The sequence below is a fragment of the Pelecanus crispus genome, chromosome 6, assembly GCF_030463565.1.
Source record: "Pelecanus crispus isolate bPelCri1 chromosome 6, bPelCri1.pri, whole genome shotgun sequence".
In the NCBI taxonomy this organism is placed as follows: Eukaryota; Metazoa; Chordata; class Aves; order Pelecaniformes; family Pelecanidae; genus Pelecanus; species Pelecanus crispus.
Window position 1 is genome coordinate 36514107 of NC_134648.1, and position 144179 is coordinate 36658285.

Sequence of the window (144179 nt, forward strand, 5' to 3'; positions counted from 1 at the left end):
TTAAAAATTTAGCAATATGGAAAGGTTACTTAAACAACTCCTGCTCCCTATTCCCACAAACAAGGAAAACAGGATTTTTTTTTTTTTTTTTAAACACGCCAACATGGAAAGCACATCTTGTTTCTCTTCTTCAGAGAAGATAAATATGCTGTTTCTAGAGTGAATAGCTCAGTTCAGTGTAAATGAGATTTAGGGTAGGCAGAACTGAAGGTCATGCAGCAGTGAGCTCAGAAGACAGCACTGTATTTTGAAGTATTAGTAAGTTCATAAAAGCTCCTGCTATATTCACCTATAGGAGCGAAGTGCAACTATATGTAATTTTTCATTTATCAGCCACGTTTATTGGAATGGTAACAAGCTATGTTCAATGTTTTCAAGTTCTCAGTCCCTAAACACAGATAAAAAACAAAGGAAATGCTGTTTTAAACAAGTCTGCATCAACAAACTTGCAAGAAAAACATTTTGTTCCACTCATTCTTGGCTTGATTTAAAGCAAACAAAAGAAAGCCCTTTCAACGTTAAAGGGGAGTCACCCACTGATCATACCCTTCCAGGTTTTATATTCATATCACTCTAGGCCATGTGACAAAAGAGAGAAAAAAAAAATCTTGGGAGTTACACAGCCCAGAAATTTATTGATTATTTTCTCAAATACATTCTATATAGAACTTTTCAGCTTGCTTGGTTTTGGTGCTCCCAGGAAAGATGATTAACAGATGCACTGAGCTGTAATCACCAATTAGGAATTGTTATGTCTGAAAATGTTAAGCATGGGGCTGCAACCTCCCTCTGGCCAGATCTGTGTCTTGAATTTGACTAGGCACCTTCCCTTCAAAGGATTCAATTTGTGTAAGCTGTTGCATCAAATGTTACTTAGAAGAGCCTTTCACATATTGGTCTTTTAAAAACAGTAAAACACTTCAAGTATGCATCTGAAGTTTTCAATACTGGACACATTTAGCCCAGAGTGTTTGCAATGGGGTCTTTAATTTTTCATATGGTCTCTTCTAAATATCCCAGAACATTTAGTCTTCAGTTTTGGCTTCCATTTCCTCAGCATCATCATCCCCATCCACTTCAGCATTTTCCCTCTCCAGTCTTTCCAACTGCCTTGCAAGCTCAGTCTCATCTGTGTCAGTAACCACCTTAGGCTGAAAAAAACCCAAAAGAGAAAACATGATAAACTGTCATTAAGAAAGACTGTATATATTTGTAGGCTCTGATTCTACATAAAGAGCAAGAGATAAAATACAACTTGAAGTCACACAATAAATCCCAGGATAATTAGGATTTTTTGCCGTTTGTCTAAGCAGCACAGAAGTTTAGGTTTTTTTTCAGTTTCTTAATAGCTTTTTGCTAGAATTTCTCCTAGCACTACTGGTCTTGCTCTACTTTAAAAATGTTGCGAGAAAAAAAAAATTTGCATTTTAGAACGTAATGTGTTCTTACCTCCATCTGCACATTAAAGACTCCTCTCTTCTCCTCAATTTTTTCTTTAATTACAGCCATGGCTTGATTTAGAACTGACAGTCCTTCAGTTCTCTCCAGCGTTGTTGTTGTCATCACATAACGAGGAGGGGCTATCAGATTAATCTATCACATTGTAGGGGTGGGGTGGGGGGTGGGAGAAAAAAGCAAACTCAGTAACAAAAAGAAAGAAAAAGCTCAAAAGCAAAGTGAGCAATGCAGTGCTGAATGTAAGATTCAGAGAAGAGGAGACCTTTTCCCATTAGAAAAACCCTTTCTAGAAGTATAAACAACTTGGACAGAAATAGCAGAAAAGAAAGTGCACAGCCTGTCCGATTTCCAACATCAACACCAGTTATTTCTACATAGTATGTTTATTTGGACAAATATTGCTAAGCAGAGAGAATATCCACTTTGCAGATCAGTAAAACTGCCTATCACATAATTTTTCAAACAATTAAAAGACTCTGACAACCAGTATGTTGTGTTTGGGGTTGTTTTTTTGTTGTTTTGTTTTTTAAGATGACTGGATAAGTAAACTTTTCCTTTTGTTACAAGAAACCATTCTAAGACACCATTTTCAAACCAGGAAGCACTTCCAAGTTTTTTGAAAACACTTATTCAGTAATGCGTTCAATATCCTAAAATTGTTGGGGAGAAAAACCAGGCCTGGGTACAGCAGCCATTCTACCAACACTAAAACATATGTGGACCAAACATTCCTCTTCTTACATAATCTTACATCTGAAAATAAAATCTGTTGCTCCCTACTTAAGGCTGCATAAAGGAGTAGTAGGTATGCAGTGTGCCAAGACTAGGCTTTAATATATTGAACAGAATAAATACAGCTTCTTGAACTTGGGAAACCACAACACCGTCACAGGAACAACTGGCAGCACAGAGCTGAAAGGAAGTGTGCTACATACCTGCTAGAGAAGAATCAGAAAGCATGTACATGGCTTCCCAGCCTCAGCTATGTGATTGCGACAATTGCAATTGCATGCTACTGGTACCTGAGGGCATCAGACAACTTTGCTTTTGACTTCACTATTAAGACAGAAACTTACTTTAATGGGCATGTTCTCTGTGGAACAGTTCAAGCCTGCTCTCAAAGCTTCTTTTACTGCATCGATACCTTCATAACCGTAACAGGCAACCTCAATATCTAGGACAGAGGAATACAAATCACAAAACTTTAAAGTTACCAAAAGCTGTAGAATCTTTAATGCTTTCAAACTTAAGCTCTGTTAAAGCTTTTTAGCAACCAATGTTTATCCACAATGAAAGCCTTGGTAGCTCCCAAAGCTGAGGAAGGTATTTCACTTTCTTGACTTGTAAGTTGAGGTAAAAGTCTTCATAAATTCTTTAGACGTACAACATTTTACATTGTGCTTTGAAAAGCCAGGATATGAAATTATATATATACACCCACATTCACTCACCTCTCACCCAACAAACTCAACAGTAGTAATTATGTATTTCACATGGAGAGATGAAGATATAAAAGCAGTAAATACCAGAGAAAATGAAAGACCTATCAGGAAAAATGAAACTTGAGAAAGAGCACATCCACAAATTCATGGAATTCTGTCAGCAATTATAACAGAGGCATCACTTGAGGAGCGCTGCAATTTTTTTTTTTTTTTTTTTTAAGGTAAGTTATATTGACACATTGTTAAAGTGAGTTAGCTATAGCTTTTTGTAGATGTTTAGAAATTAAGACATAGACTAATGCTGGTCATATCTGTAATACCCTGATTAGTCTAAAGACAAAGATTTCTCTACCTATGTAGCAATGGTGCAAGACTAAGCTACACAGAGAAGTCAGTCTCACTTCCAGGTGACTAACAACAACCTGCTAACTCTCAGCTATCACAAACAAATTCACAGAAGAGCATCCCAGTCAGCCTCAGGATGAGGCTACAAGCTAATGGAAAATTTCTACACTTGCTTTGAAGACAGAATTAAAAACAACTTGGACCATCACAACAAAATAGGCAAGATGAAGGAAGTAAGAGAACATGCTCGTCAAGTAACTTTATTTTCAAAACAAATGAAGTACCATTTATGTTATCAATTTCATTCTTCATGGCAATCATAGAACCATAGAATGCTTTGGATTGGAAGGGACCTTTAGAGGTCATCTAGCCCAAGCCCCCTGCAGTGAGCAGGGACATCTGTAACTACATCAGGTTGCTCAGAGCCCCATCCAACCTGACCTTGAATGTTTCTAGGGATGGGGCCTCCACTACCTCTCTGGGCAACTGTTGTGATTTAGCCCCAGCCAGCAACTAAGCACCACGCAGCCGCTCGCTCACTCCCCCTACCCTGATGGGATGGGGGAGAGAATCGGAGGAGTAAGAGTGAGAAACACTCCTGGGCTGAGATAAGAACAGTTTTAACAATTGACATAAAGTAAACCAGTAATGATAATAATAACAATATAATAATGATAATAATATCCAAAGCAAGTGATGCACAATGCAATTGCTCATCACCCGCCGACCAATACTCAGACAGTTCCCGAGCAGCGATCGCTGCCCCCCGGCCAACCCCCCCCAGTTTATATACTGAGCATGATGTCATGAGGTATGGAATAGCCCTTTGGTCAGTTTGGATCAACTATTCTGGCTGTGCCCCCTCCCAGTTTCTTGTGTACCTGGCAGAGCATGGGAAGCTGAAAAGTCCTTGACTAGCATAAGCAGTACTTAGCAACAACTAAAACATCAGCGTGTTATCAACATTCTTCTCCTACTAAATCCAAAACACAGCACTGTGCCTGCTACTAGGCAGAAAATTAACTCTATCCCAGCCGAAACCAGGACAGCAACCCATTCCAGTGCCTCACCACCTTCACTGTAAAAAAATTCTTCCTTATATCCAGTCTAAATCTATCCTCCTTTAGTTTAAAACCATTACTCCTTGTCCTGTCACAACAGGCCTTGCTAAAAAGATTGTCCCCATCTTTCCTATAAATCCCTTTTAAGTACTGAAAGGCCACAATAAGGTCTCCCCGCAGCCTTCTCTTCTCCAGGCTGAACAACCCCAACTCTCTCAGCCTTTCCTCATAGGAGAGATGCTCCAGCCCTTGGATCATTTTTGTGGCCCTCCTCTGGACCCACTCCAACAGGTCCATGTCCTTGTGCCGAGGGCCCCAGAACTGGATGCATCACTCCAGGTGAGGTCTCACCAGAGCAGAGCAGAGAGGCAGAATCACCTCCCTCGACCTGCTGGCCACACTGCTTTTGATGCAGCCTAGGATACGGTTGGCTTTCTGGGCTGCAAGTGCACATTGTTGGCTCATATCCAGCTCTTCATCCACCTGTAACCCCAAGTCCTTCTCTGCAGGGCTGCTCTCAATCCCTTCATCCCCCAGCCTGTATTGATCATAGAATCGTTTAGGTTGGAAAAGACCTTCAAGATCATCCAGTCCAACCATTAACATAACATTACCAAGTCCACCACTAAACCAATTAAGGGGAGAGTAGCAATTTCGTGTTTCCTGGCTTGGTGGCTGGATTAGTTATAATGAAAGTAAAAACTAGGAATCATTAAGATTGGAAAGGACCTCTAAGATCATCAATCCAATCATCAACCCAACACCACCATGCCTACTGAACCATGTCCCAAAATACCACATCTACCTGTTTTTTGAACACTTCCAGGGATGGTGATTCCACCACCTCTGGGCAGCCTGTTCCAATGCTTGACTACCCTTCCCGTGAAGAAATTTTTCCTAATATCCAACCTAAACCTCCCCTGGCACAGCTTCAGCCCATTTCCTCTTGTCCTATCGCTAACTACTTGGGAGAAGAGACCAACACCCACCTCACTACAGCCTCCTTTCAGGTAGTTGTATCGGTGGTATCGGGGGTTGCCCCAACCCACGTGCAGGACCTCGCACTTGGCCTTGTTGAACCTCATGAGGTTCACACAGGCCCACCTCTCCAGCTTGTCCAGGTCCCTTTGGATGACATCTCGTCCTTCTGGTGTGTCAACGGCACCACTCAGTTCAGTGTCATCTGCAAACTTGCTGAGGGTGCACTCAATCCCACTGTCTATGTCACTGATGAAGATATTAAACAGCACTGGTCCCAGTACGGACCCCTGAGGGACACCACTTGTCACCGGTCTCCATTTGGACATCGAGCTGTTGACCACTACCCTCCGGGTATGACCATCCAACCAATTCCTTATCCACTGAACAGTCCACCCATCAGATCTGTATCTCCCCAATTTAGAGAGCAGGATGTTGTGGGGGACTGTGTGGAAGGCTTTACAGAAGATGTCTGTCCAGATAGATGACATCCGTCACTTTTCCCTTGTCCACTGATGCAGTCACTCCTTCACAGAAAGTCACTAGGTTGGTCAGGCAGGACTTGCCCTTGGTCAAGCTGTGCTGGCTGTCTTGAATCACCTCCCTGTCCTCCATGTGCTTTAGCATAGCTTCTGGGAGGATCTGTTCCATGATCTTCCCAGGCACAGAGGTGAGGCTGACAGGTCGGTAGTTCCCAAGGTCCTCCTTTCTTCCCTTTTTAAAAATGTGCACGTTTCCCTTCTTCCAGTCACCAGGGACTTTACCTGACTGCTGTGACTTTGGAAATATTATGGAGGGTGGCTTGGCAACTACATCAGCCAATTCCCTCAGGACTCTGGGATGCAGTTCATCAGGTCCCATAGACTTATGTACATTCAGGTTCCTCAGGTGGTCTCAAACCTGATCTTCCCTTACAGCGGGAGGGCCTTTAGCCCCCTGGTCCCCATCTTGCAGTCCATCAACTTGGGAGGGGTGAGGAGAGAGGTTGCCAGTGAAGACTGAGGCAAAAAAGTTGTTGAGTACCTCAGCCTTCTCCTCATCTGTTGATACTAGGTCGCCATTCTTGTTCATTGAGGGGGTTCGCTTTCTTTAACCTTCCTTTTCTGGTTGACATACCTGTAGAAGCCTTTCTTGTTACTCTTTACATCCCTTGCCAAATTCAGCTCCAGCCACGCCTTGGCCTTCCTGACCCCATCCCTACACAACCTGGCAGCTTCCCTGTACTCAATCAAATCCCACTTACATTTCTGAAGTCTATGTTAACTCATGGTGATCTAAAGTAATAGGTAAAGGAATTTTTCATTACCTTACTTTTTGTACTCTCTCCTTGACTTCACTGTCATGTGGATATGGCTTATGTTTTCTTCTCTCCACAGTAATCAAGAAGTGCTCATGCCCTTCAATATTCCTTTGCAGGGCAGAGGCAATTTCTCAATCTAGTTAAAAAATGTGACTCTGCTACACTGATTATCTGTTTAATGGCAAGCATGCTTTTGGGCCATTCAGTTAGCTGTACAACCAGATTTACAGTTTTAAAATAGTGCAATCATGTACTTTTTCTGCCCACACTGAGCTAAACCAGCTCATACACTTTATGAATATGCTAGAGACATAGGAGGATTGAGCTAATATATCCTGCTGAATTGTTTGCAATCAACCGATTAGAAATATACCCAGAGCAAGGTTGGAACTATTTTCACGTGTTCCTGGACAAGCAGCTAAGACATATGCTCTAGCCACACTGACAGAGATCAATCATCCTGTTAGGGAACCAAAGAATTTAACACCTTGAATAATGAAAAAGAATATTGTGGATGCAGTAATGACTACAAAATACTTATATTCATTGTGTGTCAGTGCAAAATGATAAGACCGCATTACATATCAGGACAAGTACTTTGCGTCCCAAGGAATCTACAGTTCGGGGGGATAAAGTAAAAGCCAAACCACCTTGGACTTGGAGATAGAACCCACACAGGCATTTTGCAAGTGATCCTTGGTTAAAATGTCTTAATTCTGGAAGAACAGTTCCACTCCAATATCAGCACCACCAGCACTGGTTTTAATGGAGTTTATAGTCTGCAACAAGATATGCTACCTTGACTTAAGTGTCAAGATGTGTTCAATGAACATCTGGAAAGAACTCACCAGCTCGGATCTTGACTGCTTGTGGTGTCAGACGTCTGTTAATGTTGTCAATCAATACACGCCTCTCTTCCTCTGTCAGATCTAGGCTATCCAGGATTGCAGGGTCTCTGAGCCAAACAAAGCAACGTTATAAAAGTTACACTGAAGTGGCATATGACATAACATTAACTTCCAGTACTATTTCAATATTATTATGCATAATCATAGAGATCTACTAGGCAATGAAAACAGGGAAATTTCTTAAAAGTCCATTGAAACACTGGAAGAAAATAAACACATCTATTTGCAAAATATTTTCTATAGGAAGCATTTAACAACAAAGCAAAAAAGTAGTTTACTCAATCTGTTCCTGGAAGAAAAGATCTGTTTTTTTTAAGAAAAAAGGAATGACTTCTGTCCAGCTCCATTTGTACATGATACACAGAGTAAGAAAAATGTCTAGCTGCTTGGTATTTATGTTCCCTCCAATGTGAAGATAAACCCATACTGCATGAAAGAGAATCCATGATGAATCTGAGGTTTTTGAATTATTTTAACGTTTCATTCAAACACAAGATTTTGTCATTCTACAAAGTAACCTATACTAAGCCTCCAGAAAGCACTTCAGCAAGCACAGGAAGGCAGCAATATCCACAGTTTTCTGCTCAGCCACTGTAGCTTTATGTAGTAGCACAACAGGAACAAATAAAAGTTGCGGTCTATTGTCAGAAATCTTTCATCTTTTTCTGATGAAAACATGTTTTGAGAACAGACAGCTTCAGAAGTTGGTACTCCAACCTGAATAGCAGATGCGCAACAAATTGCATGTGTTCAGGAATTTTTCTGAGTTTAAGAGAAGCTTAAACAGACAATATAACTACAGTTTTCATTCTTCTAGTATACAGGTGTTTAACTAAGTATTTAACAGTTACAGAATGATCTGGAATTCCTCCTGCAGCAATGTGCCCAGATTTGCTCTTTACTTGAATTTGCTATCGTTAGAAAATAATTATTATTCTATGAAACAGAGCACATTCAGTCCAAACGAGGATACAAGATGTCTCTTCCCCAAAAACACCAAGATGGGTAATCAAAATGCTACCAAGTACCCTGCTTCTTTAAGTTAACGCAATTTCTAAAATTTTATTACTGCCATCTAGTGTTCAACTCAAGTTCATCACTCATAGGTTTATGTGCTATAAAAGAGTAAAATTAGAAATTTTTATTGAGAAATCCATTTTTGGATTGCCAGTTCCACAATAGAATCTTTAGAGGGGAGCCAAATAGGTTAATTCTGAAATAAAATTAAAATACCAGACTTCATTACAAAAATTAAGAGTAATCTATCTCAGTGCATACTCCTTAGCATCATGGTTTCCAACTCTTTCTGTTCATAATTCCATTTCTAAGTTCATGACCCCATTCCCATTCTTTAAGTTTGGAAGTGTGGAGAAGTGACAAGCCAGATTGTTGCATTTAAAAAAGAAAAATTCTGCCTGTGCAGTGGAAGACTGACAGTCAGCTGTGAGTACAAGGATCTTCAGACACAGAGCTAGACTTGTTTGGAAACATCTGCTTGGGACTCAGAACACGTAAATTCTGACAGACAAACCAAGATCAGTGCTGCTTCTTCCGTTAAAAATGTCACAGGCTCATATGTAGCAATAGAAATCTCTCCAGTGTTTGTAATTACATGTTTCTCTTATATTATTCACGAAGTGCCTTAATATTTTGCCACATCAAATTCAATTACTACTTTTAAAAAACTGACATATACAGAGTGGCACACTCAAATGTGGATAAAAACACGTAAAATCTGAGCCTTCTTTCTCAAAAGCATTGGGAACTTGAAGAAAGCAGTAAGACAGAGAAGCCTACAATAAGCAACTGGAAGACTAATGTCAAAGTTTACTCAGTTTACTTGACCAGTACATTCTACATACTGACTCTGGGGAAAAAAAAACGCAAACAAAACCCCTGAAAGAACATTATGGTGGATCTATTCCACGAAATAGTTCGCTGCAGCTATGAAATAAACCCCTAGAAGTAGAAAATATGTCCTTACGAGACTGCATGCTTGAATGCATCATAAGCACCATATCCTGGTCTTTTGTACTTGTCATCAAATACCCAGGCAGTTCTCTGGAATAGACTCTCGAGCTGCTCATCCTTAGTGTACTCAAGGACTTCAGCAACATGACGAAGGATGCTGTAAACCTTGAACACAAAACGGGTATTAAAAAAACTAAACCAAAATATGCTGCCCCCCCCCCCAACTTATCCAGTCTCACACTCTCATGTGATGCCTCTTACTATGACTTTATACAGCATAAAATTGAGTCCCACAGATCAAAGTCCACAACCAAAATTGTTGATGCAAATAAACAATAAAAAATATCAATGATAAAGGGTCTTGATTCTAAATACTGCATGATGTTGCAACACAACCCTTCTCTATATTTAGCAATAAATTACATACTGAGCTCTAGGAACTTGGAAATCAAAACCACTTTATGAACCTAAACCTTTGCTGTGTAGTTATGAAGATAAAATTATTCTCTCATGGAAACTGGTGCAAAAAGCATTATCAAGTTGTTAAACAGTATATTTGCATAGAAAGAAAAAAAAGCTAGAATTAACGTAGTACTTAGTGGTAAGTGTTCTACTCCGAAGTGTAAGACCACACAGTAGCAAGGGTGGGAGCCAATGCCTTAAACTACTTGCATGCCTTTTCAATAAAGTTTGTCCACAGAATGCTAAACCACCATATGCTTTTGGACTCCTAATCATTTAAACTTCCCCCTTTACAGCACAGATTTTCAACTGACATATTACTTGATCTACTCATTAATTAAGAAGCCGCTTACCAGAGCCCTCATGGACAGATGAGCTCATTATATATACTTACATGAGTAAATGAGAATCAGAGTATGCTTAATAAATGAGAACAATACTTTATTTTCATATTATCTTATGTCTGTGCATTTTGGTTGCTCAGGAAAGAAGCTGGCAACACACAGTGCCTGAATCTAGCAAAGCAACTTACAGTCTTCGATTTTGTGAATTTGTCTTCACATTTGATTGCCTCCTCTGGAGAAACTCTTCTTTTTGACAAGTCAATATAACCTATTGGGGACAACCATTTTGAAAGTGTCAGGCATTGTGCAAACTATGTCTAACTGCTTCAGAAGAAAAGCATAAAGAACAAATGCTCTGGCTCAGGATTTGCCCCTTGCCTCTGCTATCTCTATCTGTTGCTACAGAAAGTAACAAAACCAAACCTTAATGAATTTGATCAAATCATGATCCAAACTAGGGTATTAAATTATTCTTTCAACTGTAAATACTTATAATAGCAAATCTTTTGTACAACATTCTTTAAAATTACTGCCCTCAGAATGTTTTTCTCTACAAACCTGGAAGAAGTTTTCATATTTCAGCAGTCAGTGATCAATTTTTCTGTTGCTGTACACAGTTTTGGCAAAAATCACACCAGCATACAAAGAAGCAAGCTTGATGCATATTTTTGTAGTACTCAATTTCATTCAAGGTTGACACTCCATCAGTTTCGCTCTGAGCGGTTTCCTAATAAAGCAGGCCTGGCCTCAAATTCTGACTCTTAGCTCCTTGGATAGCCTTTTGGGAGAACTGTCTGTGAAAAAAACTCTTTGGAACCATTTCTTAGTAAATTTGAAAAGGCCTCCATGTACTTCTCACAAACTATAGGTTCCCCAAAAGATTAAATAAAAGACCACTATGTGAATTCCAGATGTGTTTCTCTGTTAATATGAGACTGAAATTAATTTCTAAGAGGAAGTATCCTTTCATCAGACATGCTGGAAAGCTTATTTTACTTCAGATCTATCTGAAACAAGTTGTTTCTTATCTGTCTTTCCTCTCTACTTTTTCTTATCCTGCCATTCATTACTTAATCTCAGAGTTAACTGCAGTTCCAGAAGTATTCTAGAAAAGCGTATTACTTTAGAAACATCATACCAACAGTCAGGTTTCTAGATGTGCTCAGTGTTTATTTTCATTATTTTTTTACACCTGGATATAGATTTTAAAGGTTGCATGGAACTGCATTATCAAAAATCCAACATGTCCTAAACAGAAAAGATATTAAAAAAACTTTTAGAATAAAAGAGTCAAATGGTCAGAAGACAGGAAAAGACGAAGTTGCCTGTACAATCTCAATTCATAACCTTCTACAGAATTCATGTGCTACAATAATTACATACATGTCATCTACTATATAGCCAAGGTTCAAGGCTTGGTAATGCACAGGATGGACTGTCAGAATCATATGTTCACCATTTAGATTTTTAATCATTACATCAGATGATCCTTCTCTTCAGTTAAGACTTAGAAAATCTACTTCTACATCAAAAGAAAATTCCACTTCACTATGGTTTGTTGACCAAACACTGAGTTGGTGAGGACCCACTTCAGCAAATCTTTACTGATGTGATTGACCTTCATTAAGCCAATTCCCAAAAGACACAGAGGAATGGAAGAATGATCATAAATATCAGATGGCATGATGATGGTCTATTTTGCTTAAGTGCTTTAAAAAAAAAAAAAAGAACCCCTGGCAGACTCAGTGAATACCTAAGTTTATGTGCATTTCTTTGAATTCAGTCTTGATATAGCCCACAATATCCCCCAATACCTTTCTCTTTGTCAACTCTTATGACCACAACACATTCATTCCTTCCGATGCGGATGAGCTTGTTTATGGAACGAATACGTCTTCTGGAGAGCTCACTGAGAAGGATCATGCCTTCAATGTTGTTGTACTCCAGCAGGCTGACATAGGCTCCCATTTCAGCAATGGACCGAACATTGACCATCACTACATCTTCCACCTCTGGAAATTTATGCTGGTAGAATCTACAACTTAGTCCTGGCATTCTGGAATTTGAGCAGAAAGAAACAAAGATTTTATTTCACAGTACATCACTGACTTCTACAAACGTGGTAAAAAATGAGCAAGGACTGGTGAAGATAGAGAGGAACACTGGTACAAAAAATGCAAATTAGGATAAGGCTTGTGCAATTCATACTTAGGTTTTAACATAAATTAAACAATAAATTAACTAGTATTTTAGTATTACCACAACCATTTGCTAAGATGCTAATTTTTTGCATTAAAGTAGAAAACACTTGCTACATGGACTTTATTATCCCCTTCAACTGCCATACTACCTATCCACAGCACCTGGCAGAGAAGAGACTTCAAGTGGTGAAAAGGTGGCACTGCACACCTTGCATTCATCTAAATTCACGAGGCTGTGTAAAATTTTAAATCAGATTTTAACAGGAGGACATGGGAGAAAAGAAGCTTGCGGTGCTCATGAAGGTATTTATATGCACATAAGACAGCATGTGAGAGGCTGAAAAAGTAAGAGGCAGAGTGAAGCTTCTGTAGTACTGAGAAGGAGCAGTCTCAACACTCCAGAAGATGACTTTCTAAACTCAGTACAAGATGTTTGGAATAATCCTGCAAGACCTGCTTCAGAGGCCACCTGTCAGCAAAGAAAGCAAAGGCAATAATCAGAGCAGGAGATAGAACTAGCCTGACATGAATGAAACACTAAAAAAAGAAAAAAGTACCCCCCAACGTATTGCTAGTCAGGAGGGAAAAAAAAAAAAAAACCCTGAAAAACAAAACCAGGACTCTTCCATTATACATTCGAAAAAAGTACAAAAATAATGCTTCATAATCACGTAGTGGTAAGAAGGAATGCTTAAACCTCTTCATTTTCCTGGTGATGAATCCACATACTCATCACTCATCAGGCTAGCTCAATTCCTTTTGTCTATGCCTAGAAGTTTCACACAAAGTTTCCTACAGAAGTAGGAGCCTAAGATGCTGAGTAACACGCATCACTCCTTCAGAAGGTTTGTTGTAATCACCATTTTGAAGTTTTAGTCTTGATCTTTACAGCAGTGCTAATGCTTTCTAGCTATATGAGAATTTAAGAAGATAGTAAGACAGTAATGCCAAGCACCACGTACACATGGCAATACAATTCAGAAGACTGTGTCCACCCTTATTTCCATTCTTAACTTTCAGAAAGAGGAAATACAAAGTAGTAAAGGTTTATAAAAAAACTCCTCTAAAGGTTTCATATAACTTCATATAATTTGAAGCTGAACAAACGACTCCAAGATTAAAAATAAAAGCTTCACAGTCTCCAGTTTTCTAGTCCACTTAATGCAGTTCAGCTCAATCCTATGCCTACTTATAAGATACAGAATAAAGACATATTGCAAAGCAACAAACCCCAAACACAGCAAGCAAGAATGGACAAACACTGCCTCTGCACACAGATTATTTTACTCCTCTCCATAGACATACGCTTTTTATTTTGGCCTTCTGTGGGAAGCCTCTCAGAAGCAACACAGTGCCCAGAGCACCAACGCTGGAAATTATCTTTCCAAGACACTAGAAACGCCTCAGCAAAGGTTTAAGTCCCCACGGCCACACAAGTCTCTGCGGAAACTGGCGAAAATGGAGTAACTTCTGACCAGCGACTCCTCCGGCCGCTGGAGCGCCGCTGACACAGGCCATGCCCAACGACAGCGGCAGCAGCAGACAGGAGAAGCGGTCCCCAGGGCGGCCGACAGCCGCTGCCGGGTCGGGAAGGGCCCATCTCTGGCACAGGGAAGGCGAGAGGTGGGCCGGCCCCCCGGGGAGCGCGGCCCCGCAAGCTCGCAGCGGCGGCGCCGGTCCCTCCCTCCCTCTCTCCTTCCCTCCCTGCCGCCCCGCCCGGGCCCAAGCGCCCGGGCCCAGCCCTCAGCCGCGCCGAGCCCGCTCCCGACAGCGCGGGCCAGCAGTGGCCCCAGGCAGGCGGAGCGGCGGCGCGGCCCGTCCCGGCCTTTCCCGTCCCGGCCGTGCGGCGAGACCGGAGCCCGTGGGGGCGGGGGCGCAGCCGCTACCTGGCGGCGGCCAAGGGGTCCCGCTCTGCGCTCGCGGCCCGGAGTCTCGCGCTGCTCCCGCGCCTGCCTCAGCGTGCGCCTGGCCACCACCGCTCCCACCACGCAGGCGCCAGCCCGCCCCGCTCCCGCTCCTCCGCACGCGATAGGCCAGCCCCGCGCCCCCCGCGACCATAGAGTCTCAACGTCGTGGTAGAAGGCCGCCCTTTGCTAAAGCGCCCCCTCCGGGACCGGGCGCTGAGAGCAACGCCGACGACAGAGTCAGAGACCTCCGGGTGTCACAAACAGACCCGGGAGCCGATTACTGCGCTTCCTTCCTGTCCCCGGGGGGCACGTGACCACAAGCGCAGGGGAGGGAGGGGCCGCGCCGGCATCCGGCTGCTCCTTCCGCCAGGGCGCCGCCTCGCGCGGGGGCGGGGGGGCAGCGGGGCCGCGTCACGTGAGGGCGGCGGTGGCGGTGACCGCGCTGACGGCGGTGACAGCGGTGACAGCCGGAGCGGGCCCCGCCGCCCTGCGCCCCGCCTGCCCTCGCCGCCACCATGTCGGGCAAGGACCGCATCGAGATCTTCCCCTCGCGGATGTGAGTGTCCGCCGGGCAGGGCCGGGCCGGGCCGGGCCGGGCCGAGGGGGCGCTGCGGGCCGGCCCCGCTGCCGCTGCCCCCGCCGCTGCCCCCGCTGCGCCGCGCCGGCTGAGGGGCGAGCGGCTGCTGGGCCGCCCCCCGCGGGCCCGGTGCGGCGGCCGGGCCTGGGCTGTGCCCCGAGCATGGGGGCGGGCCAGCGCCGAGGCGGGAGCGGCGGGGGCTCGGGGCGGCCCTGGGGGCGCCGAGGCGGGAGCTCTCGGGGCTCCTCTTCCCATCGGGGCTCCGGCGCTGGAAGCCGTTTTGTTGGTTGCGCGTCTGCTGGTGGCCCGGGTGCTCTGCGCCTCCAAGGAGGGTCCCCCTCTGGGTTTCGTGTAAAACACCTTGATGAGCAGTTGAAGGCTGCAGTTAGATCTTGTCCTCAGTTTCTCTTTTTCAGGCTTAAAATTAGCTCTGTCAGCCATCAGAGGGCCTTTGCAGGGGCCGGTACCAAGAAGCAAATGGCTTACGGTGGTGGTGGCGGGGGGCGCGGGTATTTAAAATCATGCAATTATGCAAACCTTGATTTTAAAAAGAGCGATTTGTGGAATGTATGTATAAGAAAAAATGCACAAATCGAATCATAGCTTCCCTTCACTTTTTAATAGACGATACTGCTGTGCAAGAGGTTGGCTATAAAGGGTTAAAAAAGAAGGAAGTAAAATGGGTAAAGTGCAGTGGACGTCAAGTAATTTTCCAGATTCTTACAGCAAACTGTTTGTCATGAAATCAGATGTCTCCTGACAAGGCTTAGAAAGTTGCCAACATTGGAACATACACAAACAGTTGAAACTGATCTACCCATAAAATTGCTGTTTTAGTAATGCTGTTGGGTTTCTCTTCAGCACCCTCCAGGACAGAAAGGCTTTGCCTTAAGGTGAAAGGCTGTTTCAAATCTTTTTGCATAAAATTGGGGCGATGCCTGGATGTTGTCTTTATAAAAAGGTGCTTTGCAGGACAGAAAACCTCAAGAGTAAAATAATAATTATTCTCATACATGAGCTCAGGACATATGAAATAACAGTTTATATGGAAAGATGAATACATTACATGGAAAAGGTCCTGTTTTGAAACTTAGTTCAGAAAGAAGTTATTGCATATACTAAGTCACTGGTCTCACTCCTGCTTTTCAATAGTGCTCTCTTCATTCAGTTTACATGTCCAAGGAGGAGGCACTTCAATCACTTGTAAAAGATATCTGGTTTTGTGGGCTGGCATGTCATTGTGGCAAGAAGGTGGTGATGTACAAAGGCTTAATATTTACAAGCCCTGTTTCAAATGAGGTAATAGATGAAAAATGTGGCTGATGTTTTAATAGGAATGTAAGTTAGGGTGATAAAATAAAGATGGCCTGCCTCTGCAACAATTTTTTTTTTTTGTTAACAGAACAGAATTTCACAAGGTTTGGTTTTTTTTTGTTTTGCTTTTTTATTGTTACGAAGGGCCTTGCTGGTATGAGCCTCTTCTGTGCTGGAGATGATCAATTACAGGAGCTGCTCAGTTTCCTTGACAGTAAACAAGACTTTGTTTAATGCACTCTCAAGAGCCTGTGAAATCTTGCTTGAACTAGAAGGTCAGCCAGTCTCTGGCAGGTGGTGAACAGAGCAAACAAGTTAGTTCAAGGTGGTGATGGAGACCTGCTTTTTGTGAAAGTAAAGCTGCCTTTTTACTCGTTAATTTTGGGCTTTTTTTTTTATCATAAACATTCAGAAAGTATTTGTGCTTTTCAGTTACAAGTATTTGGTAGATATTAGTGGAGCTATTCTCATCACATGCCAGTAGATGTGGAAAGTAATGGATTCCACTGTGTAGGTAGAATCTTAATTATATTTACTTTTTCCAAGGTCAGAGAGGAAGTGTATAAGGCTTCTCTTCACATAGGGTTGACTTGAGTATTGTCCTTTGTGTGTAGTGGCTGCGTGTACAAAGTGGTAGCTTAAGTTAGCACAGCTTGCGGTTTCTGCAGTGTAGCTCCTGCTATTCCGGTTAACTTAAATCAAAAAGATTCTTCAAATTAAAAGATATACTCCACAGCAGAGAGGGAAGCAAGGTTTGGATCCTTCTTCAGTTTCTAATTCCATACAAGAAACCTGTAAGTGTGCCACTGGAAGTAAAGGGTATACAATGCTACAGCTAGCTTACTAATACCTCCTTTAAACTGCTGCTACTTCTGATTGTCTTAAATAGCTTGTAAATCTCCTGTGCAGCATATGAAGATATGGAATCATTGTACTTTCTGACTTTCTTTAAACCAGAATGTACGACTGCTGTATCTTGTTGCTCTGTAAAATCAGAATATAGCATCAACAGTGTGATCGCATGAAGAATTTGCTGTGTTGTCTGATTTTGAGAAGACAACATAGCAGTAAAAGAGCTTAAAAGCAATACCAGTGTTGCACTGACAGTGGGCTTTTGGGGTAGTTTGATTTCTGGTGCATTTTTGGTACTTGTAAGTCATCAAGAAAAATGAAAACTCTTATTTCCTATTATGGAAGCACTGGAAACTGACTTGTCAATTTTCCATAATCTTTGGCTTTGCACATAATAACCTTGTAATTCTCATTGATGATGGAGATACATATAACAAATTCCCATTTAAATGGAAATACAAAATTCTGTCCTGAAGTGGCCATCCTGTTTCACTGCCTTGATGTTTCTTGGTTGCTTCATAGTTTCAGTCATGTCCATGTCAGAAAACTTTGCATAAGTTTTTTTCTAATACCTTCAGATGATGGAGGACATTTTTATTTATTCCTCTGTTTAACAGGGCTCAGACCATCATGAAGGCTCGACTGAAAGGAGCCCAAACAGGTCGTAACCTCTTGAAGAAAAAATCTGATGCTTTGACACTTCGATTCAGGCAGATCCTTAAGAAAATTATTGAGGTAGGTAAATTAGAATTTTCCTCTGTTTGGCTCACTTTATTTGAAATCTGTCTGTTCTGTCAGTTGTGCATTCCTGTTCTGCTAACTTCTGGAATGTAGGACAACTTTGAGGATAACCTGTTTTTTTGTAAGTGAGGTTACTGAGGACAGATGAGCAGAATGTTTTTCTGGCTGTAATGATGCAGAAATTTTGTGAGAGTCAATATTCTTCACCTCTTTCCAACCAGTCTTAGCTTCTGTTTTCTTTTGTGTCCCAAGTTCCCTGTCATCTCTTCTACGTTACAGTGAATTTGCTCTGATGCTGCCAGATACTTTAGGAGTGGATTTAACATGTTCTGTATCCCCATTTTTGTTGCTTTATCTGGCTTGAGAGGATACTGCAGATCTATAATGTTTCCTGCATGACTAGGTACACTAGAAAGCAGAAGTTTAGTCCAGATGGAACTTGTTCCTTTATGAAGAAACACCGAGTCCTGCTTCTTCCTTTGCAACATGAACGACAAATCTAAGATACTCAGTAGAGCCTAATACGGCTTGTTCTGTTCTACTATACTAGATGGGCTTTAGCTGTACTGTTTTGGCTGCAACTGCTACAATATCCATGGTTAGCGGTAGTACTTTGTTGCCATGCTATAGACAAGCTGTTGGCACTCTGTATCTTGTCTCGTATAGGCTGCCTAAATACACAAAGGCTCTTGCTTCTCAAAAGCATATTTTTTAGCTACAAGCGCTTCAAATGTGTAAAAACTGGGGAAAAAGGAACAGGAGGAGAGCACAGCTTTACAAAGCCGCATACATCTGTATGTTGAAAAACAACTTCAGCTGTCTCACAGTATTCAGTACAATACGAGGAAAGAGCGTTTTCCTACTGAGCCATTTTATCATTGTGATTTAACTGCCATGTAGTAGAATTTTATTATTGACAGACAAGTCTTCTGCTCTTTCTGTGAGTTCTACACTGGGTCAGTGAAACAGCTGAAATATTTCTTCTTTTGCCAGTCACCTGGGAATTATAATTTGCAGTTTGAAAGCAAGCTACACATACAGGACTTTCTCAGTCTCTTAAATTTCTCATTCTTCTCTTTATGCTGTTAGTTATTTATCCTGGAAAAGGAGTACTCAACGATGTGCCTTGTATTTGCTGCCTGTTTTTTTTTTTTTTTTTTTTTTTAAACAGACTAAAATGCTGATGGGTGAGGTGATGAGAGAAGCTGCCTTTTCACTTGCTGAGGCAAAGTTTACAGCAGGAGATTTCAGGTGAGGATTGCTGATCTTGTGGATGTCCTACCCATGTGAAAGAGCGATCAACAAATTGCTGAATCCTTTTTTGGAAAAGAAGTAAAATTCTTAAATGCACTTTAAAAAGAAAAATAAAAGTCAGCGGACAAGGTAGGACAGGATGAACTGAATTCCATTATGTAAAAGTGGAAGACATCACTGCAGTAGAGAGATAATTTGCATGAGGAAATGTATACTCCAAAGTAGAGTGGAACAAAGTGGAAACATTTCCAAATGGAAAGATTAAGTGTAAGTGGAAAGATTAACAGAATTTACTTTACATTCAGATCCTTGATTTGAGAAGGTGTTGCTTTTTGCAGCTTGGAATCTAAAATGTAGGGAAACAAGAACTTATAGCAGAGTATTTGACTGTTTCTTATTTTGATCTTTCTTGTGAATTTGAGGGCCAGATGTAATGTGTGTTATTTTCTCCCAGTAAGTCATACAGAAATGTTACTAGTTGTTCTAACCTCCTATCTCATTGACCTCTTGTGTCACTAGGGCTAGTGAGGGCTGTATGTGAGAGGGGAAACCCATCTTTTTCCTCCAGTAGGATATTTTTTAATCGTATTTTAATAAATTACAGTTCTAACTCAGGTGTTTGTGTAATTCATTCAAATGGGCGTAGATCTTGTGGAATAAAGTTGGGGAAGTGTTAATGATTCAGCTGATGGTACTACCAATTAATGGGGAAGAACTGAGTGATCAGACACAGTAGTAATCTGTGTGCTGCTGGAGAAAAGTCTTTTTGCCCTTTCGTTTGGATATGGTGCTGTTTCCTGTCCTAACCAGTCGCAGTATTTAGCTCTAAACAGGAGTCAGATTCCACCCTGTAAGCAATACAAGAGTTGGCTATAGTGACCTGTTCTTGGAGGACCTTAAAATAGTTTAGAATTCTTCAACAAGAATTGTTGTACAAGCTTAAATTTGTTAATATGATAGAGTTAGTGGGTAAACAAACTCATAAATGTTCTGAATGAACAAATACATACAAACACGAACAAAATGTTATGGCCTTGGTCTGCATTAAAACCTTGACATTCCTTCACTTCTCTTGGGGAAAAAAGTTTTACAGGTTGATTAGACTCAATGTTACTAAAATACTTTAAAGTAATTTGTCAGCTAATTGGCTAGTTTTTAGCTATGCTTTGTATACTTGGTGTAAGACATTTCTAAAGTTATATTTCACAGACTCTGTGTCTTTTACATTTCCAAACATGGCTGGAAACCTCTTTCCTTCAAAGCTTCTGTGTTAGCTTTGAAGTCTGTGCAATAAATTGCATAGAGAACTGAGCTGAAGACAATTTCTAAATCTTTACAGCTATTTGATAACTACTTCATCTTATATATATAATGATAACGTAATGACCACTTCAGCTTTCCTGATTAAGATGTATGTTTTCTTCCTTACAGTACCACTGTGATCCAAAACGTGAACAAAGCTCAAGTCAAGATCAGAGCTAAAAAAGACAATGTAGCAGGTGACTCTTCCAGACTATGAGTATTTCAACTCTTAAGGGAATTGTGGGAGGATACTCTGAAATACACAGGAACGTATCCAAACACTGTCTCCTCTTCTTCTCTTACTCATCTAACAGTAGGAACACTTGTAATTTGCTGTTTTTTTCACATACAGCATAGAATTCTTATATTTAGTTATTTACCTCTCGTAAAATTAAATGAGTGTGCATAAATTGCAGTTCAATTTCTACGTCTTCGGACAAAGCCTAACTTCCATAGAGCTTTACTGAAAAATAGATCAGGAAATGAAGTATCAAAAATTAAATAAGTTTCAGGAAATTAAATATCAATAATTGTCTATGAAGAAAGCAAGAAAGATAAATCAGGATTGAATGCTTAAAATATTCCTTAGGCACAGGGAATACGTTAGTGAACAGAAACATAACAAAACTGAACACTGAATAAACTGGAATACTTCCCTGAATTTTTCATGTGTCTAGATCTCTGTGATCTCAATACAATTCTGAAGTTCCATATTAAGATGTCAGAACCAGCATGACTTAATGGTTCCAAGCTGTACAGAAGGATTTTGGAAACAAAGCTTCTGAGCTTACATAATGTATTAGAAGCGAATGGGGTAAAAGTGAGTTGTACTTAATGTATCTGTAACCCTTTATGTCTCTTACACACATTCTTGTTCACTTCTGTCAGGTGTAACCTTGCCGGTTTTTGAGCATTACCAGGAAGGAGGAGACAGTAAGTACAAAACAAGTATTTTCTATCTTACATGTACTTACAGCTATTCTGTGCTAATACAAAAATACTTGTTATGTCATGTCTTGCTGATAAGTCAGTCTACATCATAGGCATAGGTGTACTTACTTCCTTTATGATGCTTTGTCCTGTTCCTGTGACATGGAGGGATTATTAGGGACTATAGTGGCTTTTGATTTCCTAAACCAGTGAGTTTTTCAGATGAGGAGAAGGCTTGTCTCGTATTACCAGGTTTTGAGATGGTATGTCTTACTGTGGACATGCACAATGTGTAGTAACATAAACCACTATAAAGACAATTTGTTAATGGGAAAAGGCTTTAGTTTGTCACTTGCTGAGCTGTCTGTATCCCTATAGTTTGTAAAATACTAATTTTTATCTAGTAAGAAAACACTATACTAGCAATAAGTTTTTTGTGTTCAAAAAGCATGTAGACGTGGCACTTTGGGACATGGTTTAGCAGGCATGGTCATGTTGGGTTGACAGCCTTTCCAACCTTAGCAATTCCTAGTTTTACTTTCATTAAAAAATTAATCCAGCCACCAAGCCAGGAAACATGAAATTAATTATTACTCTCCCCTTAATTGGTTTAGTGGTGGACTTGGTAGTGTTAGGCTAATGGTTGGACTTGATGATCTTAAAGGTCTTTTCCAACCTAAACGATTCTATGATTCTATGAATAGCAACAAACATTATTTAATTTTTTTTTTTTTCAGGCTATGAGCTGACGGGCTTGGCCCGAGGTGGAGAACAGCTGGCTAAGCTGAAGAGGAACTATGCCAAAGCTGTGGAGCTGCTTGTGGAACTGGCCTCCTTACAGGTTGGTGGGAGGAAAAAAAGAAGGGGATCATTGGTTTCTCACTGTTCTGAAATGAAAGCAATGTAGTCAGTGATTGTAGCTTAATACTTTGAGCCTTAGTCCCGGTGCTGTACAAAGTTGCAAACATTTTCCAGCCATAAACCAGAGTTACATTACCGCTTTGAAGAAGTCCTTATTCCTTAATGCTAAGAAGAAACTTTCTTTGGGGAGTTGGTATTTGTAGCTGGTAGTGTGCAGTGCTGAGCGTGCTACTGACATTAGTAGAAAAAATGCTGCTTCTATCAAGAATGTAGTCTGTAAAGCTACATTACAGACTTGGCTTTGGCTTTCAAGTGCTATTTGGTTTTGTGTATGGAATTGATGGAAATGCTGAGTTTGTCTTGTTATATATTAATTACTTAATCCCATTCCACCAGACATCCTTTGTTACTTTGGATGAAGCCATTAAAATAACGAACAGACGTGTGAATGCAATTGAACACGGTGAGTATTTTTCCATTTGGGATGCATAATATTTTTCTGTCTCCATGCAAGATGAGGAGCAGGGCCATGGAAGCCATTCTTCTTTTGACTGCTTTCTTGTTAATAGGATTTCTAGCCAGTTCAAGAATTCTTCAGAAAGCATTACAATGAAGCATATTGCAAGCAAGAACAAAAATTAAAAGCCCAGTGGAACGGACTGGAGTACACAGAGATAAATGAATATGCAAACATGAGAAAGTAATCAGGAAGTTGTATTGAGAACCTGTAGAACAAAGACTTCACAAACACATTCTGGAGTCTCTGCTAGTGAATTTGACTTATTTGGTCAAGTCTGTTGACTAGAAACAAAAGATAGGATGTTTCTATGTGTTAAGATGTTCTAACAGCTAGCATACTAGCTTCTAAAACTGTAATGGCAGTGTCCAGTGGAGAGCTGGTGACTTTTTGTGTTGGTTTTGGATGGGATCGCAGAGTAGGCATCCAGAGAGAAATCTTGGTAACCTATTCAGGTTTGTGTTACAGGAAACAGACCTTACAAACAATCAGGGATCAGTGCTTACTGATTCCATTGCATCTTTCAAAAGAATGTGCTATGGGAGATTCTGTGACGTTCAGAGTCCTAGTTTAGTCCTGGACTTACTGAAGAAAACAATTTTGTGTACTTGTCCATAATGAAATAGTATGATCTTCCATGAAAGACATGTAAATTTCCCCTAGCCAAAAGAATTACTAGATTGACTTTAAACAATCATCTGTGCACTGCATGAGATAAATTCCTGGGTAATGAAACAACAGTTCAACAACCTCCTTATTTATATTTTTTTAGTGATTATTCCCCGGATCGAGCGTACTCTTTCTTATATCATCACAGAACTGGATGAACGAGAACGAGAGGAATTCTACAGGTAAGTATCTAAAACAAGACTACACTGGTCTCTTTTTCTCAAATAGACCATTCCTCAGAAGGGACTTACGAGAACTATTCACTAAATCTGGCAGTGAACACTGTTAAACAGGACCTGTTCTTACTGCACATTGAGTTTCCAGAGCTGGGCACTTGGAGACCTGCAATTACTTGTCTGAAATTTACAAATGAATCCCTACCACTAGGTTGTACATAGCTGACATTACCATTCTTCCAGAGGGAATGACAGGGTACAGTACACCGAGGTGTTCTGCTTTAAGGACACCTTTGCCACAGAGGTCCGTGTCCTGGGCTACCTGAAGCAAAAATGTTAAACCTGAAATGAATTAAAGGAGAATTAACTTCATTAAAGACAAGCAGAGTAGTATAATGCAGTGCTTAAGGTCAAGAATATAATATATAGTTTGGATGAAGAAATGAGTTAATCTGCAGAGATGAAGTTTTTCAATGGCAGCAGCTAGTGATAAAAGCCTTTTGCCATTTGTTACACAATCTTCATGTTCAGAAGTTTCCTGGGGAATGTCTCCAAGCAGCTTTATCATATCCAAGTTGTGTGGCATCCTTGCTGCTAGCATGTTTTATGAAAACATACTTGTTTCACAGCAACACATGTTGCTTTTCACAGGTTAAAGAAGATCCAGGAAAAGAAAAAAGTATTGAAAGAAAAATCTGAGAAAGAACGGGAGCTGCGGAGAGCTGCTGGCGGAGAACGTGAACCAGCCAATCTCTTAGCAGAAGAGAAGGATGAAGACCTTCTCTTTGAGTAACCCAGCACAGTTGTTTTATATGGAGCAGGGGACCCAGAATACAGAACGTCCATTTGCGATATAATTCAGGACATGTTGCCTCAATGATACTTACGTGGCTTCTCAGTTGGTGTGTAAGTCTTGAGTTGAAAGGATTGTGGATTTCTCCTGGAAGATTAGAAATCTGGGAACTTGACTGCAGCATAAAAGGAGAGATGGGTCAGGTGCTTTACTATCAGCAACAGGCTTCTATTACGTGTTCAGCCTGTTTCTTCACTTAGTAGGGATGACTGTCCACAGCTGTGGCTCTGGATTTACCTAATCAGATTCCTCTTTAATTGCTCCCCATCCTAGTGCAAGCAGAGGAAAATGTTATTGAGGGAGGGAGATGCACGTAATGTTCTTTACTGCTGAACTATTAATGTTCAAGTTGCTCAAAGCAGGTCTTGACACAGCTGAAGTCAAATGTCAGTAAAGGCAACCCTAGTTTTCTAACCTGTTGATGAAATCCACAGTCTTCTGTGATTTATTTTTGTTGCACGATTGTTACCATTGGCCTAAAACATCTACAGTTTTAATTAGAGGTTCTGCCAACTTGTGTACCGTCTGTGCTAGAAACAAGTAAAAATTTTAAATGGTAAATGTCTGGTGTCTGGCTCCAGCTGCTAGAAGATGGTGGTCTCAAAAGCTTGTCATGTTGATTTCAAAATAAAACCTTTGCTTCATCCCCTGGCCCCAACTTGGAATCTGCACTTAACCTTTACTGCTTTAGTAACGAAGGAGAGGTGGCTCCCTCCTGACACAAACACACAAAAACTTGAGTTCTCAACTATCCAGCTACATGTTGCTCCAAATCTTCATTGCAACCAGCAGGTTGGCAAACAAAGCAGGGTTCAATGTACAGTAGTCCCTCCTTGCTGCGATTCTTCATGTCCTTTGCCGATTCGGGGAGTCTAGGAGAGTGGCTGATAAGCAGGCTGTCACTGAGTGCTGCTCAGTTTGAAGGGCTGTTTTCCTGAAGATGTTGGTTTGCAATCGGCAAACTGAACACATGCCATAGCAGTAATACTAGTACATTGTCTCTAGTACTACTAGTCTCTTCAAGGTAAGCATCTTGTTTTAAACATGATCGAGCACTTAACTAGAGATGCAGGGTAAATGCAAGGAAACAAATTTCTATTAACACCTCTAAAAAGTAATTTTATAATTGTATGAAGCACAAGGCCATTTCTTTTCTCTTTTGAAGCTGACAGCAGCACAGCTGAATAGTAAGTCGATACTCTGTTGCAAGATACAGGTCCAGCTTGAACGAGAGAAACCGTGTTACCTCTCCCACTGGATGCATGGTGTCAGAAGGAATAGAGAACATCCTCTAGGGCAGCAATGGGTCACAGCATCTTTCACACATTCAGCAAAATGGCAGAAAGAAGACTCCCAAGATCCACTACAAGAAGTAAAATTGTACAGTGATTTATTTTAAATCTAAAAATATTTTACATTTTTACATTAGTGTGCAGTTCATGATGTCTCAAAATACAGAGTGCAGATACATGTATAAAAGTACAATGTGGGGCTAACCACAGGTCTCAGTAAAGTTACCTTAATTATTTAAGGCATTAAACCCCTCATCTTATATTTTAAAAAGTCGCATATAATTACATTCAAAAATTCTTTTATGCAATTCAGCTAACATTTATTTTTTAATTAAATCTGGACTGGTAAAAATGCAGATACCCTCATTTCAGTCTGATACAGCTCACTACAAACCCTTGATAAGGTTGAGGAGTTTCACCAGTGAAGTTTGCATAGTCTCTTTTATTCTCAAGGGAATTAACACACATTCTTCATTAAAGGCGGCAGAATAATTTCTTACAAAAGGTAGTTCCAGGTCCAAACTGGCAGCAGATGGATAGCCAGGTACATTTCTCAGTGCTGCTCAAGCCTTTCCTTTCAGCAGGAGACAAAGCTAACATTGGTTATAAACCATCAAAGAACCTCTCTATGTGGATGTCAGTGAGTACTGTGTGCCTTGGGAATTAAGAGAGTAGGGCTGAACTTCAAACATTCTTTAAGTCTACATTCAAAAGCTTATTTGTATAAAAACAGCTTCCGTACACCATTTCAGAAAAGTTGGGGAGACAAACATTAGTCAAATACATTAATGGCATGATTTACTGTGACTGACACTGCCTATGAACACTGAATACTTAAGGGGGTTCAGCAGCTGTCTTGAGCTGATTGTGACTGTAAGAATTTGGACAATACCTATATAGCTGAGCTAGGTTACACTTGAACACATTTTACTGCTTTCCACCTTCTTGTCCAACTAGAAACAGTCAATACCAGAAAGCCTAATATATCTAGAATCATCTTTCTTAAAAAAGGGTAGAATCAATACAATATGTTGTCATCTATGAAACACTGACTATCCAAAATACCTGAACATTGTAGTTGTCAAACTATGGATTAAACTGAGAACATGCCTGCAATGTGAGGCAAAAAGCCATTATTTTGAATATCCATCCCTTAGGCCAATAACTAGCACATTATTATTTCTAACACTGAACTAAAGATATTAAAGTTTCCAACCCCCTTTTTTTTTCCTGAAGGGTCATTGCTTATCCCCACTAATTGCTTAATTGCTTTTCAGCCCTAAATACTAATTAAACCAGCAAATAATTTTGCTATCTAACAAGACAGGAATGCACTCTATACTTCCGTTTTTCAATACAAAAATGTACTGAATGTTAGTTCAGTAACTAGGATAGTTATCTGACAATTTCTTTATATCTGCTGTACACTTTGAGCTCTCTGTTTATCTATGGGTGTGAATTTGTTCTGTGAACATTTGAAGAAAGAATATATGCAAGACAGAATGGAAAAAATCAACTACTTTTTCATCCTTCAACATTAGACAGGAGTGAACTACACATTGACACAACTCCAGTGTTTTACCTGTAGGAACAAAGAAACACTATGGCTAAAATTAAGATATTCACAGTCAAGATTCTTTGTGCTACCCAAAATCAAAACAGCCAAGATACTATTATTCAGTTAGCTTCAGCGATAGAGCAGCCCTACTGCAGATGCACAGCCTTAGTAGTTAAACCTTCACAGCTCAGAATCATTTGAGGATGCAGAGATGTTCCGATCTGCTTTGCAGAACACACTAGGATACAGTCAGACCTCACCTTTTGTTCACTTGTTTCAAGTTTTTTGTTTGTATTAACCATTACAAATATTCCCCTTTCTTGTGACTTCTCAGTCAGTTACCAGTGTTTGCACATACTTTCACTGCAGTACTGAGCAAATGCAGCACAATGTGTTGGCTAGTGAATTACAATACTCATTTATAACACAGGAGCTACATTCAGCTATTTTAATTCCAGTTAGTTATCCATTAGACCAACAGCCACAAGATGAACCATTTGCAGAGATTAAAAAACCCCACCATCTTCCAATGTTCAGCACATCAGTCTATTTTAGTCAGTATCTGTTACAAAACATGAGAACTTAAGCCGACTTTTAAGCAGTGTGTCTTATAACTATGTATTTTTCACAAAAATATAACCTCTGCCTTTCTAAATACCTCTACAGATCTGTGGAAAACAGCGGTCCAATCAGTCAATATGTTTTAAAGAAAATTCCATAAAAATACCACATCTAAAAGATCAATATACTCATCTTTGATTGGACCTAAAATTAATGTGCAGTCAAATCTGATTTAAAAAGTCTGACTAAAAAGACAGAAGGATTGAAATATTTACATTATACACATTTTCCAATTACAGTGCTATTAGAAAGTGGAATGTTTGAAAATTAAAACATTAACTAAAGCCTCACAGGGAGGCTCCAGGCCAGAGCGGCATCTTCATTCTGTGTATTTTTTGAACAGGAGAGAGTTCTCGTTAACATTTTTCATGTGTAGATTATTTCTCTGCCCAATGATCTGTAGAATTATGCTCCTGAACTACCATCATGTCCCACAAAGTCATTAAGTTAAGTGTTAAATAACATTCATATTTATAACTATGTGACAGCATGGACTGTATATACACACACACACTTAAAATCTTTGATTTCATAAGGGTGATTCTAGGTAAAAAAGGTGGATTTATGTATAAAAGTAGTTGCTAGAAAAATCTATCTAAAGCTTTAGAATTTAGTACTGACAAGGTCTCCATTTCTAGACCACAGAGAAAGTAAACTTGGACAATCTTTACATCAGTTAAATTGGCTCACAAGCTGATTAGCGTATTTTTTCAAGAATACGCAATTTCACTGGCAAAGGACGCAGCCACTGAGGTCTAGAGCTCACACGCATTTATACTAGAATTGGGCAGACCAACACACGATCCCCTTGGGAAGATTACTAGACTGAAGTCCACTTGTCCCTTGAAATGGCTTTCTCATCGTAGCCAGGTAGAGGGCACCCACTGCGGTTCTGTGTCAAGTTTGTTTATTAACCGCAGTAACTCTTGATATGCCTTATCAAGATCAGAATTCACAATTGCTGTATCAAAGTAGTGGCCATTGTTCTGTTCCATCTCCCTCGTCTTCTCTATGATTTCTCTCAGCTCTTCTGGCTGCAATCAAAAACAGAGAGTTAGTGTATGTGTGTAAGCCTCTTCCCCACAACAACAGATTAGGGAAAGGTAACAACTTAACTTGGAAGTCTTTTACACAAATTTTCATGGTATTGCTACCAGCTATTGAAAAGTTTACAATAACATTGAACCATGATACATACTTGAAAGCTAAGGGCACTCAAGACATTCCTTTCTGATTGGCTGTAAGTGGCAAACCAGAAAATAACTGTCCCAGACTGAAGTGAAGGAAGAAGATCTAGCAATACTCATTTTATGACATTCATCTTACTGAGGCTCTTAAACCATCTTTCTGAAAAATAAGTTAGGTTGCTACGCCCACTACCCTTCTGAAAAAGACTGGAAATGGCAGAGAGTGTGAGAATAAGTTTGAATGGTGTAGAACAAGACAACATTCCTCTGAAGATGTAGCACTACAGACACCAGCCAAAGGCAAGACCTATCATTGAAACATTTTCACCAATAAACAGCAATGAGAATCACAGTGAGAGCTATACATTTAAGTCTCAAATCACCATAGCACCAGGTAAATGACATTGCAGAAAAATGGAAAACATGATTTGGGAGCTGGAAGGGAGTATGTCAAAAGCAAGAATATTGCAGATGTAGATAAACGATACAAAGGGAGAAGTAGAAATGGTTTGTTTTACTTCAGAATTTTTTTACACTTGGATTGTGAAAGTGTGTTTGTTTTTCTCTTCTGCAGCTTATTTTTGTATTATATAAAGGAATATTCAGGTTTAATTTTCTAAAAAGGATATTTTCGAAAGGGACTTCAGGCCTTCAAGATTTTTTTCCTAGGCATTATATACACTTAAAAAAATCAAAGCCACATACAGGCATCCATGCAAGAAATACCCTTTTCTTTATCAGGGGAAGGGGTTTAACACAATAGTGTCTACCCAACTGAAATAAATACAACTCCAGTACAATTAATCAGAAAGAAAACATGCATAGTTTAACACCAACAAGTGTATTAATTTTTATTAATTAAAAATGGATTCCTTGATTACTGCAATAAAAACCCATGACATACATAAGATGAAGTATTTATGTAAAATAAAGTTTCATTCATTGCATAACCATGAAGGAAGAAACATGCGCATTTAAAGACTATTATATTTGACTCAAGCAAATGGGAAAAAAAAAAGGAAAAAAGAAAAATCCCTCTGTTTTAAGACTTGGACTTTAATGGACTTTTAGATCATACATCCAGGCAATGCATCACCCCTGCACCAAACAAGGAGAGCAAAACAACACAGCTGTAGAAGACAGTGAGGTACAATTCCTGACCAACAGCCTTATCAGGAGTCCCTTTGAGTTATGCTGGGAAGACTATTCTTTGTCAGTATGAACTGCATTATGTTCAACTAGTACTTTGCTATGGTAGCAAAGTGCTCCCACCAGCCACTGTAGGGTAGATTTCAGTTAAAAAGCTGAAGATCAACATATTTCATTATCCTAGCAATAAGCACTTGGTAGCTCATAAGCTGATAAGGACCTTTTCTGAGCTTTTCAGACATCCGGGTTTAATCTATGGGTTTCAATTACACTCTGCAGGACTAACTTCTGATTAACTAAACAAATTGCACTGGATAAGCTGAGATCTTGACAGGACTCTGGTTGAAACATGAAAAGTGATCCTACAGGATCAAGACTAAAATAACTTTATCTGAAGGGTTTTGGAATACATTTTCAAATAAATGCTTTTCCAAGTGCAGGTAAGTTCTCAAAAGAAAAACAATAATTGTTTGCTCCCTAGAATTACTCTCAGGTTTACTTGAAGACAAAGTTGGGTTTTCCACAGTTTTGAAATAAAGGGTCATACCTTTGCCCCCAATTCCAGGAACCACAACTGAGACATTGTGCCCCAGGATTATCAAATTACCAGTGGATTCCCCTGCCTCATACCTCTCACATTCTATTAGGTGAAAGCATCCTGAGCCCTTCCCTTAGTATGGTCTGCCTGCTAACCTGGAGCAGACAGATCTCAACTACACTGCTTCCCGTGTATTATCAGCAGCATTACCACCTCCCAATTCCAAACAAAGAGTATACGATTTGTTACCCAAAGCATTCCAGATCTGTAAATAAAAAGCAGCATGGTTTCAGAAGAAGTGTTAGACACATTACCTTTGGGTTTTTCCCTTCTTTGGCCAATAAAGCACGTAATCTCTCTTGCGAAGGTGGTGCAACAAATATAATATATGGCTTCAAGTCAGAATTACGTAGTGTCTTCAGTGACTGCAGAAATAGGATTTATTAAATATTTAACAGTTCCACACATGAAAAGGGCATTTAATAATGCATTGTTTACATGCTATAATTGATAATACACTCTTCAAACACAATGACAGTTGTACAATATATTAACAGCAGTATAATTAACCATAACAGTATTATCATCACCACTCACGAGTTCAGTCACCATTTCCTACAAAATTGATATTCCAACATTTTTCAGCTTCATGGAACCCAAATATTTACTTTTGTTCAAGAATATTCTTCATAACTAAACTGAAAGAACGTATCTTTTGGTATCCAAAAGCAAAAAAAAAAGTCACCTATATTGAAGTAAGTTTCCTTACAATGCATAGTTTGTCTCCTCTTTCTCCATAATCAAAAGGTCATAGCTAAAGAGCTTTTCAATATTGTTGATGTGATGTACTTAAATCCTGTCTGTTATGGAACTGCATAAACATTCCCAAAATGCAGTTTCCAAGTACAAATCACAAACAATTTCCTCTCCATATTCAAAAACCTCAGAGCTCACAGAGTAACTGGAAGACTGAGACACACAAATCTTATTTTAATTAAATTTTCAATTCAGATAGTTCTCACCAGCTCTAAGTATCTGGAAACAAAGGCCCCTATTACCTTTAGCACAGATAAAGAAGATATGTGTATTTCCAAACAAGGAATAAGAAGGTTGTATTTGTAACACACTAAATAGTTAACTGAACGCCACTGAAAGAAAGCTTGGAAAAAACATAAAAATGGAACTTGCTTTTATGTAAACCAAATACAACTCTTCAGATTTTCACTGTAGCTTCTACAATTAAAATATGACAGGCAACAGATTTGCCATACCTGTGTATGCAGATTTAAAAGGCATATCTTGCCGGAGTTGATTACTTGCCGCACAGAGTCTATGCTAGTGCCATAGAGGTTCTTTTCAAACTCTCCATATTCAATGAACTTCCCTGCAGCTATGTCACTCTCAAATGCCTGTCGGGAAATGAAATGGTAATCCCTGCCAGCTACTTCAGTCTCTCGCCTGCTCCGAGTAGTATCTACAAACAAGAGCAACAAAAAAGGGAAATCGAGACAGTGATACACATGTAGAACTGAAGAGGAGAAATAGGTATTTCTCTTAGGAGAGACATTGCTAACCAAGCAAAAAAAGGCATTTGAAATATCCAAGAAATGCAAATATTTTATTTTCTACAATAAGTATCTGTGGACAGATTAAGTTGGTAAAGGCTGAACCTACATTTAGAGGTCCTGCTTATGTTGTCTAGAGGAAAAAAAGATAGTCAACAAGGAAAGGAATCGTTTCACCTGTGTAGCTGCATTCTGAATGTGTAAAGAGCTATTAGTGGTTTATAACAAGTTATATCATTAAGCTGCTTTTAAACCTAATTTAGGGTACATTAGATAGCAAAAATATAAAATTCACTGAAATATAAGTGGTTTGGGAAGGCACTAAAGCCACCTAAATTTAAATTTATGCAGATGCAGGATATGTAGGTTAAAAATTCTTTGACTGATGTACCAGTTTCTTTTTTAAACTTCTGTAACTCCAATTTTATTCAAACTGAAATATATGCATGTCTTATAATGCCTCTATAACACTGTGTTGGGACACTGGATTTGCACTGACTTCCCAAAGCTACTTTTTGCCACACAAGATCTAACTTTCTTTATCCTTTATCCAAGAGCTGACTATATCCTGCTCAAAACCCCCAAACTCCTAATTGCTATTTTCAACACAAGAGGATTTGTCTGCAGACAGTGTTTAGAATAAGCAATCGTATCTGCCCGTCAAACTTACGAGGAACTGCAGAGGCAAAGCGATCCACTTCATTATTCATAAGTCGTTGCCGCAATTCGTTCTGGCCGCAGTTCTGTGGGCCGATCAGAACAATAGGCCGTTTCCTATTTGCTGGTTGATGATACAGTGACATTTCCTCATAGGTCAAAATTTCCTCATTGTCATAATCTTGAGAGAGAAACAATAAAATAGCCAAAATATACTTTGCTGCTAGTTCCATGTATTGCCTGTCATGCGGTATCAAGTTTCAGGCAGCTCCTGACTCTGCCCAGCATCTAACTGCAAGTCACCAAAGCAATAAAACCCCAAAGATTATCACTTGCCCCGTAAGATGAGGCTTTTTTCCCCCCTTTCTGGAGAATGAAAATGTGTTTCCACTTACTACTGATATAAGTAGTAGCATAAACTCAGGCAACAACTTTCTCACCACGGAACAAGTTTATAGTACAAGAATAATACTTAATGCCCAACAACAAAAAAAATCATCATCCCAATCCCAAAGTACCTTTGTAAAAATATAGTATAAATAGCCTACAAACTCTCTGTGGAAAAAGTTTCCATTTACTAAAATTATGCAGAGTGAGATGATATTACAAACCCATAATAAATTGGTTCACAATTGTAAAATTGTGAGTGCTTCCATGCCTAAAAGCTATCTGTTTTTTTACCTCTATCATCTGGTCTTTATGAAAGACTCTAGATGACCCTACAAATTCTGCCACCTCTTTTACATCTTTCACTAAATGCTATTACAAACCATACTACTGCTCCCAAACGGAACATCATCAGGCAGTATTTGTAACACCATATCCTGAATTTCAGCGTTCTTTCACAAGGCTATTTGTAGAATCTTATAGTGGCTTATAAGTGCACACTCTATGCAGAAGATGTTGCTTACCATCATTTTTATTTGCATTGTATAAAACCTTTTTCCGTTTCTTTTTGTTTTTCTTCGCACACCAGAGCTTTCCTAACCAAAATAAAAATCATCACAATCAAATACCCATACAGTAAAAAGCTTCCTACCCCACCCGCTATCTGGATCTTTAAAGTGGAGACTTTATTCTGCAGTTTTGATAAGGCATAATATTCTTCAGTTCATTACAACAGTTTGGTGTATTAAGCAAATGTTGCATGCCAAGGACTTCAACTGAGTCATGGCAGATAAAATTAAGAAAAAACAGGGCTTTCCAAATTCCCCTACATCATCCTAATTACATTGCACATAGTTATGAAAAAAATGTGATTCATACAACAAAGTCCTAAATTCAGACCTGTATTTACATGAAGAATTTCAAAGAATCATTCCACTCGTATTATAAAAAACGGAAGAATTTTCTACAGCTCTACAATGACAAGGTTCCAGGTATCTATTAGCACCTCTGTAAGAGTTAGATTCCCCCCGCTCCCACTTGGAAAGAATATATTGAACCTGATTTTTCTGGCTCCTTGTCTTCTTCTATAGTTTGCTTCATTGCTTCTCTTTGTTGCTGAAAACTTTTTCCTTAATGCATTTTAAAAAAAGTACAAAAGCAGTTAACATTTAGAAACCATTTCCATACTCATTTTACTTTTTCCTAAGCTTTTACGTCTCTGAAGGTTCTAGCAGAATATGACATATAAGAGAAACTTAAAAAGATAAATTAAAATTTAAAAAGAGAAACTAAAATTGCTGCAGAGCTTGTTTATTGCTTCAAAAATATATTCATCAAGAAAGACTTGCAGAGCATTTGTACTATTCTGGACAGTTTTGCTTGGAAAATTGAAACTATTGGAAAGAAACTACATTTCCTCACTATCATGATATGGTTTTCTAATTATTTTTGTATGTTAAACATGTTCTATTTATAGTAAATCTTTTGAACTTCAGCTTGAAAAAGATTAGCCTACATTTAAATCAGTGTTCCTCTCAACTTACTCAAATGTCAAAGTAACAGTGTGATATTCTATGGAATTTGAAAAGTCTTTTGTTCACTGTGTTTAACAGATCAGCAGATGTTTAATGGACTAGACTGCAGTATGTATTTCAATGCAAAAATTATATACTGACTTCAATGTCTGAAAGCCCTACTACTCAAAGGCCCCCAACAGTTAGAAAGGAAGCATGACCGTTACAAGTAACTGAAGCTCTTTGCTAAGTGAAAACATACAGAAGAGTTACCACAAAAAACGGACAGATTTTTCAAATATACTACTCGATATAGCATGAAACCTAACAGCTGCTCTCATCTCCAGAGAACAAGGCGGCTGAAGTCCCACGTTTCTGCTGTAGCCAGCAGAGGGAACTCTGAACCCACACAGTCCCCAAGGTGGAGGAATAAAGGAAGAGGAGAGTAGCTCTTGAAAGGTAAACTGCAGTGGAAATGGTAGCTTTACTCTGCATTTAACATCTATACATGGAGATGTCTCTCAGAGGTCAACCTTTTAAGTAAGTGAATTACATAACCAACAGTAGGCTCTGCTACAAAAGGTTCAAAGTCACCGATGTTTAAAGCAATGGATATTTAAGGGTATATGAGTCTTTGAAAACCAGAATATTGCCCCTATGGCTATGGGAATAACTGGTTGTCAAGATTTTTCTAGAGCTTTGCTTACCAGGGATAAGGCCTGCCAATGGCTGATTATCTTCATCTCCATCTCTGTAAGCCTGCCACCAGTTTGGATCTTCTTGGCTAATCACATGGAGTATATCTCCTTTTTGAAAAGATAGGCCTAACTCTCGGCAGGGGACATAAGGGTCATCAGAGGGATCATAGTCAAAATGTGCTTTCACATGTATCTGTGGAAGATCCAATGTAAAAACAGAGGAAAAAAAAAAACCTTGTGACTTCTGAAGAATTACACCCATCTTCCTGTGACTGCAGTGGAGCTCTGATATATAAAAACACCAAGATCCTATCAAATGGAAACTTTATTGGGGGCATACAGGAGATACTGGAATGGAATCATTACCCAGCTTAGCAATGGAAAAGACACAGTTGTGCTAGGTTGAAGACGAAGGCCTGAATTTAACTCTTGTTAATTCTAAAGTCTATGCAGTTTCCTCACCATTTTAGGAAGCAAAAACCCCCGAGCTACTATTTAAGTTCTTTGCATTCAAAAAGTATCAGAGATATTCTGATTTGTTTAAAATACCTAATACACACAGACTGAAACCCATTTGCTGGGCTTTAGGTGAAGTTTCACTTGTAAAATATTTTACTTTGTCACCAACCATTAATGTTTTTGCTTGGCTATGATATAAATCTGTGCATTCTTTCTTCAAACTGTTAAAAGCTGTCTCAAGAGAAGTATGTTGGCTAAAGGGATAAATGAACAAAGTTTCCAGTATACAAACTTTTCCTCCCAAAGCATATTTGCAAGTTCCATCAATCTAATTTTTTTTATATATATATAAAAAAAATAGATAAATTGAGAATTTCAAAATAGAATTTCAGAAGCACAGACAGTTCTACTTTTACAATTTCTTACTATTTTAGAAACTGAGTTAAAAATCATACTAAGAGTTTCAGCTTAACACCATTTTCAATAGTTAATTCAGGTGTTAGCCTGGTATCAATTAAACCAATTTAAATCATTAAGTTTTGTTTTGTTCCATAATGTAAATGACTTACAGAAGAACTTTCTACACGTTACTGAAAAACAAGATATGTATCACCAAGCTCAAGAACTTAGGTGGAGCTACTTACAACTGTCTCCTTTGCAGGAGGTGGCTTGCTCTGCTGACTGGGAATCAATACAAAGGTCAGAGTACCATGCATGTCAGCCTGAGATGAAAAAAAGACTCTTCATATAGAGTATCAAAATATGGTTTAAGGTTAAGAATTTTCATAAATAACATATTTTAGAAAACATTTCAAAAATTCCCATAAAAGGCAGCTCCTAACAGCACATCATCTACCCCTTAACTGGTTTAAAAGATATAGTACAGATACAGATGCAGTGATTCAGTGACAGGCTATGTTAGTATTCAGGTTTTAAAAGCCTAGCATTCTTGATTACACATAAACTATTTCTATTTGAAATGGAGCAGCTGCAATGCTATCAAGCAGAGACTTAGGAGAAATGGAGAATAATATTCTCTTGTTCTGTTCAAAAATACCAACAAGTGGATCTATGCTGGGAAGAAAAAAAAAAATAAAATATAATTATTTTTCTAAAATTGCTTAAGTGGAACCACATTTTCAAATCTAAACATTTCTACTATGATTTTGTGCTGTTAACATTACTAAAGTATACAAAACATTGTTTAAAAATTTAACTACCACACTCACATCCTGCATCTGTAAAGTACTTAATATCAATATTGCAATCACCCTACTAAGAAAGTAGAACAACATAAACGTCCTGGCTTTAAAGAATTCTTATTTGTTTGCATAGTCTGTATACAAGAGTCTGCTTGCACACATAACTAATACCAAGATAAAATGCAAGTGCCAACCTGTGACAAGGCCTACATGTGTCTCACTTCCTATACATCGTTCCATAAACCATAACACAACAATTTGTGTTCCATAAAACCAAAGCGTATGCATGTATCAAAAAATTCAGACCTAAGGCTTAGAGTAACCATAACTGAGCATAACATGATTAGGCTGCAGGAAATGAAAATCCACCATTTTCAGTCAGCATGCATAGTTCCATGAGGAATGCATAGAATTTCACAGTGATTGTGTGAATAGTCTTGTATGAAGTCATGTGCAGTTTATTATCATTTGAGTAGTAAGTGGTGAGGCAAAATTAAGAAGGAAAGTAATTTCCTTCTCCTGTGCTTATTTTAAGTGGTTTTGGGGGACTGAAGGATTTTAAAACTTAATTTCCACATTACAAAATACAAAAGACAACATATAAAGAATTAAAAATATTATTATAAACTAGTGATTTTAAAAATATATTAAAAAGGTTGTTTTTTTAAAATTTTCAGGAAGTAATTTGCTCTTATGTTAATGTATTGTGGTTTCAAATCTTTTATTCTGTAACTCTAGGTTGCAGGAGCTGCTCAAGAGCAGAACAAGCTCTCTGCAGACAACTAAACTGCCAGAGTCGAATTATCTGTCAAGCACCTACAAAACACTTTTCAGAAGCACAGGACTTAGCTAAATATGACTGTTTTAAAGAAACATAGAGATGGCAATGGAGACAATTAGAGCGTGAAGCATCTCAGATACCTCTGATCCAAAAACCACATGGAGATTGAAGGCTTTTCAAATAACTCTAAGAATCTTTATAAATGGCTTAACCCCCCCCCCATTTCTGCCTCTACTTCCCTTCACTTGACCTCATTCCATGCACTAGCTGAAAACTTTTAACAGCAAATTTCAGAAAAAAATCCAACTGAAGGTGGAAATTGTCCATTAAAAACTACAGTCTTACTGTCGCATGAGACAACTTCATCTATGGATATTGCTGCCTATTCTTCCTACAATAATGCAACCTACAGCAGAGCCCAGGTCTTTGTCCTGATTTTGATTCCTCTATAGAGCATAGATTACTAAGTAATTCAAAGATTTACTAAATATATTTCTCACTTCAGCCCCCCGCCAAAGACCCTATTAAATAAGTGCTAGTGGATATTTCCAATGTTTTGTATCAAAGTTATAAATTAACTTTTAAAAAAATTGTCATTTTCATCTGTTTTCACTCTTGCCTGCTGCAATCAGACCAATGCTTCATAGGCAGGTTCCAGGTGTCCCATCTTGGACACCGATCAACAGCAGGTGCCCGGGCAAAGCATGAGAAGAGCAATACTGGGCAACAGAAAATACTGGCAATTCCCAGCTTTTGACATTCTACCCCACAGGGCCTTTGAGAGAGAGTACCTCTGCGTTTACTAGTTCCTGATGGATTTTCTTGCCTCTTGTTTTGACTAGCTGCTTTTGAACTGATGTATAATTTTGTCATGAATGGTAAAAGTGTAATAAACAGAAAAATGTCTATGCTAGTAAACTGCCAGACAAAAGCATTTTTATCAGGAGGGAAAGAGTAAGAAGTCTAGTCATGTAAAGGCCCTGTGTGATCCAATTTGTGGTGGGTTAAGTCTGGCCAGCAACTAAGCACCCACCAGCTCCTTGCTCACTCCCCTTCCCCAGCAGGACAGGGGAGAGAACTGGAAGACCAAAAGCAAGAAAAACTCACAGGTCAAGGTAAAGACAGTTTAATAAGTGAAGGGAAAAAAAACCAATCCAACAAATGATACAAAGGCAATCACTCACCACCCAATTTTTATTGCTCAGCATGATATATCACTGTGGTCAATTCGGGCCAGCTGTCCCAGCTGTGTCCCCTTCCTCACCTCTTGCTCACCTCCAGCCCACTTGCAGAAGGGGGACAGAGCAAGAAACAGAGGCGGCCCTGACACTGTGAAAGGCACTGTTCAGCAATAGCTGAAACATCGGTGCATTATCACACTGTTTCAGTCTGAAACAGCCTAAACCACAGCATTATATAAGCTGCTGTGAAGAAAATTACCTCCATCCCAGCCAGACACTACCACCATCACACAGCCACACATTTATTAGCTGTGGACTCAGAGACAAAAATGAAAAATCATGGCTTTTCAGAGCTAAACAAAGTTTTTCTTAGAAATCATTAAAAGCAAGTCTCAAGATGATAGCTTGATGCTTCCACATTTGTAGGCTTAATTTTTGCAGATAACTGCCATTATACTTACTAATATCATACTATGCATCAGAAAGAAAACTTCAAAGGGCCCTCCACATATAAACACTAGCTATCGGAATGAAAATAATTTTAAACTAATGCTAAATACTCAGTACGAATGACAAACAGAGCCAACAGGCTTGTCTTATGGGTATTTTTTTCAGGGAAAACAAGAAGTGTCCAACTCACCAACAAATCAAAAACTTCATTAACATCTTTTCCACGAATCTCAATGCCATTAATCTCCAGAACTTCGTCCCCTTCATGTAACAGCCCACTCTTCTCTGCAGCACCTCCTTTTACTATTCGACTAATGATAACAGAATCCATTTCATTGCGAACAGTAGCACCCTGTGTAGTAGCAACACATGCTGAATTTATTATATATATGAAACTCAAAGCCATCTATTGTATATATTCCAAGCCAGTGGAGAAACATTTCTGTATTGAAAGACGATGCAAGTAACAGCTCAGATGCATACACTCAACGCTCCAGTTTAAAAAAACCACCGCTTAATTTCTTTAAGCTGCACTAAAGATTGAAGAATTGAATTGCTCCATACTGTAAGATTCATGATTTTTTAAAAAAATGTTTTCCAAAGGAAAAACTTATTTGAAAGATGCAAAATAGATGAGAGTTGCTAAAAAAACCCCCCATGTGGTTGGCACAAGGCTATAAGCTGCCCTGCAGCAAAGCCTGGGACAGCGACTTCTGTCAAGGAATCCTGTCCAACCAAACCCAAGCTGACAGAGGTTGTACAGATTCTAAATGGTAATACAGCTAACTGCTATATGAAGATATGCACAAGTTTATTGTCTGTGACTATTTCTCATTTTGGAGGGACAGAGAGTGTTTACCAGTTAAACATGCCCTTCCACATTCAAATTCCAAAACGTTCATAGCAATCTTCACAGGACAAAAAAGCTTACCTTCTTTACGTGTAACTGACTGAATATCAGTACTTACCAATGGAATATCCCGAGCTTTCTCAATGCGAACTATTTTAACCGTCTCCCCTCCATACACGCCAATGTTTTCATAAATTTTTTCATCTGTCAGAGGCTCTGGTTGCATTTCTTGTTCTGCAACCTTATCATGAGCCAGTAAAAGTGCCTAGTGTTAAACAAAATCAGCTGAGTTACAGAAAATTTCACACTTTATATGTATACAAAATAGTAGTGTTCAAGGAAATTCTGCAATTTGAATAGTCTTTGCAGGTTACAGAATATTGCAAACTGACTCAAGCAATAAAAAAAATCATCTATCACAGCTATGTAGCCCCTACTGCTACCTACTTTCCAAAACTTTCCTTTCAGATTGAAGAAGAATAAAAAAAACAATTCTGAACACACAACTGTGACTGTACTTTCAGCTTCTCCTTCCTAAAAAAACAGACATTGGTTTACTATGTATGTGACTGAGGATACAGGCATAAGAAGTTACTGCAGTGAAAACTACTTGTGGATTTAACACTTCACCACAGGACAAAAATTCCTTTACACACACTATGGTAAGCATGAAACAGCTGTCAGAGAAAAAAGAACTACAGATAAGCAAAGCAGCTCATGTGTTGCCCTGACCCTAACGATCTACTGCTACAGTGTTTACATGCAAATTAACCTGTAATACATGTAGCAAGGGCTGAAAACAATCATGTAGTACACTTGATTAGAAGTTTCCATCAGTTGCTGGAAATTGGAAACTTCTCATCCTAGAAAAATACTAGATTTGCACAGAGCTGAAGAATAAAATCCATCCTTGCCCAGTCAGCCCAAAACATTTGCAAAAAAGTTATATTGAAAACAGCATCAAGAAATACATCCCATAGATTAGAAGTTCCATTTTGTTTTACCTGCATGTGAGGGGCATTCAGCAAAGCATTAAGCTCCTGCCCATCCTTATGGTGACTGGGTTTCAAAACACTCTGTACCTAAAAAGAAATCAAGCAGTAAAACTCTTAACCTACCCAGTGATTTATCAATCTTACCTCCCCCACTCAAGCACAAACCCCTCGTTTCAATTATTCATTTTACTGAAAGTAAAGTATATCCACTTAATTGTTACACTGACTGATTGAACTTAATCTGGTGCACATTAGGAAAACATGCAATAAGACCACAGGACACCTCCAGCATATCTTGCCTCAGTAATTATCTACCAAATCTAAGCTGGTATGCAGTGCATCACACAGATGTATCAATACCAGAGACTGGCAATGAGCTCAGCTACCACAAAGATGCACACAAAAAAATCAAACTCTAGAAAGGAACATGATAGTGAAATCAGTCACAATGAAGTCCATTATGTGAATATGCTGGGTCTTTTAAAATCAACATCAACATGACTAGCCTCCCTTTTCCTTAAAAGCAGATAGTTTATTTTTACCCAAACTATTTCCACCAACAGCAAGACAAAAGATTCCAGGTTAGGTTTTGCAAAGCATCCTGGAGCCCCTGCCTCAGAAAGTGTATGAGTTGAAACATCCAAAGGTCCCAGAAAACCAGGTTTCTTTGGCTGGTTCCAAAATAATCCACATAAACACAAGGACGGTTTTTGCTCAAGTAGCTTCGGTGGCCTAACAAGGTTACCAAACGTGTTGCCATCATCTCTTGCAAATATTAGAAAATCCTGGTATGCTTATAGAGAAAGCCAGGAACAGGGAAGTCCCTCTTATCTAAAGGTGAGGATGAAGAAGATACTTTCCATAGCCACTATCCTCTGGCCTAATCTGACCAAAGGCACACAAGTCTAAAACCACGAATGAAAACAGACATCAAGAATAGATTATACATACCAGAGCAGCAGCTTTCAGTGGGATGGAAAACATTTTTTTTCCCCAAAAAGCTTTTTACTCTTAAGGGGAAAGTAACATGGCATTAACACAGAATCAAGAAACCACAAGTTCCAAAGTGAAAATAATTAAGCTTTTTGTGTGATCTAACAATATCTAAATGTCTGAAGAGCCTCTATCTATGAGCAATTATCTACAGAAATGCTAACAACTCTCTTGGATGCTACCAGATGACTGCACTGAAAACAGTAAAGATACTTCTAAATTCTAGCACAAGCCACTAAATGAACCATTTCCCATGGAGCAACATCCTGGGCTTAGCAATAAACCTGGCACAACCTCCAAAAGCCTCCTTTCTGACATCCCTAGGACATGCTTCATGGTGAGCAAACCTAGTACAGCTTAGAAAAGTCAAACAAAATCAGTTTTTTACTGATTTCTTTAAAACCCTAGAGAACAGGAAGAATTCAGCTTCACAGAAGGCCTGACCTCAGTCATACCTCTGAACTGGCCAGGAAGCTATTACCCCCGGCTTAGCCTGAATTTTGGGATACTGTATAGCAGACAGAGCACTATAAAGGATATATTTCACTAACAAACTTTTCCTCTGTGTTGAAAGGTGAGATTCTTCTATACAAAAGACTTTCTCATAGAGTTTTATTTAAGGTCTCTAACTTTCAAGTGACTTTTAGTTCCTTTCTTGAGGAAGCTACAAGAAGCTTTAAAGCCTTATTTATCCAATCTTTATGACCCTTTTACAGGAATACCTACTCAGAAAGCAAGACAACCTTTTGAATGCAAGGTCAGAGGTTGGGGATTTGACAGGGGAGAAGAAAGCAACCAGGCCCACCCAGTCATTCTGTGTGTGGTGAATATCCTTCAAGCTGAATTTCTGCTTTGAAAAATGTAATTATCCAAAACTTTAATAGCCCCCCCCCCCCCCTTTAAGAGAAAGATACATTTATTATTTAATCAAGCACTAGGAAAGCTTCAGACTACATATACACCACTTATTACACCAGTATTGCCACATGCCAGGTTCCTTTGTTACTCGTGGTAACGAATCCCACAGTTTTATCAGACGAAGAAATTTGAATGTAGGCTGTCATTCCAGAAGTGACACACTACAGATAGCACAGGCAATCCACACTAAATACGTGGCAATAATAGTATTTTCTTAACTCTTCAGCCTAGTTTTTATGGTTAATTACATTAACTTTAGTTCAAGCAACCCCCAAAAAGCTATCAATTTGGTTTCATTACACACACCACAATTTGGAGGCATACCCTCGAGTGATATTAAACACTCAGAATTTAACGGCACTGGCAAAATCCTGTTGTTGTTTACTCTCAGGTGAGCAGGACTGTCAGAGGGACTACACACACAGAATAACGCACTTACACCAAAAGTTATAAGCTTCCAGTGCATCCTCTCAAAAGTACTGATCTACTTTAATTGCCTGCGCTTGCTGAAGTGAACAGTAGCAAGTCCGAAACCTTTAGAAACACAGCCTATATAAATTAAGCCTATTAAGTATATTTAGTAGCAAGAACATCTTTAAGGTATTTGATATGAGCTGTTACAGGCCAAAAATTACAAACTGTCTTGAATGATGCATCAAATACCCTTACAAGGTCAAGATTCAGACCACATTCCCATAATCCTTGCCCCCATCTTGGTCAAGTTTAAATGGATTTAGAATCAATTTAATTACACTTGATGTTTACTGGCTATTTTTAGTATACCACATTACATGAAGATTAGGTCTCTAAAATAACATTCCTTAAGCTCAAATGCTTCATTCCACCTTTTTAATTCAATTAAAGTTTCTTTAAAAAAAAAAAAAAAAAAAAAGGAGAAATCTTGAATTGTTGGTGCTTGGTTATCAGACTCGGTGGGACAAGTTAACTGTACAAGTGTACTAGAAAATAAAAATGTACCTTTCCACTCTCATGTATTGTCAGTGGTTAAAAAAATTGAAAATAAAAAAAAGTTTTCACAACACACTGTTCATATACATTATGTTTTATAAAAACAAATCATCAATTAAAGAGTAAATGAAAAGATTTTTTTGAATTAAGTTCAGTGTGTGAAATGATAATTCCCCTCAAACACACTTCCAAAAGTGTAGTTTAATTAATTTAATAGTAATTTTTACCTTTTTTTTTTTAAAGGGAGGATGTTTATTATTAATATTATTATAATGTTGCAAACTGTCTTTTCCTGTAAGAGCTACAGAAGCGTGAGCTCTAGAACAGGTTCTCTTCCACACCATAAAGCCCCAAATAAAATATGTCTGTAGCTTTAAATTAGGACACACACTCTAGATGACCTGTGCACTAAAATATGCACATTAGCATTACCTGCCATTTAAAATTAATGTTATGCACGTATCTGCTATTTTTCTTTCTTGTAATGTCTCGTGGCTTTTATCATCAAGATGTTATCAGTATCTTAAATCCAGGCTTTTGCAAGTGTCTTTTCAAAAACACCCTGAAGTAAGTAAACAAACTGCTTTCTGGGGGAGCCTCCCATGCCAATATTTAGGGATGGAAAAAGCAAAAGACACAACCAAAAACCACAATACAAGAGAAAACGTTGGCATGCAAGATAGACACATTGTCAGGGTAAAAACAACCAAACAACAAACCACCAAAACAAAAAACAACCAAAAAACCAAAACCAAACCCAAATTTTCCTAAAGCAGAAATAATTTCCTCCCATACTGCTACCACAACAAATACAGAAGCCTTTCCCAAAAGGAATAAAGGATCTGAAAAATGAGCGTAAGATCTTCTATTCAGGCAAGACTAGGAAATACAGAATGATGCGAATGGAGGCCTCAAAGTCTTCCTCTTGAGACACTTCTGTCAGTAACAGAAATATTTGTCCTGAATTTCCAGCTCAATCATTTCAGGATGGTATTTAACATATTGCAAAATACAAGTCACTTAAATACACCAGAAGCTGAATCACTGAGAAACTAGATTACATCTGAAAATGGGAAAAGACATATGCAATATATTGACTTTTCAGGAATTTCAAGTCTGGACAAAACAGGGATGGGAGATGAAGAGTAAAAATGAGTACAGGAATATGTTTGCCTTTTATGTAATAGTCTCCTGGGTGATGACAAAATTACATCTGTTTGAAAATTTTAGATTAAAGAAATATTTTCTTTATGCTTAACCTTCTTTATGGATTGCTAAGAGACACAAAACTGGCTTTGCACCACCTTCTGATTTTAGGATTTACCAAATCACCTGAAAAAAAGAGAGGAATGTATTGGGAAGGTAAGGGGTAGGGAAGATGGGGAGGAATATTAAACTTTGAAAACAGACCTAGAATTTTCCTGCGCGTATTTTCTTCTTGGCAACTTCTATTAAGCAGCAAATAAAATTACATCATATCCATGAAGGGGAAAAAACAGCTTTCTTAAGAGATAAATCTGTAACATGCCATATTATAAATGAAGATTCAAAAACTCTAGCTTGTATCTGAATGAAATCCCAAACTAGGCTTGTGTAAAGTGGGTGTTTGGGGAAGTAGTTTACAAACAGAAGTTAACTGAAAAGGTTCCTTCAGGCTTGCAGACATTGAAGAAGCCTAGTGAGGATCCTCTAGCAGCCTACAGGCTGATGAATAAGCCAGAGGGAAGCTCATATGTAAAATACTCCCACCCAGTTTTGGCACAGTCTTACTGACAAACCTAAACAGGAAAATCCCGAGCTGCAGTTTAATCAGCACACTGCACCTTTAGATAACATTTAAATGATGTCCCTCAAGAATCAGTAATTTCTTCTACACAAGAACTTCAAGCTTGCTACAATGCTGTTTTCCTTGACTTACGAGGTTAAAGTCTAGAAAAAGGGAGAAGAGTGGAAAGAGCTGTTGAAAAAAAATTGCTTCAGGCAGAAGGAAAACCAGATACTTTAAAAAAAAAAAAAATCAACTTTCTGCCATACTGAAATTAGAGAGATGTGCCTTTGAGCAACTGGAGAATAGGTATATCCTGGCTCAGGTACTCCAACTGCTGTACCTGAGCCAGTTTTGAACAGGTAACTTTGGTTCACTGGGTGCTAAATGTGGAGCATTTACCCAGCCTCCGGATCTGGCTTTCCTGAACACTACAGTGCTATGCTTGCACTGATACTGGTATTCAAGCTAGCTAGTCTAAAGTTAACAAATGTATATCCGTGTAAGGAATAGCCACACTTCACTGCAATATATACATGCACCAGGCCATGGAACATGAAGATAAGTCATTGCGGAACCCCTCAGAGGGTCTTAGCTGCATCCAGCCACATGTGAAAACTGATTCTGTTCACAGCAACTTTGTATCTGATGAGTTTCTGGTAAATTATTACTAATGCGTATAAAGCTGTTGTATGCATGTATTGCCCATCTATATTCAAGTGAATAAGCCTCAAAGAAAGTAAACCTGGCTGAAACTGTAAAAGATCTGACTGAAAAAATTAAAGTTAAAAATCTTGCTCAAGTAAACTTCTAAAAGTATACTTTAATAATTTCTAAAAGACATACCAGATCTTATAAAAGAGCTGTCATCTGTCAGACAAAAATTAAGTGTAATCTGACCATCACAGCAGTAATTAAAACATTGAAATGAAGTATTATGGGATCTGTTGCTCACTCTAAAGCAGAATGCTCGTTTCCAGTATGGTTGTATTTTCAGAGATGCCTCCCAATTTAAGAACCATGGCTCAACTGACAGGAAAGTCACAATAATAGAGCGCTAGGAATAAAGAATACTGAGGAGAAGAGAGTTAGATTTTCATTAACTACTCCCTTTTCCTATGTTTAAGCTTAGTACCTTTGCTGTCACATATCTGTCCATGCTAAAAAGGAAGTTCTTATCCCCAAAATATTTTTCTGGTTACTGTCTGGAAATCTGGAAAAACCTGATATAGCAATCAGTGACTATTATAATGCCTTTCATATTCAACATTCAATAACTCAGACAAGCTTGACAAGTACATATTTCAACAACAGCTATGATTATAGGTTTCATACATATCAGAGATGCATACTGTACATACCTCTTGCGCTAGTTCTTGTGCATTGGAGATGAGAGGATATGGAGGGCTGGCTTTGTTCATGTGCACTGTAACAGCATTGTGTATCTTAAATGCATTCTGAAAATCAGTATTTTGAACAAGCTGTAAAATGAGAGAGATATCCTCTTGGCTCTGAGGGTCTACCAAAACGTGCTGGATATGCTTAAGAGAAGTTAACAGTTCTTCCACTTCTAGGTAGGAAATAACAAAATACAAATAAGGTATGAGTTAACAAGATTCATAATTAATGTTGATATTAAGATTTTTACCAAAAATTTTTTTTGCTGTTCACTTTTTAATCAGCAATGATGTATGCAAATGTTTAGTTACCCATTATTCACTCTGACTTTTATTAGCAGAACATATCTGAATCAAAAAGAGGACCCCAAGTTGGTAAAAGGAGAAATAAAAAAGCTAATACACTCTTTAAATTTAAATTCCTATTGCAGGAGCAGTTCTTCTCTGAAAGAAATCACTGATACGTAAAAGATCCAATAACGGCAGCTCATGTATAGCTAAATGGGAATGAAGGCCTATTTTGCAATATGAAAATAACTCCTTTGCTAAACTAATGTTGATGCACTGAATATTCTCCGTTATTTTGATACATCTTTCCATGTGTATCTGCCACATATGGCAGATATGTATGTGTATCTCAACTAAATATTGCTTACTTACAGAATGATTGTTTGATAAGTAAACTACACTCAATTTCTAAACATAAAATTATGCTCAGCCTTAGCACATTAAAATAAAAAGGTAAGGATGAAGAAAAAAAAAAAAAAACAAAAAACCAAACCATCTATGGTCAGAGTTCTGAAGGTCATCTGCACCAGAAGAAAGTTCACGTCTTTTACCTACAAGATTATGAGTTCTGCTTGGACCATAAAAGAATTTTAGCATATTTTAATAACCAGTTTCTAAATGTTTGCAGAATACTATATATGTACTACATTCTTGAGCTTCAAGAACTAATCTGATACTTTAGGGGTGCTTTTTAAAGACTTTCAAAAGATTTACATTTTTTTAAACAAATCTGAATTTCTGCAAAATGTCACTTCTCAATATTAAATACTTGTGAGGCTACCTAAAACAAGGAATATGAATCATACCTATACTGCATATAAATGCAGGTAAGAAACGCTCAAGCAGACCAAAAAAAACAGCGGATGTTTTGAGCCTGAAATAATATATGCATTCTCACACATTATCAAAAAACGTCTGTTCAGCCACAATTGGCTGGTCGGCTATCTTTTATTTGAATAAATTCAAGTAAGCTAGAATTTTGAATCCTGGTATTTTAAAAAATGAACAACAAAGAAAATCCCAAATTTTAAAACTGTCAGTTGATACTGAGGTCAATCTCCTTTACTGGTATAAAAATATCAGCTTTGAGAATTATTTTTAAGTTTTAGCCACCATCATTTATTCATTATGAGCTAATTAAATTAACACTAAAACAGGAATGCTATCAAGACATCAGCTAATTTGCATTTTTAACATGAAAAATCACAGTAGATACTGATCACTAACACACGGATTTGTTCTGTCAAGAAGTTTCCTTTACCTATTTTGAACCTGAAATTCACCAGTACACTGAACACAATGCTAGACTCAAACTTGTTGAGCACAAGATTAAAATGGTTGATAAACGGGCACATGAAAACCATAAAGCCTAATAAAATATGCATTTCAAACAAGTTTAGTGGCTTTCATTTTGGACAAAGCATACCTACATACATGTTTTCAATTTTGAGTTTGCAAGTCAGTCTTCTGTATAATAAAAGGAAATAAACAATCCAGAGCTAATACTCTTGTACTTTACTGTCTGCAGGACAATAAAAAAAATAATAAAAAAAACCCTACAAAACCATTCCACACATGCTAAAAACATCCTACCCACCAAAGGTCAAGGGCTTCTTCCTGTAACCACCAAGGAAACAAAGGGCAGTAGTACAAAAGCTGTATGGAAAGCTCGATACCGGCTGTGCAGGATATTCCACAGGTGAAATCCAGTACAGCTCACAACACTAATTAAGGCAGCCAATGTCTCACTAGGAAACTGTATACACAATATACTGCCTATCACACAGGAGGAAATGACATTTGGAGAGAAGGCTAAAGAACACTCCACAAGCAAGAATATTTGCTAAACAGGACATTGTCAGCTGGCAAATGTCTTGCCTAGTGGGGAATGCAGACTACGAAAAAAAAAAGTAGTGTAAACCAGTCAGATGTTATTGTAAAGTTCCTACCGATACCTGTTCAGTTAAAAAACACACCAACCCAAAATTCTGCTATTTGTTACTGTTACCAGATTCAAAAACCAGTGAGGCATTAAAGAAGAACCTAACATCTAACTCTTCCTATGCATAACTATTTTATTCAATTATTTCTGAATTATCTATACCCCCTTATATATCTGAGAATTCAAATACATACACACATATGTACACACACAATTCTCTCATACATATTCCATAGAAGATATAAATACATATAGAAAGATAGACATCTTTTTATCTATAATAAAGATGTCCTGTTCCTAGATACCTCTACATATTCTCTTTTCAGCACTTTCCTAGTTCCTTCTGTGTCACCCTTTCTCACAAACTACCACAGTACTCTCCTCCCCACATAATTCCCTTCTACAATGAATCTTAATCTGTGCTGGATGCAAAAGCCCTATACCAAACGATTCCCCCCACCATGAAACAGCAAAGAAATACACTCCTCATCATGATTCTAAAAGAGAAATAATGCTTGAAAGGAGTGAAATAAAATATTCCCCAAAAGCTAGCAATCCATTTCCTAGTCACTTGTTTAATAAAAAACCCATACACATAAAACCACATACAAATCTGCCTTTATGCATGCCTAATTCTTTCTAGGTTCCTGTTTCTGAATTCTAAATCACAGATTAGATTTCAGTGCAGGGTTTTTTTGCTTGGTTTGGTCTTTTTTAAAAAAAAACATAAATGCCAGGTAACAAAAGACTCCATCTCTAGACATTTCCTATTGAAAGGGTTGTCTGGAGGGGAAAAAAGTTCAGTAAAAGACTAACATCTGCATTTACTCACAGAAAATTGTCAGGGTTCTTTTGCAGAACAAGTCCATTTTTTAATCGCAGATCAATTAGCAATCGACCACTTTTTTTTAAAGTCTTCTTTTACAAGAAGCGTTGCAGCCTTTTTTCCATTAGGCTATGAAATGGCTGGAATGTGACTGAGCACTGTGCGATATACACATTAATCAAAAGACTGCTGGGGCAAAAGTATGCAACTGCAGGGGAGGACCCATGGTCACAGCTTAACATGTTAGATTAGAAAAAGAAGGAAAGAAAACAGTTGCTGTTTATCACCTTAAACAAAAAGCTATGAACAGCAAACTTAAGAAGACATATTTTGCTTTATTATATGTCAGCACCAATATCTCAATTCCCAAGCTTTTTTATAGATCTCTAGAGTACTCTGTGTGCTGGTACTAGCACTCTAATGCTCCATATAGTACTTGAATCACAGGGCTAAGAAAGTATTGTTGTATCCAAAACTATTTCTGAAAGTTTATTTAGAACATTTTTAAACAAGTTTTGCCCAAGGTATAAAAACAAAAAATAGGCGGCTTTTCCCCTAAAAAAAATAAATTTCACTGTAGCCACAAAAGGTTTACTTACATGAGACATCAGTAACTTGTTTAACTAAATAAATTAACTGAATGAACTGTAGCAAACAAAAATTTCTGCATTTTATAGAAACATACTGCTGTGAAAAAGCCAGTTAAATACTTAGACGCATATGTTCTAGGTGCACAGAAAGTTATTTCCATTCACACAGCTGTCTAAATCATATACTGTTTTGATAACAAACATGGCCTTTAAAATTGTATTAAGTGTCCTGTTTTGTTTTTATAAATAAAATTAAGTTTGTTTAATCTAGTCTGCTTTTTTTTTAAAAAAAAGATGAAAAGATTAAAGACTTCGGAACAATCTGCCAAATTAGACATTGGCACTTCTGAAACATTTTCAAAACTAAAAATACAGACAATCAGGTCAATATTCTTATTTAAAACACGTATCTTTAGCAGAGGCTTTATGGATTAACACACCAAAAAAACCCCGGTACCTACAAAAAAGCAAAACTAAAATCAATATTTTAAAAAAGACTGAATAAGGGTAGTTTAAAATCTTTATAATTCACTAGCACCTGCCCAGTTTTATTTGGGGTTCTCCTAACAAAGCTTACAGATTTGTGAAAGTGACTAAGCACTCTCACCTGGACAGCAAAAGTGGAAAGATGGAGAGTCAGGAGCAGCGTAGATCAGAAATTCAGTATAACCAAACAGACAAACTGTAAAAATTTCACATACTAACAGTGATTTTTTAGACAAAGTCATGGGCTAGCAAGTTTTCTGGAGACCAAAAAGTTGTATTGTAAATTTTAAAAAATCTGGCCTCTCCAACTCAGGTATTCAATAAAAATGCAGAAGTATTAACGATAATGGACTCAAATCCTCTCTATGAAACTGTATTATTTTGTAAATGTGCATATGTGTGTGTATATTCATAAGGCAACATCCTCAGTCCTGAAACTAACCAGGAACAGACAACTTTCAGAATTAAAAAAAAAATACATTCTTTTGAAATTCAGCCAAAGTGTCAGATGTTAGAATGATTAATCCAGAAACTGGAAAAAGGACATGCTTAATAGTGGAGGAAAATTCTGGAAAAGCCAAGCTACTGCAGAAGCACTTTGTTAAATTTAAAATTGTGACTCAGTTTTTGACAGCACTAATGACTGAAGAGTTTCTTTATGGACTATACAGGTTAAGAGATCACAGCATTTCATTTAGAACTTATTTTTTTAAGTTCTTTTATACTCAACTGTGATGTTGAGCTGTTGCAATTGAAAGCACCACTCTTAAATCCTCTTCTCTTAAATCTTAAGTCTATAATTGTTACTATAATTCTGTCTGGCAAGGAAATAACGGTAGTATGTTTGCATGCCTGTCAATATTATGTCATGACTTCTTTGATTGAAATACATGCCTATGAAGCCCTAATTCAGCTTGCTGGTGCATACATGGATATATCATGTTTTAGTCCAATTACATCTCCTAAAGCTCCTTGCCTTTCTAGCTCAAAGAACAGACCATATTCACTCAGCAAGCTAGTCAATACTTCTGCGCTATGCACATACTTTTAAGCCTTATTTACTGCAATTCAGAGTAGAGACAGACATCATTAGTTTTCTGATTTTCATGGTATCCAAACACTGAGGAGAATAGCTTTAGTTAAATCATGCAATTTACTACTGTGCTTTTACAGAAATATGCTAACAGCAGAACAATGACAAGACCCAAGCTTCAATTACAAAAGCGAAGAGGAGTTTGTCCTCATGGACAAAATCATCTAGTAATTTCCCTTCAAGATTTATCTCCTTCCACATACACACCTCTATACTCTTGTGTTTGGTGTTTTTCTTCTTACATCAAGTATTCACACAATCCTAGCTTCCATTCGCACCAATTTCCCCCCTTTTCTTCTGGCTGAGCCAAACCTAGTTTCCTCCTTCCAGCTTTTCACAAATATTGTCCTCCTCTGACAATCTCTCAGCTTCCCCCACAGCCTGTACCCATTTCATCCCCACACTGAGAGATTTTCAAAATAGCCTTTCATCATCACAGTAATTTCTCCACCATTGTCTCTCCTGTTCCAACACCTTCAGTCTACCCCAGCTCCTTACTGGTTGGTTCTCAGGCTTCTCAGACCCATATTTATTACTTATTTCTCTCGTTCCTACTGGCTTCCATGCCTAGCTGCTTTGCCCATCGGTTTCCACCTAGCCCCCCTCCAAGTTCTCAGCAATCTCTGGCATAAAACCTAGCCTCAGCTTTCTAATTCCAAGTCACACTCTCTCCTCCCTTCTGTAGTTCCAATTCCCAGTTCCTCCTGTAGCTAGTCTTCAGAGCTTTTAGTCACTGCGGCTAAGCAAGTCCCAACGGAAGTCACTTCTACTGTTTGATGTCAATCTTCACATCTGCTTTGTGTTCTCTCTAAGGAGACAATTTCACAATCAAATATCTAACACTTCTTGAAGTACAGAATCTGGTGCTTACAGAGATGTCTTGGACAGAAGCTGACAAGCCCTGCACAAGAACAAGGTACACCTGCCTTGTTTGTAACTGACCCCACTTTAAGCAGGAGGTTGGACGGGATGAATTCCCAAAGACCCTTTCAACCTAAATTTTCCTGAAGAGGGATTTGTACAATAAGGATTACCAGAGTTTGTGGAATAGAGCCATATCTTTAGCAGAAATGTTGCTCAAGCACACAAATACTAAAGATGAAGCAAAAAAAAAAATTAGCAATTTGACAGCTGTTTTTCACTCTGTGTTCTCAACTACCAGCCAACAGGAAAGAATAGCAAGAATCTTTAGTGCAGCCCAAAAAAATGGCACCTTTTTAAAGCAGTCTGGATCTCAGAACAGGTATAGATTTGGAAATCTGGACTCCCACAAATTCCCAGTGCCTCTTTTTCACTTCAGTGATACACCACACTTTAGATAGATAGACACTTATGTTTGAGGAAGAAAGGTTGGAAACTTTTTCTATGCAAGCATAGTCAAAGCAATGACAGCTACGAAATGAACAATTTCAGAATCTATTTCTTCAAAAATTACTAACATTAAATTTTCATCAATGTCTAATTGCCAAGGTAAGCAGATTTTCATTACCAATGCCAGTACTTTAAGAGAAAATGTAAATTATATTAGGTGATAACTGATAATGCAAGACACCCACAATAAGAAGAAATCACCAGCACGCTTCTCCTTAAAATATTAAAAACTCTTGCATTTTGATTTTAAATGGCAATAAGTGTTTATTCATTGCTTATTCTGGTCTGTTCTTCACCAGACATAATAAAATTGTCTATTACTTCCATGATTTTCCCCAGCCTAAAGAGGATGGCAACATCCACTGAATTCATTAGTTACCTACAGGGTATTTAACTGTTCCCCAAATAGATCAGTTTTGAAAAGCCACTTGCTGAAGCACATAGCCTGGTGCTTGGCTAAATAAATAAAGTCCAAACCAACAGAAATCCAAAGGACCAGAAGACTTTAAATCTGTATAGGAAGAATTAGCTAAATTACGTTTTCAGTGGCCTAAAAGAACATCAATATCAACTAAATATTTTCTCCATTAGCCTATTCATTGCATTTTACCTACCTAGTGTCTTCACAGTGTAATGAGGACTCTCCAAAACAATTCCTTCTTCTGTGTCAAATATTGGATTATCTATTCCAGTTTTAGGAGGAATTTGTGCTAGTTTCTTTAGCCTCATGGAAGCAGTAAGGTCCAGTTCTTGTTTCTTTCCCTCTTCCTCCCGTCTGCGCCTTATGTCCTCCTGCTGCTGACGGATTCGCTCAAGCTGAGCGCTCCGCCGCATGGGCATCATCCTGGAGCCCAAATCCCCAGGGCAATCAACAGCCATTTCTCTGTGCTTCTGAGATTCCTCAGGAGATGCAAGATCCACATTTTTTGCTTCACTGTCAGAATCTTCTGTGATATGTCCATTCATATGAGAAGTTGTCATGATTATTTGTAATTATGCTTGTTCTCTTCAAACAGAAATGCTGTTATTAGGCCAGTTTTTGTTATGATGTTGTGTAAAATCCATTATAACTTCAAAAGTATTTCCCTTCCATCACTGAAGAAGCTGAAGAAACATTCAGGAAGAAAACCTAATGAAAGATATTCAAAAGAAGCTAGTGAATAACTGCCTTAATAAGAAAACACCTAAGACAGTTCTCCAGGTCCCCAGGCATCAGAACAATGGAACTTTTCCTCCACATTCACACAGTGCTTCTTCCCCTGCTAAGAACTACAGAATCCTCACAAATCTGTTTCACACATTATAGTAAACTTCACATGCCTATGTTAGAAAACCAGTACTGTTCAAACTAATGCTAAAGTCTCTTATATTTCCCAGTCAAAGCAGTGGAGATTCTGCACTTAACACACACAACTGCAAATCAGTTTTCTGAAAGTTCCCACTACCTTTTAATTTATTATTTCATTCTTAAGAATTCCCCGCACAAACCATGCTTATGATCCTACAAACACTAAATATGAATAACTTGTTATAAACAACATGTTCACAAGAAGTTTAATAAGTAAAAATATTCACATTTATTGTTCATAAATTGAGGCATTTTTACATAAACATTGCTTCCCAGCTTCAGAGAAGACAGGTCTGGCACAGAGTTCTTCCAAAAGATACTATCTAAAGCAGTCTGGAGCTGCACTTTACACAATTCCAAGTACGGATAAAGTCCTAGGATAAGGGTCAGACAGTTCTGGTTAGCAGCTATCCTTAATACTTCCTACAGGTATGCATTAAAGCAGAAAGCATTAAATACAAGAGTAAAAATCCTTCTGTGGGTATACAGCAGTACAGATTTGACAGAGAACAATAATTAATTTCCATAGTCAAGTAGTGATATTCGGCTATATGCCTTACACCTTACTCTGTTTTCTCATTCCTGATGATTCAGGCTAAAGAACTTAAGTGTCCTGATAAATATAACCACTCGGCTCTTAAATATAACACATACAACAATGTGTTTCATACCACGCTGCCTTTCTGTATCACAAAGCCAAATGATACATTATCCTCAATATGTCCCATTAAAAGGTCATAAAATTAATAAACAGTTGTGATGGTATTACCAATATGCATAACTTTTCAAGTTCCTTTTTATAATTTTTTTTTGATTTACTGAAAGGAAATACTACAGAATATCTCAAAGTTTTATTATACACTGGAAGCACCAAGACAAAAAAACCCAACAACTTTCTTAAACAAAATATTTGTGTTTGGAGGAGGAAGGGAAAGATGCTTATGTTGCAATTAAGTTGAAAATTAAATATCAATAGTGCTGTTTTGGAGGAGCAGCAATAGAAACTCCTACACAAGTTTCTGCCAGCTTGCAATTCTAAATAAGTACAGCTTTTCATTTTCATAAGGGGTGGTATACAGCTACACACAGCAACACCAAAACAATTTCACTTGTTTCCTGTCTAGCCGCTACTACCAGTTGTTACTAAGATCTTCCAAGTAAATATTAAAGCATTTCTATGACAGTAAAAATTCTTTTCTGCCTTTAAAAGATACTTAATTGCACTGCACTGGTATGTAAAAATTATTTCAATGCTCAAAGTTCCCACAGTCAGAAAAAATTCAGGCAACAAAAGCAGCCCATCAAAAGCTGCACAGTAGTGGGGCTAGCACTGCGAGTACCACACAATTATTTGGTGCCTGTAAAACTTTCAGTTAGTGCCCAACTTAAAAAGAACAGCTTTGCAAAGAATAAAGTCACACTGAAGTTAGCATTCAGACAGGGTTATATAAAGCACCATATCAAAAAAAGGTGTCTGAAATTCAGAGAAAGGCAGATAACAATTTACCAAAATGATCCTCGGAAAGCCACGTTTCCCCTTCTGTAAAGGCAACTTCACTGTACAGAAATGCCAATCCCAAAAAAGGAAGTCTCACTGGGTACAATAAAATTGCAAGGAGTTCTGATTTAACGGTGGGTGGAAGATGTTTCAAGTTCTCTTTCCTCCACATTGTACTGGCCACAGCTTGTCTGAAGACTGAGCCTTTTGAAAGTTACATTCATCTTTTTTCAACTCTGACAAGCTGAAAGAAAACTCACATTCCTCAGTCCATATGGTACAACTAACAGGTGTCGAAATAACTTGAGGGAATGAATAATATCCATTTACTCAGCACTAAAGAAGTCAAAACCACTACCTGAGGACATGCAAGAAGTAAAATGAAACTCTAAAAGATACCATCGTAACAATCACGTGTAAGATAAATAACGTCACACTCACTAAAGATAAAGAATCTACACATCAGAAAATGAAGTTGATGGCAAATATTTAATAACCAGTAAAAAATATTTAAGGTGGGATTAGCTATTTCCTCCATCCAATTTAAAAGTACTGGCTATCTAAGACAAAGAGCATCTTTGAGGTTAAGTCAGAAAAAGGGTGCAACAAAACCTCACATATCTGTATATAGCATGAGAAGTTTTTAAATCTCTCTAGTTTAGTAATAAGCACTGAAGACCAGAGAAACAAAAATATAGTCTGAGGTAAATACTAGTAATAGGCAACCATTAGTAACATTGCTTAGATTTTCAGCATAAGCTCCATGCAAGATGCAAAGGGCATATAAATTCTGGAAACAGAGTTACTGAGACATTTAAGTGGCCTGTGCTAATAGCTGCTCACTTTCAGTGTTTCAGATCCGACTTAAATCAGTTAAAGAAACAAAAGTTACAGAAAATGAGTTCTCCTGCAGTCACACTTTAACAGCAGTATTCAGAAAACTGGCATCAAAATTTAAGAGAGTTTTAGGAGAATTTTAAATAGGAAGTATTTTTGATATCCCAGAAAGTTAGATGTGTCTGAAGCAAGCAATAAGCAGTACAGCCAAAGCAATCACAGTCAGATAATACAAAAGATGATATGAAATATCACTTATCAGGAAGCCTAAAATTTGACACTACTGAAATAGCAAACCCACTCCACAAAAACCCGAGCCCCCAGATATAACTAGTTGGCATCCATAAAAAGCATAGGCATGCTGCAAGTCTGGAATGCTGGAGCAACTTCCTTTAATCAAAGAACTTCTGATAATGGGTGACTCCTTCCAAACCTAAGCCCAGTGTTCTTTCTGCTGTCTCAAGTCTGTTTCAGACATCACAAACCCTCATCCCCAACAGTTCTGGAAAAATGCTACTGCCCAATTGCAACAAATGAAATAAGCACATAAGGAAAAAAAAAAATTAGATCAGCTCTGAAGTCCCTCTCTACAACGGTCCTAAGGAATTTAAAATGTGAAATACAACACTGATAAAATGTTAACCCAGTCCTCAAATTAAGGTGTGGTGTAGCTGAGGTTAAAAGTAAGATTCAGCTTGAGGCAGGCACCAGGAACAAAAAAATGTATTCTAACCAATAAGCATGGCATCAAAAGTCTTATGATGAATAATTTCAGAAACAATTTTTCTTGGCTTTTCTTTCTGAAGGTTTCTTTTGCAATTTTAAAAATCCCAAGATAACAATAAGGGAAGGTTGTTATACCAGGTCTGTTCTCTGCAAGTTGTGGATCACCCAATAAACCAGCTTTTCAGCCCAAGGGGAGCTGATTTTGTTACACTAATTCTTATACTAAGGAGGAGAATTTACAGACATACTCAATAACACTGATTTTTACTACAACATATGTAAAATATATAGAAAAATATTTGGAATTAACAGAATTCTTTTCCACTTTAGAACTTGGTATTATCAGTTTTTATACTTTTTAGGTATGTACAAGTCTCTCTGTGTTACGCAGAGTTTGGCTGCTCAAAGTTTAATAGGGTTAAATTGTGGCTCTGACTGTCTTCCTTTGAACTGCCGATATCTAACAGGGGAAGCTTAGCATTTCCACATGACACGTAGATCTTTCCAAATAAAGCAGATTTATGACTGTTTCCTGTCCAACTTCATATCACAAGTCTTACCAATACGGTCCTGGAAAGCACACGTGAAAGTCTCTTCTTCACAGATTAATGTTACTATTCAAACTTTTGCCCTGCAGAGGATGGTTTGTATAAACTGCTAACATAAGTACAGCTATTGAGAAAGAGCATTTCAGTCACTCCAGTCACCATCAGGCATCACACAAGAATTTCACTGTGAAGAAATTATGAACAGCAAACCAGCCATATTTCTGGTGCAAACTCAAAACAGCAACATTAAAGAAAAAAAACCCACAACTACTGTCTCGCTAACTGTATTTACCATTCTCAAAAATATTGTATTTTACAAGTCACACATCATTCTTCATACTGAACCCTAACAATGTCAGGCTTCTATCATCTCTTTAACTAAACAGACCCCAAAAGCTCTGTCAAAGAATAAACATACATAAATGCAATCATCTTGGTGTGCAAGACAGATGCTAGTATAAAATACATACTGACAGGGACAGAAACAGAAGTGCTTGTAAGGTGGTTTAAGTTTTCACTTGCTTCCTGGGGACTGTGGCTGGTGTGCATAGCAATCCTAATTTCTTTACCAACTAAATTCTGTACAGTAAAATGAAATTTGTTTTGCTTCAGCAACTTCCAAAGAACAAAAATGACATTTTCTGGAGGCTGAGGTTGTGTGTTACATTTCGTTGGTGTTTAAAATTCTTTCAGTGCTCGAAGTATGATTAGACTTGATAGTCCCCTTTTTAAAATTCATTAAAGCTGCAAATTCTGAATGACTGCAAAGTAGTTCAGCACTCACCTCCAGCTGAATTTCATTAGTTTTGGCACAGTTGAGAGTATAAAAGCCCAACCTCCATCTGTAATTATATTATAAACACAAGAAATAAATATTTAACATCAGACACAGGGCAAAGGATTTATCATCAGCTGAAAGCCATATACTATGACAGACACAGTATATTAAAATATTAATTAAAAACAACTGGAAGTGGAATTCTAGGTTGCTGAAGCAAATTAAAAGTTAGATTAAAATCACATACAAGATGCTTCCTGATATCTGAATTACTAACAAAATATGAGCATAAAATTATGCTAGCGATCTCTACCACGTATTATTAATGGCTCACATAACTGTCGGTCTTCTGGTATTTTTACTCAATACTTCAGATTTCTAAGCAAGCAAAACCTAAGTTATAAAAACTGCAAAATAACAAAGTAAAAACACTTCAGTAATTCCACAAATGGAAGCTCAGCATAGGAAAAAAATTGCCAGCTTTCCCTACATCATCTCCCAAGCATCATTTGTTTCTTCAACACTATTTCAGTGAACCTGCAAGATTAAGAGACTTGGAAGCCAATTACATAAAGGAAAACACAACACATACCATGTTCCACAGCATAAAATTAACCACTACTTGATGAGAGTTAAAGATTGGAGTTTATGGTAGAAAATACTTCACAGATGTCTCCTGTGGAGCTTAAAGGTACCTGCCTATGGGACTTACCAGTACCTGAAAAACCTGGTACAGGCTGGAGCAGCCTGATGTTTTTCAAAAGGAAGTCACAAAACTTATGACAACTTGACACTATTTTTCTTAATTTAAAAAAATTCTGTAATAGGAAAAAAGAATTCTCTTTACACTAGCTTTGCAAACCATTCAAGACTGCGACTTCCGGTATGGTTTGTCTGGTTTTTTTAGGCTACAATATTTTACATTATTTCCTCTAATTAGATGCTCTAGCATAGCCTTGGTATTGGAAAAAACCTCTTCCTCTTAAAAATAAGAGCTGACTCTTATTTTTAATAGTTTCAAACCAGAGTTCATTATAAAACCTGTCAAGCACAGTAATTCAATTCAACATGTGTATTTCAAAGGGCTTTCAGACATGCCGAGAGGTTTTAACATTCCATGCTCACTTAAATGTGCAGGACATGTGGATCAACAGCACAAAGGGCTAAACCCTCAAAAGGAAAGTAATTTTCATTGTTAGTGCTTTCTAAGTTGCATTTGTACAAGAGGAATAACAATGTTAACTTGCAACATTAAAGCACAGAGAAACTGATTAAACTGAAAATTCAGATGCTAAGGTTAGAGTCAGGTTTTACAAATTGTATAAACAAATGGCTCGACATGCAAACATGGGAAATTGTAAGCACATTTTTGAATGGCATTGGTGTTACATTTAAGAACTGTGTCTATTTAAGACACATTTAACTTTATTAGGCTTGTTTATCTGTTGATGCAGTGGCAACAATCAAAAAAACCTCACAGCTCAATAATTGGCCAGTCTACACTATCAACTTCAAAGACATGGGGCTACTACCCCCAGAGCGTTTTCCACGAAAAACACAGACCAAGAAGAGAGTACATCACGTCAATCAAGAGCCACATCGCTTGGACCTCTCTTCAGCAACTGCACCTTTGCAGTAAAATATATGCAAGATACCTCTGCAATTTCTGTGCACAAACTATATGGAATTACAAACATACACAGAGTATATATCATAATTTCATTGTGTATTTGCACATGACAAACAAGAGAGTGGGTTTTAACCTCTTTCTAAGGTAAGTCCAAAGATTGTTTTATATAAATATTCAGTGTAATACAACACTCTATTCCTCTTTCAGTCACTGCTGTAACTTTTAGTCACATCAGACTACTAGCTGTATTCCTAAAAGAGGCCATGTTTCATTTAATTTTACCCAGTGCGATAGACAATGGAGTTTGGATAAACAATTCTTGCTGCCTCAAAATTAAAAGCAGAAATGCAACATTTGTAATTGTCATCACTAATCAAAGTACACTTCTTCGTTGTCAAAAGTCCCAAACACCAAAGAGTCACTCATCTGGCCCAGGGAGGTGATGTTTACTCCCGCTCCGGCTCCTCTGGTGCCTGGGCTCCCCCGGGCAGCAGCTGCAGCCCCCCCCATTTGCAGGACTCAGCATTCCCCCGCCGGAGCACAGGGAGCACAGGGGACCGGAGTACTGCTGGTTCCCAGGGAGACAGCTTTGTCAGCTCCTGCCGCCGCGCTGGGGCCAAGAGCTGCGGGACTTACGTCAGGCGCCAGCCATGCGACGCCTCAGCTCGCTCTGCTGCTGCTCCCCAAAGTTTGCGACCGCGGCGGCCCGTCTTCCAGCCCTGTTAGAAATTGAGATGATTACCCAAATGCAGAGGCAAAAAAACACTTTTTGTGAGTTCTAGCAAGCTCGGTCAGCGGATGGCTAAAACCTCTCAATACACAGCAGTAGTGAGGCCAATAAAACCTCAGAAGTACAGCACCTCAACTCTTCTATTTACAGCAATCATTAGAAAACACACAGCCTCAATGACTCAGGTGAGCGAATCAGTTTAAGAGATATGTAGGATACACCACGGCAGATTACTTCTGATAATATATTTTAGCTCTTTTAGGTCTAAAGAAATTAATGCCCCTTAGAATAAGCATGATCTAAGCTTTAAGAAATTGAACGGGCTGATTTTTATAAAAGACCTAACACAGCAGCCGCATGAAGAGGGAGGAACACAAATCTTATTTAAATTCTTACCAATCTCTCTATGAAACAACACTCATTGCATGCTCTATTAGCAGCAATCTTCCTTGATTAGTATCTCGATAATGAGACCCTTTAAACAGTTAAAAGTGATAGCACAGGTCAGGCAGAATCACTGCACAAGAACCTTTCTTTAGCCTTAACAAATCTGACTTTCCGCTGTAGTATAAATGCTTTTTTCTCAGTTACACAAATAATTAAAATGCTTTCAAAGTTGACCAAGATTAAAAACAATTGTTGAAAACACTAAGGATAAATATCTTTCTTACATGCCACAATTCCTTTTGTTTTAAATATACACTATCACTCACACATCAGCATTGTTTAATTTCTACTTTTTAGACCAAATGAAAAATAGACATGAGGGGGAATAGAGTTTCAGCTGGGGTGACTACAGATGTGTTGGGGAGAGGGAATGACAACAGAAACAAATCAGAGCAGACTTCAGGAAGCTTACTGTTAAAAATCACATCTAGATGGAAAAACTTAAGACTTTCACCAAGTTCATTTAAGCATATTTTAAAATTCAATAATATAGTATTTAACTTTTGTTTATATTTTGCCATCTGTATCATCAGTAAAGCTCTGACATAGTTTAATGCCTTTTGAACACTTACGAGCAACTCCTAGTGCTGACAAGACCTGAATTCTACTTTAGGTGAAGAGCACAGCAGAGGGCAGTCTCTACATCAATTAATGAAAACACAGAAAAAAAGAAACGCACTCAGTTTCAAAAAGTAGCCCATAGAAACAACCAACACTATAGCTCATTAAATGGTCTGACACCCACATTACCCTAAACCAGCACATAGATTTACTGCCCTAGCATCCCACTATGACTTAGGCTGCAACTATGCATACATTTGAATACTCAGCTCTAATCAAGCCTTCAGCACCAACAATCCCTGCTCAACAAGAAACATTTATTTTATACATAGATATGAGTGGATAACATGGGTGTCTACAGGCTGCAATGAAAAGATGACACAACAGTGAAAGAAAAAAAGAATTATCTTAATTTAGCAATTATTCCAAACGTTTAGAAACTTTCAAGCATAATAAATGAAGAGTAAAGAAATTCCTAGAATTCCAGGGGATGTTAACAGATCTCACAGGACAGCCAGAAGCATGATAACGAGACAGTCATTTCTTATCACCTATTCACAGACAGTTAAGACTTCAGATTTCATTGTTTTAAAAGTAAACATTCCTGTCCTTGTTTTAAACAGTGGTCAGATTCTCTGTGAAATTAAAAATACTGCTGCTATTTTAGTTCTCTAATAAGATCCCCTCACCCCCTTCAAATTGTATCCTTTTTGGCTTGGGCCCTTGCACCCTGGTCTCATTTTAATCCCTGTATTTTTTAGCATGTTATTTTTAATGTCAATGCCTGCCATTGCTTCAATATGTAAAACATAGCATTAATAGTAAACATTCATGAGTACTAATATGTAAATGACAATTTCACTTCAGAGAGGCAACTGAACCAAAACTATACTAACTAATCTCAAATTAAATTGAAGATATGATGTTCCATAATTTACATCTGACATTTAAATTCATACAAAATGGCATTAGTTTAGTCCTCCACAGCAAGTTGTTCTTAAGCCATATTTACAACATTCTGGGGAAAGATATTTCTTCCTTACTTACTTTTTAATATTCCAACACCTGCTGAATCCAATAAACACATTTAGAAACATCATCTAAAGAAAAAGGGAATACCGACATTCCTCACAGGCTTTCATCCAAAAATGCTGAAACGTTAGCTATCTAATTCTTCAGTCTTCAAAAAGCCTAGATACAGGGACCAAGACTGTCTTTCAACTTTATATGATTGAGCTATAGGCTTTGCAAGTTCAAAACCCAAAGTCTGACAACATTATCTAACAAAGATACACATGCTAGCTTCTTTTATGTGGCCTTCCTCCTTGGGCTCGCTCTCTTTTCAACTCTTTTTTTCAGTATTATCTGAATGGGTGACAGCAAAGTGATTTTTAAAAATTATTGTCCTTAATGATTTAACCTGATTCGCTCCCTCACTACATTACTCATAGGTATGTGGGGGGAAGGGGGTAAGGATCTTCTGACTTCTTTTTTCTGACCACAAAAATGAGTTGAGACTTCTGAAAACTGAAATTCTGAAATACAGAACATAGAACAAAATTCTATGATTGATGATCTCTGCACTTCACAGAACTCACAATCACTTATGCACCACAAACTCAGAACAACCGCATTTCACTTGAGCTCTTCTCTAGTTATTGGCGGGGCGGAAGGAGGGGCGGGGGGGGGCCAGGGCAGGGAGGAGGGAACCACAAACTAGTTTAGGTACTCAGGTCTCTGATGTCACAAGTTTTTCATTCCAAAACTCATCTGAGATTGTGGTGACTGTTCCACTGAGCAAATTCCTAAAAAACTGCTGTATGAATTTTAGAAGTTTCCTTCTGAAGGATTTTTACTTCATGGGCATCATTACCTAAGGTTTTCTCTTTCTGATTAACATCACCTGTACTTGTTTTTTCTGAAGGACACTGTAAGCAAGGCATACCAGCCATCCAGTGTATGTCAGTTTTTTCTACGATACCCATTTCAGTATTACTACTATGCTGAGATGTCCTGTTAGACAAAGAAGACAGAAGCCCTCGCTACTATAGAAGAAAGAAACCATCCTCAACCAGGATAAATGCAATAGATAGCTATGGCAAATATATCCGCAAAGAAAGATTTGGTCACAGTTGCAGTTTGCAGAGAAGGATTATGCTTAAGTGAATTCACGTATATGAAATGTGCTGAAATGCATCTCACTCCTGAGAAGTTGAAGACAAGTAGCAAAGTCAGAACTCAAAATTTTGCAGACTGAAACAACTGTTCAGAATTTGCAAAATGTTGTAGTTTCTTAACATGGTGTCAGTCACATTACTTAATATTTGCAGAACATTTCAGTGATTTCTTCAGGGAAATCACATAATTCATACATTTGTGCACAGCTAGCCCCCCAACTGCTAGCACAGAACAAAGCTAACTAGGCTTTCGAGTGTGCCCTACTTTTGGATCCTTCCAGAGATCCCACAGTTCATGAACTTATGACAGGAATCAGAAAAGAAACTGGCTGTCAGTATGATTCCTTGGACTGTTAAGCTGTTTGCTGCTCCCCAAGACTACAGTCTTGTAACTCTTTCTCTTGACTGCTCCCTTACTCTCTCCACTTTTGGATTGTACAACCAATACTTTCTCTGACACCTTTGAAGCTTGTCAAATCTCTCTGTTGAGTCACCTTAATTCAACAAGACTGTAGAATGTTGCAAAACATTTTTGTTTGTTTTTGGTCAAAGTGGCATGCTAAAGCAGCTCACAATAATCTGAAAGGTGACAGGACTGGCACTAGGGGCAGGAGCAAGTGGTTGAGACCAAGGAGGTAAGGAGATGAGGACAGAGACAAGCAGAGACTCCCCCCGCCAGCAGCAGAGAGCCAACTCCAATGGAACCTCATCTCATGGAACCACATTCTGTGAATTCATCCACTTCCCCGAAAAAAATCTCATCAGCAGCTACTAATTTTGAAAGGGCTTTTAATCCTAAAAAATCCAAGCAAAACCCATAAAAAAGCAACCCCACACCACAAAAAAGCAACCACACACCTACAACCACTTGCATCTCTTCCTGATGATGTAAACAGGACAGTTAAAGAATGTATAGGTTTCTTAAAAGGCATAACCTGAGACACCATGGGTGTAAATGACCACAAAACTTGCATTTATCTTCAAGCATATTTCCTCCCAAGCAAGAATGGTAAATTAAACACCCATGGCTTGAGAGCATTATTAAAGGCAGTCCTACTGAAAAGTCTGAAATTCTCTGCACATTCATTACTTGAAGATACTTAAGTAGTAGTCTCAACCTATTATCTTTGTGTAAATAGTATAAACACACTAGATGAGAATCCACGACTCAGAAACAAGAGTTTTGAGTTTCATCCCTCCCCTAATTTGAGAGTTCAAAGCTGAATACTGAATTTTTGCTTCTTATACAAAAAAATTCTGAACTGTCTTGAATATTCTGTGCCAGTAACAGTGAAAGGTTATGTTAACCTATACTTTACATTTCCTTGTATTAACAAGTACACAATTACTCCTTCAAAAAAAACCCCCAACATAAATTTTGCCCTGTCATTAGAACTTTCTGAAGTGTCCGACAACTAAAACTAATTCCATAAACTCATATTACCTACTACTACCCACTATAATAAAGAAAATTGTAACAGCAACAGAAAATGGAAATCATAATCCAGGAACAGCCAGTCAGTCGACCCAGTTTTCTGTACAAGTTCAAAATTCACTAATTTGTCCCATGTTACCTTTCATACATATTTTTTACTGTTATAAAACCTGAAACAAGTTTCTCAACAGAAAAGTAGAAAAGAAATAAGATATTTGGACATCACTTCTACCTGATATGACTGTGCATAAAAATTAAGTTAAATCAAAATCTAATGGATGCAAGATAATGAAACTTCTCTATAACAGACAAAGTTTTCCTCCTGGTGCTGATGTCAGATCTCAGCAATTCAGATATTTTGAAATGGGAAATGGGAAGAGAGGAAGAACACCTTCAACCAATGAATGCAGGATATCTTTGCATATCACCACTCAGTGAAGTAAACTGTATAGGTATTATACAAAAGGGTACTGAACATTAAGAGTACATTCAAGTTTTGAGCAGTACTTAGAAGAACCAATCACACACCCAACCCCTTAAACAAATACCTAAAGATGAAGTTTGTACAAGTTCTACATACCAGTGATGCAAACATGTTTATAGGCATTACACCAGCATACCTGATAAATATCTTTAAAGAAAACATCACAACACTTTATTCTCCCAATATTTAGAACTCATTCATCATGTACTTCTGAATCAGACAGAACTCTGTGTCCCAAAATAATCCTGATGACATAAACTTTTAAAAGTGCCATTTATAGCCACTTTAGGTAGCAGCATCTTCACTAATCGTTGTTTAGTTTCATTCCAGAACCACCACAGTATTGACTCCTTTGGAACAAACTTATTAGAAGTTTGAGCTTCATAAGAACACACCGATGCCATCCAACTGAAGGTAAACTGCTATTAAATTCAAAACCCTAGAGCCAAATTTCCCATATTAAGCTTATCTAAGAATGTAAGCCGCATATTTGGCAGTTCTACTTCGGGTTAAGGAATAAAGCCTTCACTAAATTAGCCTTTAACAAGTTTTACAATACTAATCCTTTGAATAAAAAGAACCATAACACTCCGGGCCTAATGTACTTCTTAAATTCATATTTACATAACTGTAAAAATATGAACTTTCGAGTGGAAGTATTACTTTGTAAATCCTTCAGCAAAATGATGATCCTGGATGCTACCCTCTCATGCAGAGACCACACAGACAGGTGTTTTCCTCTAGAGGTGGGGACAAATCAACCAGTCTTATGTACAAGACTGCACTGGTAACACTCTGTGATACTGAAACATTCCAGGAAACAGTGTTATAATTATGAAGTTATCCCAAGCGAAACTGATCACTGAAGTGTGCCAGAAATACTGTCATTCACCATCAATGATGCAGTCAGGACAGCTCGAAATATTCTCAGCACTTTTGCCCCAAAACTGGCAGCCTTGCCCTGTTGCAAAACCAGATGTCAAGACTTCAGCTGCTGCTCCACAGACCACCACCAGAAGTTGCGTACAGTATGAATGCTAGCGATGATAGAGCTTGTTTTTCCCTGAGAAAAGCCAGAGAAGGGAATGAAAATGCAGGGGAGGAAAAAGGGGAGCGTCTAGAACTAAATGATATGGAGAGAAGCTCATAATTGGAGAAACCAGAGTAATTTTTCATTCAAGCAATAATCAAACGAATAGCAAAGTTGAATTACCCTAAACTCCCTGCTTGTACAAAAAGCAGAATCCGGTGTCAAAGGGCAAGCCTAAGATGACAGAACAGACAGCAAGAGCACTAACTAGATACAGGGCTCGGTGCCAACATCAGCATTTCTATATGCTGCTCGGGAAGCTGCCACTGTCTTTACACAAAGCTTTTCAGACCAAAGAGGTCAGCCAAATAGTAACAGTAAAGAGTGAAAGCTGTGGTCCACTGGAAGACATAAACTCTCTTTCCTCTGTAAGACAGGGGGATAGAAAGAAAGAGTATTTTCTCTGGTTCAGGTATAATAAATGCGATGAAAATTAAACTGAAAAGGTTGTGTATGTAGAAATTACAACAATCTAATCTGGTGCGTCTACCTTGTAAGCAACAGGAAAAAGCAGCAAATTTTGCAGAGGAAATGCCAAAGCACTGTGAAGCACCAGAGCCGTAACAACAGCACAACACTCTTATGTCTTCACTGCAGTCAACCTAAGAAACAGTCAGGTTTCCAGAAGGGCTTTCAGTTGAGACACTTCATCCAGACCCTAACCATACACATCTCCAGCGCCTGACAGGCAGCAAGAACTCTAGTTACTACATGTCCGTGCCTCATCACTGCAAAGCTTGAAAATACTTGGTCCTTCTCTTGCCTAGCAATCTGAGGAGACTTGACCAGCTGAAACGGAAAACTAGTTTTCCTAAACATACTTCTTCAAGATTTCACAGCAGCAAATTCTCACAGCACACTGGAGCAGCACAGCTGAAAAACTTCAGGATGCAACAATACACACCACCCATGCCTCAACACGCACATATATCCATGTCTCTCCACAATCTTGAGGTACAGCCTCGACTTCTTCCTACCAGTTTTCCCACTTGAGCTTAGGATATGATTCTGCAAGATGGAGATAACCTTCACCTTATTCCACACCCCTTTTCTCACTTACTTTACACTGGCTTTGGCATCACTAGAGCTCTCCACGAGCCAGCTTAGTGGAATAAAATGGCAGAAAACAGTCCCACGAGAAAGATACCTCCCATTCTCAGGAGCAAAAAGCTCTAACGCAAGATCATCTGCACATAAAACAGTGGTCTCTCTTCATCACCAAAACGATGGCAATTTTTGGTGAGTTACAGATTTTGAAAAGCTAAATTGTTACCAACTCTTATTGGGTATAGAAGACCCAGTTTACACCTAAAAAATCAGACAAAATGTGTACCAGAAAATTCCACATGCTTGTGTGGTTAAGTGAAAGAACAAATAAAATCCAAAACCACTCCAGAACAGTGCTGTGCAACCAGCAATAAATGACTCAGGAACAGAGAAGTACCCAAAGGTAACAGAAATAGACATGCTTACCCTGCACGTCAGATAAAAATCAGGATGGCAGTGATGCTATCTGCTTTCTCAATTTCAGAAGAAATTTACAAATGCGGATTTAGGACTAGGATTAGGATTTTGGGGTCCCATTTACAAATGGGAGCTTTTGGGCAAAAATGAGAATTATAGAATCGATTAGAATGCAATCCAATAATGTCACCCAATGCAAATAAGGCTACAATTTAAGCAGTATTTTCTTGATGTCTACCTGAATTGTTGCAGACTATTTTAAATTATCTTTCATTAGTGGCATTTTTTCAAATGTATTAGGTCACACTGTGAAGAAAGTACTTGATCCTTTCTTCTAAAAATGAAACTAGACTAGTGTCTTAAGATAAATCAATCAACATAATTTACAGAAGTTAGGGAGCTTCAGCTTTCTCTTAGGCAAAGAAAACAATGCACACCTTCATCCAGAATAGGTTTTGCTCATTTTCTTAAAAGAACCAGAAGGATCCAAAGATCAGTACTGTGAATTATAGAGACATACAAAGATTTACACATGAAACAAAGTAAGGAAGCACACAAAAGGATGTACAGATAAGGAACAGCCTACAGAAGTTAAATAATGCATTTTTAATTAAAGAACAACAGGCTACTGGTTTACCTACAAAAATAAACAACTTACAAAAGTCATTACTTTAAGATTTTAAGGACTGTGCGCAAAAGGATCCAAATAGCTGTGTAAACTGAAAAAGATATCCAAATATAAGGATATAATTCTAGTCAACCCATCACACAGCTATAGCAGCTAAATAGTATTGTTAGGGCAGCGCTGCTGGTGCCCTCCATTCTCCAGTTCAAGGGGAGGGGTGTTAGGACCTCAGATTGTCTCAATTTTTTTTCAACCAGCAATTTTTTTTCACCACAGGACTGCGTGAGTGAGTGTAATCAAGAGGCCTGACATGACCGCAGGTCAATTAAAAAGTTTTCTAGCACAATTTTAAAAGTACCACTCAGTATAAAGGCTGAAACAAAATACATTTTAAATCTGCAATAAAAATATTTTAGTCAACATTCCCAGTGAGCAGTAAGAGACTGAAAACTCTGCATAATGGCAAAGCCCGCAGATACGAGTTTAGAGGATGAGACAGAGACAAAAAAAAAAAAAATCAAGTGAAACTGTGAAGGTCCTGGGTCCAGCACAACTGGCAGTGGCCTGAAATTAATAAACCATGCTGAATTTAATTTCTGTCTGTGCTACGCTAACCAGGCTCTCCAAGTTCTTGACGACTTATTAGCTCAGATACCTGCATTTTAATTACAAGTAAATAGAACAGGGCTCTCTGACAACAGATTGCTTCCTCCCTGACACTCCAGTGCATCCCCCTGGGTCCTGACCAGGTGGTAGGTTACTGTCTGGGCACCAACCATAAATTCTTTTACTCACTAGAACATGCAACTGCTGTTCCTGCAGATACCAGATAGTCTAATTATGAAGCCATTTAATATGGTCTTTCAGGTAACATTGAGTAGACTGAAAATACTATTAATATAGAACTTTAACTGAGAACTGAAATGTCACATTCTAGGCCAGTAAAGTAATTTTTCAAAATATTTTAATTTTGTTATAGTAAGAAAGTTCAAAAAGTAACAGCAGATGCTCCAGTCCTGTATTTTCCATCTGTCAGATGTACAAAGGCAAGTCTTAGTGCTTTAAAGATCATCTAAACCTAGAAATCAAAAGAGGGTAGCAGAGCTATGATGCAGTATTAGTGTTCAAAAAAGCCCAACAGGTTAGCCCAACTTCTAACTGTCCTGGTTTTAGCTGGGATAGAGTTAATTTTCTTCCTAGTAGCTGGTATAGTGCTGTTTTGGATTTAGTATGAGAGTAATATTGATAGCAATAACTAAAATATCAGTGTATTAAGCAGTGTTTACACCAGTCAAGGACTTTTCAGCTTCCCGTGCTCTGCCAGGTGCACAAGAAGCTGGGAGGGGGCACAGCCAGGACAGCTGACCCAAACTGGCCAAAGGGCTATTCCAGTGTTCAAAAAACAGGTAGATGTGGCACTTCGGGACATGGTTTAGTCTAGTCTACCCTTGATTGGTTTAGTGTGGACTTGGTAGTGTACGTTAATGGCTGGACTGGATGATCTTAAAAGGTCTTTTCCAACCTAAACGATTCTATGATTCTATACCACATGACATCATGCTCAGTATATAAACTGGGAGGAGTTGGCCGGGGGGCAGCGATTGCTGCTTGGGGACTGGCTGGGCATCGGTCAGCGGGTGGTGAGCAACTGCACTGTGCATTACTTGTATTGTATTTTCTTTTATTATTATTAATTACTTTCTCCTCCTCTGCTGTCCTGTTAAACTGCCTTTATCTCAACCCACGGGTTTTACTTATTTTTTCCCCCCAATTCTCTCCCCCATCCCACTGGGGGGGCTGGGGGGACAGTGAGTGAGCAGCTGCGTGGTGCTGAGTTGCCGACTGGGGCTAAACCACGACACTAACCCAGCAGGTACACTGTGAACAGCACTGGTACTTTACTGGAAAGCAGCTCTTCTGATGATTGTACTCATGCCTCACAGACAGAGGTTTTTTATTAGCAGCTCTGCATATAACTTTCTTTTCCACCACCCCTCTGAGTACTCGTTACATGCACTCTGTGTGCCGCTAGGAAAAAAAACCCAAGGTTCCAAGATTATGCTTTCTAATTTCGCAGAGTGAGAACACAGGTTCTTGCCCTAAGGAAGCATTTAATACTGATATTTTTCTCAGTAGGGGAGGAAAAAAGAAAACCCCAACAACAACAAAAAAAAAAAAAAAACAGAGACTTTTCTTGAACAAGCCAAGAACACTACAGTGACTTTACCATTTTGTTTGGAACCTGAGCATATAAAACAACAGTCACTTTTTCAAATAATGTCAGAAAAATGCTGACCTCCTGAACAAGAGCTGCAACACTGTTCACATGCCAATTGCTCAGAGCAATCAACTGGCAAGTCTGGTCACTGGGTTTAATCTTTAGTGCCAAATCAACCAACTGTGTTAGTGAGGCAAATCAAAGCAGGTACATCTGATTTTCTGTGAGTCTTGACAGAGTTTCTAAATTTTATCATTACTTTTTACCACCAGCTACTTCAGAAACAAAAACAAATTTTGGAACGTAAATTATCTATTGTCCATTACTTCTGCCTTGTCACTTCAGATTGAAGTATTACAATGCAATTTAGGTCAGGTTATAAATGCATTTGAAAATTTGAAAATAATCAATGCAACAGCCATTAAAGATTGTCAGTGGAGACAACAGACTAATCACCCAGGAACACTAGTACTTAAGATAATACATTCAATTTTCCAAGTCAAGTCTACAATCTTTGCTTTAAAGTTGCAGAAATTTACAACTTTTGAAATCAAAGCAACCATTTTATCCTTCTGACTTATCTGTTTACCATAGGCACTCTGTTAAATAAAACATTTTTATTCCACTCAACTTAAAGAAAGCATTTGAGAGGAGTTGTAGTTCTCTGGTCCCCAGAGACTGCAAATCATCTCAGCAATGCAGGCAGAGAATTTTGTTCCAGCACTACCAAGGCTACAATGCCTGCAACAACAAAATTTATTTTTGCAAAGCAGAAATAATAGAGCAAAACTAGGAAGGTTTAGGTATCCCACAGTTTGGGAAGTTTTAGGTATCCCACAGATAGTCAGACTTCATCCACCACTTCCAGGAGTTCTGGAACTTGAACCAAAAGCTTCACATGCCCTTTTCCAGTTGACCAATCAGTTGGAAGATACTTATCTATCTGGGATGTATTTTCAGCCTGAAGCCAGCTGACATTTTGTATTTAGGAAAGAAAACTATCTGCTCAGATTTATCCAGAGAAGAACATCCAACAGAATCAGCATTCACAACCTTTTTGTTCTTGATGAATTCTACATTTATGAGAAGAGATACACCTACCTCCAGATATTCAGTCAACATCCACAGATTGCTGAGTTCCAGGGGGGAGAAAAAAAAAAAATCACCTAACAAATTAAGTATTGAAATCAGAATCTATTATTCAAGGTCAATGAGATTTATGAATATCTTTGTGCTCCACTAACTCAAATGATTTTAAGTATGCACTAAATTCTTTCCAGACCAGTTCTGGAATTCTGAATACAAACATGGGGTATTTATTAGAGAACTTTAAGTTTTAACAAGCTAAACACATAAACATACTTCTAATGCTTTCTTATTCCTCTAAACCTTAAGCACCTATTTGAATAGCTCTCATGCACAATGTTTCAGTCTTACTTTGAGTAATAAATAGGTCTTACCATTTTTTACCAATGTCTCTTATTTTGCTTTTGGTTCTGTTCACCATGTGGTTGTGTATATTGAATTGATGTGGTACACTTCTGAATGGTTCTACACTGCAAGTCTGGAAACCAAAGCCAGTGCAAATTTTACCTGCTCAATAAAAATTTTCAGAAATATACCTGTAAGAATATACTAATATAACAATATATGAATCCTTGACCCCGCAATAGGGTAATGGTCAGCAATAATATGCTTGATTGTTTACGTGTTTCTCAAAGTACAAGTCAGAAGTTAGACATGAAATTTGTTGCAAAGAGATCATAAAATAAAGCAAATTATTATTTCTCCTTGTGTTATTTTTTTCAAATAAAGAAGAAAATAAGGCCGCATAAGAGGCTGAGCTGAAGGGACAGCGAGCTTAAATTTAAGATGTTGATAGACAAGCTCTAGCAAATCTTGTTTGTTGTAGCAGATTAAGTTACTATCCTCAGCTATAGACTCTGCTCCCGTCAGAAGTGACTGATCCCAAAAGCAGAGTTGGCAGAAGGCAACATGTGCTGACACTTCAGTCACTTCAGTGCTAAGACTAGCATCTTAGTTTGGCTTAGATATTACACTATGAACTGAAATGACCGAGGAACAAGCACTTCTGCTAATTCTGCAAATGATGAGCTAGAGCAGAGGAGCTGTGCAGGGAAAGGTAAAAAACCTGACATCACCAAATCTGGCAAGATTTCCCAGAGCTATAGTTTCAATCTAAATTTCTTCTAAAGTAGCCAGAATCAGATGTGCCACTTGTCACAAATCCATCCAACACACTCTTGCCAAAAAGTGTCAGAAGTACAATGTGAACTGTTAAACAATTGGTAATTAAGTTTCACAGGCACTGATTAGTCATGCTATGTACCTTAAAGGCTAAATACTCAATTTCAAATCAGCTTTAAGAAACCAAGAACTGAGGTTTTGCATGGAATTTTAATCATCACATGAAGTCCCAACTACAGACGTTATAAGGAGCACTAACAGACGTAATACCAAAAGAACAGCATTAAATATCTTTCTAAGATTTGACAAGAGTGTGCACTTAAAAGGGAACACAAACTAGCCTACATTTACTACCCAGCCACTTAGATATGCAGCTGCATTCATTAAATATTTGTATAGAAAAGACTTGAAAAATATTGACAGAAGGAGAAACTGTATGAAGTTCTCACCAACAGAAGTCAGAAACTGGCTTAGGGGATGAAGTATCTATAAATTCACGTTTGCAACTCAAGTTGTTAAATTTCAAAAAAAAAATGCAAATATTTAATACTTTACTACTACAGAAGTGGTATTTCAGATTTTATACAAGCTATTAAGTAACATTCTTGAAATCTGTACCATGCAGTTACCACCCTAGTACTTTTTATTAGGATTAAACACATACTTCATATAAGGTTTATACATTAAGAACCACCAGCCATGAAAACCACACTCAAGGCTTCAAAAAGAGCTTGTACATAACAAGTAGGCCTAACTGTTCACTTCTGCAGATTGTTCCCTCCCACCCATCTTTAACTGAGGCTTTTAACTTCTAAGATGCCTTTGCTTTTCCAAACCAGTACATAATACAAATTGCAAGTTCAGCATTATGCAGATGCATTTATAGCAGAGGGCCCCACCCAGCTTTACACATTGTCCACTGATCAAAACTGAGGCATCAACACCAAATCCCAAATGAGACCAAATATGACATTTTTCTAGAGAGGAGTTCATGGTTATTGTATTATTATATTGTTCTTATATTATTTTGTTAACCTCTTGCTGAGATTTTTCCAGTTCCCCCTTTTATAAAAACAAACCAACCAAACTCCAAAAAAACAGCTTGTTACCTGCTTGTAGCCCAGTGCAGCACAGTATCTGGTCGAGATAATCTACCACATTTTTATAGAACAAATTTCAGTAAGGCGTAAAACATGGCTTCTGGCTGTTTAGGATAACAACATAGAAATGCCCTACTGAGTCAGACCAATGGTCCATCAAACCCAGAACTCTCTGGCTGACAGTGGCAACCAGACATGCTGTTTAGGGATAACTTGTGCATCCAGACGTTCAATTGTTAAAGGACATCAGACGGTACATCCCTGACTATTCAATTATGAGCCATTAAATATATCTGTCAATGGATCTGCTGCCTGGAAATCTGTATAACTCTTTTTTTGAACATACTGATATTGGTTGCCTCCACAAACTCCTATGGCAATAAACGCCAGTAGCTCAGAACCCAGTATGTGGAGTACCAGCTTCTTTTATCCGTTTCAAACCTACCATTTTCATCAACTGCATCCTCCATTTGTAAGATCCACAGCCTCCATGGCTTTTTTCCTAAGATTTCCATCACATCCCCCTCCAAATGAAGAGTTCCAGTCTTTCTAGTCTCTTCTTGTCAGGTTCCATCCCTTGATCGTTTTTAGTACCCTTTTCTATTTTTTTTAGTTCTGCTATGTACTTCCTTTAAATGCAGAGACCCAAATTGTACACAAGAGTGATGACAGCAGGGTTTTGCATAGCTGCAATATGATGTCTTCTGTCATCTTAATGCCTTTACTGATACATTTAGCATTTTGTTGGCTTTCTGGCTGCCACTCACACTACAGAAAGCACAGCAAACTGATACTATGGTTAAAGGTAACTTTCTTGACAGTTCTACAGAAACTAGGAGTCTGGTCCAATTTTATTACACTTCACAGACAACTAATCATCCCACCACACACTTGGCTAAAAATTATTTCCTGAGCTCCTGGCACTGAACTACTCTGCTTTGCATACTACTAGATAACAGTCATCATAATGTCCCATAAGAAGCAGTATTCCTGCTTAACTACACTCTTATTACAGAAAAATTTCCCACTGAAATAGAAGGGGTATCTGAATATATCAAAGCTGTAATGAGAAGTAAGAGAACACAAGCACCAGAAGATCTAAAGGAGAACCAGTACAGCACTGCAAAATGAAAGAAATGCTAAGTACAGGTACTGTTTTACAAGCCGATCCAACCTTAAGACACAAGGCAATAATATGATGGGAAAGAGAAAGCAAAGGGTCCTAAGACTTAACAGAGAATGGTGTGATCCAACACACAGAACCTTTGTTTCCTTCCCCATATTGTCCATCTTCCCTATTTACAGAGAGGAGACTGAGAAAGACTCATGTTTGAAGGTCTGCAGAAGGAAAAAATGCAAGAAAACAAGCAACATAAAAGTTGTCAAAAAAAGCAGTGGCAAAAATGTAAGAAGTCCATACTAAACCAGGAAAGATCTAAGGAAAAACAATATATCATGACTATTCAAAACTGATCATATGACTACTCCCTAATAGCAATAAGCTTGCTAGTCTAAACAAGACATTGATATCAAAAAAGGAATAGTTTAACCTAAAAATTACTTCATAAGCAGTAAGCCAAAATAACTCTCAACTGTTGCTTCAAAACATCATACTAGATGCAGAGTTCTCTTTCTCAGTCAAGAAGAAATAGCTCTTCATTACGCTTCATTTTGACCTCTCCCTACTTGAAAATTGGCAAAACCTTAAACAAAGTAATTACCTATAAAATATGTCAAAATAACCAGTCTTGAATAGCTTTTTGACTGTTCCGTTCTCTTAAAACCATCCTCAGGATTTTTTCTTTTGGGAAGAAGGACAAGTGACATTTCCTTTTTGGATTCCTAGCTTTCTTTGGGATACACTTTCAGTCCTTAATCTTTACATCTTGCTTGATGAGCCAATGAAGAACGAAGACGTTTAAGTTAAAAGGTAGAAAAGTGTCTACCTGACTGCAGAATCCTCAGATTGCCACTTCCCTCCTCCTCTCACTGAAGCCAAGTAACTTTCTTTTTCAGAGTTCTAGCTAGCCCTCATCATATCTGCTTGAAGCAACACACTTTGTGAGGAAGTGGCTGATGACAATAGTTAAAGTCTTGAGAGAAGATCACAACACACACTAGATGAATATTTCACTAACAGGCAAGAATTAAATTGATAAGTCAGTAGAAAAAGTCTACAAATCTAACAAGAACTTAGGCTCAAATGGATTTTTAATGCTATTTATACTCTTAAAGAAATAAAGATGTGAAACAGACTATTCCACCGGTCAAAACCAAAACCAATACTGCTGGGCACAAGTCATTTAATCAGCCTGCCCAACAAGACAATGCCAAGCTGATCAGCTTTTACCTCACTTTAAGACACTGTGCTAATTCCTCCCAGTAAGTAGGTTACTAATTTAGAACACATCTTGATTACTGGAAAAAAAATGAAATGGTAAGAGCTTGCGTTATTTTGGTTTAAATTATCCTACAACAACAATCACCATCTTTAAATAAGCATAGCCAGTTACATTTCAACTCACTTCCCTTCTCTCCTGCATTTGAGAACTTCTAATACTGTTCAAACAAAATGTAAATGCCACCACATAGTGGCACTAAGCGATGCCATCACCGCTTGATCTTATAGAACTGATCCTGCAGGAAGCACGTGATGTCCACTAATGCTATATTCTCCCACTAACACAGGACTAAGTTTGTCTGCTGACATCATATGCCCTTTCAGACACTGGGAAGAGAAGATTTGCCCTCTGAAAACAAAGGCATACATACATAAGAAGTACAATCAATATAATACAAACCAATACAATCCAAACCCTCATCTGTTTGAAATCTCTGGATGCTTAATCCGAAAGCATGAGCTTTGCCTTCAGAGATGAGAGAACACTTAGATACTAGGACATATCGGAAGAATTAGCAACATGTTCTCCTAGCCAATACAAAACATGCAGTTAATTTCTATGGCACACAGTGGAGTTATCTGTAATACAGTTTTTCTACAAAAGAAACTTTCGTTTTCTTAGCAAAGGTGCACTGCATTAACCCACGATCCATCTCAAGTTTCATTAACAGTAGCTGACAAGTCAACTGCAATTTGCTAAAACAAGACAAACAAGGGCAACCCACAAGTTCTCAACCATGACACTACAAGGACACTGCAAGATCCAATATTAAGGTCAAGCCTTAGCTTTACGCACAGAGGTGCACAAAAAAAAAGTTGTCGTGATGAAGAATTTAACTCAGTCGCACAACCACCATGCAGAAAAACATACTTCCCTCCCTAGATTTCTTCTCTGCCACACTGAAGACCAGCTTCTAAATAAGTGATTAATAGAGAAGGTCTTACCAAAGCATACTACCTTCATTGACCTTAATGGTGAAGATCATCCCAGTAAAAAGAACACTTGGGTTTACATTTGAATACTCAGATGAGAGCTGACTCTGCCGATCTCTCTGCCACCCAAACCAAGATGAAGATTTGGCTCCAGGGAAACGGACAGGTGATGGGAAACATCAAAAGTGAAGTAATTTCTCCCAACAGTGTTTCTACCAAGGCATCATACCAGTTATATTTTTACCTGCCTTCAACCTTGAACAAGGTGAACTTCTTAAGTTTCATTACTCTTTCGTATACACCTCATTAAACGCAAGTCACTCCTATGCCACCACACTGCTAACAACAGCTAACACACATATCACTGGCAATCTTTATGATATGCTGTTGAAATGAGAAGCGACTCTTTTAGGCACCAGTATATGTTGTCCCTCTTTCATCACACACATTTGTACTCAGAATTCCACTCAACACTACTGGTACCTAAATGAATACTTCTTCTCCAGCCTCTCCTTCCTGACTTTAAAAATATACACTCATCCTCGGAAACAGACTTGGAACGCATCCAGCCACCTCCCAGTGCCATTGCCAGGTCAAAGAGCAGCTGCTGAGGTTGCACTGGCACTTTCCAGTTATCAAAGGTTTTTAGTTTTGCTGAATTCAACTGTCTAAAGAGCTTGAAGATACCACTGAACAACTTCACATAATGAAAATAAGACAATTCATACTGACTATTCATATAACAGTTGATGCACATACACATAACATACTACTACCACACTTGAGTACTCCTAATACCTTTTGTAAAGGACCGCTTAACTGTCCTATCACTTTTAATATATCCTGATCAGAAATCGTTCCTGGTTCTAAACTACTTCCCCCCAACCCCCCCTCCCCCCCAAAAAAAAACCCCCAAACATTTGAGAGTCTTCTGAAGCATCTGTTATGGCCAAATAACCAAGTATGACCTTCCAACTTTCCCAGAAGATGAATCCTGATGCAAGACAAGAATGAAACTTACGGTTTGGTTTCCATCTTAGTTTTCTTAAGAACTAACTTTTTCCAGAATGTCTATCTATTATATCATCTATTCTTTTGTTAGAACTTTGTGGGAGATAAGGAGTTTATTTTATATGCTGATAAAGTACAGTAAATTCAGATACTAAAGTTTATGATTAACAACCATGAGCTGCACCGTCACATGTATCAACCATCAAGCCTTTTTTCTAATCTTAGGAAAGAAATTTAAAAAAATGAAAGACTAGAGACAAAATCAAGTATTAAAAATATTAACATAAAATCACATTAACTATTTTGTACTTGTTATTCTTCTTTAGATGACAATTATGGCCAACCAGAACAGATACACAATGCAACAGGCAAATCACTTAAGGAAACACAAAGCTCCGAGGTGATCTTCATGTAACAGATAATAATTATAGGTATGTTGAAACAATTAAATTTTTGTATCTAATTATTTGGCATCTTATAAGAAAGCAGAACTAGATCCACAAGAGAATCTAAATGGCATGCCACCTATCAGACTCCACAACCCACAGATAAGGAACCAAGCTCTGCTCAACAATGAAAAGAGCACATTACAGATGCTGTTCAAATGCCTAATACTCAACATGAGGAGGAGCTGGCCAAGTCAGCCAAGACTAAACACAAAGTGAAAGATCAGAGGTTTAAGTCTCCAGAATTTCACACCATGCTGGGGGCGGGGGGGGCAGAAATCCCTTTCATCTACTCTTTCAACACTTGGCCTGCAACAAGGAGACCTGGGTTCAAATTATCAATTTGTACTTGATCATGCTTCTTGCCAGCCAGTCCCTGGGCTACATACTCCATTCACTCCCTTCCAAGTGAAGATTACTCCTCAAGAGTCAAACTGGCTGGTGTCTGGAAGCACCTCACACCCAGACACCCAGTGGCCTGGCAGTTAAGGCATTCCCTTTGGGAAGTGACAGATGGGGGTTTCAAGTTCCACCAAAAGGCAGAGGGATTTGAACGCAAATCTCAACATACTAGACAGGTACTCAAACCATTTACCTATCTGTAAAGATATGCAACATCCCATCCTTTTTCTGCTAAAAAAAGAAGTGTGCAAGATTAGGCCTTTCTGTGTTTCCTGCTTCACAGAATAGAAGCATTCCTTGTACAATTGTGCAATACCAATAGTATCACTGTTTGCTTCCTAATTTAACTGATGCAAGCTTTGACAGTTACAGCATTTTTTTCTTGCCACACAGGTATGCTTTAGTATGCCATTAGACACCCTTGGAGTATAAAACAAGTCTTTACCAATAGACATACACAGTTTATCACCTCCGGTTAAAAAAAAAAAAACCCAAACCCAAAAGTTACATTAAAATAGCCTCGTATATAAACTACTTATGTAGTTATAATTTCCTGGTTTTGCTTAGTGTTCTGCTTCATAATTTAGTCTGAACTATACTTAAAACATTTTGTCACATAGCTATGAGTGCAGAAAGGAGAATGAGTACATAAAATACTTTGTCAGAATTGCTGTATTGAAGAAAGCTCCAAAGTAGATAATTATACTAGAAAAATCATTTTGCCAGCATACCTGATTTTAAAACACAGTATAAACTGTTTTCACCCAATGTGTTTTCTATCACAGACACATCAGCAAACCTTTTCAAATATACCGATGCCTCTCTTTGCCCATTAATAAAAGGAAAACAATACAGCAGTATTTTTAATATTTACAAAAAGTCTTGAGGTTTTCTGATGAATGACCAAAGCAGTAATTACTCTAGTGTTCCAAATACCATAATGTCAAGCCTTTCTGCAGCACTACCTATCACATTAAGTAAGTACTTTTGGAAAAAAAAAAAAAAAAGCCAGTTGCTAAAACATTTAAGAATCTTAACCATGACATATGAATATAAATATGAATCCTGTTATCTAAGAAGTAGCAGGCTGTTTGAAATCTTAGCCTTCAGTGTTCTAAAAGCCTAACACTAACAGGAATGCACTTAAATCAAAAGTGCAAACTGGAAAAAAAAAAAGAGTAGCTGAAACAGGTAGTTACAACTGTTAGCATTTGATGTTAAGATCCAGTCTTTGAGCAGACATCATAACAGAATTTGCATCAAAAAATGCTGCAGGATTTTTTTAAAGTCTGCAACTTCAAACTATAGCAAGAGATTTTAATTAAAAAGCAGCAAATGGAAGTGTTATGAAAATGTAATTATTTACATGGGGAAATCTATGATCGCATATGAACTTCAGATTACATTAAGCTTCCTGTGTCCATAACCCTCGGTATGAATGCCAACCTCTACACTGCATTTTTACTACTTCACATCACATATTGCTGTGGTAACAAAAGATGCCTGACACCCCTCAATGGCCTGAGTAACTGCTGCAGATTCCTAAGGTGGCTAAATCAGTCTAGTGAAGAAATATTTTTATTTACATTTCCCAGTCAGTTCAGACCTTTTGAAAGGAAATCTAATAAAAACTATGTAAAACTACCATCTTTACCATCACCTAATTCTATATAGCTAAAATTACCATCCACTGCTATTCCACACGTTACAAGGCAACATGACACACAATGGAAGGATGTAAAATCTGAAAGAACTACTTTGAAAAGAGTTAAGTGATCATGTATTAACATTTAACTTTGTATTACTTTATTAACAGTAATGTTAATTAAACACTCTAGTACGCTGCTTCACAAAGTGTTGCAATTTAAATATTTGATGCCTTGTTAAATCATCTACAATACTAACCATTAGTTAAGCTTTTAACATGCGAAATATTGAAGTTTTTTTAGATCACAGCATGTTGGAAAACAGTTCATATGTGTATAGAACAGCCAGACTCCAAAGTGTTGGACACTTAGATTTGTAGTAACAGCTCTAAGATGATTGTAAGAAAAAAAGATGTACTGTTTGTGAAAATTCAGAGGACAGATTAAAAACAAAAGATTGCGGGCTTGGATACCTAATTAAAGGCAATTCAAAGATATCTTAAAGGTCTTTTCCAACCTAAACGATTCTATGATTCTATTTTTGACAAATTTAGGAAAAACACCCCAATCCTCCAAAGAGATGGACAGGTCCTTTTAAGGCATATGAAGCTGTGTGCTGAAGTAACAGCCACTTAGAAGACCACCACCAGTCACTTCTTAGAAGTTTATACTGCAGTCATCGATATATGATCACTTACATAGAATGCAAGTATTTTCTTCTAGTAAGCAACCTATGTGGCTAGTTTATGTCCAAATAATTCCATTGTCGAGGCTTTAAGAACCACTTTTTAAAAGAAAAAACCCTGACAGCACTAGCTGACATTGACTCCTTCAATATTCCTCGTTAAGTTGTTTTTCAGGGATGTCTCATGTGAGGCATCTAAGGATATTATTATTTTAGACACTTTTCTATTTTTAATATCAATGTTTTTCAAAAAGATCAAATACAAGTTCATTCAGTTTTCTTCTGCAGTCCGTCTTAGGAAGCTCAAGGTGTTCTTTGTTGCTCGCCTGTGCAGCCTCTACCACAACACGGCCTCGGTCCCTCAGCTGGGAAAGCACCGCCGCCGCAAGGATTTTATCAGCAGAGGCTTTCCGAAAACGAAGCAGCTCCGAGCCAGCCCGTGCGTCCACTATCGCTGACTACAAAACCGACTGGAAGCCGCTCACGCTCAAGCGACTTTTAACTCAACCCTGCAAAGCTTCATCAACCCGTACAAAGCGATCCCTTCACAGCGCTGCCAGAGCAGAAGCGCAGGGGGGGGGAGCCTCAAGTTTCTCCCCTCATTAAAACGCAAACGCCCCCCCCCCCCATAATCGGGCGGAGAGAGCGCACAGCCAAGTACGGGAGGGTTTCCTTACAACTTCTGGGCCTAAGCTGGCCGCGCCTGCCCGGGAGGCACCCCCGAGGGCGGGGAGCCGCAGGAGCCGCGCCCGGCAGGCCGGCTGCCCGCTCCCCGCCGCCCGCCCCCCGCGCTCCCGCCGGCGGCGCCCACTCCGGGCGCCCCGCGGCGCAGGCACCTGTAGCCGCAGCGGCCAGGGCCGCCCCTCCCGGCCGGGACACAGCCCGGGCCGTCGCCCGGCGGGGCACGGGGACCGACGCGGTCCCCCGAGAGCCACCGAGCCTGGCTCGGCCCCGCCCGGCCCCGGCCCGGCCGGAGGCCCGGCCTGCGCGGGCGCCGTGGCCGCGGGGGAGGCTCCCCGGAGAGCCGAGCCTGGCGGCTCCGCGGCGGGACCTGTTGCTCGCACGCCGGGCGCGGGAACGGGGGCTGCGCTCACCGTCCTTCCTCCGCCGCCGCCGACTGACACGCTCCGGCCCGGCCGCCGGCTGGAAGTCACGGCCGCCCGCACCCCGCGGCGTCCCCCCGCCGAACCCACGGAGCCGCCCGGCCACAGCCCCCACCGAGCTGCGCAGCCGCCGCTGCCGCGCCCGGCCCGGCCCCGGCCCTGCCCCCTCGCCCGCTCCGGCGCCGGCCGCCAGGCCCCGCCCCGCCGCCAGGCCCCGCCCCGCCGCGCCCGGCCGGGCCGCGCAGGCGCGGGGCCGCCCCCAACCGCCGTCGCCGGGGCTGCGCCGGCCGCCCGAGCGCGACGGGGGCGGGGCGGGCTGAGCGCGGGCGCCCTCTGCCGGGCGGGCGGGCGCGGCTGCCCCACCGCCGCAGTCCTGGTGGTGGGTGGCGGGCGAGGGCCTCCCTCAGCTTTCGTTGAGGGGCTGGGCAGGACACAGAAGACACGGCGCTGTTCCCGTGTCTCCGTCCTGCCGCAGTCATGTCCCGTCTGCCACAGCTCTCCCTGCGGCCCGGAGGGGCACCTCCACGGGAGCTCCTCTGCCCTCAACACAGCTGGCTTGCCTGTCCGGGCTGCGGCCTGCTCCTTCCTCCTCTCCCATCTCCAGCTGCCTCCTCTTGCCCGCTCTTCTGCTGCCTTCTGAGGCTGGCGTGTGCCCTGGGTGCTCCGTGCCACTGCAGCCCCTTTCTCCTCCACCCTCCTCATCGTCCCCCCATTCTCCTTGTACTGCTGCTGAAGCTGTAACCCAAGCTTGAAAGCCCCAGCCAGGCTGGGGCCTGTTGTGGGACAAAAAATGTTTCCTCTTATCTCAGAGTCCGCCTTTGGGAGAGCGGAGGGAGGCTGAGGCAGAGAAGGTGCCACAGTGCACAGTGTCTGGAAGAATGAAGGAAGCAGAGCATTAGAAGTCATTTCACCAGGTTGGTTGTATCTGTGGCGGTGTTCTACAGGACCAGGGAAACATAATCTTCAGCAGTGCAGTTTACTTCGAGCTAAAAACTGCATTCCCACCCCTGGTTTTTCAGACTAGCCTGCCTAGATTGTTGCCTGAGGCATTAGAAGAAATGTTCCACTAACGAGACCAGAAAAAAAGGCTTTCTTAGATCACTAAAAAGTCCTGAAGAGACCCCTGCTTTAGTCCATATCTCCTTGCTTCAGTTTAACCATTTATAAATCTGTGTCATTTAACTGTATCATTCTCCATAGTGAAATCCAGATACAGACTTCCAGACAACTTCCTATAACTTTACCCTATACCATGTTTTCTTTGGATCCCTTCTAAAGATAGACACACAGTCCAATTTTATAAGTCCCCAAACCAGATCCTGTGGTTTTCTTTTCTTACCATGTGAAAAGGCCAGATGACCTGACACGAGCAAACGTCCTGCCCAGCTACCTGCAGAGGAAACTCTGAACCTTCTCACACTGTGGCTCAAGCTCCCCAGGATGTCTTTTTTGTTTGCTGTTTTCAGGGCAGCAGTGCCTTGTAACTGCACTTAACCAGCTATTTCTGTTCTGACCATTAACAAGGGCCTTTGTATCAAGTGGGCAAAACTGCAGCACTGCAAGCAATACAAATACTGGCAGACTGCAGAATGGGAAATAAAAATGGAGGGAGAGCATGATGCTTGTAATTTGTCGTGAGCAGCACCAAGTGTGGTTCTTTTCTCCTTCATATGAAAATGGTGAAAGTTCATATGAATCTTTTTTACAGACTGCTTTGGCAAAGGACCTGAGAATCAGAAAGGACTTTTGCAAAATACGATACTTACCTAGAAGATACAATGGCTGCAAAAAGTAGCTAGGTTCACCAGTGTTGTCATCCTCATCCAAACTGATCACTAGTTTACTATCTTTTCTACATCCAAGGCTGGGATGATCAGGCAAAAGCCCCCTACAAATTCTGGCTACAGTTTCCCTCAACTGATAGCATTTCTCCTTCCTCTCACAGAAAATCTCATTGCCTCCGGTTTGCATGTGGCCCTGTAGCCAGTTTTTAAACCAGCATAAGGGAATTGTCTTCAATACGTTGTGTAATTTGTTGTAGAGCAGAGAAGGATTCACAGCAGTTCTAGAGTTTCTGTTTCCTTCCTTTACTCGCTTACATCGGTAGCTAAAGTTTTAATCTTTTGCCAGAAGGGGTTACCAGACCAGGTTAAGACTGAGCTTGGGATATCCCTTGGATATATCTGCTTAAAGATCTGTTTGTTTCTTTGGTAACCAATCTCCTCCCTCTGGCTTTCACAAACCCTAATATTAGCCCTTGCCAGCTGGCAAATCCATTCATAAGATGTTTGAATGAGGTGTGCTTGGCTAATTCTATGCAACAGATTAAAATATTCTGTCAGGCCAAGAAGTTGTCATACCTGAAAATGTTTCACAATAGAGCACAGGATCAGCAGCATTATTTGTAAAAACCCAGATAACCTTTCTTCTTTAAATCACTGTGTTAGAAATTTAAATGGACAGGTCTGATGGTTCATTTTGCCTTGTGGGTGCTGTCTGTTGGTATGCAGAGAAGACAAAAATTGCTGAGAGAAAACCAACACTTTGTCTTGAATTTAACAACACATGCAAATTAGAAAGAATAGACACAGAGAAAGAAGGTGAATGGGAGGATGAGGAAGGACAGTGGAAAAATGATTGGGAAGTTCAAAGCTTTTAGTCTTCCTTTGGTTTGTCTTAGCCGATTAATCTTTCATATGAGGATCTACTAAGACAGCTCTTAAAGGAAATGAGAAAATTACCAAAGTACTATAAAGTTTTCAATTATTATCTTTAAGCAGAAAGGAACTGGAAGGAAATATCCATTGTGAGCTTGGATCTTAGAACATTTTGATTTTAGACATGACTTTAGACATGATACTATCAGGGATTATAGGAACATTAAAGCATGCTTGCAGCTACAGAACCAATGTATTTAGGCAACTTAGTTTATTGAAGGACCTTCTTTTTAAGGTTGACACATTCGTTCCACAAATATTTTTTAACAAAGACAATGTTCACCTTTGATTAAATGAATTTGACATGATTTAGTGTCACTATTTGCTAGCAAAGAGCTGATACAGCTGTTGATCAACCTAAATCTGGCTGATTGTAATCAATGGAAAAGAGAAAAAAGATTCTGACTCAAGCTGAGGCATCAGCCTAACATAGAACAAAATGTTTTAATTGAAACCATTGCCCTCTGGAGGGTGAATGAAAAATCACAGGATTAGGTAAAAATTCCCTTTTATGTCACTGAATTTATGCTTTACAGTCCAGGAGTGGTTCTACAGACTGACACAAAAAGGAATGCTCTGTCAGAAGAGCCACAGTGGGCACAGTGCTTATGTCAGTGAAGGCCAGATGAGAACTAATCCCCATCTGTCTGCCCCATTACTCTCCTCCCCTTTATATCTAAACTCACTGAACATCCACTCTACGACAGATGTACTTTCTCTTCCAACTTCATCTTGGATCCCTTCCAAGCTGGTGTCATCCCTCTTTATTTGCCAAAATATTTTTTTATGGAATCCCTAAAGAATTCTTGCCTGCCTGATGTCAGAGTCTGTATATCATCCTCTTTATTGAACTTTCTGCTGGTTTGGGGTTTTTGGTTTGTTTGTTTGTTTGTTTGTTTGTTGCTTTTTTTTTGGGGGGGCGGGTGCTTTTTTATTATCTTGATTACCCTTTCCTCCCTGTTCTTTTATTCTTGCAAGGTTTTTAGAAATTGTGTTTCTTCTTCTTTTTATTGCTCTACTTTCATGTCTGGCATCTATTTAAATAGGCTGTTTTTCTCCTGTCTCTGAGAACTTCACAGAGATTTTTCCCTTGGCCTTTAGATATTGATAGCTTGTATCTTGGATAATCACATTTAAATGTCACCTTTAACTGAATATGAATGAAAACAAGCTCCTTCCTGCTCAGACTTTGCCTTCCTATTCTCCCTGTGTTGCAGGGGAAATGACAATATCTCACAGTGGTCTTTCCACTTTGATTTATGTCTCCTGACTACAAATCTGGTGATTATTTTAACCCTAAGTAGGACACATGCACCAGCCATCTGGAAGAATGTAACAGCAGCACTAGTCCACCTGTAGGGCTAGCTGTGTTCAGTATCTAGTGTTTCAAAGAAGAGTGCAAAATACAAAAATCCAAAAGCTAAATCGTGCATTAAACAAGAAAAAAAAAAATCTCTTAACCCCCACAACCCGGCAACAGAAACCCTGAATTTTGAAATTAATACAGCAATCCAATTTAATTTCAGCCTTACTTGAACTAGGACAACAAATACCAAGGATTCAAATATGGTAATGTTTTTCTCCTTGATAGCATCTAGAACCATTCCTTACTTCCTATCCAATAACTACATTTTGCATTCACGTTCATCTGGGTGGCTGAAACATCTTTCTCTCTGGCTTCTAGTGTCCTCTGCTATTCCTTAATCCTCCAGATCCAAAACTGCATGACTCCAAGTAAGGCTGCAGTATTTACAAATAGGGACGTGAACCCAACAGAAGTTCAGCTGTAGAAAAATGTTAATCTCCAGAAGACAGGTCTCAAGTCTGGGAGTACTACTCATCTCTCAATGAGGGGGCTTAAGCCCAGAAATAGGAATTGTTCTCAGATGGATGCCCCAAAATAAAGCTGGAAGTGAGGTTGTTAATGTAGCAGTTTTTAGTATATTTTTAGTCCAGAAAAATAATGGTTAATAAAAATTATCTTTCTTGCCACTGTTTTCCCTTCCCCTATTAAGTTATACTCAAATTAGTGATTACCTTATCTAGCTCTTTATATGTTTGCTGCTGCTTCTTCTTCCTTGAGTAGTTTCTCCTTATTTTTGCATGTTACTCTCCTTATGATCGTATACCTCTCTGTCTTTTTGATATCATTTTAGTGATATGTGTGCCTTCCTCTGCACAACTGTCCATCTTTGATTTGATTTTGAATAAATCTATAAGGGCCTAAAGTACATATTTAAGTCTTTCTGGAAAGCAAAATCCTGCTTTGCTATTTATAACAATTATTAATTTGTATCAAAATCCACTCTGTTCTTCCCTGACTGCCATTTACAGGCTGTATCCTAAAGCCCAAAGTCAAGACAGGATTTTATTTGGATTTTAGTGCTAACCTGTCATAGTGTCAACTTGCACATACTTTTGACTGGGTTTTACTTTGTTTCAATTACTTTGCTTTAATCTGTGAATAGAGGGCAAAAGCTGGGTAAAAACCTGGCTGGATGGCTGAGCCCAGAGAGTTGTGGTGAATGGAGTTAAATCCAGTTGGTGACTGGTCATAAGTGGTGTTCCCCGGGGCTCAGTTTTGGGGCCAATCTTGTTTAATATCTTTATCAATGATCGGGATGAGGGAATTGAGTGCGCCCTCAGTAAGTTTGCAGATGACACCAAGTTGGGTGGGAGTGTTGATGTGCTGGAGGGTAGGAAGGCCCTGCAGTGTGCCCCGGTGGCCAAGAAGGCCAACAGCATCCTGGCTTGTATCAGGAATAGTGTGGCCAGCAGGAGCAGGGAGGTGATTGTTCCCCTGTACTCGGCACTGGTGAGGCCGCACCTGGAATCGTGTGTCCAGTTTTGGGCCCCTCAATACAAGAAAGACATTGAGGTGCTGGAGCATGTTCAGAGAAGGGCAACAAAGCTGGTGAAGGGTCTGGAGCACAGGCCTTATGAGGAGCGGCTGAGGGAACTGGGGTTGTTTAGTCTGGAGAAGAGGATGCTGAGGGGAGACCTTATCGCTCTCTACAACTACCTGAAAGGAGGTTGTAGTGAGGTGGGTGTTGGTCTCTTCTCCCAAGTAACTAGTGATAGGACAAGAGGAAATGGGCTCAAGCTGCGCCAGGGGAGGTTTAGATCGGATATTAGGAAAAATTTCCTTACTGAAAGAGTGGTCAGGCATTGGAACAGGCTGCCCAGAGAGGTGACATCACTGGAGGTTTCAAAAAACGTGCAGATGTGGCAATTCAGGACATGGTTTAGTAGGCATGGTGGTGTTGGGTTGATGACTGGAATGATGACCTTAGAGGTCCTTTCCAACCTTAATGATTCTATTCTAGTTTTACTTTCATTAAAAAATAATCCAGCCACCAAGCCAGGAAAAATGAAATTAATTATTACTCTCCCCTTAATTGGTTTAGTGGTGGACTTGGTATTGTTAGGTTAATGGTTGGACTGGATGATCTTAAAGGTCTTTTCCAACCTAAATGATTCTATGATTGTATGATAATGCTGCAAAGTGAAGGTTAAGTTCTATATATTTATCAGCAAAAGTACCACACTATAGTGTATTGTTCACATATTCTGTAAATCAGAAATGCAGTAAATCTTTGTCTTGAAAGCAAACTAGCTGTACAGTAAGACAGCTGTAAGATACTGTAAGACATACATGAACAACACAATTCTTCTTGTTGTTCCCTTTTTCTAAATCTTCACTGAAATAATCTTGCACACTATGCTTTATTTACCAGTCTTGTTTGGTGTAGGTTTTCAGCTTGTGCATCCCTGTTATACTTTAATTTCTGCCGCAAAAAGATTTGTGGCCAGTACAGTACCTTTATCCACATGGATGTCTGAATATGCTGTGAGGCAGAATCACTTTAAAAATAATTACTCTCAAAACTTTCATTTGAATATTCCCCTACTTTTTGAGCTGACTTTCAGCACATTATAAACAGCATCTGGGGCAGTTAACTGCCAGCCATCATGACTGTTGTTCCCCAGCATTTAAAGCAATGCTTAAAATCTATTTTATTTGAATTCATAACTGCATAAGTTTTATTGGAAATATTCTGAAATTAAAATTAAAAGAAACCAACAATTTTTTCTTTGAGAAACATGCTCAGTAAAAACCTTTATACGTCATTTCATCATATGATTAAATCTGGAGTGGCATGGCACAGAGGAAATTCATGTGTGGCATCCAGTCCCTTTGTAGAAGTCCGTGCTGATCCCAACATAATGTCTTCCTTACAGACATAAGATGTCCATTGCCACCTCTTGAGCAATGGAGTCCTATTTCAGATAGTTGCTTGATTTGTGAAAATGAATTATAAAGGACAGCACCAAAATACACTTGTCATATGTTGCCATAACCAAAGCAGGTATACTTCATTACCTTTCCCAAGAAAGCAATAGCAGCTACACAATCATCTTTGAGTAAGAAAAAATTGTTCTGATACTAACAGATTTATTATTTCCATATAGCTATGTGGAGCTATATGTATGGCCTTCATTATCCCTGGATAACTCTATAAACTGCAGTGCCAATTCTATACTGTTCTCATGAATCTGCATCTTGACAGAAACTGTTTTGGAATATATTGCATGAATACCACTCTATTTTGCAGTATTTCCTAAAAAGTATAGTCAAATACATTATGCTTGGTAGCTCTATTGCTTGCAGGATCTTCAATGACTGTCATTCTCCCAGCAGTAATTTTTCTTTCAGAGGAGCTGATAGACTGTATTGGCTCATTGAGCCAACAATGCATACCAGTCTACTGAATCAGCTCAGTATAAGACTGTTCTGGTATGTAACCCAGCAAGCATCCATGCTGAGTTATTTTTCTTTGCTCCAGGCACAGCAGTTAAGAAGTATTTTTTACTGCACTTGCAATGCAGGCAATTCAGCTTTCTCCCCAGTGTTGTAGTCTGGGAAACACAGTACTCTGAAGTTGCTTATTCTTTGCAGCACTGACTGAGAGCATTTTAGATTGGATTCCAGGAAACTGAGGCTGAAGAGTAGGTCCATTTGCATGGTGCAGCAGTCCTTTGTCACACCCTGTCTCTTCAAGGTCTGTCAGTGTGGCCACAGGTTAGGGAACCAAGAGTGACTATTTTTGGCAACACAATGTGTTGTCTCAGACTGATCCTGGTTTCTGTGAGTAAAGGACTATATCTACCTGTTCAGTCAGTGAAGAGAAACACAATGCTTAAGAATTGTAGTTATTCTGGTGTCACATTGCCACATTAATGACTTCAGAACAACTGTCATGAGTTTTTGTGGATGTATTTTGTTAATTCTTCCATCCTGGCTCATCAACCTGTCTTCTGTTATGACAAATGCATGTAATTGGGGCAAATATATTTAGTTAACAACAATTCAGCTCTGAGAATTCAAGAGAGCATAACTCACTTATGTTGGCTCTCATCTGATAATCACTCTCCTCAAAATGTGCTTGGACATGTGATCCCTTTGTTTTGATGGATTTTAACTTGTTCCTTACGACTAGGTTATCTGTGGTGGGCTTATGCATTGGCAGGTTGTTTGGGTGCAAACTAAATTTCTTTTTATCATCATAGGCAGTGTGCAGTGCTTCTCCAGACATGGTATTTAGCTTATGAGGGAGGTATTCCTAATTAAATCTTTAATTTACTGCATTCCATTCTAACTTACCTAGCATAAGCAGCATATCTTGATATGAATCAGTCATAGCTATTACCTCTGTGCTAGAAAAATGTTTGTTTCTGATTGTTACAAACAGCTTTTGAATGCAATATACTCTAATCAAGAATATTCAAAATACGTATCATCGATTTTCCAGTGTTCTAGAATTTTAATTTAATTTTCTTCACTTTTAATGCGTAAGTTTAGTATGAAGTCACTGATGGTAAGCATCTGCAGCCAGTCTGTGTGTAGATGATAGTGAAGATACTGTTACTGATCCTTATTTTTGCAGTACTTTACATTTGTTCTCATAGTGGACAACAGCACTTCATAAATTGTGTATCGTTCAAGTACTTCTGTCCCTTGAGCAGAAAATACGCTGTACAACTGTTTTCTTAGGGACCACCTGAAGGTTCCTTCCATGTCAGTAATTGCTAGTTTGCTCTTTTGATAAACAGAATCTAGATTTTTTTTTTTTTTCACCATGGAAAATAATGTTAGAATTTCCAGTTTTATTGAATGGTATTTCTCTTGTTCACATTTTGGGCAATAACTAGAATTTGAATATGCCACCAGTTGTTTCTTATGGCATCCTAGGCTGGAATCTGATTACACATGGGCTGCCCTTGAAGAGTATTCAGTGAATTTATATTCTCAAGGAACATTAGATTGGCATTTTTCTCCTTGGAAGTTGTGAATTATGTATGTCCTCTATGCTCATTTGGAGGAAAGCATACTGAGTCTTCCATCTCCCATGCTTAGCTATGCTTGTGCAGAACTTAATGCTTCAAAACTTCAGTAAAATAGTGCACATGCTATAAAATACACAGAGATGTCCCAGCGACAGGTAGCAAGAGCAGCAGTAGATATTTAGCTTGCTTAATGCGAAATGCTTCGTAGTGCAGCAAGTATGTTCTGGCAAAAATGCTGCTATGTATTCCAATAGGATAGCAATGTTTATAGTGTCTAAATAATAATAACAGTATCAACAATACCAAATCCTTATATAATGGTTCCATTAGTACATTGCATGGTGATTTTCAAAAGAGGTCTGGCTATCCTCATTCTACAAATGAAGAAGCTGAGGAACAGAAAGGAAAAGTGGTTTGCCCACATTCATCTAGAATTTCACTGGCAGAAACAAAACCTGTGTTAGTGTGATTTTGTGCCCACTACATGATATTGCTCCCTATTGCTTGTCCCTGTGCACCATTCTGAAAGTTGCTTGCATAAGAAGCTTTCCTGACCCTATATAAAAATGTAAGCCATAGTCAGGTATTATAAGGTTAATTCAGGTGTCTATTTCTTTACCTTCTGCTGCAAAATACAAGTCGTCTCCCTGAAAAATGGTCTCAGTCACTGAAAAACATAGGTTCCACTGCCAAGGATCCAAATTTATTTGTTGTTGCTAGTTGTGAACTAATACAGAGGAATACAGAGTCTGTATTTCATTAATAGTTAATTGCACAGCAGTAAGAGGTTATGAATGGAATTGAAGTCTGCAGGGGAATTTTTTCTTCCGTGTGTACATCTTTTCCTTGTTCCAACTGCATCTGATGTCCAGGATGCTTTGCTTTATTTTCTTTTATTCCTTCTTACTGACTAATCACCTGGGATATTACTTGAAGCAGCCTACTTGACTTACTGCCACTCTTTTTATTTCCTGAAAAGAAACATGATGAGCATGAGGAAAACAGCACAGGAAAGCAGAGAATGAAAAGAAGCACAAGGAAGCAAAAGAGAGAAAAGGACAGAAAAGGTAAACATACACCAAGAACCACAAAGGAAGAAAGATCGACCAGAGGGAATTGGTTTGCCTTTGTGGGGTGTTTACTAGAATTTGTGCTCTGTATTCCAAACTGGCCTTCTTCCAGTGCGTCCCATCCTGTTCTCCTTCAGTCACTCCTACAAGCTGTCTCACCTACCCACCTCACAGCAGAAATCATCTTTAGTTCTTGCAGAACACCTGAGAGGTGTGAAAAGCCTGTGCATAGCTGGTATCAGTTGACATGATATTGTCATACTTCTCAGCTGCCTGAGGGTATGTGAAGATCATTTCCATTCTCCACTGAAAGCTGATCAGCAGGTTGAGAAGACAAGAGAGACTGCAGGTCTAAGCAAGCCCAGGAAAAACACATGCTGCCTTTGCCTCAATATGGCAAATTCAGGAATTGATAGTAGAATGCAGACTGAGAGAAGCATGAGCAGAAAACGAAGGAAAAGAGGGGGGACACAACTGCATAGGAGAAGGAATACATCTTTGGAGGAAGGTACCATTTAAAAAGAGGAAGAGGCACAGAGTAGAGTTGAAAGAACGTGAAAAGTGAGAGAAAGAATAATCTAGAGCTAGTAGGAAAAGGAACAGGAAGGCTGATCAGAGGGAAAGCTGAAAAGCTCTGAGCGACTGGGAAAAAAGGAACAGACACAGAGAAAGACGCAAAGATGGTAACAAAGAAAACAACAGGAAATACAATCAGCTATTTTTTCTTACCTATAGAAAATATGCTGCAAATACATTACTACAAAATTAATATCTAAAAATAATTGTTTATATAGAATGGAAAATGGGGACAAAACTCTAGAGGAGAAGTGACTGAAATAAATAGGCAGGTCCTCTTCCCTCAATGCAACAAATCCAAATGCTGGATTTGTCAAGACAGGGTTTTTTTTTCTGAATGATATTATGGTTGTATGTGTGCAGTGGGAAAATATAGGAAGCATTTCTCTTCTGATTGCTTCACTTATTACAGTTTTCACAATAAAATCACAAGAAAGCCCCAGTAAAATATAATTTAGGTGTTTTAGCACTGCATGTATGTCATGGACTATTTTAAAATGCAGGAAATGAATTTGAAATGAGAGTATAATTAATCTAGTACTTTGCACAAATTTGTTATTGCTGATTAAATGTATGTCATTATTTGTCTGCATTTAATGTGGAGTGCTGAAATAAGTTCTTGAGCATGTACTAATTTATATCTCCTCATAGCCCATTGCTCTCTGTCAGTACCCCCATTTCTAAATGAATGGGTGTTAAGAGAGGAAGAGAATGAAAAGAACATAACAATGAGATATTAAAAATTATTCATGTACCAAAGTGTATGTAGAGAGAGATGCAACAAGATTTTCAGACAGATAGATGTGTATTAGTAGACGGAGAGTTGTGTGCACACAGAAAAATTGAGAAAAGCAGTTAAATGAGAGTGCATCATAAACCAAAATACTTTTCCTTCCAGGTCATGTAGATCACTTTAAGATCACCAATTGGCAGTTAGGACAATGAACTGCATGCAGACCACCAGCCAGCTCCAAAGAGGAGCACACAGTAGCATCATGTTCACAAAAAATGAGGTTGATTGAACAAGAGCTCATTGAAACTTTTGTGAGAAGTATGCGGAGGAAGAACATAAAAGCTTTTGTTTAAGAGACTGATTCACTCACATGGAGAATGATCACGAGTTTAGACATAAAGTAAGGGGCATTAATAAGCTAAGTGGGTCCAGTTTTTGTCGTTCCTTGGCATGCATAGATAACAGTGTTTAATCACTGACAAGAAATTGAGCAGTATAAACAAGGGAAACCATGACTGTTAATAAAGACTGTCTTTAGGTGCCTACTTGTTCCACCTGGATATTCTGTAGAGATTTGTGCAGAAATGCAGCATGTCAGAAAGGATGCTAATGCTAATCCCAACATGACATTGTGAAGAGTGCTCCAAAACGTGCCCACATTCTGCTTGAAACATGAGTCCAGACCTCATGCTTGAGGACACTGCAGACACACTATCTGGAGGTAAATTCATGCTCAGACATGGGTTTTTGGGAAGCCTTACAGAACACTGGAAGAGGAGGTATGGGCCAACATCATCTCTTTGAACCATCCTAGGCATGCAGCTTTCTCACCCTTTCTACCATCCTGTATTTTATCTGATTTTGCAGTGAAGTTGCAATAGCTGCCATCAGCCAAACAAGTCAAACAAACATTAAGGCCTTTCTAGAAGAAACCTGACACTGAACTCTGGAGGGTGAGCTGTGATCACAGCAGGGAATGAGTGCAGGGTACCTTCTAGTAATATAGCCATGCAGGTGCTGATCTATTGGCAATGTGGACATAGGAATATTTGTTCTGAAGCTCATGAAATTTCAACTTCTCTCATCTATTATTGAAGTAGGAATAGCAATGGGGAAGTGAGTAAATATCAGAAAAACTGTCATACCTGAAGTCTGTAATTTTGTTCCACTTTTTTGCTTTGTTGTATTTGTCCTTAAAAAAAAAAAAAAGTTCAAAGAAAACATTATGCCTTTGCCAACAAACTCAGGAAAAAGTCTTACCCTAGTAATAACATTATGTACCAGGCTCAGTATTAAATAGGTGCTATTTTAATCTCTTTCTGTCTGCAGTAGAAACATGTATTGCTAAATGATGTAGTAAGACTTGTCTTGAAGTGCAGACACACTAACACTCCAAGATACTTGAATGTTATAGACTGCACTTACATATGACACATCTGAACATAGCACACATCTGAACACATCACTTAAGGCCTAGGCGTAGCTTGAGAAGTGATTATGTTGAAGTCTTGTTCTTTGCTGTCATGCTTATGCTCATGTAAGTGACAGAGTTTTCATTTCCTTCTGCCATCTAACTTTTTCTTGCCTAGTTTGTGCAACACCACTGACAAAAAAATATGCTCCTTTTCTGCACAAGTCAGGATGGATATGGCAGTGAAGGAGGTACAGAAAAGACAGATTACTGGTGCCAGGACGTGTTGCTGATTTTGGGCAGAAAGGATACACTGAGCCTGCCCCATGCTATATGATTCCATCATACACTGGGCATCTAAATCAAAGCTGTCTGTATGCAGAGCCTTCAGCATTCAAGGAGACCACTCGCACTTGAGTCACTGAACATTCATGCACTTTTGCTTGATTGCCCATCTTTGTGAACCCAGGGGGTGGGAGCGTGGGCAGGGGGAATGGTCTTTCAAAAGCACCTAAACGTCTGAGAAACCAAAGTCGGGATACTTGGAAACCGCACCCTGTATTCATCAGCTTCCTAATCCATGAAAGCATTAGGAAAATCACCGTAACCCTGAAAAGGTGTTGCAATAATAGACTTTCTGAAGACAAAAGTATGACATGTTTTACTTTTGAAAGTCAGCAGCAGAAACTAAGTATATCATCAGAATCGTTTTCCAAACATACCTACCTAGTTTTCCTCTTTTCTGTGTTTTTGCTCTTCTTTGTATCCAGAGGATCTATATTCTTTGACTGCATGGTGGTTTCTTGCCTGGTTGGTTTCAGGGAGCTGTGGAAGGCTTCCCCTTTCCTTCCACTTGCTTCTGCGGGACCCACCGTACCTGAGAGGGGAACTTGGTTGGAGGAGGTTTGTTTAGTAACGTCTTCCTCTGTTTTGGGGTTAGGCACATCTTGTAGGTCATCCCTCTTGAAGGAAAAAGGTAAGATTAACAGATACAGTAGCAACTGACATAAAAAAGAGCTCTGCACAGACCTGTTTAGCCCAACTGGAACTTTGTGATAATTTCCTATATAGTAGTCCTAGTCCCCTATATACTGAATATTCTGCTATAAAGTGGCATCAGACAGACCATCCGTAGGAAAAGTCATATATTTACCTAGAAGAGAGACTACTGTTTCTCCTACATTATCAGTTTGTTGGTGATTACTGGCCTACAGCTTTGGCTAGAGGTGACTATGCAGTCAACCAAGGGATAACAGGTCCCAAAGCTTAACCTCTGAGAGCTGCTTGTGGCTTCTCCAAGTTCTCTGCTTCTGATTCATGTCCAGGACTCCTTTATCTCCAGGTTATTCTCCTCTTTTTGCTTGTATTTGGAAGCTGAGATAAGATCTTTGCTCTCCCTCCTGTCCAGATTTTGTCCCTACTAAAATCTTTCTATGCCTCCTGCTTTCAAGTAGCTGAGGCAGGGATACCTGTAAACCTCTCGTGTGGATGTCTAAACATGTAGAGAGCAGGGAGGATGTAATAATGGAAAGGAAAATCCAAAACTTAAAAACTGTCAGTACAAAAGTCAATAGTGAGTGACAGCCAACACCTCAAGGTATTGAAACACTGATGAATGTGTGGCTGCAAAAATGACACATCTATTCTGCAAAATCAAATAGAGATTCTAGGTCTGGAGCACGATTTTAGTATATTGAATCACTAGTAACATCTGCTGTACATGCAGGAGCTGACATTCGTGTCAGGCCAGCTTATGTCCAGATGGTTGTACAAGGATCTAGTCTTTGACATCAGATGAGAGACAAAGCAGAAAACCCAGAAAAAAGGTGGCTATGTAGGGACAGCTGAAGCAGGAAAGTATCAATTAAGAAATTTTATAAATCCTGTGCTTACTTTCTCTTAACCACCTATGCATTCTCGACTTAACCAATATGGTTGTGGGATGTGGCTGTGCAGATTTTTCAGCCAAAACTGAGTCCTATATTTTCTGCAAATCTAATCTGAATATGCTAGTTTTCCCCCTAGATTTTCTTCAGTCATCCCTTTAGCTCATCACTGACTTTTCTTGAAAGAATAATCTCTCTCTGTTCTCTCTCCAAAATTCTATTTTTTTCTAGTCTACTTTTAATATTTCTGCTGTGTGCACAGAGCTGTTCCTTCTCTCAACTACCCGTGGCCAGGGAGAAGATGGGAGATCCTGAGTGCGAAGAAAAGGTGTACATGCAGCACTGAGCTTTGGCCATGTGATTGTGTTTTTTTCATCTCCCTGTGAATGTGCTTCTGCTTGGCTGAGAGCTGGGTTGGCTTGAATAGGAACTAAAGACACATCAGGGCCTGTGCTGACAAAATGTTGTCTGCTTGGAACATAGCTTTAACTGTTAACCATCTGAGTTTCTTCCTAAGTGTGACTCTAAGGCAACAGGTCCCTTCTGTGCTAGTGAAATTTCTGTTTGTGATATTCTTTCTAGGACATTCTGAAGCATTTTTGCTGACCCTCACTATTCTCCTTGTTTCTCTCTTAGCTACAGTGAGCTGCTGCCTTCTGCCTGTCTGGCTGCCCACTGTAGCATTTCCCTCAAGAACTTTCTCTTTCTGTCCTTTGATTGGATCAAATGCCTTTGCCCTCTTTGCTTATTAGTTGTCAGTTTCTGCATGGGTCTCAGATGTGCCATGTCTTTCCTCCTCTGCTTTTTTTCAGTGGGCTGTGGAATTCAGTCAAAAAGAACCATTTAATAACATACTGCTAACTAAACTCTGAACAATAAGTAGTATGCTATTTATTGATTTGCAAAAATCTATCACGGCTATGGCGTGCCTAGCATCCTCACTCCCATTGCCCTGAAATTCTGTAGGGAGTTTACAAGCACCTAGTTATTTTGATAAATAGAACAGTAGCCCCTTCAAAGCACACAAAAACTTTGACTTGAGAGTTAGTAAAGAATATTGGAGCAAGTGATATTTTCTGATTGGTCAGCTTGAACTTTTAATACCTAGTTGTGAGACTCACATTTTCAGATGAGTTGTTTGGCCTGGGAGCTTTCTTGTGACACATGCCAAGATCCTTGCATTTTACATTGACTTCGGTGTTGCTGGTATTTTCTGGGCATTTCAGGAGAGAAATGAGCTGCAGCCACAGGTGGAATAGGTGTTGTTGCTGGTCTGGTGGGGCACAGAGCTCTAGATAATAACAACGGCCATTTATTAATTTTAACAGGAGGTGATGCTTATCTGTGCTGTGGACAGAGAGTTCCACAAACTTCAAGGGGAAGAACCTATAAAAAAAGGTGGAAACTCATCATTAAGCACAAGTGGAGATTCCTCTCAAAGAAAATATTGTGTCTGTCAGACCTACAGATAGAATAAGACTAAAAGTGAGAAACTGGAATAGGAAGAAGCTGCCGAGTGGATTTGGAAACTCTTCTTATGAGTGCCTCTAGCTGATTGTGGAAGAAATGCTGGGCAGCAGTGCACAGAATGGAGGCAAAGGAAATTGGCTTCTCTACAATGCCTTTATTCCACTGCCTCATTCCCGGACAATCCTGTACCCCAAATATTCCTACCAGCTTTCAGCTTCTGATATATTTAGAAAAAAGTTTTTCAAGTATTCATAGTCATCAGCTGTCTATATGCATGTGGGTAGCGTTGGCCTGAAATGATGACCGGAGTGGGGCTTAAAGGTGTGTATTTAAACTTAAGTGATTCTCCTAACTTTACTGTACTAGTGCTGGGACAAAGAGTCACTGCAAATATGAGGTCTGTTAATAAACTGACCCTTAAAAGAAGGAAAACACTGTATGGAAATAGGAAATACATTCATATTTCTTATTTACTCTTTAAAGAAATATTTAACCCTTCTCAGTGCTAACTGACCTGGTAAGTGCTAGCTGTTCCATGTGGGATGGCCACTCTGAGAGTTTCCAGAAGTTTTTTGTACTTTCTTGTGGGGACACGGGCACCTCACGTGCTACCAGCATTGCATTAGGCATTGGTGAATGGGGATTGGCAGCACAGATGCCGATGGTCACACAGCTGGGTCTGTTATGGACAGAAATTGGTTCCCCTCTTCGATTAACCTGAACAACAACAACAAAAAAGCCCTATCAACACTTATATTTGCTATATGATCTCTCAGAGAATATACTACCAATACATTTCATGGTGTTTTGGCTTGGGGGCCCTAAAGTTTATGTACTGGGTTGGTGAGGAGAAGGGAATGTAGAATAACAATACAGGAATGTGTATGAATGAAAAGAAAGGAAAGAAGTTGAATAAGGATAAAAGAGGACTGGAAATCACTGGCTGTTGTGTAGTCTAAATCATTGGGTATGCAATCGCTGTGGTCAGAAATCTCTTGGGTACTATTATCTTGAATTTCTCTTAGTGTAAACATGATGGAAGAGGCACTCTGTTCTGATGATTCACTGTCTTTGTCAGCATTACTGTGATATTAATGAGACCTGGTTATGAACCAGGATCCTGCTAGGTGCTGTACAAACACAGAATGGAAGAAGATCCCAAGTAATTTATGTGTAAGACATGAAATTACAGAAAGAGAAAAATGAGGAAATACAAAGAGATACAAGTAAGTGGGTAAGTATGATGGAATCACATTATGTACCATTGTCAGGGTTTAGTTTTGATAGGCATCAGAGAAAAAGTGTGTCCTAAGAAAGAATTTGAGGGAGGACAGTGCATTGTGAATATCTAGTAGAATCTCCTCCAAAGTGTGAGAGACAGTATGTAAAAAAGATCAAAGGCTTTTTTTTTTTTCCATTTTAATGTAAATGAGTCAGTGATGTTGCTGTTTTCTTGGGTTGATTGGTTAGGGCAACTGCCTCATTGATAGTAAATGAGGTCTGATAAATAAAGCAGGGATAAATTATAAAGTGCCTTGAAAATGGAGAGTCTAGCTAATTAACATTCTGCATGTGTATCAACAATACAAGATTGAATTAATCAAGGCAAGACCAAAGATGTTGCAATTATCACAAAGTGAGGTAATGAAACCCTATGAAAAACACTGTGGAGATACATCATGTAAATAGAATTCAGATATTTTAGACACACTGTGAATGCAGTATTGTAGGAGTGTAGACTGTTGCCAGAGTCTTACAGGGTTCTTTGTCCATTGCATAGGGTAAGTGACAGGCAGGGTAGTGATATTGCCTGCAAGGATACTAGAAGTTGCAAATGGGGGGAGATTGCCTGGGAAAGGCTGGCTGCCATTTAGGCTAGGTTGAACAGATGTTGATGGCTAAAAACCCTAATGAGATAGCACAAACCCAGAAATTTGCTAGAACAGTCCTAGCTGTTGCTACAGGAAGCAGTAGGGGCTGACAAGGAAGGGTGAAAACATCATTCTTTGTCCTCCTCCTCTAATTTGCGGCACTGCTGTTGCTGGATTTCTGGGCTATTGCCTTTAAAGTGTGAGCAGAATGAATCTATAGGAGAAGGGAAACATCCATATATGTGTAGTAAACAGAGATTAAGAATATGAGGAATACCTGTTGACCTGAGGGAGAGGAAAAAAGGGTAATCATTGCAAGCAATTTTATCTTGAGCATGCCAGATTATTTCATCTGAATGACTTTTTACCTGGACAAACTTGCTCTCGAAGATGGGGGCAGAGGTAAAAGGAGCATATTCTCCTTGCCTAAGAAGTCTCTGAAGGTCACCCATAATGGATGCCTGACTTGAACTGATGCTCTTAAAATCCAACTTTCTATTCATTTTGCCTATCCACAAAACAAAAATAAATTTACAAGTTAAAGGGAATAGAGATAAAAAGACTTAAATGTTAAAAAAACCCTGATGATTATGAAAAGAAACAAACATAATCCTCCTGATAGGCTTTATTATACTACTAAAGAGCAGAACCTCTCCCCACAAAACACACATTTTTAAGAACATGCGATTTCAAGTGCAAAGGGGAACTTAGCAAGGCTTTTTTACAGCTCTTGACTCCTCTTTTTTTCTTTATTTAAGGAAAAAGGGCCTGTGAATCTATAAACACTAGTCTGCACATGCTATTCTATACTTCAGTATGTTCTTGTTTATAAGTAATCTTTGTATATTTTTGCCACTGTTAAGATAATTTTTTTTTAATTAATGTATTTTTTACATGAGTATAGTGACATGCTTTGCAAATAACAGTAGAAACCCTTGGGCTGTTCTCAGTGACTACTATCTTTGCACCTCTTGGATCACATATGTTTTTGTCAGGAGTCAAGAGGAGGGCAGGACTTACAAGATGCTCTGAAGTAGAAATTCTCCAGCAGCTACCTTTTACACAAAAGCTGGAGAATAACTAACATAGCTTTGATTGACTCATCGAGGGAAAAAAAACCTTCAAGGCTACTCATTAATTATATTTCATAAACCTTTATTAAACAGCTAATTTCTATTAACCTAAGTAGTTACAAAAGTCAAATGATTTGTTCACGACTGCTCAGTAAGTGGCAGAATGCCAAGAAAAATAGAAATACCCTACTGCTGGGTGTTTAAAAAAAATAGATGTAGTAGACTTCTACTTCCCATGCATACCTTGTTTCACTTAGGTCAATCCATTTCTTACACAGAGGAGTATGTCTCAGAAAAGAGAGGACATGAGTGTGCTAGTCCCTTCTGCAAAGCCTGCTGGAATTCTCCCAGCATCAGAAACCTTTCTTTAAGAAGTGGTGGTACGTGAATGTGTGTACGTGAGGCAGCAAGTTTTGTCATAACAAGCAGGCAGGGTGGTCTGGAAGAACCCAGCCCCATCACTGCTGGCATCACAATACATCACCTGGTTTGTGCTCTCACCAGTCCTGGCAGCAATTCCATTTCTTGGTTGCATCAGGGCATAGTGGTAACCGGTAGCATGGGTTCACCTGTAACATGGACACAGTAAGGGCATGGTAACATCAGAGATTTTTGCATAGGCATTGTCCATGCAGTGCAGGCTGCCAGGGAACAGCAAGAGTTGGTCTGCTCCATGAGGGACAATGAGCTGGGAGCCAAAGGCAACCTCAGCAGAGGCATTGCCTTCATCAGGCAAAGAATAGGCCTCCAGTCCTGCAGAATTCAAAGTGAATGGTAACAGGGTCCACTGACAGGCACAGACAAGACAAGGTGCAGAACCAGATCTGGAGTCCATCCTAAGACTCTATGCCAGGAACCCACTCAGGAGGAGCAGCAGCAGGCAGGACTGGTGACAGGACTGTAATAGATGTCCAAGAAAGTCCATGCAGGAGTCAGGGCTAGCAATAGATACGCCTATAGCCTCTCTCAAACAAGAACTAGGTGCCCGGGCCAGGGCTGAAGTGTATCTCCCAGCGCCATGGGCAGGTGGTGTGCAGTGGAGGTCCCAGGTAAGGCTGGTCAGCGCAGTTAAGGCCTATTGGTGCACTCAGGGCCCTGGCCTGAGTGTTTATGAGCCAATTTAAAATGCACCTTGTATTCCTGCGTCTTGCTCTGGTTTGTAATTTTGAGCTTCTCTCTATACATTCTTTTGCCAGAGTAACCTTTTAGATCAGCCAGGTGATGTCATGATCAACATATGATGTTAACTCCTTTTTTTCACCTTAAGTGATAGCAGTGCTGCTTCCAGCTCAGCCTGGTGTTTGCACAGGGTTCAGGCCGTGACTGAGCACCAGGCTGGCTGAGGCACAATCGGTGTTGCAGAATGAGAGTTATGTGGTCTGACAGTTTGAAGAACTGTTGTGCAATCTCCTTTGCGGGTACACAGCCTCCTTTGGGGGGGTACACGTCCATCCTTGGTAGGGCCCACCATAGGACAGCTTCTGGGCCGTCTGATAATACTATGCACTGACATAGCAACGCCCAGCAGAAGTGCTTTCTGCTCTCTCCACTATACGAGGCAACTCTGATCCAATGTGGAAAACAATGGTGCTTTTCTTTCCCAGCTGGATTTCAGCTGTGTAATATACACGGCCGGAGAAGGATAAATAGCCTTACTGCAGCAAAACCACCACCACCAAGCCCTTTTTCAACATTGAATTGCCTTTCCCTCTCTAACCAATGGGAATGTAATTGTGAACACCGCCACGAGTGACCGACTGAGCTGGAGGAGACTGACTCCACAGTCAAGTGGTCACAGCTCTTGCCTGAACCATGGAAGGTACCAGTCCTGCCTACCTACCCCAAATACACGCATGCACTCAGCCCTTGTTTGGACTGTGCAGTAAGTGTGGTATGTGGATACCAGAGGAAGGAGAGTCTGAGCTAAGATGGTGTTAGGAAGCAGTAGAACTAACAAAAGCTCTTGTACAGCAGGATAATAACATTTGCACACCTGTTGTGGTTTAGCCCCTGTGGCAACCAAGCACCACACAGCTGCTCGCTCACCCTCCCCCCCACGATGGGATGGGAGAGAGAATCAGAAGGGCAAAAGTAAGAAAACTCGTGAGTTAAGAACAGTTTAATAACTGAAATAAAATAATAATAATAATAGTAATAAAAATTGTAATGAAAAGGAGAACAATGAGAGAGAGAGAAACAAAACCCAGGGGGAAAAAGAAACAAGCAATGCAGCCACTCACCACCCGCTGACCAATGCCCAGCCAGACCCTGAGCAGCAATCGCTGCCCCCCAGCCAACTCCCCCCAGTTTATATACTGAGCATGATGTCATAAGGTATGGAATAGCCCTTTGGTCAGTTTGGGTCAGCTGTCCTGGCTGTGCCCCCTCCCAGCTTCTTGTGCACCTGGCAGAGCATGGGAAGCTGAAAACTCCTTGACGATTGTAAGCACTACTTATCAACAACTAAACCATCAGTGTGTTATCAGCATTATTCTCATACTAAATCCAAAACACAGCACTATGCCAGCTACTAGGAAGAAAATTAACTCTATGCCAGCCAAAACCAGGACACACCTAAGACAGCATTACTATATGATACTCTTGTTGTGCCATGTGCATGTTCTGGCATGGACAGTGCTAGCTAGCTCAGGTGCCTCTGCATCGCTCGCTCTAATGTGTTGACATGTATTTAATCTTCCGGTCTAAGGATAACGCATCACCTATTGTAAGACATGTGTCTATCAGTTTTTCGAGACACATTTTATGTGGTTTTTGAGGGTGGTGGTGGGGTGGGTTGAATCCTGGTAGCCTGACAGAAGCGAGGCTGCTACAGCTCCATGCCCTCAGGTCCAACCAACAATAAGTCTGAGCATGTATTCCCAGTAGGTACAACATAACAAACTCATATACACAGCACATATACACAGCACTCACACAGACACAGACAGCACCAATGGCCTCATCCTGTTCCCCTCTCTGGCTGATCAGGATGAAGGTCCATTGGTGGGGAAATACAGACATGTATACAATGTGTATCCCTTCAGCAGCTGAGCTCAGACAATCAGTCTGTCCAGTATCTGGCTGCTGGATCCCAGTCTCCCCAGCTGCTGGCACCTGGACATTTGAGCCCCTGAGGCTGCAACCTCACTCCTGTTGCTGATACAGACCCCTCACTCAGACACACATGCATGCAGACACGTGCACACACACATACATTGTAGTCTCTGCAGTAGCTGGCTTCGGACACACAGTCCACCCAGTAGCCGGTCCTGGATCCTTGGACTTTCCAGGTGCCTCCCCCCTGGAGACACCTATGTACACACACACACAAACCCGGGTCTCATGTGACCCGGCAGACCCCACGGTCTCTCCAGCAGCCATCTGGGACTCCCCTCATCTGCCTGGTAGCTAGCTCCTCCCACGATCTTGCCTCTTCCTCACCCAGGAAAAGTTAGAAATGACATTTAATAAGATAGGACAGACTGTGGTGATCAGGCAGGGCACAGGGCATGGCCAGACAAGCATACCTATTTACACTTGACCAGCCCTTTTTATCCCTTCATCCCTCTATTTTCCTGCATCTGTTCCTCCCCTAATCCTCTACACCCATTCCTTTCACCACCTTTGGTTCCTCTCCTAAACGTCGCATAAATCTTGTGCAATCCTAAAATGCTTTTCCCCTGCACCCCACAATGTGTTCTGCACCCCCAGGCAGTAACCTCCTGTAGTCTGAAAGGTGGTTGTGAGAGCCCTGTCATTGCCCCATGTTTCGGGTTTTAGAGCGGGCAGGGGCACTCCTGCAACAGCCCTGGGAGAGGCCCAGCCGGGGAGACCCTTTGAGCCCTTAACTTGGGTTCCTGCCTGCCACTGTGCCCCTGTGCTCCTCTGGGTTTGTGGTGATGGGCAAAGCTTTGATGGGCTGATGGCTCCTGCAATGGGTCTAGGAGTAGCTGGGGCACGGTGTTATTCAGGTTCTCCCACCTGCCATCCGCTCCGTGCTCCTTTGTGTGTGTGCTTTTTATCACTCCCCCAAAGAAAGGACTGTTATTTTTGTGGGGTTTTTTTTTTTTTGTTTTAATCTAACCCTAGCCACCACCTCTTAGAAAAACTCCAGCTAATGGAGAAGGCAGCAGCATGACTCCTTAGCAACACAGACTGCCAAGAGCGTATTAAATCCTGCCTTCTGCTCTGTTCTCTGGCTTTTCATAGCACATTGGACAAATTGATTGGATTTGGCCAGTAGGGAGTAAATTACAGAAAGTCAGTCATGGATGTACAGTACCAAGTAACTACCTTTTATTTAGATGGGTTCCAGTACCATTGCAACTGCATGTGTACCTCTCCCCTCCACTCCTGAAAGACTGTCAGATAAGTAGCTCTCAGGCCATTCTGATTTTCATCATTCAATACCTTTGGTGATGAATAGCTCCCTAGTGCTGACACAAAAGCCCCGACAAGCTGTGCTTGAAGAAAGGCGTAGTGTGCCACAACCAACTGGCTGTAATCAGCATTGGCTCCAGTTCACTCGCCTACACGTTCCCGTGAGCTAATTCCCTCGAGTGCAGCACATGCACCTACCACGGGGCTCTGCAGAACCACATCCCAAGAGGTTGCCCACCAGTCTTCACCATGAACAGGCCTGTTCCGGCAACCTCATCCAAATACAAGAAAGCTATAGGAAAATATTAACTGCTATTTTCTTTTTTTTTTTTTTTTACTGCAGCTTCTCCATATATGCACGAGGGTGGTCTTGCCTTAGGTGGGATCTATTAGGTCAGCTGGCAGTTCTCCAAAGTAATGCAACAGCATCCTAAAACAAGAGCACAGATAAAGACCCTGTCAGGCACCAGTGGGCAATCCAGCTGGCAATAAACCACAGGAAAAGATCAGGCATAATAAGGTAAAGTATCAATATTATAGCATAGCTGTCAAGCCACCAAAGCAGGTCTTTTCACACAGTATAGAGCAGAATCTCAGCTGAGATAATCAATGCAGTCTCCATGATCAGATTAAGTTAAAGGCAAGTAAATTAAAGGAAGATACTAATTTACCAGGACCAAGAACTGCAGATGGATTGCTCAAAATTGAGTGGAAGTGAGTTCAAACAGCCAAGGGAATTCAACACAGATAAAAGTAAAATGGTGTGTATGAGGAAAACATTTTCTTTGAACTGTTGTTGTAGTTTTTAGGTTGACTACTACCAATTAAGAATGAGACTTTAAGGTTATCTGTATTTTAAGGTCTGTAAAAACACATTGGTCACAAGCACTGAAGAAAAAAATTAACGATTAGGAAGTAGAGAACAAATGGAAGTCATTTTGTGGTTATGTGAGCTAGTGATGCCTTTTAATACTGTGTGCAGTTCTGGTCTCCTTGTCTCAGACAGAACCATAGAATCATAGAATGCTTTGAGGTTGGAAGGGACCTTTAGAGGTCATCTAGCCCAACCCCCCTGCAGTGAGCAGGGACAGCTTTAACTCGATCAGGTTGCTCAGAGCCCCGTCCAACCTGACCTTGAATGTTCCTAGGGATGGGACCTCCACTACCTCTCCAGGCAACCTGTTCCAGTGCTTCACCACCCTCATTGTAAAAAATTTCTTCCTTATATCCAGTCTAAATCTATTCTTCTTTAGTTTAAATCCGTTACTCTTTGTCCTGCCACAGCAGGCCTTGCTAAGAAGATTGTCCCCATCCTCCCTGTAGGTCCCGCAATAAGGTCTCCCTGTAGCCTTCTCCAGGCTGAACAACAGAATGTAGTAAAACTGAAGAGGGTGCGAAGAGGAGCAACAGGGGTGATCCAATTTACGGACCTTTGGACATGGAACGTGACTACAAAGGGCAGACTACAGAGATTAGGACGCAATCCAGACGCTAGCCATCTATAAGACTATGGGTGGCAAAGCAAGGGTGCCTTCTCTTTGCTCCATTGCAAAAGCTGAAGAGGCATCAAACAGAACTAGGAGGTGGCAGATTCAGTACAGAACAGAAGAGATGCTGCTTCACACTGTGAAAGTGTGGGACTTCTTGCCACAAACACTGTGGGTGCTGGGGGAATATTTGGAAGATGGATCGTTATCTACTTGCCATGCATTTGTACTCTTTCTTCCTGAGATGGGAGCAATTGGCCACTTTTTTGCAAGGGGGAGATTTTTTTAAAAAAAATTATCTAAAAGCACAAAGGCCACAACACACAGGGAAGTTTCTGGCGTCTCCTCAGCAGTTTCTCAAGTAGTCCCACAGAAGCTGCCTTCTCCTGCTGGTACCAGCCGTTGCCTGTGTAGGGAGTTGTGTCTGCAGACATCCGGGCTGGCTTCTTCTGGCCCAGTGTCTGGTCTGCACATTGCTGCAGAATTGGAGCTCCCTTAGTGCTCCAGATAGCACAATGTTTCAAAATGATGAAGTCACTGGTTACTTTGCCACAACAGATGAACATCCTAGTTAGGAAATGCTCTTGTCAGACAGGTAATAATGTGTTAAGCGTTATGTTGTTTTTTAAAAGCTTTACATCCTTGATGTGCTAACTCTCATTTGTCCTGCTGATCTTTCTGATTTGTTTGGTAATGGCATCCTTTCAGACCATCTTGGGCCACAGTAAAATCCACGAGGAGAATGTCAGGTACCGACAAAAGCTGCTTTGCGTGCTTTCTTGTCAGTCTGGTGGGACAATTTTCTGTGTGCCAGTGGCTGGTAACGTGTCAGTATTGCACTACTGTTTTTTTAATGGAAGCAAATGCATCTGGATACGGCTCTCAATCTGGCAGTGTTCTGTACCTATAAAAGGAGTAAATCAGGGGTTTGAGATCTTACCCTGCTCTTGTTTCTAAGGTAGCTTTTGCATGGATATATACTTACCTTCCATCTTCTCTTACACTTTTCTTGAAGTTACTTTCCTTCTACTTTTGAATCCCTGGTTATCGAGATCATGCCAGTGCATTTGCTTTCTCTGGTATGTTCAGATTATCTTGTGGAGTTACTGGTGTACAATCAGGTTTCTGTTTTGCTTGTGAATTAAGTCTGCAAAAATTAAGTTGGCTGCCTGTATTTTTAAACCCAAATTTGGTCCATGCAAATGCAGAAGTCCTTGCATAGGGAGAGAGCATACTGGATGTCACCGTACAGTGCTGGGATGGGGCAGGTAATCCCAGCCAGACCAGTCTGACAACTAGAGAGCTACTGAGCATCTGTGCATCGCCCTTTTGAAGGCTTTATATTCCAAGGGCTTTGTCAGCTTGCGTGCAATATGGCACGAATGCACAGAGCAAGTCTTAAATCTAATGCTGAATATGAGTCACTAAGCCCTTTCAGAAAACATGCAACTAGCAGCACATCATGAAGTTGTAACATTTGCAAAACCCACAGGGTTTCCTCCCCATGAATTAGCCAAGAAGTGTCTGCATTTCAACGCTGAGTTTAAATCCAGCATGGGGACTCACCTTTCCGGGTGGAGGCTGGAATATATTTACTAGGAAACAAAAGTCAAGTATGAAGAAAACCCACCAAAAAATTCTATAAAAGAAAACATAGAAGAAACAACAATGTGGATGTTTTCACTCTGAATAAATACAGATGAAGTTCAGCTGCTGACAGTATCATGCTGAAGGGGTGCAAATGCTGCATTTTGTCTTTTGAGACTGGCTGGCTTTAGGAAGGTGAAGGGGTTGCCAAACCATTTCGTTGCCAAAACAGTTACTAGAGATCTAGTTGTACTAGATCTACTAGAGATCACGTTGTACATTGTGAGGTTAAAGGCACTTAATTGTAATGTACTGACCTATTATTGCTATGGGAAACTAGACCTCGTCTCTGTTCAACAGATTGCTGCTTTAACAGTCATCAACTGCTGCAATTGTTCTCCCCACTGCAAATCCTTTTTCTTCATCAGTAGTTGTGACTTTGACCACCTTGTTGTCCCCCTCTCCTAGAAATGTCTCTGCTTTCTTTTGACTACATGCATAAATGCCCTTCCCTGTCTAACCTGTAGTTCTAAAATTCATCTTTTTCATGGGAGTAACGCCAGCTGACATTAACTAGCTTCAGGAATACCATAGATATAAAACATTTAAGCAAAGAGTTTCTTACCTGGAATTTTGGGAAATGCGTAAAATAACTTCACAAAAGAAACATTACGTTGGGAATATATTCCTGCATTTATTTGGGATAAAAGTCTATTAGAAATGTTTGGAAAGTGTCAGCATAAATGACAGACAATTTTCATGCTTTTTTTCTGATATTAAAAACTGGTTTCGATTTTCCAGCTAAGGAAAAATAAATTTTTTGGCAAATTTTGAGCTTGAGCATTTCAACATCTACCCTCTTCCTTCTTAGTTTCCTGTCAGGTAAGAGGAAGAGTATAAAGATCATTACATGTCAGCCCAATCTACTGCTTGATAATGCAGCCTGAATTGGGCTCTGACTCCTCATTTGATGAGCTCACACTCTCCCACCTAGTTCCTCAGGGGAAGTACAAAGCTATATATTCAAATATACCAAATAAATGTATCCAAGAAGGAGACTGCCTTTAAAACAACTATTGCACTTGATTGCTGATGAATCTTTATGCACTTCCTGAGACATGTGTCTTCAGCATTAAGCAATACTTAGGCTTTTTGCTATCTGGCCCTTACTTGGCTTGCCTTCTCTTTGTCAACTGCAAATACGGCTACCTGGAAACACCTCAGTGCTGTTATCATGTAAGAAAAGAAACCTATGATATGTTTCTTTTGTGTTGAGTTAATGTATATTTTTCTTATCTAACACAAAACCTCACAAACAGTTGAGGTGATGGTGCTATTTTCAAGAAGCTGAGTATTAGAACATAATAGAGGGCCCTAGGAAGTGCTGGGCCATCTTAGCGTGGCATGTGCTTTCCAAAATAAGATGTCCCACTAAAGCCTCAACTCTCAGACATAGTTCCTGCCTTGCAAGTGCTGGCAGAGCTGTCAGCCTGAAGAGCTTTCCTGAGCATGGCTTGAGGCAGGCCCTGAACACTGCTGCCATGCGGAGGCAACGAGGCTGGCATGCGCCATCCCAACACTGACAGACTTGGAACCAAGGCATCTGGAAGGAAAAGGTGGATCCAGTCACTATCCTGGGCACTTCTGTGGCCAGTGCAGGCTATGTGCAGACTGCCTGTGGCCTGAAGACCATCTTTACCGGGCATGAGGCGAGCAGCACGTCTTCCCGACTGAGACGGGTCAAAGAAGACAGCCTTTAGCACTTGGTGCAGAGCAGCAAGCTGGGGAGGACAAAGACAGAACCTGCAGGGTGATTCCAGTTGCACATTGTCCTTAAGCAGTACTCATCTTGTAATATGTTTTAAGTGCAGCCCTGCAGCTCAAGAATCAAAAAGGCTAAAGATTCCATGTTAATTAGTAATCTCTGGAGTCACACAGATCCGTAATAACTACCTATAGATCAAAGACATTTCATGTTTAGCATATTTTAATATCAAGATAGAATTAACGTTGTAATTTCTGTAATTAAAGTTTTGAAATTAGTATTTGGAAGAGGCCAATCTATTCCTCTATTTGGCTGGTTGAATACAGACAATTTTTGAACGATGTTTCACATCCAGGTGTACAATCGTTTTGGTACCAGCTAGCCAGGATACAAAAGTTGCTGTATGATTTGTAGATTCTGTAGGATTATCCCTGCTGGATGAATGGGACTCAAAAGGCCCACTGTGTATGATCATTCCCATGTACAGGCGCTGAAGAAAATGCTGTAAAAAGAAGAGTACTAGAAATGTTGGAATACCAACCTTACCTTCAGTCATTGCTGGCATTTCTTCTTGTTGTTAAGTTAGTTAGTATTTTGATTGTACTAAAACCTTAACTAGAGAAGTAAAAATAGTGAAAATTTTCCTTAAAATGTTTCCATTTGCCAGTCTCAGTCCTTGAACCAAAGTAACCACATACTTGAAGATCCATTTGTCCTTGATTTCTTTTCTGATGCTTCCAATCTCCCCTGAAACTGTGAGTTGGGAATGTTAAAAATAAAAAAGTGATTTGAATTGATCTATTTATATCACATTTATATCCATTTATATTACAACAACCAAGGCAAATTCTTCAGATTTTAGGCTTGGTAATTGAGACATAGTTGTAATAATGATTTATTGTACTGCTCCCAGAGTTACCTCTCCAACATACTGTTATGACTTTCAGTGTTAACGAAGGCTGGGCTGTGAGTGTCTCTCCCAGAAACTGCAAAGCTTATTTTCTTGCATAAAGCTTTGAACGCTGGGCAAAGGGGATTACAAAAGACAGTAGTGTAGCTAAAGCCATTTATATTATCAGTGATTTGGAAAAAAATTATCTTGATTAACCTCTAAATGCTTTATTTGTTATGATGGTAGATAAATGTTATGATGCCAAGATATGGTTTAAACAGAGCCATGCATTATACACAGCACTGTGCCAACTCTTCTCTGCCACATTTGTTTTGAGGAATGGTTTTAATGTAAACCAGACCCAAGATATTTCTGGCTAGGTTTCCTCACATCTCTCTTTTATCTTTGTCCAGCATCTCCAATTGCATGAACAATCTTCCCTGAGGTTGTTACTGGTGTCCTTTATAAATTTCCAATTTTCATTACATGCGCTGCCAGTAATAACTCCTAACTATACAATAATCCTTTGGATTATAAAAGGCAGTGTTCTAGATTATTTCTCAGAGATGAGTTAGCTCTCCTCTCTCTCCCTTCTTCTGTGGTTTACAATATTGGTCCAGTAAATACAGGCATTCGTGAATTTAATTTGGTACCATCCTGCTGCTACATAGAGAGATCACGAATGTGGACATGTAGTCTGGAACAAAGAAATATGATCAGCAAGTTGCATTACTATTTTTCTGAAAGATCGGCCCCTGGAGTGCCTTTGAACATGGTGTATGCCCACCTGCCTTCAACCTCTGCAATGGCCTGTGCAGGGAGTGTTCGGGCTGTTGCACAGCAAACAGTTTGGTTTTCAAACCAGCCTCAGGGATGCCCTCTGCGGTTGTCATAGAACTACAGCTCTGGTCCTCTGTGGCAGTCAGGACTTAAACCCAGTTTTTGGTGTCCTCCCTGACTAAGTCTTCAAAAAATACCATAGACAAATGTTCTGGCTTCATGAATGGAGTGATGGGATAGCATTTCACCTACGAACTCCAAGAAGCAAGGTGTTGTAGGACACTGCTATGGTCCTAATCCTAGATGAAATGTGAAATTACCAAAATACATAATTTAGTGAGGGCTGAATAGTCCCAGTATCAAAAAGAGAATCTCATGAAAAAAAAAGATGAATGTGCTATCAAATTCCACACAGTGTAGCACAAGGGCTGTTTGCAACTGCTGTGCAATTTAGATGGGGGGGAAAAAAGTATTCTCCAGCTTTGAGTAGTCCAATTGCAATCCCCCCCAAATGCTGCTTCCATTTTGTCCCTTGGGAGATGAGTGAGCGAGAGCTCACTCTGTATTTTCAGTTCACTCATGGTACTGTACATGAGGGAAGGCCCTAGATTCCATATACTATTTTCCCTTCCTTCCTGTCCTCTTCCCCCACCCCAAATACCCTCTTAAACCACTATTTTTTCGGTTCAAACAACAAGGCTAAACAGGTGAAATTTTAAATAATGATTGAGGATTTTTTTTATTCATTTAAGTTTCAATATCATTACAGAAAATGTTATGGTACAGAGTTGTTTAACATTAGTTTTATTTCTTTGCTCATTTAATTTCCACACGAATGCTGGTAACACTAATATCTGTACAAGATCAGTCTTTGATTTTTTTTAGTTTTTAGTTCTGTACATTTTTAAATGTATTGGTTAAAAAGGCTGTCAGCACTTAAGGAAGCAATTTTTTTTTTTGTTGAAATAAAAGGTATCCAGTTACTGCCCAAGAGTACTGAGCTGGGTGGCTGCTGGGACAAGAGAGATCCCTGAATGCGCAGCGAGGCAAGAAAACCTCGGGGCTTCATTGGGTTCCCAGTGCAGCCACTCTGCTTTTGGCACTGTGCACATCAACACGAGATACAAGAGAAAGAACAAGCAAAAGCTCTCTGTGAAGCGGTTATGAAGCATACTAATAAGGGAAATCCAAGTGTTGTCTACGCTAGTATAAATAAGCAGACAGCCTTGTTTTAAGAGCATAAGTAGTTGTATCTTAAAGATGAGAAAAAACACAAGTTCTGCAGGCACCTACTGCTGTCTACTAAAAGCTACCGCTATTAGAACTAGCATTGAACACACAAAGCAATTGCAAGGAAAGGAAAAACTTGCTTTGATATAATCAGAATAAATTTCTTTGTTAAGATTTGTTTTAAAGTTTTTTTTAAAAGGTATTTATTTAAATTCCATTTGAAATATAATTCAAGATGTTGACTATACTGATCAACTTTTATCCAAATCAGAAAAACTAGCTGTGCCGTTGCATATTACAGGATACAGTCAATGATATGTGGACATGCATCAAAGCTTCGCTCTTGCTGGTGACATCATAGCCTTCCAATGACCATGACATCCACCACCTCCCCCTTGTGAAGCTCCACATACTGCTCTGTCTTTGGAGGTAGCATCAACAGTCCATTGGCACTGCGCATACTCATCAGACGACTGCTCATCTGATTCCCTACAGGAGAGCGAGAGAAAAATTTCAGTTAAGTTTTCAGTTAGTTTCAAATGCTGCAACACTCCACATGGGAAACCAGAGCTGTTCTTACGAAGATGTTCATGTTGCTAACTTATCCGTAGAGCTGGGATCTCGCTCTTCCAAGGTGGATGGAAACAGAGAACTCTGTAGAGAATTAGTCAGCCTCTCATTGCTCTGGCTCTCAAAACTCTCATTCCCTCTGCTGATTGCTTTCGTATCCAGCCTTCCACATTATCTGTACCTCGTACCTTGTCATAGTAAATTGCTTTTCCATTGGAATTCCTAATCCTATTAAAATTACTTTATTTTTCAATTTGTGTACCTAATTCCAATTGTACAAAGACTAAAACCAGCACATTCTAGAATGTTTTTAATGTACTGTTATAGAATAAGTTAGATCAACTGTACTGTTCTCTCTGAATAGTCTCGTTTAGCATTAGTAGCTTAGCAGTAGTAGTTAAAGTAGTTGAAACCTTAGGCCACAAGAGCTGATGGAGAGTAAACTTTTTGATAAAACTAATGCTGCTAACACAGAACTAGCTGAATCTGCCAGATGCTAGCATAATGAAGAAGATAAGGATCAAGGAAACAATTCCAAGAGAATGAGGTAACTTCAGAAGGCGGCCAGCCCAGCGACAAAGAAAACTAGTAAGAAATCAAGAGACCACCGACCAGAATTAAGTGATTGGACTTGGGGATTGGGTGCTGGGTGTACAGGTATAATTGGAGGGTGCGATCTGTGATAGGGGTCCCTCTCCAGAGGCACCCAGCTTGAGCTGTAACCTGAGAACTAGTAGAAGAGGAATTGGAAACCTTCACTCGGACTTTACATTTTTCAGCGGGATCCTAGGGTCAGACCCTGTTACGGTGGCCGGCTGCGTAAATCCATAATATATACCACCTCAAAAGAATGGGTTTCTTTGGGACACTGAGCTTCACAACATGTCCTGAAGATGAACAGTATCATATTGTTAGTACTGACAAAAAATGAAAATGCAATAAAAAGTCACGCCCTTTAGTTTCTTGGTTTTCAAACTTCCAGACCGACAGAGAAATCATTCCAAACAGTCTGCTTGCGTAAGGAAAGAAGCGGTGCACAACAAAACAGTTAAACCAAATACAGCAGTATAGATATAAGTAGTACCTCAACTTATACCTGGAAATATGTCAGAGGCTGTGTGATCTTGGGTGTCAATGGTAAGAACTTTCTCTGAGTAAACACTACAATGCATTTGAACTAATGTCTTCCCTGTGGAGACTTGTATATAGTGCTTTGTATTGAACAATTTGGATGTAGCAAAAAGACAATTAGTTGTTTAAGGACCTGCATCTCTTGAGAAACTGGCAGAGTCGGTCTTCTAGCAGTATACAGCTAAAAAAGTATTCAAATACGGTATTTACCTCAACTGCAGCTGAGTATCCAGAAGTATCCCTAGGTGGCAAACATGACTAATAAAAGTCTTAGTCTGTTTTAGGAGAACATATACAGCCTTTGCTCTCTCTTCTACTTTTCCAGTTCAGCTAGAATCACACTTCTTTTATTTGTATTGTTCCTACCTATGTCCCAACTTGTGTTTGTTTAGTACATGCACAAGAGCAAAAATAAGCAAATGTGCTTGTGAGTGCAAGTAAGCATGGGTGGATGTTTATAAAAAGGAATGTGTGTACATATGCAAACATACAGCTGTATTTTGAGTGAGTGCGTGTGTGTGTGTGTATAAAGGCAGTTTATTCAGATAAAGGAAGTTTTAATGGTTAAGTTGGTAAGTGATATGAAGACTGAATTTTATGATGACTGAATTTTATACTAATGTACATGTACGCATGTGCACAAGTATGTCAGCAAATCAGTCTGCATAAGGAAGGTTATATGAAAAAACACATGCAGACGCTTGGTTGTTTTTAGACATATATGTAGGAAGGCAAGGACCTGTGTGAGTGCGTCTGTCAGTCTGTGCGACTGCGCACTAACCTGTACTCTGTGCCCAAGGTAGTGGTTCTTGGTGATGCCAAGTCAGTATGCACCGATGGTATTCTGGGCGGGGGTCCAATTTTACATCACATGATAACTGTAGAAGAAGCAAAGAAAGGATGAAAATGTCATGCGTTCAGATTACACTGTCTAAGATAATGGAACCATCTGCTCAATTGTTTTTCCTTAAAAACAAGTCTTTTTAAAAACTTCCATTTTGAGGTCAGATGATGTCTAGTGCAAGATCAAAAGCTGTAGAAGGTAGAGACTGCAATATATTTAAGGGAAATACAACTGTGATATTATAATATCAAAGTGTATGATGGAGTCTACATGCATTAAGTGGAATAGTCCAAAGCTGTTCCTTTACTGGCAGTTTAAAGGTAGTATTTCTCTGGAAAAAAGCTTTATCGTCTCTGGATTACACTGCATAAAGATAAAAAAGTTATTCACACTTAAAATCCTACTAGCTCTGATAAAAGGAAAATGGTCAGTCTTTGAAATGAAAAGACATACAGGGGATGGCTCGCAATGGAATTAAATGGAACACACTGGAAAATTCATGCAAAAATGAGGGTCGCTACAAACTGCTCTCTGTTTTAGAATATTTTAGCTGTGAGATAAAGAAAAATCTGGATGCCCGAGGAGGTGGGAAAGAGAGACACAGGATAAGCAGTAAGAGAAAAGTGCACTAGCCAAGAACACTAGGAAAACTATAAAAGGTAATGTGTTCCTTGGTACTTTATTTGAATGAAAAATAGGAGAATAATAGAGCATAATAACGTCTTGAATCTATATTAAACAGAGTTACAATATCCATGATTTCTTATAAGACTGAAATGAATAGTTTAAGGGATTTATATTGCTTAGGGTGCGGGTCATGTGGGTTACTTCCATGAATCACTCAAGAACAGAAAGGCTTTGAAGTTTGTATTTCCTATTGCTAATACAGAACTATCCAACTCTTTAGGTATTCGCAGATTACTCCGCATTTTTTACCACAGGTTAAAACAAACTTTTTTTTTTAAACAGGAAAGCGTCCCTCCTGCCTGATTGGCAAATGGCTGCCTCTGCATCTGTATATCTTGCTCCATTAGATGGCCATCTAACTCTTAGAAATTATGGGACTGAATATTACCATTAACAGAGATTGAGAATGTACCTCTGTTTTGTGTGAACTTCCTTCAACTTGCCAGAGTTAGTCTAGGGTTCAGATTCCCCAAACCAGCCAGCCTTTCAGAGCCCAAAGAGCTGTGCTTCAACATCATGACAGAATTTTTAAATAGAGGACAAGCTTCTTACCCTGGCTTTGATGATGGTGGGCCGAGGATCCAGGATACCCTGCATTTTCCTCAGTGCAGGAACAACAAAGAGATTGCAAGTGACAACAGCTGACACAGGGTTGCCTGTAGGACAAAGAACAGTTGGTGGTGATTCGCTCTTGATCTACTCTGTGAAATGCTTAAAGTGGTCTCATGTTTTTATAGCAATTGCACTCTAAAGGACTCTAAAGAGCTTTTCATGCTGCATACAGGAAACAGTTCGTTCAAGACTGGAATGGCATGTGGCAAGTACACCTGTTGAAAGCTACACTCTCTGGCTGATGGTGTGCTGAAATCCTGCTCTGCCCAGAACTGCCCTATGTTCCTCGGGCCCCACCATTTGCCTCTGTTCATCTGTTGCCTTTTGTTTTACACCTATATTTGTCTGGGGCCAGGGCAGGGTTTATTGTGCAGGGTTTATTGTGCACAGGTATAGGTCCTAGCTGATAGGGCTAGGGATTCATGATTAAGGTTTCCAAGACCTATGGAAAAATAACCTTCAATTCCCTAACAGAGTGGCAAAATGCTTTAGTACAAATTCTGAGGAGAATTCTACTGATTTGTATGTTTTCTGTTGACTCACAAGAGAGGTGTATGACTGTCTGTCAAACATCGCTTGGCTTACACATCTGGACTTCCCTAGATGACAGTCCTAAAATAAATACTACGATCAGACAGATGCTCCCTTGATCTCTCCCCTGGAAGAAAATGTACCGCAGCAACTAAAACAAGAGAGAGAAAAAGCACTAGAGGTACATCTGAAAACCACCAGTTTATCAAGAACAGGATTCCTTGTGTAGTCAGAAATCCATGCAAAGCCAGAGCAATAAGAGTAAAATAAATTCCTCCTGATTTAGGAGGACAGAGATTTGTAGCCAGATCCCTAAGGAAATGTATATTCTGAATGCTGTGATTTCCCGAGGCGACGCAGCACGCAGGAGGTGAAGCGACGCTGCCCTCTTTTGGTTCCACAGTACAATCATGATAAAAAAAATACTCTGTGACATGTTCCTTGGCATTCCCTCGTTTTTGTCTCCATTTTCAATACTTCAGAGTGGATGCACTGACTTACATGCACAGAATATTTACTGTGAAGGTGGAGGGAGCTGTAGGAAAAAACCACCCGTGTATAGTACCACTTATAAGACCCAAAGAAATTGTTGGATGGAAGAAATCATAAGGCCTGTACACCGGCAAATTCTGAGGACAGGAACAAGAAAGAACTCCTTAGTATAACCCTATAAGTCTGTCTCTTCTGGAAATTTCTGGGAAAACCTCACAGGTACCTTCCGCAGGGATGCCAACACCAGACATAGGTGCTGTAAACAACACTATTCTGTTTCATGTCTGTCATCTATGCACAGTAACAAAAGTAATCCAAAAAACAACTTACCTGGGAGTGCAAAGATTATTTTTCTTACGCCATCAATATCCAGAGTTGCAAAAGTTGTTGGCAGGCTATGGAAAAGGAAAGCTATTTAATATCTGCACTAGACTTTGAACATTATTATAGAATCACAGGATGATAGAATCGTTTAGGTTGGAAAAGACCTTTAAGACCATCAAGTCCAACTGTTAACCTAGCACTGCCAAGTTACTATGTTATTATATAAAACATTTGGAAAAGAAAACAAAACAGGATCTCTCTCAGCAGTTCATTAGCACCTGCTGCTTATTCCGTACTGGGGGTATAATCCTCTCTTTGTGATGACAGAACAATTAGTTTTTGTTGGTATTCAGCTATGAAGTTTTAAATACACAATTTTGCTTCTGGTGAGGAAACATCTAAGAGCAGGTGAACCAGTAATCAAAAATCTAAATCCTGTCTTCATGCTAGAAGCCACTTAACAAAGAAGTAATACTGAAATTACACAGTTACAGAGCTGTATTTGTTTTTCATATAAGGTTCTCCAAATTTTTTGTAACATTAGTGACTCTAATTTCCCTTACTCCATTGTCTGCAGCAGTAGTGACAATGGAGCAGTATTTCAGAGCAGCAAATGCTAGCTAGTCTGCAGACGAACAAATTCAGATACACAGGCAGAGCTGCAGCCAGGTAAGATGTAGGTCTATCAGTAAAGAGCTCTCTCTGCCGTTCAGAGCTGCTCCCGAGTGATCTACCAGGGCTATTACAGTTATACAAACAGGACAGTAATGGGATGGCTCAAGAATGTGGCTGGCAAAGAAAAGGGCGTCATCCGTTTAAAAAAGGTTTCTATATACCTATGTTAATAGCATCCTTTTAAACATCAGAAATTATACTTTATAGGAGCAATAATTAGTATGAGTTCCTTGGCTTCATCTTGAACTATCACCTGGCCAGCAGATGATAGTTGCTGACCAGCAGCAACTTTGGAGATTTGCCACGCTTTGACCATTACTACCTAGTTTTGTATCTGCTAGGACTAATCAATATCCTATTTTACCAGGGGAAGTTGGCGTTTGAAGTTTCTGTTTTAAAATGTCTCCAATGTAATGGTAACTATGTGCCAGACCTCCAAATCTTATAACTGGTGCACAAACTGAGCTACAAAAAAATCTAATTGCTAATTCGTATTTACTGGAAACTCTGAATTCCCATATGAGATTTCAACACCAGCATTGGTAAAGTCTTCCAGTACTTTCTTCTGGCAGTGCTGCTAGACAAGATACAACTTTACATTAGCTCAGCAACTTTCAGATCAAGTGGAGGAATGGTAAATCCCAGGCATCACTCTGCAGTCATGTAGCACATCAAAATACAGGCATACAAAGCAAATTCTGGCTTTGCTCTTGGAACTTACTCAAGGGAATTTTTCCCAAGATAGCAATCGCAATTCCTATCTAAGGCCTTTTAAGACAGATTTAATAAAAACTAAGACGCAGTATTTGCTATTGCACTACAGCCAATGAAGATGAGAGTGCTTACATTCTCAGTAAGACTAGATGACCAAATGTTTTGGTAGCAGTGAGAAATCTCTTTCTTATGGCATAAAATGAAAATGGATGTTTGGGGAAAAGAAGACTTCGTAAAGCTTTTCTGGCTAGTTATTAAAAGTTTATTCCTACAAGTCTACAGAGGGATCACCGGAAGAAAGAATTATGTTAGCTTTCAGATAAGCCAGAACCAGAATTTAATATTCTGAATTCTCTAAATCAGGTTATCCATTCTTGTCAGCAGCAGAGGTTGGAGTGCACTTTTGGGACTTCCCCACATCGGTTGTAACAGTATGACAGAAGCAGTGAGCAATTTCCATGCCTGCGTTACATCCAGCACGGGAAGAAACATGCTTTCAGCTCACTTGTTCCTTTTACGGAAGGGAGGTTGTGGTAGTAGCAGTACAAGCACCAAACCCACATGCAGTTCTTTACAGGATTGAATGCAGAGGCAGTAAAAGTATTTGTCTGTTTTCACAGCAAACACCCACTTTCTGTTCTGCTCCCTGGCAACAGTTAGGGGCTAGAGGGAATCATCCCTCAAAGCTGCACTTGGCCTTGTGTTACTGGACCGTGCCAACCTAGCTTGCAAACAAACTGCACTCCATGGTTAGTGAGGCAGAGCTCTAGACGTCTTTCTGCTACTGTACTGTGAAAGGGAACTCGCTATTTTCAATACATGTAGTTTTCATTTTCTCTACAAAGCATGCTTCCAGATTCATTAATTAGCAGTGCTACAGCAAAGGAAAGCAATACTGAAACAGTTTTCTGAAGCAAACTAAACACATAAAGGACTGTGTTTACTTTAAAATTACTATGCTCCGTATACCAATTAGGTAAAACTTTGTAAACTAGCTGTCATTCAACCTCTCTCAAGACATTGCTTCTTTGTAGGAATATGACTTATGCAAATTTTGAAGTGAAATGAGATGCTTGTTAAGCAAACCAGCAGTTAAATGCCCTTATATTTCCCGGTTATTTCATAACGACGTCAATATCTGAGCTCTGTGATCACAGTGAAGACTGTGGCCATGTTTCTACCATGCTGATTTCCCCCGAATTCCCAAACCTGATTTGCAACAGTTAGAGAAATATCTCTTACTGATAAAAAGTAATCTCTCTGTTCCAGTTAATTTCACCCATAAAGATGATAACTAATCTGAATAGGACTGATTTTGCTTCTTTTCTCATATATATCTACCATGTAGTTTATAGTATATTTGGAAAACTGAAACCTACTGAAGCACTTACACAGGATATTTGGCCCAGTATAGCCTCCATCTATGCTTCCTAAGTAGAAAGATTTCTTACCCTGGTTTCATAAAAACTCTGCCAAAGTGAATCTGTGCGTGAAGATCAATATCCAGCACCTGTTTAAGATAGTCCTGTTTAAATTAAAAGAAGAAAATCAATTAAATAACATCAAAGTGGCTTACATCATCTAAGCATTCAAAGCAATTAATTAGTATCAAGTGAAGATGAAAGACTTTTCATATCCTGAAAGTGCTACAGTCCAGTGGGGAATTTCCAGTATTTGAAAGAAAGCATTTTCAAAAAGAAGAGGTGAAGAACAGATTCATTTTAGGTGCCAAACCTGACTCCACGAGGTGATAGTAATATATTTACTTAAAAGTCAGCTGCAGCATCAGAATCTTAGAGGACCCCACAAATACCTATTACTCAAACATTCTCTATGTCAAAGATGGAAAAAAGCCTTTATGGTTCAAAGTTATGACTTAAAATCATCAAGTTATTTAACTTTTGCCATGGAAGCTATCTAGCAGCAGAATTAGAGATCTCCTAGTACTTTTGAAATCAATAGTGTACTGTAGAAATCATAGTTTTCCAGGATACTGTAATTATTGTAATTTCTTGGGGACATGGTCTAATTCACAGTGGTCGGGTTTAACAGTCCTTAGAAAGGAAAAACTGTGGGTGGCTTGTGCGTTAGTTCAAGTTAAATGATTTTGCATAAACACAATTGATCCAGTTATTAAAACAAATTGAATTACTTGTTTAGTCTTTATTGAAAATTGCTGTGCTCAAAGATGTGGTATCCTGTCTGTTGTGTTTAGTGAGATTAAAGACACAGGACATAAGTCACCTGTGAAGAGAGACTTTGGAAGCAGTAAATCTAAAGCTCCCTTGCAGTTTTCCCATCTTTTTCTTTCTTTTTTTTTTTTTTTTTTGTGTGTGTTCAAGTACAACTTTTTTCAGCCAGGCATGAATTCTCAATTATTGATTGTATTAACCCCGTTTTTACTTTCTATTTATGTTTTGGATGTTCACAGTTATTTCACTCAAACTGTTGCAAGCTCAGTATCAGAGGGCTAACCACCAGTGGAATATAAAGCCTATTGACTTTATGCTGTTGCCTCAAACTCAGACTGGGGAGAAATTAGACAGAAGGCATAAATGCCCATAAGACCATTCAGCAGTCCAGTGACTTCCTAGTGTTCCTGTGCCTGCACTATGTCACCACGTTCCCAATTTAAAGACCAGCACTTGTCCTTGATTAGTTTTCTAGGAATGCTGAGGACAATAATGTGATTGAAAGTAATTGGCACTGGTTTAACTAGTTAGCCGTTTTCATGATGTATCCAACAATATGATTTCTACTCAGAAAAGTGACAAAAACAGCACTCATGTTTGCCATCTCCTAATGACTGTCTTTAATCTGTTAGTTATAAAAGGAGAGATGTTTCTTTTACCTGCCAAACTCACAGATTCAGCCTGGGATCAAAAAGTAATCTGAGTTTTCCTTCGCATAAGTCATGATTAATAAATGTCCTGCAGGTTCATCTACGCCCCACCAGCATCTGTGTATCCCTATTTTCTTTGATGGTTTTGGCACAGGGATTATCAACAGGAACTCAATCAACAATTCTGTTAATGATTCAAAAGGCAAATATATCAGCTCACTGTGTCTCGTATGTATTGCCTCTGTAGGACTATCAGGCGCAAAATGTGATAAGACTATTTTTGTAACAGATATAGCTTTGGCATGTTCAGGAAACAGATCTGCTGAGTAAGGGAGAGCTATTTATACACTCAGGTTGCTTTTCGAAGTACTTTCAAAGTAGCTTTATTCTATCTACATTTTACCTGCTCTAAGAATAAAAAGAAGTCTGTTACCTTCATGTGCTATTAATCAAGCACCTTCCTCATCATAGCTACATAAATCATTCCTTAAATAAAAACACATTTGCAAATCACTCACATCAAGAATTAAAATCTTCCCTGTTGTACTATGTCTACTATAGTACAGTAATAAGAACAAAGGGAATGAAGATAGCATTGAAGACTATTTCCTGAATTAATTCACATTTAAGTGTTCCAAAAAAAGTAAGACCCCTTTTTAATAAACATTAATACAAAGGTAGAAGCTCTGGTGACAGACTCTGGCTTGAAATTCTAACATATATTGCAGCAAGTCATACTTAAATTTAGCATACCTTTTCCCCCATAGATACACCTCCTGATGTAATGATCACATCAGCACGGCTGATACCCTCATTCAGTGCATTCAGTAAATCATCTGGGCTACAGAAAAGAACAGGCAAGCAGATTAGTAGCATGGAACTATCACGAGTTGTAGTGTCAGTAAGTGCCTGTGTGCACACATACAGATGTATATACACGCATGTATTTTAAGAAAGAGATACAGCTCTAGGATAATATAAGACCTTTTCCTTCTTAAGACTCCACATGGCTCTATTCAAGCCATGAACTGCAATCTCATTGCTGTGGTTTAACCCCAGTTGGCAACTCAGCACCACACAGCTGTTCACTCACCCTCCCCCCCGCACCCCTGTGGGATGGGGGAGAGAATTGGAAAAAAAACCTAAACCCCGTGGGCTGAGATAAAGGCAGTTTAACAGGACAGCAGAGGACAAGAAAGTAGTAGTAGTAGTAGTAGTAGTAGTAGTAGTAGTAGTAGTAGTAATAATAATAATAATAATAATAATAATGATAAAAGAATATACAAAGCAAGTGATGCACAATGCAGTTGCTCACCACCCGCTGACCGATGCCCAGCCAGACCCTGAGCAGCGATCGCTGCCCCCCAGCCAACTCCCCACAGTCTATATACTGAGCATGACGTCATATGGTATAGAATAGCCCTTTGGCCAGTTTGGGTCAGCTGTCCTGGCTGTGCCCCCTCCCAGCTTCTTGTGCACCTGGCAGAGCATGGGAAGCTGAAAAGCCCTTGATGAGTGTAAACACTACTTATCAACAACTAAAACATCAGTGTGTTACCAACATTATTCTCATACTAAATCCAAAACACAGCACAGTGCCAGCTACTAGGAAGAAAATGAACTCTATCCCAGCTGAAACCAGGACACTCATTAAGTGAACACCACACCATTTGGCACCTTTGTGTCTAAGAGCTTTGCAACAGGAATAGTGGGATACTTTAGGTTGGGACTGAAGAATGCTAATACAAGTGTCTAAAAGTATGTAATTTGCACAGTAGGTAGCAATACAAATTATGATTTAGATGGACGGACAGGACTATATAAAGGGACCTGACACATGAAAATTACTGGCCACCAAGCAGGCTGCAGTACTACCTGTCTAGCTTATTTGATGTGTGCAAAAATGTGGATAAGGGTCCACCTCAGACTTCCATCAGTGAAAAGTGGGAGCAAATCCTTTGTTTATCTTCTCCATTAGAGGGCTCTGCAGCAAAGCCAGCTGTACATCCACTTCATCTTGCAAAAACACAATCCATCCTGTTCAAGTGTCTATCTACCTTCACAAGAAACAGTGTAAGGTGAGCTGTGATGTTCCTCCATACAAAGAGTATAATTGTGAAGGTGAAGGATAGAAGCTGAGTATATTTCACTTTTGGTATTTTAACTCATATTTTTTTTTTAAGATATAAACTGGAGACTTTGAAGTGGGCATTAGCTACCTAACAGCAGCACTGATGCTAATACAGAGCTTCAAGAGCTTCAAGGCATGCTGTGGAGAAACTCGGTAATACAACTTACACAAGACCAAAGGAATCCAAAAGAATTTCCAATACATTAAATGCATACTTTGCATTTAACATTTGTGAACTGACCAGAAGCTGACTGATTGCTACGACTGTATGTAACATTCCTTCAACAGTATGTTTTTACTTGTTAGTAAAAACAAGTAGATTGGATAGATGTTAGATTGGATATTAGGAAAAATTTCTTCACAGAAAGGGTAGTCAAGCATTGGAACAGGCTGCCCAGAGAGGTGGTGGAGTCACCATCCCTGGAAGTGTTCAGAAAACGGGTAGACGTGGCACTTTGGGACATGGTTTAGTCTAGTCTACCCTTAATTGGTTTAGTGTGGACTGGGTAATGTTAGGTTAATGGTTGGACTGGATGATCTTAAAGGTCTTTTCCAACCTAAACGATTCTATGATTCTATGATTCTACTTTAATGATCCTGAAAGTTTTTCACAGGAGGCTGTTCCTTCTTAGAATGCAATTGAACAACTGGGCAATAATGCTAGTGACTGTATAAAGGACTTCACCTGGAATGCAGCACCTCGGTTAAATGCCACACCACAATTACAAAATGCCATTATGGGTTATCAAGGCTTTGTGGGATGCAAATGGCATGTGGGCTATCTTTTGGGAACTTTGGCTATATTTCACTAAAAGACAGAACCACTGCAGTTATTCTGGGGTTCGAACTGGAAACAGGAAAATTAGAAATACTATGCAAGTCCTGGTTGACCTTTCAGAGACTAACAGAAACTGTGTTTCAAAAGGTCTCAGAAAGAAAAATCCTTTCCTCTGAGCATCCTGTCTTTGCCCATGGTTTAGTGAAACATAAGCAGCAGTTAGCATTACATGGTGCTGTGTGCACTACAATTTATGTGACACAAGAAACACTGCGCTCCCTCACTGAGTAGATATCTAAAGTGCATGCAACCCTGCACACTCCTCATCTCCTCACCAGAGAGCCCTCAAGTGTCCTCTACCCTCGTCGATATGACTAACAGGCAGAAAGACTCAAGACCCTTTCTCCACCATGTCCAGTGACTGATGCAGCATCTTCTTGGGCATCACAGTCTGGTTATCCTGCAAAACTTTTTTATTTGTGTTGGGTTACATCCACTCTTTAGGGTCATACTGCTTTGTAAGAGGTAGGCAACAAACTACAGCAGAAAGAAGTGCAGATTGCTGGTGCCATAGCATAGGCTGTAATAAATCGGATAGAATTACACACGACCATTTTTTAAAGGAAACAGTGGCTGCAGATATTGTGGCATGCCTCCGTGACTCTTGTTTAGGGTACTGGGTATCTTGGATACTCTAAATGGCCTGTAAAGAATGGCTGAACTCTCTTTTCTTTGGGAGAAAATATAAAACATATGGACTCAAGCAAAAGCATCTCCTTCTTTGTTCTTTAGGAAACAGAGACATTTTCTCAGCTGCCCCTTCTGAAATCTCAGGACCATTTTATCCAAAACCCAGCACAAGTGTTCACTAGCTGTTGAAGGCAAGAGGAAAGAAGCAAGTTTGTTGTTGGGTACTGTCAGTGTCTTCTTCAGAACCAATTGTTTCATATTGATTGTCTAAGTAGTAATCTGTACGTAATAAGATATTGCTTAAGATTATTATAGTTTGTAATAGGAAAAGTCTCTCAAGATCTAAGTATTCCTCAATCCTTGCCAATACGGGTGCAGACTGGAATGCAGCAAAGAACATGTATTCATTACACATGTCGATACAGCCCTTCCTGAAGCTCGATGACAGTCAGACACCCATGCCACTATTACTAAGCTAAGACTGCTTTCAGTGTATTTTTCTCATTAGGTTGTGATGCAGCTGACGGCCTTATTTGGAGCTTGCTCCAGGCTGTTTCATTTTATCTTGCTTAATTATTTAAAAGTTATTCATAGATAGCAAGACCACCTGTCTGGGGACATCCTGATTTTGGATTATGAAGTGTGCTTGCTTTTGGTTGTGGTTTGAGAATAATGGAAGGAACAGTAAAAAGCAAAAGAGTCTATATTTAACTGTCAAAGTTAAATAGAATGGAAGTGCTCCCACTTACCTACTGAATATATATATATGTGTGTGAATGCATATAAAATTACTTAACAAAGGAAAAAAGAAACCCAAACCCAAAATAAGCCCTAACTCTAAGCAGTGAGGACTCAATTCAGACCATTGTTTATGGTGGTAACATAGCACTGGAGTAGTTCATCATACATCTTTATTACACGTCATGTAAAAAGCTGAAGATTACTGGATTTGGTGCATTTTTTTTAGCATTTCCAGTAGAATGACTGTATAATATATCCCTTTCTTTACCATCTGTATAATGCAAAACATTTAAAAATTCTACCACTAAAACTTTATCCAACCAACAGCACTGCATATCATCTTTAGATAGTTGGAAAATGCATTGAATTCTTCCAAAATGAAAGGTGTGATAGAAATGTCATTGTAATAAACTGAATGATTATGCTAGTTTGGTTTTTATTCTGAAGAAAGGAGACATTTACACAATCCCCTCCCTTGCCTTTGCAGAAGGCTTCTCTCTTCTTGTCATATTTGGCACATTTCTTTTTGTCATTCAGGTCTGTCTAACTTTCTGTCCCACTTGAGGCTGGTAGTTCCCTGACTCTGCAATTAACACAAAACACTCCTTACAGGAGTCACCTGCTGTAATCTTCAATCAACACTGTAGCAAATATTTTCCTTGCCTTTAGTGGATTTAATGCAGAGAGTTATCATTCAAATTGCATATAACACATATTTGATATAATCAGATAACACGACACTGCTTCTCATTTCATTTGTTGCATAAGAATGAGCAGCTTCTCCTTTGGATTGACATGGAAAGGGAGTAAATAATTGAAGACCGTTAACTTCTGAAAGAAAAAACAAAATAACTTTGGCATCTGAGCATAACAGGACAAGATTGTTCTAAAAGGCCTGTGACAAATCACCATGAAGCTGAGAAATAACACTCACTGTCTGAGCAGGTACAAATCAGAAGCTATATTCTGAAGTCCTGGCCATTGCTAGGGGCAGGATACTGGATTAACTAGACTAATGGTCTAATTTACTATGATACATCCTTTAAAATGTCTTGCGAAAGTGCTATTCTTGGATTTTTTTCCTTCATGGACAGAACTGTAACTTGCTCAAATATAATGGTGAATACCTTCATGTAAAGTAGACATTGATGGGAAGTCTCATTTCCAGATGGCAAAACTTATTCTGTTTCGTTTGGTGATTTTCAAAGTCAGAGTGACATTGTGCACAAGAATTGAGTGTGCTTTTCTAAGATGCTACGATTGATTAAAAAAATTATATTCTCTGTATGTTTCAGATCACATCCCAGCATCTTCTGTAAATACAACAAAGAAAATCTGTTCCGTAAGGATTACATACAGTTTATGAAACTATTCATATAGGCAAGTAAGCACAAATCCAACTTTTCTCTCAAGAGTAGAAATCCCCATCTACAGCAGATTGTGTCTGCGCAAGTATTATGTATATTGTACATATATTTTTGAAGCTGCAGACATAGTCCTTTGCATAAAGAGTCCATGTACTTTTCAGTGTATCTTTATATTCTCTGCTAATTTTGCCGGTCTGATAAACAGAGTGTCTACTTCACTACCTCGATTTCCTGACCCTCTTTATTCAGTTTTATGGAACAGAATGAGCAGTACAATCTGGAAATTAGTTGGAGGGTATCTGTTGTATAGTGGCAGCAGCATGCATAGAATCCAGTAAGCAGATGAATGACATTGGAGTTGACATGCCACCTGATTTCATTAATTTGAAGAGAGGGCTTGCAGGATGGCAGTATACCAGAATAGGAACACCTTCTGGATTAATGAAAAATTCTGATTATCGAAGCTAGTTTGTGCAAAACTGTTATGTTGATCAGTGAGCTGTCTTTGAACTGAAAAGATACATAGGAGCTTAAGAGCTTGAACAAGAAAATGATGCAAGCCTCATTAAAATAGACATCAGCCATGTAGAAGATTTTTTCCTTTATCTCTCTCAAAAGAAGTAGCTACAGTAAAGTCAAGACCGAAGAATTCTCTGTTTTAAGTGCCATTTTGAAGTACCCTAAATTGCAGTGTAATTTTCTCTTTCAAATAGAAATCAACGTTTGTTAATTCACTTCTGTTGATCCTATTGTGCTTCACTGTCATTAATTATAAATCTGTCAGCCTTTTCTGTGATACAACCCTTAACACCAGCAGTTTGATACATGCAATTAAACTGCTCAGTTTTATAATTTAATTTAGAAAACAAATAACAACAAATGGTGATCTGCATCACCTACCACTCTGCAGTAAAATGAGTGATTGCTGTAAAATTGAATCGGAACGTTTAGTTAGGGCTGACTTATCAAGCCATTGTCACAGTACAAAATCCATAGGTCATTACTGATTTCCAGGACCATTTCCACCAAGTTCTTTGCCACAGTAGTCTCATTCATTCAAATGAACCTCATTACCTGACAGTCATTTCCAGTCCTTGTTGCTCATTGCCATATACAGCTATTACTGTTGGGTGACTAATAGAAACACTTGTGATTGTTGTACTCTTCTATGCATCAGCCCTGGCTTTTATAAACCCAGGTCTTCTGGAAACCTGTACTTGCAAAATTTGTGCATGCAAACCATCACAGTTAGCACCTTAAACCTGCGTGCTTTACAGATATATTGGACACAGATACAGAAAGATATGCATGCGCCATAGTGCACTAAATGCATGCAGAAGTGTCTAAAAAGACAAAGCAGAGCTGGGTAACCTTTCTTGCCTACTGTTTTACTTTATTTGAAAGCATGTCAAGTATTTCAGTTATATGCTGAAATAGTTACCCCTTCAGACATGATTCCTTACAGATTCAGAGGAGCTATAGGTTCCTGGACACATAGTGAAAACTGAAGTGCTAGCAGTGATCCTACACCAATCACACTAAAGACCAAAGTAGACCAGCTGCTCCTCTCAACTACAGCAGTTCAGCGTAAGCTTCAAAAGTCTATGTGTTAGGTACCCTGAGTTTCACACATTCTGGCCATGCCCACACAAACCAGGAACAGTGGTTTATGCTAGTTTTGCATCTTATGAGGTCTCTTCTGCTAAACAGATCCCCCAGAAGAATAAAAGATTTAACTAAGGTACAAGGACCTGTTAGAAATTCCCTTTGTATGCAAAGATCCCAATCAAGCTTCTAATTCTACATCAGAAAAAAAAAAAAAAGAAGAAACACCTCCAAAACAACAAAGAATTTACCAAAGTAAAATTATCATCAAAAAACCAAGCGACTGTACTTGTACTCAGACAGAGATCTCATCAAGCTCAATCACATTTCTGTTTGAGGAAAGATGGGATATGGATTTGATCCTTTATGATTAACTCTCATTTTTCTTCTTGTGCTCATTCAGTTGAGGTGACAGATTTCAAAATGAGTAGATGAATGCAGCTAGGCATAAAGACGAAGTCTGTCACTCACTTCTCACCTCATGGCTGAGAGGAATATTTTGCATATCAGTAATTTGCAGGATGCAGAATAGTGAATAGATGTCATATTAGGTTTAGCCAACTAAACCCCAACTTCTGTAGAATGTAATATTGAATGTAATTTGATGAATGTATTTCAATGAATGTAACTCAATGAATGAATATTTGAATGTAATAGGAATTCTCTGTTTTGACTAGTATGGTTTTCTAAAGGAGAAGAAGATCCAATTTTGATGATGTATGTTGGAACATATGGGTACTCTTCTGAAACTGTATTTGCTTCAAAATTCTCCAGTGTATTTCATCATGTTCTCATAATGTTTCTTCCTTCTACCTTCTGTGGTATTTCCCTGGATCACGTCGAACAGATGCAATATGTTTTCCCTAAGAATATAGGCCAGCTTGTGTGGAAAGCTGGAATAATTACAGTAGCTTTTGGCTTGTTCAACATGACTGTAAGTTTTGTCTATCTGGTAGTAACATAAATGAATCTGGTTTTGGTACTTTTCAGTGCTCCTTTAATTGATGCTGCTGCAAATAAGAACACTATTTTGCAGAGTATTCTTTTTCATGTTACATTTATGAACTCAAAGAGACTTTGATTAGAGGTCTTCAACTCTTTTGCTGAAGTTATCGTAAGATCTGCCTACTGCCTTCAACTTTGTATCTGGATGATAACATATTTTACTCCACTGTTTTCATGAACTGTTTTGGAAGACTCCCACTCATATATATGCCAGAATGAGAAAAGACCAGAGAGGTCAGAAAAAGACATAGCCACAGGAGTGCAACAGGAAAAAGTCCCCTGTTGTAGAAGCCAGGTGCTTATGTACTACGGAGCATGTTCCTACACAAAGGCATTACATTGCTGATGGCTGGGTCCTGTATTGTATCCTTGTCTGCTGCTTGTGTACATTCATCGGCAAGCATTTGCTTGTGAATTGTAGTAATTTTTTTTTCATCAATGCTGGACAGGACCAAAGCTTTGATAACAGTTGCCTTCAGGTGCTGTGCCATTGTACTAACCAGTGAGCGCTTTATACACTCTAAATCCAGGCTAGTGTGTGTCCATTGAATATAAAAAGAAGCCTGAGATCAGCTGGTTTCTATTAATTAATAAATTATCCATGGCTTTTTTACTGGCTGAGGACAATGAACCTTATCCCAATACTTACCATAAATCCATTAGTTTTTCCAAGAAGTTGGATGGGATTTCACTGGTAAAGATAATAGCTTCTATTTCGTCTTCCTTCTTACGAAGGAAGTGAATCTATATGGATTCACTGGAAAATTTTCACTTTTGGAGTGGAAAATATTCAACAGTTGTAGCTGGGTTGAAATAATATGACTGAAGATTACGCCACACTACGATAATCAACACCAAAGACATTGCTCATCAGTGAAGATGACAGTGCACTGGTGAGTCTGAAGGGTAAACATGGTTCTGCAGTTATTTCTTTCAGAGCACTCATGAAATATGAGAATTGGCTTGTACTAACATAACTGAAAGTAAAATATTATGATTGATGTAATTAGTGCCAGTTGCTTATATAAAGCAAATAGTATTACAAAACCTGACACATGGTGACGTGGTATTATTATCATGGAATTTCTTACCTTTTCATTTTTCTTTAGCTTTAATCTTAAGTAAGAGTAACTTTTAAATAAATTTTAAGTGAATTTTAAGTAAATTCATCCCCCCTGTAAACTGGTGTAACTGCTATTGAACTACAGTATGGATGTCTCTATGACAACCATTCATGGGTTCATGAAAGGCAGGTCCTGCTTGACCAACCTGATCTCCTTTTATGACCTGGTGACCCGCCTGGTAGATGATGGAAAGGCTGTGGATGTCATTTACCTGGACTTTAGCAAAGCTTTTGACACTGTCTCCCATAATATTCTCCTTGGGAGGCTGGCAGCTCATGGCTTGGATGGGCGTAGTCTTCACTGGGTAAAGAACTGGTTGGGTGGTCGAGCCCAGAGAGTTGTGGTGAATGGAGTTAAGTCCAGTTGGCAGCCGGTCACGAGCGGTGTTCCCCAGGGCTCTGTTTTGGGGCCAGCCTTGTTTAATATCTTTATTGATGATCTGGATGAGGGGATTGAGTGAACCCTCAGTAAGTTTGCAGATGACACCAAGTTGGGTGGGAGTGTCCATCTGCTGGAGGGTAGGATGGCCCTGCAGAGGGACCTGGACAGGCTGGACCGATGGGCTGAGGCCAACTGTATGAGGTTCAACAAGGCCAAGTGCCGGGTACTGCACTTGGGTCACAACAACCCCATGCAACGCTACTGGCTTGGGGAAGAGTGGCTGGAAAGCTGCCTGGCGGAAAAGGATCTAGGGGTGTTGGTCAACAGCCGGCTGAACATGAGCCAGCAGTGTGCCCAGGTGGCCAAGAAGGCCAACAGCATCCTGGCTTGTATCAGGAATAGTGTGGCCAGCAGGAGCAGGGAGGTGATTGTTCCCCTGTACTCGGCACTGGTGAGGCCGCACCTGGAATCGTGTGTCCAGTTTTGGGCCCCTCAATACAAGAAAGACATTGAGTTGCTCGAGTGTGTCCAGAGAAGGGCAACGAAGCTGGTGAAGGGTCTGGAGCACAGGCCTTATGAGGAGCGGCTGAGGGAACTGGGGTTGTTTAGCCTGGAGAAGAGGAGGCTGAGGGGAGACCTTATCGCTCTCTACAACTCCCTGAAAGGAGGCTGTAGTGAGGTGGGTGTTGGCCTCTTCTCCCATGTAGTTAGCGATAGGACGAGAGGAAACGGGCTGAAGCTGCGCCAGGGGAGGTTTAGGTTGGAAATTAGGAAAAATTTCTTTACGGAAAGGGTGGTCAAGAATTGGAACAGGCTGCCCAGAGAGGTGGTGGAGTCACCATCCCTGGAAGTGTTCAAAAAACGGGTAGATGTGGCACTTCGGGACATGGTTTAGTCTAGTCTACCCTTGATTGGTTTAGAGTGGACTCGGTAGTGTAGGTTAATGGTTGGACTGGATGATCTTAAAGGTCTTTTCCAATCTAAACGATTCTATGATTCTAACGATTCTATGATTCTATGACAAGCAGAAATGCAGTCCCTAAAGACAATGCCTCAAAATGACAGTTTTCTCTGTAAAGCTCCACCTTGTACAGAATCATAACTTAGCCACTTGGAAAAATGTCTGTCTGCAGAAGAAAAATGACTTGGAAGCCACAGGTCAGAGACAATAAAAAATGGCCTTTCAAAATTCCCTGTCATCAGCTATGTCTTAAAACAAATAGTTATTTTTCAGAAAATGTCAGATGAAATATAATATTGATTTTTGTTTACTAAAAAATAATAGAAATTCTCCAAGAGGAGTAAACTACAGTTTATTAGAAATAAGTGAAGAGAAGGAACAGAAAGAGAAACTTATCCTGTTTGAGACCAGCAAGTCAATTTTTTGACAGCTATTACTCAATGGAAGGAACTAGAACTTCATTTGTCTCTACAATACTGCACTATATTCCTTTGAACAGAAAGACTTTTTCAGTGTAAGAAAATGCCCATTGCATTTTCTCCTGCTCTGGGAGCAGAAACATCTTCTTATTGCTCATGCTTTGGGTAGCAAGACTTTATTCCAGGGGCTGTTTTTTCTTGATGCTTGCCCCAGCACTGCTTAGAAGAGCCCAAAGGCTCATTAAATGCGTCCTCTAGACTTAGGCTGTTAGCAATGATACGTGAACTGACATGTATGAGGTATTCCAAGTTGATCACCTGCTGGTAGATTCCAGCTTCTAAGCAATTTCTGATAAAGCAGACAGTCTATATCATCTTCTTCACATTAATCTAAAATGTTTTAAAGGCTGCAGCTTCTTGCAAGCTAATTACAGTTAAGTTTTTTGGGATGTGTAGAGTATAGTGTAAGATTCTAGTGGGTTGATTGATCTCTTTAGTCAATTTAATGAGGAAAACCTAGATTTATGACAACATGGCTTCAGCATGAACAACCAATTGCTAAACAAGAACAAGTCTTTTGAAGGCTAAGGATATGGCAGATTGATTCAGTAATGAGTACAGAAACTTGTTTTTCCAGTATGCAAAGCGAACGTTAAGCTATAACTCAATCCTCCAAAATAGGCCCATTAACCTCAGTGAGGATCCTCACATGACTGAAGCTTTCAGGTACTAGCCTTCAATAGGTTTTTCATTACTTTTCTGCCTATTTTTAATTCCTACAAGAATCAAACTATAGAAATTAATTTTTCTATTTGTTGATGGAGAAAATGACAGGTGGCTTACTCTCCCTCTGTTATCACTCCTGTCCCTTTGGCCTGTCTGTGATAGGAGGTAAGTTCTGTAAATTAATCTATATTATTAAGCCATCCTCCCTAAATAGGACCTAGTATATAATTGTACATGTATTTTGGAAAAAAAGCGTAGTGGATAGTTTAGAGATTCATGAACATTCCAGTTAGCCTTCTTTAGAGATGATCAGCATGGTAATGGAAAAACAAGTATGCAGGTTATGACTGAAGAGCCATAACAGTGACTTCCCTAGAGTTGTACTCCGCTACTACCTTCAAGCAGATTTCTTCCTAATTTGCTCTATTTTTAAAAGGGAAAAGCCTTGATAGATAAAGATGTTTGCTGCTACTGACAAGTAATGTAAACATTCTTGGTATTAACAGAATTTTAGTTTTATCAGTGTTGTGGAGCCATAGAATCATAGAATCATAGAATGCTTTGGGTTGGAAGGGACCTTTAGAGGTCATCTAGCCCAACCCCCCTGCTGTGAGCAGGGACAGCTCTAACTCGATCAGGTTGCTCAGAGCCCCGTCCAACCTGACCTTGAATGTTGCCAGGGATGGGGCCTCTACCACCTCTCTGGGCAACCTGTTCCAGTGCTTCACCACCCTCAGTGTAAAAAATTTCTTTCTCATGTCTATTCTAAATCTATTCTTCTTTAGTTTAAATCCGTTATTCCTTGTCCTGTCACAACAGGCCTTATTAAAAAGATTCTCCCCATCTTTCCTGTAGGCCCCCTTTAAGTACTGGAAGGTCGCAATAAGGTCTCGCCGCAGCCTTCTCTTCTCCAGGCTGAACAACCCCAACTCTCTCAGCCTGGCCTCGTAGGAGAGGTGTTCCAGCCCTTGGATCATTTTGGTGGCCCTCTTCTGGACCCGCTCCAGCAGTTCCATGTCCTTCTTGTGCTGAGGGCCCCAGAGCTGGACGCAGGACTCCAGGTGAGGTCTCACCAGAGCAGAGGGGCAGAATCACCTCCCTCGACCTGCTGGCCATGCTCCTTTTGATGCAGCCCAGGATACGGTTGGCTTTCTGGGCTGCAAGCGCACATTGCCGGCTCATGTCCAGCTTTTCATCCACCAGTACCCCCAAGTCCTTCTCTGCAGGGCTGCTCTCAATCTCTTCATCCCCCAACCTGTACTGATACCGGGGGTTGCCCCATCCCAGGTGCAGGACCTTGCACTTGGCCTTGTTGAACCTCATGAGGTTCACACAGGCCCACCTCTCCAGCTTGTCCAGGTCCCTCTGGATGATATCTCGTCCTCCTGGTATGTCAGCGGCACCACTCAGCTTGGTGTCATCTGCAAACTTGCTGAGGGTGCACTCGATCCCACTGTCTATGTCACTGATGAAGATGTTAAATAGCACTGGTCCCAGTACGGACCCCTGAGGGACCCCACTTGTCACTGGTCTCCATGTGGACATCGAGCCATTGACCACGACCCTCTGGATGTGACCATCCAGCCAATTCCTTATCCACCAAACAGTCCACCCATCAAACCCATATCTCCCCAATTTAGAGAGCAGGATGTTGTAGGGGACTGTGTCGAACGCTTTACAGAAGTCCAAATAGATGACATCCATTGCTTTCCCCTTGTCCACTGATGCAGTTACTCCTTCATAGAAAGCCACTAGGTTGGTCAGGCAGGACTTGCCCTTGGTGAATCCGTGCTGGCTGTCTCAAATCACCTCCCTGTCCTCCATGTGCTTGAGCGTATCTTCTAGGAGGATCTGTTCCATGATCTTCCCAGGCACAGAGGTGAGGCTGACGGGTTGATAGTTCCCAGGGTCCTCCTTTCTTCCCTTTTTAAAAATGGGCACAACATTCCCCTTTTTCCAGTCAGCAGGGACTTCACCTGACTGCCATGACTTTTCAAATATCATGGAGAGTGGCTTGGCAACTACATCAGCCAATTCCCTCAGGACTCTGGGATACTCCATGTATGTCTACAGTGCACTGGTGCATAAGAATTTAACGGACAAGGCAGTGTTATTTAATGGACAGAATAAAACACCATTTGCTTCTGTATGGCAACCATTGGTAGAATCCGTGCTCCAAGCTCTGCACTGACAGACACCTAGTTGAGCCTGCTTGTGAGCATGCACGTGCCTCAACATCCCAAGTGTTTTAAAAACTGTGCTCACCAATCTGGTAGGCCTGTCTCCGCAGTGTTCTGGAAGCTCTGTGTCCCTTCTTCTTTAAAAACATCTGGCTTCCTGAGGGTAAAGGAAGCAAAAGGGGTATAATAAAGAGCCAGGGAAGGAGAGGGGCTCCTGGGGTGAAAGGGATGCTCTGTGCCCAGCTGCGTCCCCCTTGGTGGCTCTGAATATTCAAAATCATCATGGGAAAGGCTTCCTCTCTGCACGGCCAGCCAATGGGAGGGAAAGGGAGTGCACAGGAACACCTTTCTGTTATAGTTTGGACAGGCTTCTCACAAGGATGAAGAGTGAAGTTATGGAAGGATTTAGTCTCAACTGGGCATGCCAACAACACACAGTTCATCTTTCCTTGCAGAGTCCATGGGGAAATTTCTTTACTCTTGACTTCCAGACAAAGCAAAATGAAGTGTTAAACACGTTGACATTTTGGAAAGAGGACCACAGATAATGGGAAAATATTTGGAGATGGGCCTCACTGAAACATTTTTACTCACACTTTCTAGCTTCTTATTCAGGAAATGGGTCTCAAGGCATATTAAATGTCACCTTCTTGACTACAAGGGTGAAAGGGCTGTATTTATCCTACTTTTGTATGTCCATAGTCAATAAAGATGCCACTTCATTCATGAGAAGCTTCATACCCAGCTACCCTGCTCCAAGAGACAGAATTAGAAAAAATGTCCAAAACTGAGAAAGTTACTATCAGGACCGTATTTAAAACAATTAATGTTTTGCTATGAATTTCTATTTTATGAAGACAGCATTTCCTTCTACATATACTTCTTCCAAGTCAGATTCACTGGGAAGAAATAATTTTTAGATAGTGTCCTTTGTAACAGAAATATGAAATAAGCCTAAATCTATGGTTTTATACTCTTAAGAGTAGGACAATTAAATGTAAAATGTAAAAAAATCTTCATTTGACATGAAGATTCATAAATGTCTCTTTTAAAAAAACTAAAATAAGATGTTCAAGATTGAAATGGACCAGGTCATGAATTGTCGTTGTGCAACTCTTGAGCCCTTTCTTCTTTTCAGCTGGCTGGACTGTTAAAGACAACAAAGTCAACCTCCCTCCCCAGTCCCCAGCCCAGGCTCAGTCGATCCTGCACATAGCAGCTGCAGTCTATCATTTCAAAGATCACTTCTGGGCACACACAATTCCTGTCTGACTGAGGAATGTGAGGAGAAGACTGGGACAGTGTACCTGCACTATTGTTATACTGTTATGCATGCACATGGACACTGCTAACATGAAATCTAAAATCCTCTTTATCACCTTGTAAATCCATGCCTGGTTTCTGCCCACAGGTCATCACAGAAAGGATCTGTCAGATCACATGTGTACTAATATTGTTTGGAAGTCATGGAAAAATATTAAAACTACTTAGGTTATAAGTTTGGACATCCATTTCTTTCTGACACTTTTCCCAAGATAGCCATTTCCTAAAATGGCTTCAGTCCCTCATTTGTTCTTCTATTCATTGCCAGAGAACAGTCAGTCTTTGTTTCTCTAAACAGGGTCACTGTATCAGGAGGTGACATACAAAACACTTTCCGATTTCATAAATGACCCCAACTTCTGGTTTACTCATCAACATTACAGACGGCAGTCTCAAAAATCAAGAAGTTTTTCCAGCAAGGTGCTAAACTCTAAGAGTACTCTCACTCTCACAATGTTCTTCTCCAAGAAGGCAGACTGAAACTACAGATGTTTCTAAACGACACAATTACACAGAGGTAAGGAAATCAAAAGCATCTTGTCAAAATTTCCAGAAAGTTTCAAATTCATTTGAGCATCACATATTAAAATAGCCAAATTTTAGCCAAATAGCCAGACAGACTGGCATTCTGTCCTTACAGATCACTGTTGCTGTGTTATTTCTGCTGGTACTGGTCTTCTGAGTTTGTGCTTCTACTACATATTGTCCATTAGTATAACATGAAAATTAATTTAATTCTCTGAAGTAAGAGTTAAGAGATTATTTGCAACCAGGAGAAATAATTTTGATAATTTTGTCTGATTTGGTATTTAATATAGTCTGGGAACCTCCCTGAACTTGCTTCTGTTTGAACTGTAGATCACAAATAAATATCCAATCTTGCCTTGAAATTAGTATCTATCAAAGCATTTGATATAGTTTCCTAATGACTATTAGTTTCACTGTTAAAATTATGCTTTATTTACAGTCTGAATTAGTCTAACTTTAATATCTAGCTATTGCTGCTGAAATAGAAACTTTATTCAAAGTTTATTCTCCATGTGGCTCAGTATTATTGGAATGCAATCAAATCATCCTGTAGTAATACCTTTGTTGAACTAAACAGCCTGAGTTATGATACTGAGTTGGAGTATACGGTCCATCTTTCAACCGCTTAAAAAATTTAACGGTTCTCCTCTGAATTCTATACAATATACTGTTGTCGTCTTGTTCTGGGAATACAAAGGTAAGGTCAAAAATAACCTCCTAATTCTACAAGAGACTTAGCTCTTTATACATATGCTAGAACTTGTATTTAGCAGATTACTTGCTATGATTCTCAAATGTTCTCCTAAATCTTTACTTCTAGGATATAATCCTCCATCCTGTAAATTTCACTTACATTCTTTAGTCCTATATATGTATCAATTCATACTTGGCTGTATTAATAACGTACTAATAACCAGTTTTCTAAGTGATTTGTATCGCTGACACAGTGACCCATCTTCAACATTCACCACTTCTTTGATCTTTCTGTATCTACTGCCTGTATTAGTTTTAATTATTTTCTTCTAGGGTATTAATAGTAAAATTTCAATCCTCAAAAATTTCTCAGTGACTTGGGAACTGAAATTCTTATGTATGATCTAGATATTGAGGAGGTTGAAAGTCATTTAAATGAATGATATTCTTGCTCCTAGAGGCTGAAGTTCTCTTGTAAACAGAACTTGTCTCCAAGTATTTTTTAAAATGTTAACATATGCCTCAAAAATAGACTAGAGTAGTTTTTATTTCCCTCCAACAAATACAGTTACAGATTCCCTCTGTTTTCAAATATAGGAGGATTTTCATAGTATTCTGTCGTCGTCATTATTTGCTGTTTAGTGTCAGGTTCTACTACTGGGGCATGATTCTATAAATGCTAATTCAGGAAGAAGTCCATGCTTCTGTTGAGGACAATTATGAGAATGACACATTGTTGTGCATTAGCTTTGCACCTGTCACCTCTACAGCATGAAATTTTATTACCTGTCACACTATGTAGTTTCCTACTGGTACAGAAGATCCCCTGGGACTTGCATTGTCCCGTTTCACAAGTTCTTTTTTTCACCTCTGTTTTGGCTCAGATATTTCTTTGTGTTTTCTGAATATGTGCATTAGATGAGATGACTTGTCACATATGACAACTTAGCTGAAGTTTGCCTTAATGATTATCAAGACTTGTGACAGATATTAAACATTTCTGCTTGAAAGGGAGAATATTATTCTTGACCGGGAACAATGAAAGAGGGGACCTCCATATCTGAATGACCTTCAAACCATTACCCAGTGTGTCTGGACTCATTCGGCTATGATCACACTTTATAACACCATCATTCTTTGAGCAGATCTAGAACTGAAGTAATTTTAGCAAGAACTAATATTGTGACATTTGATTTAAGGCCTTTCCTCTAACAAGCCTTTTCTTGCAGTCATTTGTGAAATGATACTACTACTACTACTAATTCTGTTCACAGTATAGTTATTGTACTCAAGTTGGACATTAAACTGGTGCAGGGAGAGGCTAGGATTCTGTAGCTGAGTTCTGCCTATAACTCATATTCTAACTCATATGATGATGTATGCCAAGTTGATATTGCATGAGAAATTTTAGAGTTAAAGCAGTTTCCCCGCTCTTCTCCCTCCACTCCAGATGCATCCCACACAAGTACAAAAGATTTAAACCTCTTTTTGGATGGGAAACATAAAATTCAAGCAGCCTAAATCCTTGAATGAGATCTTAGTAACCCTTCCAAAACATGAAGGGATTCTTTCAAAGCCTTTATTTTAGGGATATCATACAGTAATGCTGTCACAATAGCAAAGGTGATTTTTAATGGGTTTACCTGTCACTTAGGAGCTCTGTGTAAAACAATATGTCACGAAAGAGAGGTATATAAATGAGAAACTAATCACTTCTAATGTAGAAAAGCTCTCATATGCTGCTGATTTTATTTTTATTCTGATAAATTTTTAAAGCAACTGAGCAGATAATGTGAATTTCCTAAATTTTTCTCCTAAGGAGAGAGATATATTCTTTCTCTCTTCATTGTGAAATCACAGGCTCATAAATGAAAATGCAGCTGCAAGCATTTCTCTGAGAAAAATGATGAGGGAATTAGAAAATAGGGACAAGAATGCAGAGAAAGGGAAAATGCACTCGTAAACAAAAGCAAAAACAGAGGAATTTGAATTCATTACATAAGTGAACAAAATTAATTTGCAAGTTTAGTAAGAGAATCTCTCATAGGAGGGAAACTGTCAAAATGGAAGATGGCTTTCTAAAACAGAGGCCCATGCTACAGCAGATTTTGCTAGAGCTAAACTTTACAGGTTTAAAAAAACAGTGGATACAA

The 144179-nt window shown here is 39.5% G+C and overlaps 4 protein-coding genes across 17 annotated transcripts in view; 1 reads left to right on the plus strand and 3 right to left on the minus strand.

The window, feature by feature from the left end:
* Positions 1–991: 991 nt before the first annotated feature.
* On the minus strand, positions 992–14018 carry EIF2S1 (eukaryotic translation initiation factor 2 subunit alpha). Its single transcript, XM_075712704.1, has 8 exons — positions 13776–14018; positions 12084–12325; positions 10458–10537; positions 9477–9628; positions 7433–7539; positions 2535–2632; positions 1450–1593; positions 992–1151 (listed from the first exon to the last, which is right to left on the minus strand). The coding sequence occupies exons 2-8, from the start codon at positions 12322–12324 to the stop codon at positions 1026–1028; spliced, it is 948 nt and encodes a 315-aa protein (XP_075568819.1). The 5' UTR covers position 12325; positions 13776–14018; the 3' UTR covers positions 992–1025.
* Positions 14019–14860: 842 nt separating this feature from the next.
* ATP6V1D (ATPase H+ transporting V1 subunit D) lies at positions 14861–24642 on the plus strand. 2 transcript variants are annotated; one of them, XM_075712253.1, is made up of 9 exons: positions 14861–14933; positions 17738–17855; positions 19033–19112; positions 20547–20614; positions 21306–21350; positions 22085–22188; positions 22605–22671; positions 23498–23576; positions 24222–24642. In XM_075712253.1, exons 1-9 carry the CDS (start codon positions 14893–14895, stop codon positions 24361–24363), a joined length of 744 nt encoding a protein of 247 aa, XP_075568368.1. In that variant the 5' UTR covers positions 14861–14892; the 3' UTR covers positions 24364–24642. The 2 variants fall into 2 exon arrangements, with proteins under 2 accessions (XP_075568368.1, XP_075568369.1); XM_075712254.1 differs by lacking the exon at positions 14861–14933 and adding an exon at positions 15356–17062.
* A 1154-nt stretch (positions 24643–25796) lies between these two features.
* On the minus strand, positions 25797–62207 carry PALS1 (protein associated with LIN7 1, MAGUK p55 family member). 6 transcript variants are annotated; one of them, XM_075713196.1, is made up of 15 exons: positions 62147–62207; positions 59887–59944; positions 54760–55274; positions 47514–47722; positions 41517–41594; positions 40631–40777; positions 39853–40014; positions 36693–36770; positions 35599–35782; positions 34436–34507; positions 33902–33973; positions 33004–33171; positions 32040–32242; positions 31083–31193; positions 25797–28928 (listed from the first exon to the last, which is right to left on the minus strand). In XM_075713196.1, exons 3-15 carry the CDS (start codon positions 55124–55126, stop codon positions 28752–28754), a joined length of 2028 nt encoding a protein of 675 aa, XP_075569311.1. In that variant the 5' UTR covers positions 55127–55274; positions 59887–59944; positions 62147–62207; the 3' UTR covers positions 25797–28751. The 6 variants fall into 6 exon arrangements, with proteins under 6 accessions (XP_075569311.1, XP_075569313.1, XP_075569314.1 ...); XM_075713198.1 differs by lacking the exon at positions 41517–41594; XM_075713199.1 differs by lacking the exon at positions 40631–40777.
* A 54100-nt stretch (positions 62208–116307) lies between these two features.
* Positions 116308–144179, minus strand: part of GPHN (gephyrin) — a 314644-nt gene continuing 286772 nt past the window's right edge. For all 8 annotated transcript variants that reach the window (XM_075713210.1, XM_075713207.1, XM_075713208.1 and 5 more), the window contains 6 exons: positions 126128–126215; positions 123984–124057; positions 121150–121214; positions 119737–119840; positions 118435–118531; positions 116308–116441 (listed from right to left, as the gene is read on the minus strand). In XM_075713210.1, the coding sequence (XP_075569325.1) occupies positions 116308–116441; positions 118435–118531; positions 119737–119840; positions 121150–121214; positions 123984–124057; positions 126128–126215 (562 nt within the window). The remainder of the gene's footprint in view (positions 116442–118434; positions 118532–119736; positions 119841–121149; positions 121215–123983; positions 124058–126127; positions 126216–144179) is intronic.

Bases quoted from the DNA above. Each gene is read 5' to 3' on its own strand.
- EIF2S1 (XM_075712704.1), bottom strand. From the start codon at position 12,324: ATGCCAGGACTAAGTTGTAGATTCTACCAGCATAAATTTCCAGAGGTG. The intron at 9,629-10,457 runs GTAAGTTGCTTT...TTTGTGTTCAAG, and splicing joins AATTCACAAAATCGAAGACT to GTTTACAGCATCCTTCGTCA. The intron at 2,633-7,432 runs GTGAGTTCTTTC...CCTCTGTCCTAG, and splicing joins AGCAGTCAAGATCCGAGCTG to ATATTGAGGTTGCCTGTTAC.
- ATP6V1D (XM_075712253.1), top strand. From the start codon at position 14,893: ATGTCGGGCAAGGACCGCATCGAGATCTTCCCCTCGCGGAT. The intron at 14,934-17,737 runs GTGAGTGTCCGC...TCTGTTTAACAG, and splicing joins GAGATCTTCCCCTCGCGGAT to GGCTCAGACCATCATGAAGG. The intron at 17,856-19,032 runs GTAGGTAAATTA...TTTTTTAAACAG, and splicing joins TCCTTAAGAAAATTATTGAG to ACTAAAATGCTGATGGGTGA.
- PALS1 (XM_075713196.1), bottom strand. From the start codon at position 55,126: ATGACAACTTCTCATATGAATGGACATATCACAGAAGATTCTGACAGT. The intron at 40,015-40,630 runs GTAAGTACTGAT...GCTACTACACAG, and splicing joins AAGCTCGGGATATTCCATTG to GGTGCTACTGTTCGCAATGA. The intron at 33,172-33,901 runs GTAAGCAACATC...TTCTCTCTCAAG, and splicing joins CAATGCAAATAAAAATGATG to ATTATGACAATGAGGAAATT.